Source organism: Salmo salar, chromosome ssa12, assembly GCF_905237065.1.
Source record: "Salmo salar chromosome ssa12, Ssal_v3.1, whole genome shotgun sequence".
Taxonomy (NCBI): Eukaryota; Metazoa; Chordata; class Actinopteri; order Salmoniformes; family Salmonidae; genus Salmo; species Salmo salar.
This window is the reverse complement of record NC_059453.1, coordinates 38463562-38607740: the sequence shown is the minus strand read 5'-3', so window position 1 is coordinate 38607740 and position 144179 is coordinate 38463562. Positions and strand designations below refer to the sequence as shown.

The window sequence follows — 144179 nt, the reverse complement described above, 5'->3', positions numbered from 1 at the left end:
AAAAGACACAGGGCTCCTTTCAGAGAGAATAAAATGGACAGCAAAACAAAGGATAATTGACCTGAATATAATATATTGACTAAATATTATCCTTTGGAGCAGCATTGAAGATTATCCTTTGGAGTGCTGTCTAACTCATTCTCTAAGGATTTTACTAGCGAGGATCTAGCACCCAACCGTTTTAGACTAATTACTGTAATTGTGAGTGAGCATGTTGTTTATAATCTCTAGAACTCATCCATACCATATTTGCCATCCTGTGCCAAGCTGTAGTGGTACTTGGGAGAGTCGTCTGTGTGGGGAACTTCTCCACTCTGCAGCTGGGCTAGGCTGTGCAGATCCAGATGGACCAGCGTATCCCCAACAGAGGTCTGCATCTGACACCTAAGCTGGTGGTGGGGAGAGGAGAGACGGCCATGGAATGGGGTGGATAATTTTCAGTAAAAATAGTTATCTGCAAAGGCTTCTGAAAAAAGCTGGACGGCCTCATTTAGGCTCAATAGATTAAAACCATAAATAATTTATTCTTAAGCATTAATTCATGCTTTTAATGTAAAATGTAGTAATCATGAAATAATTCAGTGTTGAGTAAAGGAACAAACTAATGTATGATAAAATCATAAAAGTTTAATGTTTGAAGCAACTGTCCAGTGAAAATCTCACATTCAACTCATACCCAAATATTGTTTTTGACTCGTCCTATACTCGTATGTGTGGCCAAAGTATAAATTAGAGAAAAGACACAAGAACTCCACCTCAAAGTTGAATCTCAAACAGGCCGTTTCAAAAATGCTTGCAATATCCTCATAGCACATGATGTCATGTTGGCTCATTGGCTGAGCTGGCAAATCAGCAGTCTCCTCGCATGAATATTTTTAATGACCGTTATACACCCACACCATACTGTTGTTGGGGTATGTCCACACCATTCAAACACAGAAATACCTCATTACCATTTTTTGGAAGGAAAACTTTTTCACTCATAGTAATTAATTATAGGTGATATTTCATAGAAATCTGGAAACACTGGACATTTACTTTTTTGTATTTTCATAAAGCTAGATTAGACTAGCAATATTTGCTTCATGTAGAGAAAAGGAGAGGAAGAGCACTGGCTGTAGTTACCTTTTCATTTTCAATGGCCAACACATCAAGGGCCCGTTGGTCAACACTCAAGCCCTGCTCCTCCAGCATTAGTCCAATGAGATCCAGAGGAAAGCCCAAGTTACGATGCAGAGACCAGGCCACAGGCACTAGGAGATAAGCACACACACACACACACAAAGGATTGACTACTGAAATAAATTGCCCCAAAAATGTATACCACAAATACCCCATTACAAACCCTACCCTATCCCAGTACTGTATCTTAGTACTGAAGCTGACCTGGGAATAGAGTGTCATTTTTCTCCAATCTCTGGAGTGTCCTGTCAATCACTCTGCGCCCCTGCTTCAGAGAGGACAGGAATTGGGCCTCGTTTTCATTGATTATATCCATGATCTGAAAATAAATAAAATAGATCTTAATAGTTTATCACTATACCTTCCTTGCCACTCATCTGAGGAAGTGTGTCAAGTGAATGGCTGTGTACGAAATGTCAGGAAGTTTGTATATGAAAGACTTTATTTTATTTGCAGGAACTTTACTTCCTGGTGTATAACCGTCATTAAACGTGTTGTTGATGTAATTTCATGGTAATTAACTTACCCTATCTGTCTCTTTATGCAGTTCAGGATAAGCATCACCCTGTAGAAAAGATGTGGATGAGAGAGGATCAAGACCATGATGACAAAGGTCACAAGTCTGATATCACAGCCCAACTCACCAGGATATGGGCAACTGTGGGTACCAGGCTTGCCAGCACTCCCTCAGGGGCCTGCAGTACCTCAGTGCTGAACCTCACAGCTCGCCGAAGGATACGGCGTAAAACCAATCTGCAGCAGGCACACACAAATGCACACACAAACAATAATTGAAAGAGAATGAGAATTACAATTGTCAGATGTGTTCAGACCTCCCACAGTCTATTTTGTAGATTCAGCTATATGTCTCAATCCCAAACAAATTTCACATTTCAATCTTCTTTCTCAATCTTTGGGATTGAGATATGTTCATTTTAGATTGAAATATTACTCTCAGTTAATGTAACCTTTAACACTAGAACCACCATAGGCCAATGGCCACTGACATTTGATTTTGTAAATAAAAGAAAATCCCCCCAGAAAAAGTAAGTCCTGCTCCTTCCCTGACTTATCCTAAATATTTGTAATTTACTTTGGTAATTTCTCAGAATTTTGAAATCACAAACAGTCCTTACAGACTTTTTTCCTGTTTTATTCACACCTATTCCCAACTTAACCCGCCGAAACAATGCGCTGTAGGACGTTGGTACACAGCCAGGCACTAACGCGTCTCTCTCTACTCACTGAATGAATGGCAAATGGATGAATGGGCAATAATTGTTCACCTTACTTCACAATGGAATTTAAATTAGGCCAAACTGAATGATAATGAGGGTGAAGAGGTTGATTTAAATTACAAAGATAATACTGTAATGATGAGTTTGTGTTATGCCGATTTATCAGCGTTGGTGCTCATGTTTAAGGCAAATTATTTGACCGCGCATTGTGGGTTGATATTCTCTCTGAAGTTTTACTTTGTAAAAAGAAGCTGTTATGGGACTGTTTTATTTACTATAACTATTCAAACTTATTGTAAGGGAAAACAAAAACATGCTATGTGTTGCAGTAGGCCTTTAGAATAATGCAAAACATATCCTTGACTATCTGAGTTGATGAGCAAAGGGAAGCAAACTATGCCAGCCCACTGAATGACAAATGGATGAATGGGCAATAACTGTGCATGTTACTTCACGGTCAAATTTAAAATAGTCCTAATTGAATGATAAGGAGGGTGAAGTAGTTGATTTAATTTAAAACAACAATAGTGTAATGATGAGTTTGTATTATGTCTATTTATCAGTGTTGGTGCTCATGTTAATAATTTCACCGTGCACCTTGTGGGATGATACCGTTCTCTTTTACATTTTAATTACTATAACTCTATTGCGAATCACATTTATTGTAAGGGAAACGATAACATGCTACGTGTTGCAGTAGGCCTTCAGAATAATACTAAACATATCTTTGACTCTATCCAAGTTGATGAGCGAGGGAAAATAAATGATGCCACTCAGCCTGCGCATCCGGCCCACCGAAACTACACAAACTATACCGAAACTCATTTAACACATGATAACAGTTAGCCTACAGACAAGATTCAATTGACAATAGTCTGATGAGTGAAAATATTATCAGTTGTCAAATTGTACATGAAGAGATAGGCACATCTTGTAATTGACAGATGCAGGGACAGGAGCATCACTTTATCCAATCCTCCATCAGTCACATGCAGGTAAAACGTTTTGATTTCTATATAGTATCAGAAAGAGCATATTCTGCAGTTGCTATGACACTTATCTTTGTCAAATAACTCTCACAATTTAAGAGGTGCAGCTCTATTTCCAAATATCTGTGCTGTCTATGCCTTCAGCACATGACCAATCACACAGCAGCATTGCTCTGGATACTAAGCAAAGACTAGTGTCATGGCCTGTTCGGGTCAGGTTACCGTGGACCACAATCCTACAGAGACATCTCTCCAACCCACCAGCGGGGGAGAGCTCAAGATATATGGAGGTGGGGGGCTTTATGACACCTCACCCCCATTGTAAATCTTAAAGCAGCAGACAAAATCCCTTTGTTCTCTCAGTGTGGCTGAATGGAATGTATGATTGGCCTATGGAGAACCTACCTCAGACTAGGGGACCACGCACTGCAGCCAAGGTCCAAGTAGTCGCAACCCCAAAACGCAACACGAGGTTGAAGACAAAAGAAACTCATAAAAATCAATGCTACGGTTGAGTAACTGTATCTAAGGTTAAGGAATCGTGTGCCTACACTGCTTTCATTCCCACGCTGGAACCATCTACACGGCTGATCGTCCTCAGAAGACCCCTCTTACAAAACAAGGGCGAGGAAACAGACCATTAATAGAAAGGACACTGACATCGTGTGGACAATCAGAGACTTACACCCAGTAACAGCAGAAATGTCGCCATCAGAGGAGATGCCGGAACTCGGTCCACGAGGAGATAATTACATCATTATATTCTGACCCATAAGAGAGGCAGTTCAGGGCAAGGTGTTAGGGCTAAAGTAAGCATAGTTTACAAATGTATCCAAGGGTTTTCTCTCGTGCACTCTCTCTTTCTATAGTCACATTTTGTGTGTCAAATTGTGTTGGCCCGCTAGGGACCTGTTTCATTGTACTAAGTTCTAATCACTAGCCTAGACTGTGTATCTTATATTATAATTTTAGCTTGTTAGTAAATAAATAATCAACTCAATTGGTGTGGTACGGACTCATTTAGTGGGACTCGGGTTTGTGCAGATTCCCGGACTATGCGACGTTCAGGATGAGACTAGAGGAAATTTATTAATTAGAGACTGAGTTAATTTGGGAAATGGAAACTCAATAAAAACAAACTTTCCCATGGTGCCCCAGGTTACTGAGTTAGTGATTACCTGATTCATTTAATCACGTAATTATAAACAGTTAATCATTCGATGAACAGCAGTCATCACAATCAATTTAACGCCACGACACTAGTAACATAATAAACTTAAAATATGCTATTCAGTTTTATTTTTTTAAAATACATTTTCTTATTTTACACCATGTTTCTTTAGATCTGCCAAAATGAAATTATAAATTGACTTCTTTGTGATGGACTTGAACTAGTGGTTTTTACTTTTTACTTATAGCCTAGAGTAACAAAAACGAATGAAAATGCCAGTATGTTCTTTGAAATAATTGTTTTTTTGTATTCTAATGTTACCTAAGGCCTTTATAAACACAACCAAATGTATATTATTCTAATAACATATTTTTCACTCGAACTTTGTAGAATTACACAAAACATATCCTTGACTCTATCTAAACAAATAACGTTTGTTATATTTTTACATGGATATATTCCCATTAATATTTATTCATGGTTCACAACTGTTTATGCTCTATTTATCACCTGTTGGTGCTTATATTTGGGCACCTTGCGGGTTGATATGCATCTGATGCTAAAGGGGACGCCTAGTAACACTCAACGTTCTCTAGCGGGTACTTATAGGCTCAAAGGCCAGGCTGTTCTAGTGTTAATTAACTACCGTTTTTTTTATACCTTTAGGTGTTATCATTCTCTTCCTCAATGCTTAGTAAGTCTGGCATTCTTCAGATTGCCTGTTGTGCATGAGCCAAAATCTGAGCATGGTGCAGCAAGAGACTAACAGCAGTTTGACTCACTCGGCCCCAGACATGCCTGGGTAGACTCCGTCAGCAATGCAGACAGACAGGGTGCGCACATGGTCAGCAACGACACGGTATGCCATGTCCACTTTGCCCACATCCGCCTCTCCAGTCCTCCCTCTATACTCAGGGCAATTGGAGCGCTAGATGGATTTAGATGATAACTAAATGAGAAAAAGAAACAAACCAAACTACCAAACAAACAAATCATTTGGCACTAATACTCTCCTGAAAGAAAGATATAGACGTCAGTGAACATTCATTTAATCCCGTGGGAGCAACAGAGCCATAGCAGTTAATTGTGAAATTAATTATGACACATCATTTGGACAATCAGACACAAATAGAGCAACTTAACACTTTTTTTTTTTTTTTTACCTATGTAGGGAAGGTTTAGTTCATTATCTTTCTTGCCAAGCTAAAAAAAAAAAAAAAAATCTTGATTAATTCTAAGCGAAGATCCTTCTTATCTTAGAAATGTATTTTATATTGAACAAAAATATAAACGCAACATGTAAAGTGTTGGTCCAATGTTTCATGAACTGAAATAAAATATCCCAGAAGTGTCCATATGCACAAAAAGCTTATCTCTCTCAAATGTGGTGCACAAAGGTATTTATATCCCTTTAGTGAGCATTTCTGCTTTGCCAAGGTAATCCATCCACCTGACAAGTGTGGCAAATCAAGAAGCTGATTAAACAGCATGATCATTACACATGTGCACCTTGTGCTGGGAACAAAAAGTCCACTCTAAAATTTGTAGTTTTATCACGGAATACAATGGCACAGATGTTTTGAGGGAGCATACAATTGGCATGCTGACTGCAGAAATGTCCACCAGAGCTGTTGCCATATAATTGATTGATCATTTCTCTACCATAAACCGCATTCAATGTAATTTTAGAGAATTTGGCAGTACTTCCAACTGGCCTCACAACCGCAGATCACGTGTAACCACGCCAGCCCAGGACCTCCACATCTGGCTTCTGCACCAGGTGAAGCTGGTTGAGTGAATGCCAAGAGCGTGCAACGCTGTCATCAAGGCAAAGGGTGGCTACTTTGAAGAATCTCAAATATAAAATATATTTTGATTTGTTTAACACTTTTTTGGTTACTACATGATTCCATATGTGTTATTTCATAGTTTTGATGTCTTCACTATTATTCTACATTGTATAAAATAGTCAAAATAAGAAAAAACCCTGGAATGAGTAGGTGTGTCCAAACTTTTGACTGGTAATGTATAATAGACAGAACTCAATTTATAGCTACAGATGGCGTTAAATCAGGTTTCCTGGATATTTCCTGCAGGGGTCGATTCTGGGTCCTGTACTTTTTACATTAACAATATCGGCTTTGTCTGTAAATAACTGTAACCTGCACTTGTATGCCAATGATACTGTTGTGTATGCTATTGTCCCCCACGGTTGATCTGAAATACAGTCTGTATTACAGAAAAACTTTATTAACCAGAATTAGTACTGAATGCAAGTAAAGCTAAGTATATGTTGTTCTCTAGAGTGCTTAAAAATAATTCTGATGATTTAAGCATATGTACTTTGGATGGTGTCCATTTTGATCGTGTCCGTGCTTACAAATATCTGGACATCTGGATAGATTAAAAACTTTCTTTTAAAAAGCATATTGATGAGTTAGTTAAGAAGCTGAGAATAAAAATGGGATTCTTCTATAAAAATAGGTCCTGCCTCTCGGGAAAAAAATTGTAGAAAGCAGATTATTCATTTAACGTTCCTATCGGTCCTAGACTATGGCGAAATAATCTATATGAACGCAGCTGCCACTTCATTAAAGCCGTTAGATGCAGTTTATCATAGCACACTGCGCTTTAGCACGCGCTACAATTTCACTACTCATCGCTGCATTCTCTACCAGAAAGTTGGAATGGCCCTCTGACGGCAAGTAGGTTGATACATTACTATGTTTTCAATTTTTAAAGAACTTTTACAAATAGTCCCACTGTACCTAACATCATTACTAAACTTTAGACATACAAGTTACCACATCCGGTCTCAGGGATGGTTAACTCTGGAAATTCCTTTGGTCTATACTGAGTAAGGTAAATCAGAGTTTAGTTGTTTTCTTGCACCTTATTTGTGGAACAATCTTATAAAATGTTCTTACATTTTATGTTATGGTGCCTTTGGGGGCAATTCACAAAGCTGATTAAGGATCTTACTACTCATGAATGTGTTCGTTTTTTATGGCTGTGTTTTTCTTTCTGCTTGCATTTTGTATTTAGATTTTGATGTGTGTCTTTTCTGTAATTTATGTTATTCAGGGCTCATCTGTAAAAGAGATCTTGATCTCAGTATGACTCCCAGATAAAATAAAGGTTAAATAAAATATCTGATTCTCTTCCTCACCTGCACAAGTATTTTGTTTAATTTCTTAAATGTTTTTCTTCATACCTCTATCTTATTGTACCTAATTATCTGTAAACAAACTAAACTTACCTGTTGTATAGCAGACAGCAGAGGGGTAAAGAGGTCAGTGTCGTAGTTGGAGCGTTGTCCTTGGAGAACGGTCACCAGTCGCTCCAGACCCATGCCAGTGTCCACGCTGAACTGGGGGAGTGACCGCAAGCTGTGATCTGCCTCTCTGGAACAGCCAAACGCAAGCACAGAGTCAGACATAGGCTTGTAAACACAGACACACAATCCACCCTAGTAATGTGATTCAGTCATGTAAAAAGTATAACAGTCCATAGTAGAGTGTACTCCAGATGGAATATATTTTAATCACACAATAATGTAAAGATGTTGTCGTCTTGCTAACATCCTCTGTCAAGGTTAGAGTGCATGAGCATTAGCAGAAATTGTTCCTAACTAGCTAGCTGTGTGTGCCAAAAGTGCTTGTGTATCTTTGATACATGAGACCTTGGCTGAAATAAAAACGAAATGAGTTCGCAAGTGGGCTTATCCGAATACCCATACTTGCATTCTAAATAGTACTTTGATTCGGTATGCAAAAATATAAAGTTTTATAGTATGTTACATTTTGAAAATGTATTATGTTTTAAATGCCAGGAAGTCATAATAATTTAAGCTTTTCATTTAGTATGAATTCACTGTACACTATTTAGGAAGAAAGAGAATTGCCTTTTCAGACCCACGTGTGTTTGACAACAGCTGATAATCAGTAAAGAGGATGAGTTGTACCAAAATGTACACACGGTGGGAAACAACGCAGTTGTGCATTAGATGATGCATTCCTATGAATGAGTCTAGAATGTTGATATTTGTTGCTTACAGCAAAGTTTTTATACTAAACAGCATGTTCTAAATAGTATTTAGAATGGTTAATTAAAAACCAAACTATAAGCCCCTGGTAGTAGGTATAGCACCTGTTGTATTGCATGAAGACCAGGTTCCAAATCTCGACCACATCAGGACTGTCCGCATTGACCAGCGAGGCTGCGTTACGGCCCCCAATGTGGTCATAGTGGATCTCTGTGCAGGGGCCACAGGGGCCAATCTCCCCCATCTCCCAAAAGTTGTCCTTCATCCCAAATGGCAGGAGGTGATCAGAGGGCACTCTACAAACAAAAACATCAACCAAAAAAGAGAATGGCGAAGGATCAAAACACAAATGAGTCAGGAAGTTATTATCTTGGAGAGGAAACTATGGCTTTCATACCCCATGCTTAGCCAGATGTGGCGCGTTTCCTCATCTTCTGGCAAACCAGAAGTGGCATCACCGGCAAAATATGAGACGTAGAGGCGTTCTGGAGGAATCCTGTACTCCTCTGTGAGTAGACGCCAAGCCATGATGCACGCTTCCTCCTGCACAGAGACATAAGAGTGCTTATGGCTCTAATCTGAAGGGGCATAAATGCCATAGTGGTCCCTTAACCTATTACCTACCCCCTTACTAGTTATTTCATGAAACATGAATTGCTCATCTAGACTATCTTTTTACATTGTAGCAAATTTCCATGAAGTAGACCTTTAAATTAACTCTCAGTAGTAGGCTTACATGCATTTTTACACCTGCCTTTTAAACTGCTATGGCATCATAGATCATAGCTACATGTATGTCACACACCTTGAAGTAATCGCCAAAGGACCAGTTTCCTAACATCTCAAAGAAGGTGTGGTGGTAGACATCTCGACCAACATCTTCCAGGTCGTTGTGTTTACCCCCAGCCCGAACACACTTCTGACTATTCACCACCCGCCGGTATGTGGCCATTTCACTGCGTGGGTCTGCTGCTCCCAGGAAAATGGGCTTGAACTAAGTGAAGAGGAGAAGAGAGGCATCATTCCAACTCAGAGCCAGTGAAGTTGAAGCACCCCCAAAAAGCTATGAAGGCATTTGATGTATGCCCTAAGGTATGGTATGTATACACAACGTATCACTTACATAACTAAGTAGTTTGCAACAAAATCAACAAGACACAAATCTGCATTTGACTGGAATTGCCTTTAGATAGTTAGCTAGTAGGCCTATTTATTGTCTACACTCGCTCAATGCTGTTGTTCACGCGGGACTGTACACCCATAGAGCAAAAGAACTGTCAGAAGTGTCAAATCTCCAGTGTCATTCATGACGCTAGCTTTCTTCGCTATAGCCCCTTGCCAATATCCAAATGAGTGTCTACTGTATTCAATAATATAGCTAATACTTCATGTGAAAACCAACCGGTGATTGTTCAATTTACCTGGTTCATGCCTGCGTTGACAAACAGGAGACTCGGGTCTCCCCGCGGACGAACAGGGGAGGATGGCACAATTATGTGTTGGTAGAGTTCATGAAAAAAATCTGTGAACGTACGCCGCACACGATTAGACGAAAAGTCTGTTTGAACCTGAGAATATGACCTTGATAAATATCCTCTGAGGCTTGTAAGTGACGTTAAATTATTGTTTATCACTGCTCTGTAACGTTGTGTCAAGCGTCTCATGTGCGCCGCCATGATGGCAGCTCTTCTTCTTCGGTGGAGTTTAACGGCGGTTGGCATCAAATGTTAATGGGCATTACCGCCACCAACTGGACGGGCTGTTGAACGAGAAAATACCAAATACACTGCCTCAAAAAAATAAAGGGAGCACTAAAATAACACATCCTAGATCTGAATGAATGAAATAATCTTATTAAATACTTTTATCTTTACATAGTTGAATGTGCTGACAACAAAATCACACAAAAATAATCAATGGAAATCCAATTTATCAACCCATGGAGGTCTGGATTTGGAGTCACACTCAAAATTAAAGTGGAAAACCACACTACAGGCTGATCCAACTTTGATCTAATGTCCTTAAAACAAGTCAAAATGAGGCTCACTAGTGTGTGTGGCCTCCACGTGCCTGTATGACCTCCTTACAACGCCTGGGCATGCTCCTGATGAGGTGGCGGATGGTCTCCTGAGGGATCTCCTCCCAGACCTGGACTAAAGCATCCGCCAACTCCTGGACAGTCTGTGGTGCAACGTGGCGTTGGTGGATGGAGCGAGACATGATGTCCCAGATGTGCTCAATTGGATTCAGGTCTGGGGAACGGGCGGGCCAGTCCATAGCATCAATGCCTTCCTTTTGCAGGAACTGCTGACACACTCCAGCCACATGAGGTCTAGCATTGTCTTGCATTAGGAGGAACCCAGGGCCAACCGCACCAGCATATGGTCTCACAAGGGGTCTGAGGATCTCATCTCGGTACCTAATGGCAGTCAGGCTACCTCTGGCGAGCACATGGAGGGCTGTGCGGCCCCCCAAAGAAATGCCACCCCACACCATGACTGACCCACCGCCAAACCGGTCATGCTGGGGGATGTTGCAGGCAGCAGAACGTTCTCCACGGCGTCTCCAGACTCTGTCACGTCTGTCACGTGCTCAGTGTGAACCTGCTTTCATCTGTGAAGAGCACAGGGCGCCAGTGGCGAATTTGCCAATCTTGGTGTTCTCTGGCAAATACCAAACGTCCTGCATGGTGTTGGGCTGTAAGCACAACCCCCACCTGTGGACGTCGGGCCCTCATACCACCCTCATGGAGTCTGTTTCTGACCGTTTGAGCAGACGCATGCACATTTGTGGCCTGCTGGAGGTCATTTTGCAGGGCTCTGGCAGTGCTCCTCCTTGCACAAAGGCGGAGGTAGCGGTCCTGCTGCTGGGTTGTTGCCCTCCTACGGCCTCCTCCACGTCTCCTGATGTACTGGCCTGTCTCCTGGTAGCGCCTCCCACACTACGCTGACAGACACAGCAAACCTTCTTGCCACAGCTCGCATTGATGTGCCATCCTGGATGAGCTGCACTACATGAGCCACTTGTGTGGGTTGTAGACTCCGTCTCATGCTAGCACTAGAGTGAAAGCACCGCCAGCATTCAAAAGTGACCAAAACATCAACCAGGAAGCATAGGAACTGAGAAGTGGTCTGTGGTCCCCACCTGCAGAACCACTCCTTTATTGGAGGTGTCTTGCTAATTGCCTATAATTTCCACCTGTTGTCTATTCCATTTGCACAACAGCATGTGAAATTTATTGTCAATCAGTGTTGCTTCCTAAGTGGACAGTTTGATTTCACAGAAGTGTGATTGACTTGGAGTTACATTGTGTTGTTTAAGTGTTCCCTTTATTTTTTGAGCAGTATATATTGCGGAAAAAGGGGGAAAACGATATCATACAAAATACGAAAATAGACAGACGCATCAACAAGCAAAACCCATCCCCCTCATTCAGTCACAGCCCAATCCAATTTCTCTGACTTTTTCCTGTGGTTTACAGTTGATGACTATTGCAATAAATGACTCAAAGCCCACCTTTTTAACATTCAATGTATCATGATCCCTTAGTTGGTGTGAAACCTTCACTGGTGGTGGTGTCTCTACTACCATTGTTTCCTCACCACCACTCGTTCCTTCCCTCTTCTCATCGCGTCCAAATAGGAGACCCTCTTGACAGCTCTTACTCTTACCACCTTTGTCTCCTTTGGGCGTATGTTCGTCACCACAATTGCAGCATTTCAACTCAGCTGGCATACGATCCTCTTCCCATCTGCATACACTTGACACATTACCATATATTTTTCAGTTATGACACTGAAGGGGCTTGTGCACAAAAGCTCTTACAGGGTATCTCAAGAATCCTAACTTTACATGAGAAAGGAGACTCTTCATCAAAGAACAATAGTTTGATGAAGCAAATGTCTTTACTCCATCCGCCATATGGGTCAGTTGATGTGCACCAAGCACTCCATCAAGGTCTTCAGTTATACAATCTGCATTTACTTCATGCCCCACCCCAGAGATAACCCTCTTGATGTGTGCCCTGCTTGGAAAATCCATACACTAAACATTCCACTACGATATCTTTTTGAGATACACAGCACACTTCTTCTGCTCCGCAGACACAATCCAAAAATGTGTCTAGACTAGGCTTGGATTTCACCACACCTTCACTTCTCTTGTTTCCTTTCTTTTTCACAACTGCACCCCACTTATTTTCACTCTGTGCTCTCATCTTCACCTGAAGCACCGTCGGTTTCAAATAAAACATCAGTTTCCGCCATCTCCTCTGCACAGAGGGCCATGGTGGCAGCTCATCTAAGGTCAAAGGTAAAGGTGTGCAGTCTGTGTCCAATCACTGAAATACTTGTCATGGCCAACTGAATAGGTGGCCTTGCGGCCATACTTTATTTTGGGTGCATTCCATATGGTTAGACTCTAGAGAAAATATTGTAATGCCTAAATGAAATGCTCTCTGCATCTATTTCAATGTAGTTTTTTGAAGAATAGGTTTAGAAATACCTGAAATAACTTCCTGACCTACACTTGTCTGAGAAAGGTCTTTAGGTGTGCTAACGTCCAAGTGAAGCGCAAAATCAAATAAACTTTTTCTGTGTGCTTGCCCTAACTAAAATGTTGGTGTAAAAATGTTTTTTTAATTTTTTTATAACATCTTGAGAATACTGACAAATTATATAACATTGACTTGATAGTTCTAAACAGTTGGAGCTATATAGTTAAATAATTGAACAGCAGGACATTTCCAAGATTGTCCCTTCAGTACTGCACTATTCACTTTAATTTCCTGCATAAATAATTCAGGGACAAATTGAAGAGGTTTCAAATGAAATCCTGCTCCAAGTATCTTAGTAATTATGTTGTTTCCACCTTTCTTTTATTATACTGAACAAAAGTATAAATGCAACAAGAAACAATTTAAAATATTTTACTGAGTTACTGTTCACATATGGAAATCAGTCAATTTATATAAATTCATTAGGCCCTAATCTATGGATTTCACATGACTGGGAATACAGATATGCATCTATTGGTCACAGATAGCTTTAAAAAAGTTAGGGACGTGGATCAGAAAACCAGTCAGTATCTGGTGTGACCACCATTTGCCTCATACAGCTCGACACATCTCCTTCGCATAGATTTGTTTAGGCTGTTGATTGTGGCCTGTGGAATTCTGTCCCACTCCTCACAAGCCTTCAATGGCTGTGCGAAGTTGTTGGATATTGGCTGGAACACGCTATTGTACACGTCGATCCAGAGCATCCCAAACATGCTCAATGGGTGACATGTCTGGCGAGAATGTCGGACATTTTAAGCTTCCAGGAATTGTGTACAGATCCTTGCAACATGGAGCCGTGCATTATCATGTTGAAACATGAGGTGATGATGGCAGATGAATGGCACAACAATGGGATCGGGATCCTGCCACGATATTTCTTTACATTCAAATTGTCATCGATGAAATGCAATTGTGTTCGCTGTCAGTAGCTTATGCCTGCCCATACCATAACCCCACCACCACCATGGGGCACTATGTTCACATTGTTGACACTAGCAAACCACTCACCCACACAACGCCATACACGTGGTCTTCGTTTGTAGGGCTGGTTGGACCTAGTGTCAAATGGAAGCAAAGAGCGCAAATGGAACGAAACGGGGAGGGACGTCATCTAAAGGCAGTGAAAAGCAGTAGTTGACAAACGATGTAAGGCAATAATAGTGCACCGGGGCACCGCAAAAGTAACTCGACCATTATCAGACTCTGGTTACCAGTCCGGACACACATGCTTTGCCTAGAATGTTCGGCTGCCAAAAGGTGGAACAACTAGGTACCCTACTCATGCAGTACTTGGCCATGTACTGTTATAATCTCCACCCAGCACAGCCAGAAGAGGACTGGCCACCCCTCAGAGCCTGGATCCTGTCTAGGTTTCTTCCTAGGTCCTGGCTTTTCTAGGGAGTTTTTCCTATCCACCGTGCTTCTACAGTCGTGGCCAAAAGTTTTGAGAATGACACAAATATTAATTTTCACAAAGTCTGCTGCCTCAGTTTGTATGATGGCAATTTACATATACTCCAGAATGTTATGAAGAGTGATCAGATGAATTGCAATTAATTGCAAAGTCCCTCTTTGCCATGCAAATGAACTGAATCCCCTAAAAAAAACATTTACACTGCATTTCAGCCCTGCCACAAAAGGACCAGCTGACATCATGTCAGTGATTCTCTCGTTAACACAGGTGTGAGTGTTGACGAGGACAAGGCTGGAGATCACTCTGTCATGCTGATTGAGTTCGAATAACAGACTGGAAGCTTCAAAAGGAGGGTGGTGCTTGGAATCATTGTTCTTCCTCTGTCAACCATGGTTACCTGCAAGAAAACACGTGCCGTCATCATTGCTTTGCACAAAAACAGCTTCACAGGCAAGGATATTGCTGCCAGAAAGATTGCACCTAAATCAACCATTTATCGGATCATCAAGAACTTCAAGGAGAGCAGTTCAATTGTTGTGAAGAAGGCTTCAGGGCACCCAAGAAAGTCCAGCAAGCGCAAGGACCGTCTCCTAAAGTTGATTCAGCTGCGGGATCGGGGCACCACCAGTACAGAGCTTGCTCAGGAATGGCAGCAGGCAGGTGTGAGTGCATCTGCACGCAGAGTGAGGCGAAGAATTTTGGAGGATGGCCTGGTGTCAAGAAGGGCAGCAAAGAAGCCACTTCTCTCCAGGAAAAACATCAGGGACAGACTGATAGTCTGCAAAAGGTACAGGGATTGGACTGCTAAGGACTGGGGTAAAGTCATTTTCTCTGATGAATCCCCTTTCCGATTGTTTGGGGCATCCGGAAAAAAGCTTGTCCGGAGAAGACAAGGTGAGCGCAACCATCAGTCCTGTGTCATGCCAACAGTAAAGCATCCTGAGGCCATTCATGTGTGGGGTCGCTTGTCAGCCAAGGGAGTGGGCTAAATCAAATTTTGCCTAAGAACACAGCCATGAATAAAGAATGGTACCAACACATCCTCTGAGAGCAACTTCTCCCAACCATCCAGGAACAGTTTGGTGACGAACAATGCCTTTTCCAGCATGATGGAGCACCTTGACATAAAGCAAAAGTGATAACTAAGTGGCTCGGGGAACAAAACATTGATATTTTGGGTCCATGGCCAGGAAACTCCCCAGACCTTAATCCCATTGAGAACTTGTGGTCAATCCTCAAGAGGCGGGTAGACAAACAAAAACCCACAAATTCTGACAAACTCCAAGCATTGATTATGCAAGAATGGGCTGCCATCAGTCAGGATGTGGCCCAGAAGTTAATTGACAGCATGCCAAAGCGGATTGCAGAGGTCTTGAAAAAGAAGGGTCAACACTGCAAATATTTAGTCTTTGCATCAACTTCATGTAATTGTCAATAAAAGCCTTTGACACTTATGAAATGCTTGTAATTATACTTCACTATTCCATAGTAACATCTGACAAAAATATCTAAAGACACTGAAGCAGTCTGGCTTTAGATCGGGGCACAGCACTTCAACTGCAGCTTTGGCAGTGGCAATCGACATCATTAATGGACTTGATAAAAAGCAACATTGTGCTGCTCTGTTTGTGGATTTATCAAAGGCCTTTGATTCAGTTGACCATGAATTGTTACTAGCTAGACTCAGAAACATTGGTCTCAGTGAAGGGGCAGGAAATTGGTTTAGGAACTATCTTTCTGACAGAACACAATGTGTATATACTGACAATCATAAGTCTAGTGTCACGTCCTGACCATAGTATGTTGTTATTTTCTATGGTAGAGTAGGTCAGGGCATGACAGGGGGTGTTTGTCTATGTTTTGTATTTCTATGTTCAGTTTCTAGTTTTGTATTTCTATGTTGGTTTTGTTTGGTATGATCTCCAATTAGAGGCAGCTGGTCGTCGTTGTCTCTAATTGGAGGTCATATTTAAGCTGATGTTTGTTCCACCTGTTTTTGTGGGTGATTATATTTTGTGAGTAGTGTTTGTTTATCCTCTGCATCACAGTTTGTTGTTTTGTCCTTCAGTTTATTTTGTATTGCATTAAGTTTCACAGTCTAAATAAATATGTGGAACGAAACACATGGTTCAATTTTAGCCCTGTGTTCTCAATTCTCAAATGATTTTGTAAATGGGATTCAACCAGCAAAGTTACATCTATATGTAGATGATGCAGTTATATAGTCATGTGCTCCTTCTCTGGTTCAGGCTGTTGAAGAGCTCCAGACTGCTTTTCAGTCACTGCAGGCCTCCCTTTATGGTCTCAAACTGGTCTTGAATATCCAAAACACTAAATTCATGATCTTTACCAGAGCTAGAACTCTGCCAGAGAATGTTAGCATTGTCACATCTGTTGGCTTATCCATTGAAAAAGTGTCATCCTACAAATACCTAGGTATTTGATTGGATGACAAGTTGTCCTTTAAAGTTCATGTGGATAATCTTGTGACAAAGCTTAAATTGAAATTGGGTTTTTATTTTTGTAATAAGGCTTGCTTCCCGCTTATGGCTAGAAAGAAGCTTGTTCAGGCCACTTTTCTCTCTGTAATTTATTATGGTGACTTGTTGTATATGCATATGCAGCCTCCGTCTTACAGAGACTGGACTCTGTTTTTCATGCATCCTTGCTCTTTTTTACAAATACCAACTCACCCACCCACCTCACTTTATATGTGTAGAAAGATACATTTATATGTGTTCATCTACAAAGCCCTTTTGGGTAAATGCCCTCTTTACCTCTGTAGTCTGGTCTCCTTCACCACCAGCAGTGGTGAAGGAGCTATCGTCTGCTAGGTGGTTGCTACTTATTAAAGTCCCCAGGACATTCACAGTATTAGGCAAGACTGCCTTCTCTTCTTGTGCACCAGATGCATGGAATAATCTACAATCCATGCTTCATCTAGACATGTTAGTGCCACTGAATGAATTTAAAATATTGATGGGAGACTCTGTTACAGAGGAGAGTAAATGCTTTTTTTGGCTGGATCATGTATTATATTGTTGTATGTTTTAATTCTGTAATGTACTGATAGTTGCTGCCTTCTTGGCCAGGTCTCCCTTAAAAAAGAGACTAGGTCTCAATGGGCTTTTCCTGGTTAAATAAAGGTAAAATAAGTTGTCAAAAATTACTGAGACGTGGATAAGGAAGTGTGTTGAATACTGATGTTAACCTTTCTGGCTATAACCTTGTTCGGCAAGACAGATCTTCCAAAGGTGGGGGAGTGGCAATATTTACCAAAATTCACCTACAGTGCTCGGTTGTCTTCAAGTCTGTCCCCAAACAATTTGATTTGCTGGTTTTAAGCATTAAACTTTCAAATAGCTCTTTGTTGACTGTTGCTGGGTGCTATCGTCCTCCATCAGCACCAGCCTGTACCCTACCTGCCATAAGCTCTCTCCTGGCCCCTTGCACTAAGTGAATTTGTCCTGCTAGTTGGCCTAATCTGGGACATGCTTTAACCACCTGACCAAGTCCTAAAGTAATGGGACTCCCTAAATCTTTCTCAGATTATTACCAATCCCACAAGGTATGACTCCAAACACCCAGAAAAGGTTATCCTCACAAATAATCCTGACAGGTATCAGTCTGGTGCTTTCTGTAATGACCTTAGTGATCACTGTTTTACAGCCTGTGTTCGTAATTGCTGCTCAGTGAAACGACCTGTCCTGATTTGTCATAGACGCTTGCTAAAAAACTTTAATGAGCAAGCCGTCCTTCATGAACTGGCCTCTGTAAATTAGTATAGAATCAGCCTGATCCCCTCTGTCGAAGAAGCTTGGACCTTCTGTTTTGATATTTTCAGTGGTATTGTTAACGAACACGCCCCCATTAAGAAAATGAGAATTAAAAACAGGTTCAGCCCCTGGTTCGACCATGATCTTGCAGAGTTACTCCACCTCAAGAATTGCATTTGGCGAAAGGCTCGGCACACGCATACTCAGGCTGACTGGCTCTCGTTCAGGCAAATAAGAAATAAGTGCACTCAAGCTATCCGGAAGGCCAAAGTTAGTTACTTTAAGGAGCAGTTCTCTCTCTGTGGGTCTAACTCCAAGAAGTTCTGGAAAACGGTTAAAGACCTGGAGAATAAACCCTCCTTCTCACAGCTGCCCATGTCCCTTAATGTTGATGTTGTTGTTACTGACAAGAAGCACATGGCTGAGCTCTTTAATCACCACTTCATTAAGTCAGGATTCCTATTTGATTCAGCCATACCTCCTTGCCCATCCAACATTTCCTCATCTCCCACCCCTTCTAATGAGACTATCCTCAATGCTTCTCCCTCTTTTTCCCCTGCACTGCTACAAAGTTTCTCCCTGTAGGCAGTCACTGAGTCCGAGGTGCTAAAGGAGCTCCTGAAACCTAACCCCCAAAAAACATCTGGGTCAGATGGTTTAGACCCTTTCTTCTTTAAGGTTGTTGCCCCTATCATTGTCAAGCCTATCTCAGTTTCTCTTTTCTGGGGAGGTTCCCACTGCTTGGAAGGCAGCCACAGTTCATCCTTTATTTAAAGGAGGAGATCAAGCTGATCCTAACTGTTATAGGCCTATTTATATTTTGCCCTGTTTATCAAAAGTATTGGAAAAACTTGTCAATAATCAACTGACTGGCTTTCTTGATGTCTATAGTATTCTCTCTGATATGAAATCTGGTTTCCGCTCAGGTTATGGACATGTCACTGCAACTTTAAAGGTCCTCAATAATGTCACCATTGCCCTTGATTCTAAGCAATGTTTTGCTGTTATTTTTATTGACTTGGGTACGATAGACCATTCCATTCTTGTGGGCCGGCTAAGGAGTATTGGTGTCTCTAATGGGCTTTGGCCTGGTTTGCCAACTACCTCTCTCAAGGAGTGCAGTGTATAAAGTCAGAAAATCTGCTGTCTCAGCCACTGCCTGTCACCAAGGGAGTGCCCCAAGGCTCGATCCTAGGCCCCACACTCTTCTCAATTTACATCAACAACATAGCTCAGGCAGTAGGAAGCTCTCTCATCCATTTGAGAGTGCTGTGGTAGCCATGTTGGTTAAGTCTGCCTTAAACTCTAAATACATCACAGACAGTGTCACTAACCAAGCACCCCAACACCATCACACCTCCTCCTCCATGCTTCACGGTGGGAACAACACATGCAGAGATCATCCGTTCACCAACTCTGCATCTGACAAAGACACGGCGGTTGGAACCAAAAATCTCAAATTTGGACAGATTGTCACCGGTCTTATGTCCATTGCTCATGTTTCTTGGCCCAAACAAGTCTCTTCTTCTTATTTGTGTCCTTTAGTAGTAGTTTCTTTGCAGCAATTAGACCATGAAGGCCTGATTCACGCAGTCTCCTCTGAACAGTTGATGTTGAGATGTGCCTGTTACTTTAACTCTGTGAAACATTTATTTGGGCTGCAATCTGAGGCTGGTACTGTAACTCTAATGAATTTATCCTCTTAAGCAGATGTCTCTGGGTCTTCCTTTCCTGTGGTGGTCCTCATGAGAGCTAGTTTCATCATAGCGCTTGATGGTTTTTGCAACTGCACTTGAAGAAATGTTCAAAGCTCTTGAAATTCCTTCGGATTGACCGACCTTCATGTCTTAATGATGGACTGCCTTTTCTCTTTGCTTATTTGAGCTGTTCTTGCCACAATATGGACTTGGTCTTTTACCAAATAGGGCTATCTTCTGTATACAACCCCTACCTTGTCACAACACAACTGATTGGCTTAAACGCATTAAGAAGGAAAGAAATTCCACAAAGGAACTTTTAACAAGGCACACCTTAATTGAAATGCATTCCAGGTGACTACCACATGAAACTGGTTGAGAGGATGCCAAGAGTGTGCAAAGCTGTCATCAAGGCAAAGGATGGCTACTTTGACGAATCTCAAATATAATATATATTTTGATTTGTTTAACACTTTTTGGGTTACTACATGATTCCATGTGTTATTTCATAGTTTTGATGTCTTCACTATTATTCAACAATGTAGAAAATAGTAAAAATAAAGAAAAACCCTTAAATAAGTAGGTGTGTCCAAACTTTTGACTGGTACTGTAGTTCTGTTCAGAACGAAACGATTAGAAAATAATTTTGGTTCCAACCCGATGAAGAAGCGTGCTCCAGATGGAAAGGATGAATGGATGAAGGATGAAGCAGTATGCAGTGCAGCTTGCACATGCCTATCGAGTCGAATGGGTGTTAGTAACTCACCGTTCCTTGGGATCGAAGAATCACCGTCGCTTGGTTCTCAGAATCAACCAACTCAGCCTCCACACGGAATTTGACAAACATAACTTGGAACACTGTGCTGCTGATAAACACTTGATGTCGTAAAACAAAAACTTAAAACTTGTAAAAATAACATTGCTCAAAAGACTGTATAATTCACTTTTCGATCAGGGGTTATCTGGGTTGTGGGGTTTTGACTAGATACTATACAGTTTGTCAGACTTGACCAGAATTGACTCCACATCGCTCTCCATGAGGATACTGGATTTGCCTCCCTCCCCTACGATTTCTAGAATGTGAATACATTTTGACCGTTCTAATTGGTCCTTTAAACCGATGGGTTGGGCCAGAGACAGTTTGTTAGAGACAATCCAAACGCTTATGAATTTGTGTTTGTCAGTTTGAAGTCACGCAAAATACTTCTAGGATGGCAGATTCTGAACGAATGTACTGTACAGTATGTAGCGATCGATAGAGCAGCGGAAATAAATTCAGGGCGAGTCGTCAGGCAAGATTAGGAGAATTTACACAGCAGGTTAGGATAATTATAAGGTTAGGAGAATTAGGTTACGATTAGGAAAAAGGTTTTGGGTTAGCTAAAATACAAACATTTCCACTTCTGACGTCAATTTGATATAAGCTTTATTCTATCCAGGCATGACAGTGTGGAGGTAATCTCTACTAGCTTGTAATGGTATTTGGCGCTGCTTGTCACGAACTGCTAGAACAGGGGTTCCCAAACGTTTTTGGCACACAACCTCACGTTGATATACGAACTTTATCATGACCCCACCATGTGAAAAAAATAATGTAATCAACAGCCAATATTAACTTTTTTGTTTGAGGCTATGGCAGTCTATTACAAATCAGTCTGACAATATTTTTGACAATATTTCAGTTGGAAGTATGGTTTAAAGTAACTGAAATGCTTCAGATAGTTATTGGAAAGTTCAGGAAAACATCAAGGAAAATCATCAGGAAATAATTGTGTATGGTCTTCTGTGTAGAAAAGAACATCATCATTGGTTTGAATTATGATATTCTTATAAATTCTATTCTTCAAAAATCAAATGGGTACATATCATTAATTTATAAATCCAAAAATGTTGCAACTGCTGATTGCCCCTTGAATCAATCAAATGGGTTTTATATAGCCCTTTTTACATCAGCAATTGTCAAAGTGCTTTACAGATACCCAGCCTAAAACACCAAGGAGCATGCAATGCAGAAGCAGATACTAAGTGACCACCCTAGAAAGAAGGAACCAAAGAGGAAGCAGGCTCTAAGTGGTGGCTAGTCCTCTTCTGGTTGTACCGGGTAGAGATAAAGAGTACATGTTTCCATTAAGGTCAGATTGTTAATGCGTTCATGGTGTGCATGCTTGGCAGATTGATAACCACAACAGGATGGAGCACACAAAAATACATTCAAACTTTAATAGATGACCAGCAGGATCAGAACCATAATGGCTACAGAGGGTGCAAAGACTTTCAAATGGCTTTTCATAATTCAGGAAAACTATGAATTAGAATTTGTGATAAATAAGTTTAGCTACTCACCTTTCTGTTCGCTTCACATACAGTATCAGCCTAAGAGCCCACGCCTGTAATGAGGGGCATTATTAAAAACAAATTTGTCAGCGATTAGATCACCTTTAACCAATATTTAAAAGTGCAGTATTTGGCTGTGTGGGTTGTTGTCCTAAACCTAATCTCTCGTGGACAGACTACGTAACATAAATGGTATCGTAATGTCTGTCAAAATACTGACTAAAGTGCAGTATTTCCTGTGCTTTGGTTTTACATCACTGGTTATTTGGATATATTAAGATTGTGTGATGGTGGTGCTTAAAGTGGGGATGGAGATTTCAAGCAATGATTTCAAACAGAATGTTTTCAGAAGTGGTTGAGGGCTTTGGCTGAGAGTTTCCGTTTAGCAGGGTGGAGACTTCACCAGTCTCGTTAGTATAATTTTGTCATTCACCTTTCTCCAGAACCTAAATGGAGCATCTGACGCAATTACACAAGATTTTAGTTCTGGGCTTCCGAGGTTATCCTAAACCCACACATTTCTTTCTGAGAGAACGCTGATTGGACTGGCCATTTTCTAACTTTAAACATTGGAGAAAGGCCAGAGTGATACGTGAAGTAAGCTCTATTTATTGAATAAAATCACAGCCCAACTCTGGTAATATTTATTTTTCCTTTATAAGAGCTCTTAAAAACAGTATCGACAATGATGAGTGTCCTATGAGGGGTAATAAGAGGCAGTGTGTCAAGACGTTGTAAGGCTGGAGGGAGCTTCGTGTCTCTTCCTCTAGGTGGTGATTTTGCCAGGCTGTTTAAGACTGAAGCCTCCACCGGTAAAGCATGGACCGTCGTTGCGCTGGGGCAGGATCACCGACTGTCCCACCTGGGCCAGGCTCCTCTCTTTCTCCCTGCGGACACACAAGAGAGTTCCAGGAAATTTGTCACACAGACACATTCAGACGCATTTCAGAGTTGCTTCGTCCACACATGCACACACATGGTAAGGTCGCCCTAAGCTCTGGCTAATTGATTCTCTGGTCGTCTTCCCAGCTTGTTTGATTTGAGCAGTTGAGGCTCCTCAGAGGAGGAAGGGGAGGACCATCCTCCTCAGTGAATTTCAGAAAAAAAAAATTGTAAAACATTTAAAAAGTTATTTTTTTTCAGATAAAACTATACTAAATACAGTTGAAGTCGGAAGTTTACATATACTTAGGTTGGAGTCATTACAACTTGTTTTTCAACCCCATAACCCAGAATCGCCCTTAAGTAAAACAAAAAATGTAGATATGATTTTTAGGCCGTATCACCCAGCCCTATGTACAAGGGTTGCGAAAATGCAGTTAGTGTGTGTGAATGCGTGATCCTAATTGATGATGACCTTCAATGTGAGGTGGGTGATCAGTGATGGCTTCAGACATACTGTACCATAAATGATACAGTTGAAGTCGGAAGTTTACATACACCTTAGCCAAATACATTTTAACTCAGTTTTTCACAATTCCTGACATTTAATCTTAGTAAAAATTCCCTGTCTTAGGTCAGTTAGGATCACCACTTATTTTTTAAGAATGTGAAATGTCAGAATAATAGTAGAGAGAATGATGCATTTCAGCTTTACATTTACGTCATTTAGCAGACGCTCTTATCCAGAGTGACTTACAAATTGGTGCATTCACCTTATGATATCCAGTGGAACAACCACTTTACAATAGTACATCTATATCATTTTTTTTGGGGGGGGGGGTTAGAAGGATTACTATATCCTATCCCAGGTATTCCTTAAAGAGGTGGGGTTTCAGGTGTCTACGGAAGGTGGTGATTGACTCCGCTGTCCTGGCGTCGTGAGGGAGCTTGTTCCACCATTGGGGTGCCAGAGCAACGAACAGTTTTGACTGGGCTGAGCGGGAACTGTGCTTCCGCAGAGGTAGGGGGGCCAGCAGGCCAGAGGTGGATGAACGCAGTGCCCTTGTTTGGGTGTAGGGCCTGATCAGAGCTTTAATTTCTTTCATCACATTCCCAGTGGGTCAGAAGTTTACATACACTCAATTAGTATTTGGTAGCATTGCCTTTAAATTGTTTAACTTGGGTCAAATGTTTCGGGAAGCCTTCCACAAGCTTCACACAATAAGTTGGGTGAATTTTGGCCCATTCCTCCCGACAGAGCTGGTGTAACTGAGTGAGGTTTGTAGGCCTCCTTGCTCGCACACGCTTTTTCAGTTCTTCCCACCATTTTTTTTAATGGGATTGAGGTCAGGGCTTTGTGATGGCCACTTCAATACCTTGACTTTGTTGTTCTTAAGCTATTTTGCCACAACTTTGGAAGTATGCTTGGGGTCATTGTCCATTTGGAAGACCCATTTGCGACCAAGCTTTAACTTCCTGACTGATGCCTTGAGATGTTGCTTCAATATATCCACATAATTTTCCAACCTCATGATGCCATCTATTTTGTGAAGTTCACCAGTACCTCCTGCAGCAAAGCACCCCCACAACATGATGCTGCCACCCCCGTGCTTCACGGTTGGGATGGTGTTCTTCGGCTTGCAAGCCTCCCCCTTTTCCCTCCAAACATAACGATGGTCATCATGGCCAAACAGTTCTATTTTTGTTTCATCAGACCAGAGGACATTTCTCCAAAAAGTATGATCTTTGTCCCGATGTGCAGTTGCAAACCATAGTCTGGCTTTTTTTTTAATGGAGGTTTTGGAGCAGTGGCTTCTTCCTTGCTGAGCGGCCTTTCAGGTTATGTCAAAAATGGACTCGCTTTACTGTGGATATAGATACTTTTGTACCTATTTCCTCCAGCATCTTCACAAGGTCCTTTGCTGTTGTTCTGGGATTGATTTGCATTTTTCGCACCAGAGTACGTTCACCTCTAGGAGACAGAAGGTGTCTCCTTCTTGAGCGGTACGACAGCTGCGTGGTCCCATGGTGTTTATACTTGCATACTATTGTTTGTACAGATGAACGTGGTACCTTCAGGCGTTTGGAAATTGCTCCCAAGGATGAACCAGACTTGTGGAGGTCTACAATTATTTTTCTGAGGTCTTGGCTGATTTCTTTTGATTTTCCCATGATGTCAAGCAAAGAGGCACTGAGTTTGCAGGTAGGCCTTGAAATACATCCACAGGTCCACCTCCAATTTGCTCAAATGATGTCAATTAGCCTATCAGAAGCTTCTAAACCATGACATCATTTTCGGGAATTTTCCAAGCTGTTTAAAGGCACAGTCAATTTAGTGTATGTAAACTTCTGACCCAGTGGAATTGTGATACAGTAAATTATAAGTGAAATAATCTGTCTGTAAACAATTTTAATGACTCCAACCTAAGTGTATGTAAACTTCCAACTTCAACTGTATAATTGTGTTTTATGCTTATTGCACATTTATAAAACACAGACTAGCCAGCTAGTATAACAGTATTTGTCTAAAATGCTGCAAGTGGTACCCTAATGCCCTGCGACAAACTGAGCATTCATTTTCGCAAATCAATGTTCATTGATGCTCTCGTTTTAGTAGTGTCTGCTCTGTGCGCAATTTGAGTAGTTGAAACATAAAAAGTATATTGTTCAAAAAGTTAACTTCTCTATTATAGTAAAGTAATGTCTAAATGTGTTTTGGTGTCCAGATGACCGATTCTGTTGGACCAAACCTCAAATGCAAATAGCGAGTTGAAACCACTTGTCAGAGAAGATGTGATCTCTGAACTTTGTTAGCGTGAGATGCATGGGGAGAGGTGCTTGGTGTGTGTGTAAACCATAGAGGAAGAGGCGAAGCGAGAGGTTCCACTCTTGCTAAAATCTGTCCAAAATTAGGCCAATGTGTTTCTATGGGCTTATTTTGGACCTAAGCTAGTCACCTGCCTTCCCGCCTTTGGGACAACGACTCCCATTGTTAGGGCGGAGATGTGCAACTCGTCATTATATACAGATCTCTGGTGTAAATGGGAAGGTGCACACAGCACAGAGGAGCGAAGGAGATGAGACCAAAAATATTACAAGAGAACAAGCGGACAAAAACGATCATAAAAACGAAAAATAACAAAACCTTGATTCTTGCGATACAGGCATTTGGAATATTGCGCAAAAACATACATTCAAATTCATTTGATATATCGCCCAGCCCTACTTCAACAGTTCAATCAGTTTAGATCAGAAACCCCAGAATGAGCTCAGGGGTGATTCTCGTGGTTGGTAAGTACTATACCAGGGTAATCTTTACCTGCACTGCTGTTCTTTGCGTTTCTGAGTGAGGTACTTCTTCTTGATGTTCTGCAGCTCATGGGCCAGTCTCTCAATCTCATACTTGTACTCCTGTGTCTGGGACTCATACATGTTCAGCTCTGATGACAAAGCCTGGATGTGGGGGATTAAAAGGACATCTAAAATAAATCAACTTCAAGCAGCAGCATAGGACTAAACTGAAAATGACATAGCCAGGGAAAAAGCTACTCTGGGCATGTGAGCTTGGCTCGCAAGCCTGTGCATGGTCCTGCTGTATCTGAAGTGGCCATTTCTCTGCCAGTGGTCAGAGCTGCTTGGAAGTGTAGAATGAATGAATGAATGAATGAATGAATGAATGAATGAATGAATGAATGAATGAATGAATGAATGAATGAGAGAGAGAGAGAGAGAGAGAGACATACAGACAAGGGATGTACAAAAAGAAGATGAAAGGCACAGAGGACCTTGAGCTGTTTTGTCTTCTGCCTCAGTGTCTGCTGGTAGATTTGAAGCTGCTCGGCTGCCTCCGGTCCAGGCTGCCGGGACAGAATGTGCTTCAGCTCCACGTACAGCTTCTCCTTCTCCTGAGCATTTAAGTGGAAGAGAGGGGACGTTAGGCAGCCAAACATTCCATCAGGGATGGGCTCTTTAAAAACGTGCACACATCCCACTGGGCGCTTCCTTACCAGCTCTCGACCCACCCATTATCTACATATTTGCATACTGTATCTACACTGAGTATATAAAAATTAAGAACACCTGCTCTTTCCATGACATAGACTGACCAGGTGAATCCAGCTGAAAACTATGATCCCTTATTGATGTCACTTAAATCCACTTCAATCAGTGTAAATGAAGGAGAGGAGACAGGTTAACATTTTACTGCAGTGGGCTAAATCAGTGTCTCTTGGCAGTCTTAAAGAAATCTACTTTGAAACAAAAGTATACACCTCACACACATTTTTATGGCCTTACAAAAAAGAAGACACCTGTATACCATGTCACATATAGAGTTGAAATGTACTTCATTTTTAGTTTGCTTTCCAATATTACACTTTATATATCATAGAAGACTGAAATATATCAAAACTGTTTGACATAGAAACACCAGATTTTCGGCGTAAAAAAAAAAAAAAGTTTATTAATTTAGAAATTATGAAAAATAAGGCCACTTGGTAATTTGACTGCAGGAAAGGGTTTAACAGAAGGATTTTTAAGCCTCGAAACAATTGAGATATGGATTGCGCATGTGTGCCATTCAGAAGGTGAATGGGCAAGACAAAAGGTTTAAGTGCCTTTGAACGGGGTATGGTAGTAGGTGCCAGTCACACTGGTTTTTGTCAAGAACTGCAATGCTGCTAGATTTTTCACACTTAGGGTCATTATTAGGAAGGTGTTTCTAATGTTTGGTATACTCAGTGTATGCAGTCCATGCTAATTTCTGAAAGTTATGAAGTAGTGAAACAATTCTCCCAGGCTTCCATTGATTTCTGCAGTGACCCAACCTACTCCTTGTGGGAGCACCTGGTGTTTGGGTAGCCAACAGGATGATACAGATTTATCTGGAGTTTACCTGTAATAAAAGCTCTTTCTCCACCACCTCCTCGCTCTTGGTTATCAGACGCCTCTGTAAAGAGTGAATCTTCTGGATCAACTCATAGGTGCTTGGGTCACTGGCCTGAGGAATGTCAAATAAAAGGCATTAATGTATAACCCTAAATAGGTTCTCTGGCTATGTCTCACAGAAGCTAGGCTGATGCACTAAGAAGTTAATCTACTGAAACAGGTCTAAATGTTTTTGAGCCCAAGCTCTCACAAAATATACATACAGTCACACACAGTAACACACACACACCTCCAGCCTTCTCCAACGATGTACATTCATAGGATTCTCCAGCTCCTCCTCCAAGGCTCTGCACCTTGTCCTCTCCTTGAGCAGCTCCCTCTGCATGTGGTAAACCTCACGTCTGTCACAAAACCCACAAAAGGGCATCAAATGTCATGGCATTTCCTCGTCACATATTTCATGACAACAAATACAAGTGGGGCATAGATTGAAAACAGACTTCAATTTCACTATTTTCATTAATCATTAAGGATGTAAAAACATTGGCAAGCCTGTATCAATTCAATGTTTTGTTCATGGCAGATGTCCAGCAAATGCCACTATGGTAACCTTTTGTGGGCTGCAGATATCAACAGGCTCACAATAAAGCAAATTAATGCCGATAAATAAGACAGCAATGTAAACTGAGCAATGCAGAAATAGTCCTGCTGCACAGATCTGTGCACTTTTGTACTACAAAAACAATTTAAATAATGAAATATTGTGAAAAGAAAAGTTAAGTATTTTGCATAATTTACAGACATTGATTAGGAGTTTAGTGTGCTGCTCTCTTCGAACGGTGTTGGGTTCTAATTGAAATATACTTATTCCTGTCACTATATAATAATATATTGATTACATAACATGTATGATAACTGTTTATCTTTTTTAGGATAGGGGGCAGCATTCTGAATTTTGGATGAAAAGCGGGACCAAAGTTAACTGCCTGCTACTCAGGCCCAGAAACTAGGATATGCATATAATTGGTAGATTTGGATAGAAAACACTCTAACACTCAGAACTTATTTGGCAGGCGAAACCCCGAGGACAAACCATCCAGGATTTTTTTGTTTGTTGAGGTGACAGTGTTTTCAATGGGGTTTCTATGTGGATCTAGATTTCTAAGGCACTTGCTTGCAGTTCCTATCGCTTCCACTGGATGTCAACAGTCTTTAGAAATTGATTGATGTTTTTCTTTTGAGTAATGAAGAAGTATGGCTGTTCAGAATGAGGGTTGAGTCTAGTGTACTGTTGTGGTTGGGGCGCGTGACCTGAAAGCTCGCTCCACTTTGTTTTCGTCCGGTATTGAACACAGTTTATCCCGTCTTAAATTTTATCGATTGTTTACGTAAAAAAATACCTAAAGTTGTTATAGGAAAGTTGATTGAAATGTTTGGATCAAGATTACAAGTAAATTATTAGATATTTTGTTTTCATGTTGCGCGAGTTGGAACCGGTGTTTTTTTTTTATCAAACGCGCCAAATAAATGGACATTTTGGAGATATAACGATGGAATTTATTGAACAAAATGACCATTTATGATGTTTATGGGACATATTGGAGTGCCAACAGAAGAAGATCTTCAAAGGTAAGGCATGAATTATATCGTTATTTCTGAGTTTTGTGTCGTGCCTAGCGGGTTGAATTATGATTGTCATGTGTTTGTTTGATGGGGTGCTGTCCTCAGATAATAGCATGGTTTGCTTTCGCCGTAAAGCCTTTTTGAAATCTGACACGGTGGCTAGATTAACAAGAAGTTAAGCTTTAATTTGGTGTATTGCACTTGTGAATGTATGAAAATTAAATATTTCTAATATTTTTGGGGGAATTTCGCGCCCTGCGATTCCACCGGATGTTGTGAAAACGTTCCGCTAGCGGAACCCCTAGCCGTAAAAGGTTATGTTCTGTGTCAATGAAAGGTGAATAAGGAACGTGTATGGAAAGTTAATGAGGGAGGCGAAGGGCAACAGTTAATCTTTGATAAAGCAGGCCAGCTGCGGAACCAGGGAGGAGCGAGAAATTCGGCTCGAGGTCCAAGTCAACAGAAGAAGTGAGAAGAAACCTCATGGAGGGGGGCCAGAGGGGCCCACCCCAACGACCCTCCTACTTCAGTCCTATCTCACACACATACACTTCCATGCCTACAAAGGTTCTAGTATCAGGCAGGGCCATGACTACACCAGTTGAGAGGAACCAATTAAGTTCCTGCCTAGCAACGTAGATGTTTTGGCTATGTAGATGTGTAAGGGGTTGACCCCGCCTAGTAGGTTAGAAATATTTGTGCTTGTATCATCATATGGTTGAATAAATCTAGCTTGAGCTTTCTTTGGAGTCCAACTGGAATTTGTCTCGATCTTTCTCTGTTTCCCTATGTCCCCACCTGCTCTCCGTCTATATCAGCGTCTCCCACCCTCTGTCTCGCCCCCTCACTTTCTTGCTGTCTTGCACTCTCTACCTCTGTCTTTCTCTTACTCCCTCTTCCTCTTTCAATCTCACCTTAAGTCTTCCACATTAGCCACAGTCTTAGCCAGGATGCCCTTCTCCCGTCTGAGCTTCTTGATCTCCATCTTGAGGAGGCGGATGTCCTCCACCCTCTGGTTGTACTGGATCTCTCCCTTGTTCAGCATGGACTGCTGGATCTTGATCTTCTCGTAGAGTAGGGCCAGCTCATCGTTTCGTCGCACCAGCTGAGTGCCCAGGATATCTCGCTCGCTGATCACCTACAAGACGGTGATGGCAAAAGAGCAAACAACAAAAACCCCAGGTTACTTTGATCAAAGACTGTAAAAATACATTTAGAAATAAAACATATTTGTGATACTGGCCCTTTGTGATAACGTGTTTGATTATTTTCCATCTAAATGGATACTGGTAGATGACCTGCTAAATGACCTGCTATTTCCTAGAAAGTCACATTTCTAGAATGTTTTACTTGGTCTCATCCATTCAAAGACAAACCTCATTAGGAAGAAATGAAAAGCTGCACCTCTGTCACATTCTGCAGCCACATCAACACAATGTTTTTTGACCCATGTAATGCGAGACCACAGGCTTGACAGATCTGCTGGCTGATGACATCCTCTCTCTCCATCCCAGTCCTCTATGGGAAGGGCCTGCCCCTTTATTCAAATCAGCACTATTTTATCGCTATGACAGAACTATTTGTCTCTGAATGGGCAGTGAGTTCTCAGTGAAAGCAGGCAGCCACCTTTCCACCCCTCTCTCTGCCCCTTACCTGATCCAATTCTTTCTTCTGTCTGAGCCGCTCAGCATCAGCGTCGGATATGATCTTAAGCAGCTTTCTCTCCTCGGCCTCTTGGTTGTCGATAAACTGCTTAGTCTCCTGAGCCTGCTGCTTCATCTTCTGGAGCTCGGCCTATGGGAGGAATGGAAAGACGGCCTTTATTTAAAATTTGAATTTGAAAATGAGGGGTAAAGAAAAAGAAAACACTTTGGGCCTTGGTCAAATGTGGTGCACTATAAAGGGAATTAGGTGCCATTTGGAATGCAGCATTTGCTTCAAGAAGGCAGGATGGGTGTCATCCTGGTGGTGAGGATGTCACCGTGGTGTGATTGAAAGAGCTAAAGCAGGTTGGTGTTAATATTTTAGTAAAACAAAATGCTCAATTACAACCCTCCTTTCTCTCATGACTAGTTACACCAATGGGTTCCCAGACTAAAAAGTAGATTTGCACAGTAGTTACTTTAGCCACTCACAAAGTGAGCACGGCATAGTAAATTACCTTCAGAGCCTCCTTCTCTTTCTCCACTCGCTGGAACTCCAGGTGCTCCTTGACCAGGGCAGACTCTTTGCTGTTGATCTCCTCCCTTAGCTGGTCAATCTGATGGTTCATGATCTTCAGTTTCCTCTTCATCTCTGTGATCTCATCCTGAAAGAGAGGGCGGAGAGTGAATGGGTGAGCGAGCGAGCAAAGGATTGACCGATCGACAGACCGGACAATCACCAGCCTGCCTGTCCACACAACTGACTACTCCTATGTAAATCCAACCTGGGCTTCGATGAGGTTCTTGCTGTAGAGGTTCCGATCAGCTCGGACCGCCTCGTAGAGGTTCTGCTGCTGTTTGAGCTTGGTCTCTGCCTCTGCAATCTTCTTCTTGTACTCAAAGATCTGCATCTCCCTCATTTTAATGTCCTCCATGTGTTGGAGCACCTGTGGAAGAAAAGAACACAGAATCATCCCAAGAAGGGGTTTAGTTTGGGACTTTTGTAAGACTTGGGCTTACGTAACCAGAAGCTGATAGCTAGGTGTTTATAAAAGACAACCTAGACACAATACCGGCATGTTGTAGTCCTAAATGATAAACTCTAATGTTGAAATTTTCTCCACCTAATCAACACATGTAAAGATGTTTTGTCTGTTCCAACACATGTCGCATATCACATTATCTCATCTTCTCTGTGTTGAAATCCTAATTGATAAACTGCAATGTTCAAATGGAGTTCCCTCCCATTTTCTCTGCTTCATCAACATTAATGCTAGTGCTACATTACTGGTACTCTATGTAACTGAGCCTAAATCCCTGGGGCTGTATGTATCCAATGTGGATTTAGGATCAGCTATGCCCTTTAGATCACAATGAATAAGACCTGCCTGCACTCTGGGCACCTCATTGATAAGCGTTGTGTAAATTTCACACTAAATATCTGCGTAACCCATTTCTGAAAACGCATGTTTGTCACTATAAAATCAGCCCCGTCCTGAAACTGTGTGCATGTGAATGAGCGTTATTTATTCACCTGGAAAACTTTAACCTTTTATGGTGATAAATAACACCCTATTTGCTGTATAATTTGGAGGTATATTGAAATTAAGCCATAACAGTTTCACAAAAAACAAGCAATGGCACATTTTATCAAATGTTTTGGAGGTGTTACCACAATGTTTTAATCTTCTGCAGTGACAGTTGCTGTATTGGGCAAAGGACAGAGACAGTTTCTGAAAGAAATAAACCATGACAAATTGTTGTGTACCTGTTAGCAGAACATTTTAATTCAACAATGTTTTGTATGGCCTTTTTCCTGCAACCTAAATATGCTGCACTGCCCTGTAAATTCTGAAACAGTGTCTACTCGAGAAATGTGAAATTACAGTATTCAGACAACAGAACTAGAATGAGATTATATTTATATGAGTCAGACGTACAGTAGTAGCCTAGAGACTTCAATGGAAAATATGAATTGTCTGTTCTAGTGTGCTTTTGAAACCCGAGGTGCAACATCGTGAGACTTCCGGGAATGCTTGCGAAACAGACCAAACAGACCAGGCCGGGGTTTGGGAAGTCAATGAGAGAAGTGAAAAAATCTTCCTTAGTTGTTCATTTTCTCGAAATCTAAAGACACAACCTAGATTCGAGCCAATGGCTTTAGTTGAACATGTTATTACTCCAACCTCGTGAACGTGTCAAACTGACACATTTTCATTTTCGGCAAAAACAACTTTATATTGAAGGAGTACCTTTGATTTGACGGCCTGCACATGTGCAGTTCGGCGCGAGACGACCAGCTAGACCCGATAACATGTCTCTATGCATGAGATTAACTAGCCAACGCCGCCTTGACTTCGCCTACAAGAGTGATCGGGGATTTCTATTTGAAAAGCAGTTTCTTCCTATCTTCATACTGTACTGTCTTTGTCGTTACTAACCCATAGATGTACGAGATACCATATCCGGTCACAGGGATGGCTAAATCTTGAAACTCCTTTTGTCACCACAGATTTAAGTAAAATGGCTTTTAACTGCTTGGTCTTGTCATGCAGGGCATCCTTGTAAAAGAAACCTTGGTCTCAATGGAACTCCCCTGCCTAAATAAAAGGTTAAATAATTCCTATTTATTAATTTAGATTGCAAAGATAAAGTAAATAGATGTTCGCTCTTCTTAGTAACGACAAAAAGCCGCAGTTGTTTTGTCATTATGTTTTTCTGTTGATGTTGTTTTATGAAAGGCGTGTCAACCTAACCATTCCTCATTTGCACAAAGTACTTACTTGCCTGCTTGCAATGCAATAATTACTATAAGTAACAAGAAGTTGTGCGTTTGCATGGTCTGAACTTTGCGTGGAGGTAAGCACATTCTCCAGGCAAGTTCAGTTTTTATAAATGCAGTGAAAACTGGTGCAGGTTATGTTTTGCACGCAAAATATAATACTTTGTACGTACGCAGCGTTTATAAATGAGGCCCCTGGTCTCTCCACCCATCCCCGAGTTATCTTAGTGCACCTTGTGTGTGAGGTCGCTGGCCTCGTTGATATAGCGGTCACGCTCCTTCTCTAGCTGGTAGATGATCTTGCGCTGCTTCTGGGCCTCATCGCGGTAGTTCATGACCTCCTGGTCCAGGTTCTTCTTGGACTGCTCATGGAGCTTCACTACATTCAGCTGCTTCTCCGTGGCATTAGCTGCCTTGATCATGTTCTACAATGTACACACACACACACACACACACACACACACACACACACACACACACACACACACACACACACACACACACACACACACACACACACACACACACACACCAAACACACACACAAATGTACATGCACAAACGAACACAGACACACTTTCACAATGGGTTATGAGCAGATGAGAGTGTGCTTGGTGCACATTTGTCACATTAAGATGTGTCTAATGAAACAAATCATGCAAAACAAGACCTGCAAATAACCAAACAACATAGGCTATACACATAATGTCATGTAGTAGTAGGTGCTGGCAATGCCGGGGTTGTCGGTTTGATTTCTGCATGGGGTACATACTGGATGTTTGTCACTGTCAATGTTAACAGTTCTGCAAGTTGCTTCAAATAAAAGTGCCTGCTAAATTATATTATTCTCTACATACCTTGTTCAGGATGTCTCTTTCCCGCACCAGTTCGTCAATGCCTTTCTTGTCAATCTCCATCTGCTTTTTGGAGGACTCCATTTCTGTTCACAACACATGGTTCATGTTCATGTTTTTGAGTGAGAGAGAATGACAGAAATTCTATAAATTCTATACATAATTGATGTACCTTGCACACAAACCACACCACAATGTAACCACTACACTTAATATTTTCAGAGTTACTAAAAGGTAAGGAAAAATGGCATCTTCCTGTCATCTTCCTCGGGAGGCCAAAAGAGTGCTTTTGGCCTCCCAAGTGGCGTAGCGGTCTAAGGCACTGCATCGCAGTGCTAGAAGTGTCACTACAGATCCGGGTTCAATCCCAGGATGTGTCGGAGCCGGCCGCGACCGGGTGACCCAGCTGTACGGTGGTCCTCCGACACATTGGTGCAGCTGGCTTCCGGATTAAGCGGGCAGTGCGGCTTGGCGGGGTCATGTTTCGGAGGACCCAAGACTCTCAACCTTCGCCTCTCCGAGTCCGTATGGGAGTTGCAGCGATGGGACAAGACTGTAACTACGAATTGGATACCACGAAATTGGGGAGAAAAAGGGGTAAAAAGTGGAACAGAGCAGAGGAGTGTTGAAATGTCAACCCAGGTATTTGTGTGTGTCTCCCTGCATGCATTTGTGTGTGTATTCGTGTTTGTTTAGTTTTGTGTGTGTGTGCGCGCGCATGTTGAAATCAAATACAATTTTATTTGTCACTTGCCGAATACAACAGGTGTGTAGACTTTACCGTGAAAAGCTTGCTTCCCAAAGACGCAGAGTACATTTTTTTATAAAATAGTAACACAAGAGGAATAAAATACACAAGAATGGAGCTATATACAGGAAGTACCAGCACCAGATCAATGTGCAGGGGTATGAGGTATTTGAGGTAGATATGTACATGAAGGCAGGGTAAGTGACTAGGCATCAGGAGAGATAACAATAAACTAAAGAACAGAGTAGCAGCAGCATATGATGAGTGTAAAGGTGTGTGTATATGTGTGCATGTGTGTGTGTGTTGTTGGTATGCATGTGTTGCATGTGTGTGCATATGTAGTGCATGTGAATGTGTGGGTTTAGTGTGAGAGTGTCAGTGTAGTGTGTGTGTGTGTGAGTGTGTATATAGTGTGTATTTATTGTCTTGTGAGTGTGCATAGAGTCAGTGCAAGATAGGGTGTGCATGTGCGAGTGTGTGTATCATGTGTGTACATCCTTGCCTCTCTCCAGGCCAGCGATCTGGTTTTTCAGCATATCCCTCTGCTGCTCCACTTCCAACTTCTGATCCTCCGTCTGTCGGAACTTCCGTTGAGTGGCCTCTCTCATCTTTGTTAGTTTGGCAATCTCCTGACGCATCTGATTCACCTCCTCCTCCTTCATCTGAGGTGGGAACAAAAGGAGGGAGGAAGAGAAAGAGGAGAAGAGCAAGAGAAAGAGAGAGGGCGGTGGGGGGTCAGAGAGAGAGAGAGAGAGAGAATAGGTATTTATTGTGTTGCTGACATTAGGGCTCCTGTCCAATTTTCGTTGTCTCTGATAACAGTTCAGGAAGAGGCCACTCCATTCTCAACAGAATTTGTTTGAGAAAAGACAAGTTTGCAGTGGTTTGGGCTAAGATTGTCCCTTCTTTTTTCCCTCCCTTCGCTCTCTCCCTGCCCGAGAAATCACTAGCCTATATCCCAGAAAATGACAACGATCCTGCAAGCATGAAGGGCGCTATTAGGTGTTTGGCTGCTATGCTGGTTTATCAAATGCACTGAATGTTAGTTTTCAGAAACTTGTGTTTATGGGATGAATTGTGGTTCCCTTGTGGATATTCATAAAGCAATCCACCCCCCCCAGCACTCCTTGTCACACCTGCTCCCGCTCTCCCCCTCTCTGGCGCAAGGCTGCCCTTGTCACCATCATTACGTGCAGATGCGAAATATTGGACTCACCTGGACTCTATTACTTTGTTGATTACCCCCTCTAAATCTGTCTGCTCCTCAGTTTGTTCCCTGTGTCAGCATTGATGTCGCTATTTTCCCCCTGTCCAGACGCTGTTCCTGTTCTGTTTCATGTCCGTGTTTTATTAAAATGTTCACTCCTTGTACCTGCTTCTCTTCTCCAGCGTCGATCCTTACAGAATGCTGACACCACTATACGAAGCATCAGGGAGGTTTTGTTTTTTGTTTTGTTGGTGACGTCGGGTCCAGGACGCCGTCACCAATGGAACCAGGCATGCCTCAGCTGGCTCGTCGGGCTTTCACGCCTTAGCTAGCTCGAGAGGTTTTCTTGCCCTGGCTGGGTCGGCAGGCTCCCATCCCACGTTATGCCTCAGCCGGCACGTCGGGCTCCTACGCCTCAGCCGGCTCATCGGACTCTCATCCCACGCCATGCCTCAGCTGGCTCGCCGGGCTCCCATGCTCCAGCCGGCTCGCCAGGCTTCTACGCCCCAGCCAGCTTGTCCAGCGCCCCATGCCTTGGCCGGCCCATCAAGCTCTGCCAGGTGGGACGCCGGGTCACGCCCCTAGAGGGGGGGTACTGTCACGCCTGCTTCCGCTCTCCCCCTCTCTGGCGCTCGAGGCTGCCTTTCATTACGCACACCTGTCACCATCATTATGCAATATTGGACTCACCTGGACTCCATTACTTTGTTGATTACCCCTTCGATATCTGTCTGCTCCTCAGTTTGTTCCCTGTGTCAGCATTGATGTCGTTATTTTTGCCTCTGTCCAGACGCCGTTCCTGTTCTGTTTCATGCCCGTGTATCATTAAAATGTTTACTCCCTGTACCTGCTTCTCGTCTCCAGCGTCGATCATTACACTCCACTTTGTGAATATGTGCCCATATGTGCTGCCGCCTTGCAATGGTTTGCGAAAAACAGCCAAAAAACAACCATGGGGTCCCATGATTAATATAAGGTTTTACTGGCATGATGTTTCGATCAACAGTAGGCAGAAGTTTGTGAGGGCTCTCTATTGGTGTCTGTCATCTGTGGAGCTTCTCTCTCACACACACACACACACACACACACACACACACACACACACACACACACACACACACACACACACACACACACACACACACGCACACGCACACACACGCACACACACGCACACGCGGACACGCGGACACGCACACGCGCACACACACACACACATTGGGTGTTTGTGAGTTTTACCTTAAGGTCAGATGCCCTTTGTTGTGTGTCGAGGGAGAGCTGCTCCAAACTCAGGGCATTCTGTTCATTCTCCTGCTGGAGTTTGGTGTTTCTCACTTGCAGTTGCTCCAGCTCCTTTGTGGACCGCTCATTGAGAATCTGCGAGGGGACAAACGGCACAAATCAAATCACACATTAAATCTAAACCCCCTACAGCATACATGTAAAAGTTGTATTCCATGTGTGTACGACTGGCACCATCTCTCAAGTTGGTGTTCCCTCGCCAGCCCCTCTGTGAAAAGATTGGAGGATGGAGGGGAAGGGAGAGGACAGGGAGGGCAGGTGGGACATCACCCCTGGTCACGGCCTCACCTTCTGCTCCCGCAGCTGCTGCTCCAGCCTCTGCTGCTCCTCTTTGCTGCGCTGGCTCTGCAGGTTCAGCACTTTGATGTCCGACTGCTTGGTGTCCAGGTCTGTGTGCAGCTGCTTCACTTCCTTCTCCAACTTCTCCTTCCGCCGTGTCTCCCGCGAGCACTCGTTCTGACGGACCTGGATGTCTTGCTGGAGCTATGTTGGACAGAATATAGGATAAAAACAATGTTGTTACTAGCAAGTATTTTGACAGGAAGCAGGCACTGGAGTGGACCTACTATATAATAAGGCCCCAGTTAATTTAGGACTGGATGTGCCAAGACTTGTGGACACACTGTACAGCAAATAAAGCCTACTGGTTTATTTGCAACGGAATAGGAATGAGGACTGAAATTATAAACAATTACAGAGTCATGTTCCAGACAACTACCAAGTGTATGGCCATAATACCTACCTAATAACTAATGCCTTACCTGCCAGTTAAGTGAAGGTAAAGCAAATGCACCACATAAAAATACAAAAAATTGTGATGTTTAATATGTAATACTACATTTAAAAATCCTATTGAGTTGTTCTCTGTTCAACCAAGAACACGTTTTTGGGGTTTTGTACTACTTCAATTTGCTGTCATTAAGTTGATTAACAATAAACACCTGTAAATGTAAATGGTGATGTTGAGTTTCTGCATTACCTGAGATATGGTTTCCATTGCCTTTTCTTTTTGAACCTCCATCTCTTGTTGACTGGCAGTGGCCTTTGTTAGATTATTTCGCAGAGTCACCACTTCCGTAAGCAGTTCATCTCTTTCCTTGGTTAGTTCCTCTTTGATTTTCAGCAGATCATTTACACTGAAAAACAAATTAGCTTTCAGTTGAAACTCCTCTAATGTTATCTAGAGATGTAGGCAGTGCTTAATTTGTAGGCTGAGGATCCCTAGGTAACCGCCGCTTCCCGTCACCCTAGAAAGATTCATATTATGTTCCGCGCATGATTTTCTTTACCTCCACTTTACGCACACATTTCTGTGCTCACCCTCCCTTCACGTTTCTCACTGTCAATCGTGAATGATAATTCTTCAAGTTTTACCGGTGAAACGTCCATGCAGCATCTTCAAGCCAACCATCTGATCTCGATCAGATTCATAGGAATATACATTTTGATCTTCTTAGTTATGCACAGTGTTGCTTCAAATGTTGTACAGTGAGCGAACCTGTGTTTTGTTTCAATCAAAGCACATAATATTTTGCCTAGTGGCGTGCGCTGTTGAGTTGTGGCCGCATAAGAGAAAAATCTCATCAGAAAACAGGTGGTGTTTTTTGTCTTACAGTAACTTTATACTATGCTATTATATTTGGCATTAAGTGATCTTGCAGATATTGATTGACCTTTATCAAACGAGCACTATTTTCGCCAGAGTACTCTGCTCTCTACGAGTAGACCAGAGACTATGTGTAAGTAGAGAATCCTGCACATTCATAGAAGCTTCGGGATCTTTAGTCATTGGGAAGAAAGGTCCAGAAAAAGTTGAATCCACAGCCTATAAATCGGGAAGTGCCGGAACTCAAAGTGAGCACAAGAGGGGGGTGAACTGGGGGGCTCTATGCCATATTTGCATAGTGGCATAGAGTAGCCTAGAGCAGAAGCGTTTCTTGCACACAAAAATGTCCTTTTATAAGTGCATTTCATGCAATTCTACATCATTTAACATAACTTTTTTTTGTACCACAGAAATTACCAATGTGACAGGCTACTCTGACATTGACAAACGGAGATCAATATAAACGACTGATTCACCCAATGATGAAGATAGGCTAGTGGATGTGCACTCACCAGTAATGGCCGATGCGCTTGTGCCATTATCTCTCAAGATACTTTGTAAAATAGTGTTGTTCCCCTACAGAGTCATTATAGTGAACTTGTATTTAAATTAGAATACTTATAATAGGGCCTATTTATATTTTTATGATGAAGTGCAATGTTGGAGAGATGGAGAGTTGCAGACGCATGTCTATCAGAGCAGAGAGATCACAAAAATAGAATCTCAATGTAGTTCTGTGAGAGATACAGGTGCATGCTTCTCTCTCTCACCACAGCAATGGACAAGGCTTGGTCCCAAAACATAGGCTACAATGTTGTGCAAACTTAAACCCGGACCCAGCCCAACCCGAATCAATTCTCAGAATATCAAGTGCAAGCTGAAAATCTACGTTTTTACGTAACGTTTTTTAGGGGGCAGGAGAATTAACGAGGAGGCAACTTGATATAGCCTAACTAGGATATTTTTATTTTTACATTGCAAACAGAGGAAATGATTTGTCATGCCATGAGGTACCGGATCCAGGCAAATAGGTGCCAAAACTAAGCAGTCCAAAACTGCGAGGTGCGGGATCTTGTACCGGCAGGATTCGGCTCAAATTAAGCATTGTATGTAGGCCTTCAGGTATGACAATAATCTCTAGTGAATTGGTTAATTCAAAGGAAGTGGACAATTTACAGTGCGAGTGTGCACAACTCAACTCACCCATGTTCTTGACCCACGGACAAGCCAGCACCTTGTTCAACAAGTTTTGTTAGATTTGAAATTTCATGTTTCAATGTTTGAATTGTCTCTTTTGCTCTGAGCTCTTTATCGTGGGCTGCATCAACCATTTTCCAAGCCTTTTCTATTTCCTAAAAGAAGAAAAAAATGTGTTCAATTGTACAGTATGGCCATATTACTATGACAAATCTGGGCCATGTTGAAATAAAGCACGACTCTAAACCACTGCTCTATTCTGCTCAAAATGAAGTGTGAATATTTTACTCCATAATAGCCTACAAGAGCTTATTGGCAACAACACTAATGACAACCTTCGTCCTAACCTTAGGTTGTAGGCCTATTACACATCTCTGCAGCTACTCATGTTTTCACCATAAAAGGCCTACCTTCTTCAGAGAAGTTATAGTCGTTTGATCTTCCTGGGACAACTTCAGTGCAGTAGCAACTTTTACTGAATTGGACACTATCTCTGCATTCAGCTCCCTGCATTTTGTCATCAGCCTCTTCTCGCTCTCGTGGGACTTCTTCAGGGCATTGGTCAGTTTCTCATATTCAACCCGGAATTTGTCCAGGCTCTTGTCTCCCACCAGCTCATCGAGAACCTCCTGGAACTCCTTCTCCAGTGATTCAAAACTGTTCTCATCTGCTTCTGGCTTTTGACCTTTATCCTGGGAAAGGACACACAAACTGTAATCAAGCACTTGTCATATCTGAGAGAGTAAGCTAATTGCAAGGCACTGAAATTGACACATTATGTTCTCTGTATGGTTTCACTCCTGCAATAACTACTGTAACTGATATGTTTTCTATTCATCTTATGTGTATCTGTTGAAGTTGATCTTGTTTTTTGCCCTGACTGTACTACACATAACCTGATTGTGACAATAAAGATATATTGATATTGATTCTTAACTGTCACAAGTTACTATAGGCCTACTATAGAAATGCAGTGACATGAATAAAAATTATTGGACGAAAAATAAAGTTAGCGAAGAAATCTTGACAGTTCTGTAACGTTAACATACTGCAATCCCGAACCAGTATCTATGTGTTAGAGACCTCTCGCCCAGAAAGCTGATTCAAACTCCCATTCATCAGCTCTGTATGCGTTTTAATGTCAAAATACGTTTGTCGTTGATCACCAAATATGGAGTTTCGCTGAGCAACTATCTTAATTTACTCGTTATGGCCGGTATGTACTGTCATTGGAGGTGCTGAATAGGCATTGCTTGTCCATTTTTATGTAGACCTTTTTTTGGAAGTGCATACCGGCCTTAAATTAATATACACTGCTCAAAAAAATAAAGGGAACACTAAAATACCACATCCTAGATCTGAATGAATGAAATAATCTTATTAAATACTTTTTTCTTTACATAGTTGAATGTGCTGACAACAAAATCACACAAAAATAATCAATGGAAATCCAATTTATCAACCCATGGAGGTCTGGATTTGGAGTCACACTCAAAATTAAAGTGGAAAACCACACTACAGGCTGATCCAACTTTGATGTAATGTCCTTAAAACAAGTCAAAATGAGGCTCAGTAGTGTGTGTGGCCTCCACGTGCCTGTATGACCTCCCTACAACGCCTGGGCATGCTCCTGATGAGGTGGCGGATGGTCTCCTGAGGGATCTCCTCCCAGACCTAGACTAAAGCATCCGCCAACTCCTGGACAGTCTGTGGTGCAACGTGGCGTTGGTGGATGGAGCGAGACATGATGTCCCAGATGTGCTCAATTGGATTCAGGTCTGGGGAACGGGCGGGCCAGTCCATAGCATCAATGCCTTCCTCTTGCAGGAACTGCTGACACACTCCAGCCACATGAGGTCTAGCATTGTCTTGCATTAGGAGGAACCCAGGGCCAAACGCACAAGCATATGGTCTCACAAGGTGTCTGAGGATCTCATCTCGGTACCTAATGGCAGTCAGGCTACCTCTGGCGAGCACATGGAGGGCTGTGCGGCCCCCCAAAGAAATGCCACCCCACACCATGACTGACCCACCGCCAAACCGGTCATGCTGGAGGATGTTGCAGGCAGCAGAACGTTCTCCACGGCGTCTCCAGACTCTGTCACGTCTGTCACATGTGCTCAGTGTGAACCTGCTTTCATCTGTGAAGAGCACAGGACGCCAGTGGCGAATTTGCCAATCTTGGTGTTCTCTGGCAAATGCCAAACGTCCTGCACGGTGTTGGGCTGTAAGCACAACCCCCACCTGTGGACGTCGGGCCCTCATACCACCCTCATGGAGTCTGTTTCTGAACGTTTGAGCAGACACATGCACATGTGTGGCCTGCTGGAGGTCATTTTGCAAAGCTCTGTCAGTGCTCCTCCTGCTCCTCCTTGCACAAAGGCAGAGGTAGCGGTCCTGCTGCTGGGTTGTTGCCCTCCTACGGCCTCCTCCACGTCTCCTGATGTACTGGCCTGTCTCCTGGTAGCGCCTCCATTCTCTGGACACTACGCTGACAGACACAGCAAACCTTCTTGCCACAGCTCGCATTGATGTGCCATCCTGGATGAGCTGCACTACCTGAGCCACTTGTGTGGGTTGTAGACTCTCATGCTACCACTAGAGTGAAAGCACCGCCAGCATTCAAAAGTGACCAAAACATCAGCCAGGAAGCATAGGAACTGAGAAGTGGTCTGTGGTCACCACCTGCAGAACCACTCCTTTATTGGGGGTGTCTTGCTAATTGCCTATAATTTTTGAGCAGTATAGTTGCCTCACGAAACTTCATATTTGGCGTTCAACGAACGTATTTTGACTTAGGCCGAACGCTTGCAGAGCTGCCGCTGGTGAATGGAGTTTGAATCGGATTGGGAGCTTTCTGCACACACAGTGTAGAGACAGTCACGATACAGTAAGTGATTATTCACTAGTCACCAACTAGACGCAAGAAAACGGACTGAAGTTTTCCAACAAGAAAGGCTTGTGTTTATTATCCTTTGCTAAACCTTTTGCTGCGGTGTCCACTAATGAATGCTACCCAGCGGAAGACAAAGTTAGCTAACGTATTAACTAACTAAAATTACTAAACGTAATTTAGCACCTGTTGCACTGTTGCTTTTGTTTTGGCAAAACAAAACGAAGCGTTAGCTATCTAGCTAGCTATACAAACCAGCACAACCTACCTCCATGTTTCCTGTCCCGTTAGTCAAAAGCGCTTAGTTATAATACACAAGATTGTAATTTCCAAATGTCTGCGACTCGTTTGTTAGGAAACTGACAGCTGGCTAGCTCCAGTAGCTAAACTATCCCTCTGCATGTTGTTCATTCATACACTCCAAGGAAACGCGTCCCGTTACCTGGCAACGACTGCCGGTTCTCTGGGCTCGCGTGGGTGGGGCATGAAGATGATGACTTGAGCCTGCCCTGGGACAAAATTACTTTAATACGTTTCAAGTAACTTCACTTTGTAATATCCACTATTTGTTATGAACATTAATAAGCACTCATTGTAACTTAGAAATATATACGTTGTTTTACCGTGGTAAAACGTTTGTTTGATATTCAATATTCGCCGGACATTCGAGCCTTCAAAGTCAGAGACCTCAGATTAGGCTCTTCATGAAGGAAAAAAAAGTGTACATCATTGCTCAGGTCTTTTCCCAATTCTGAACCGAGCTTCGTAATCACATGGCTACGGTGTACGCATCCTACAGCACAGTCGATGCAACTATACTGAACAACAATATAAACACAATATGCAACAATTTCAAAGATTTCACTGAGTTACAGTTCATCTAAGGAAATCAGTCAGTTGAAATCAATTCATTAGGCCCTAAACTATGGATTTCACGTGACTGGGAATACAGATATGCATCTGTTGGTCACATATACATTCAAAGAAAAAGGAAGCCATGTGGATCAGAAATAAAAATGTCAGTATCTGGTGTGAGCACCATTTGCCTCATGCAGTGCAACACATCTCCTTTGCATAGAGTTGATCAGGATGTTGATTGTGGCGGGAACTGGAACACGTTGTCATACACGTCAATCCAGAGCATCCCAGACATGCTCAATGGGTGACATGTCTGGTGAGTATGCAGGCCATGGAAGAACTGAAACATTTTCAGCTTCCAGGAATTGTGTACAGTTCCTTGTGACATTGTGCCGTGCATTATCATACTGAAATATGAGGTGATGGGGAGGATGAATGGCACGACAATGGGCCTCAGTATCTCGTCACGGTATCTCTGTGCATTTAAATTGCCATCGATAAAATGCAATTGTGTTCGTTGTCCATAGTTTATGCCTGCCAATACCATAACCCCACCGCCACCATGGGGCACTCTGTTCACAATGTTGACATCAGCAAACCGCTCACTCACACAACGCCATACACGTGGTCTTTGGTTGTGAGGCCGGTTGGGCATACTGCCAAATTCTCTAAAACAACGTTGGAGGCAGATTATGGTAGAGAATTTAGCATTCAATTCTCTGGCAACAGCTCTTGTGGACATTCCTGCAGTCACGATGTCAATGGGGTGGCAGGTAGCCTAGTGGTTAGAGCATTGGACTAGTACCTGAAAGGTTGCAAGATCAAATCCCCGAGCTGACATGGTAAAAATCTGTTGTTTTGCACCTGAACAAGTCACTGTTCCTAGGCCATCATTGAAAATAAGAATTTGTTCTTAACTGACTTGCCTAGTCAAATAAAGGTAAAATAAAATGTAATGCTCCTTCAAATTTTGAGACATATGTGGCATTGTGTTTTGGGACAAATCTGCACATTTTAGAGTGGCCTTTTATTGTCCCCAGCACAAGGTGCACCTGTGTAATGATCATGCTGTTTAACCAGCTTCTTGATATTACACACCTGTCAGGTGGATGGATTATCTTGGCAAGGAGAAATGCTCACTAACAGTGATGTAATCAAAATTGTACACAAAATTTGAGAGAAATAAGCTTTTTGTGTAAATGAAACATTTCTGGGATATTTTATTTCATGAAACATGGGACCAATACTTTACATGTTGCGTTTATATATTTTTTTCTCAGTGTAGTTAGTGACCGTCAACAAAGTGCAAGATCACAATATTACATTTCAATAACCCTTTGACCACATCACCCTAGCCATTGACAGGGAAGATAACATTTAAGCCAAGTGCAGTCAAAAATGTGATTTTCCTGTGTTTTATATATATTTCCACACTATGAGGTTGGAATAATATTGTGAAAGTGATGATAATCCCCTTTTAGTGTAAGAGATGTTTGAAAAGGCTGTGACAACACCAGGCAGTAAATTATTCAATAGACCAATAAGAAAAAAAAATCCAAACCTCTCTGCCAATGACAGCTAGTTTTCAGTTTTCCGCTTCCCACTCAGACCACTCCCAGACAGTCTTAGTGAAATTCTTGCTTGAGAAATTGCTCTTTGCTTAGATGCTATTTTAGTTTATTTTGACAATTTTAATGGAAAACAATCACAGTAAGGTACTTCCTTGTCACCAACAAATGATTTGATATTGATATAAAAATGGCTGCGTTGGACCTTTAAGTTTTAAAGTAAATGTCCTGCTATTCTACACATTTTGCCATGTTGCGTAGAGAAAATGTTGTAGTTTTAAAGCAAGTTTTCTGCAATTCTACACATTTTGCCATGGGGATTTTTGCCGTTTTAAGGCTAATTTCCTGAAATTCTACACATTTTGCCATGACTATTGCAATGTTAATATGATATCTGAGTAAGAGTGAGTAGCAAAATCAATGGGGGCCCACTGGAAGTCAGGCCGCTGGGCACATGCCCTTCATGTCCGGTCGGTAATTCGGCCGTGATTAGATAGCTGGCTAGACTAACTTTTTTTTTAGCAGACATGGGCTAATTAAGTGACTGATGCACAACCACATTTTTAAATTGCACCTTGTGTATTCTATTATTCTAACTCTCAACAGTAAGTTGAGACCCCGACTGAGTTCCGCTTATATCGCTTATGTCTATGGCCAGCCCTGACATCGCCTAGAAACTTCAAACCAACTTTAAACTGTCCAGAAGGGAGAGAAACATGCTGAACATCCTTTGTTCTTATTTCATAAGAATTTTTATATTAAAAGTTTGGTTTTACATTTTAATTGCCCAACCGTGTGACCTAGACACCTCAAATCAAATTTGGACTGTTTACAGGATAGGGACACATATTGCACACCATTTGGTTTTCCCATAAAGCCCTTACACAATTATATACACATTTCAATAGCTCTTCGCCATGTGATTTAGAAACCTCTATTCACCTTTATATTATTCCTTATATAGAGGCATGCTGCACACCATTTAGTTTTTACAATAATACGTTTTTGAAAATCACTTTAATATGCAATAGCTCCTTCACCACATGACCTAGACACATCGAACAATGACCCTAAGCACACAGCCAAGACAACGCAGGAATGGTTTTGGGACAAGTCTCTGAATGTCCTTGAGTGGCCCAGCCAGAGCCCGGACTTGAACCCGATCGAACATCTCTAGAGAGACCTGAAAATTGCTGTGCACCGACGCTCACCATCCAACATGACAGAGCTTGAGAGGATCTGCAGAAAAGAATGGGAGAAACTGCTCAAATACAGGTATGCCAAGCGTGTAGCGTCATACAGAAGAAGACTCGAGAAGGGTCTGAATGCTTTTGTAAATGTGATATTTTTCTATTTTTTATAAATTTGGGGTATTGTGTGTAGATTGATGAGGGGGAAAAACAATTTAATCAATTTTAGAATAAGGCTGTAACGTAACAAAATGTGGAAAATTTCAAGGGGTCTGAATACTTTCCGAATGCACTGTAGACCTATCACAAGAAATATGCTTAGTGGTGAACTGGAATTGTTGTGGGGGTGCTTTGCTGCAGGAGGGACTCGTGCACTTCACAAAATAGATGGCATCATGAGGTAGGAAAATTATGTGGATATATTGAAGCAACATCTCAAGACATAAATCAGGAAGTTAAAGCTTGGTCGCAAATAGGTCTTCCAAATGGACAATGACCCCAAGCATACTTCAAAAGTTGTGGCAAAATCGCTGAAGGACAGCAAAGTCAAGGTATTGGAGTGGCCATCACAAAGCCCTGACCTCAATCCCATAGAAAAATGGTGGGCAGAACTGAAAAAGCCTGTGCGAGCAAGGAGGCCTACAAACCTGACTCAGTTACACCAGCTCTGTCAGGATGAATGGGCCAAAATTCACCCAACTTATTGTGGGAAGCTTGTGGAAGGCTACCTGAAACGTTTTACCAAAGTTAAACAATTTAAAGGCAATGCTACCAAATACTGATTGAGTGTATGTAAACTTCTGACGCACTGGGAACGTGATGAAAGAAATAAAAGCTGAAAGAAATAAAAGCTGAAAGAAATCATTCTCTCTACTATTATTCTGACATTTCACATTCTTAAAATAAAGTGGTGATCCTAACTGACCTAAGATAGGGAATTTGTACTGGGATTACATGTCAGGAATTGTGAAAAACTGAGTTTAAATGTATTTGGCTAAGGTGTAGGTAAACTTCCGACTTCAACTGTACATGTAAAACCACTTGATGTTTGGTCACTGACCTCCCTCCTCCATAGTGCACCCATTAGAAATGCTATTTTTCATTTAACTGATTTCCCATGAATATTTCCTGTGATAGATATAATTTTCAATAGATCACTGTCCATATGAGCTATAGATCTACAATCCGGTGGGTTCTTCGACCTCACTTATAAAGGATACACCTTTTATTTTTTCTAAATTCCTGACCTGTGGTTATTAATTAATGTACAGATTTAGTTTTCAATAGCTTCCTGTCCAAATGACATGAGTGTGGTCTATGGCATTTCAGATTTAGATATGATAATTTATCAGAAAGTATTTTGGATGTACTGATCTACTTTTTTAAAGTAACTTTAAGAAGTAAACTATTTTTTTTCAAGGGTAGCTTTAGTGTATACCTTTTTCCAGTATGAAGTAATTGGTAGCTTGGTGAACTATGTTTCACAGTAGCTTCTCCGACATTGTCCTATCTTTTTTCGGAACCACCAACAAAAAAGGCAGAAATTGTACATTTATTGAGAGCTAGAAAGTGAAATAGTGCCATCAACATGTTTTGCCAATTACACAGTGAGGAAGTTTCAAAGATATAGCACACATCGAATTTAAGTAGTTATTTACATTTTAATATGCAATTAACATTCTTGCATTTCATTTTCCTGAATTCCAAAACGTTTCATGTGCAAAACATGTATTGGCAGGCCTACAGTGAATATATAAATGCTATGATTTATATGTTGAGGGGTTTTAAAGTCAATCTTTAGGGGGGTTTAATAAGTAGTTGCCAGAATGCAGAATGACTGTTAGATGAGTTGGTATTTAATATGGCTTTTCTTTACTATTGCTAAATTTCAACATGTTTATGAAGACTTACACCCAACTGTTAACTCTAGGGTAGGTGGGACGAAATCATCCCGCACTATTCAACAGCCAGTGACACATCAGAGCGCCAAATTAATTACTTAATTATTCAGCATAAAACGTTCACAAAATACATAACAATTATTTTAAGAATTATTGATACAGAACTCCTTTATGCAATCGCGGTGTCAGATTTTAAAATAGCTTTTCTGCGAAAGCACATTTTGCAATATTCTGAGTAGATAGCCCGGCCATCACGGCTAGCTAATTTGACACGCACCAAGTTTGGCCCTCACCAAACTCAGATTTACTATAAGAAAAATTGGATTACCTTTGCTGTTCTTCGTCAGAATGCACTCCCAGGACTTCTACTTCAACAACAAATGTTGTTTTGTTTCGAAATAATCCATAGTTATATTAAAATAGCTCCGTTTTGTTCGTGTTTTCAGGTCACAATCCGAAGGGTGACGCGCGAGCGCATTTCGTGACAAAAAAATGCTAAATATTCCGTTACCATACTTCGAAGCATGTCAAACTCTGTTTAAAATCAATTTTTATGTGATTTTTCTCATAAAATAGCGATAATATTCCAACCAGGCGACGTTGTATTCATTCAAAGACTGAAAGAACAAAATGGAGAATTCACGTGAACGTGCATCTCCAGTGTCACTGTCCCCAGGCAGGCCAGTAACAAACAGAGCTGCTGTACTTAGCCCAGAGACTGCAGACATCTCATTACACTTTCTGGCACCTTCTGAGAGCCAATGGAAGCCTTAGAAAATGTCACGTTACAGCACAGATGCTGTATTTTCGATAGAGAGGCTACAGAAGGACAATAAATTGTCAGACAGGGCACTTACTGTATGGAATCTTCTCAGGTTTTGACCTGCCATATGAGTTCTGTTATACTCACAGACACCATTCAAACAGTTTTAGAAACTTTAGAGTGTTTTCTATCCAAATCTACTAATTATATGCATATTCTCGTTTCTGGGCAAGAGTAGTAACCAGTTTAAATAGGGTACGTTTTTTATCCGGCCATGCAAATACTGCCCCGTAGCCCCAACAGGTTTTAATGTGACATTGTCAATGTGACATTAATGTGAAATTGTAAAGGATTTTTGTAGGATTTCAGATTATTTTGTGATTTTAAATTAGAAATGTGTGACATTTATGAAATAATTTTATTTGATATTTATTATTCTATTTATTTCCCAAATTGATAGGTTATTTAAGCAATAAGGCACGAGAGGGTGTGGTATATGGCCAATATACCATGGCTAAGGACTGTTCTTAAACACGACGCAACACGGAGTGTCTGAACACAGCCCTTAGCCGTGGTATATTGGCCATATACCACAAACCCCCGAGATTCCTATTTGCTATTATAAACTGGTTACCAACGTAATTAGAGCAGTGAAAATAAATGTTTTCTCATACCCGTGGTATACGGTCTGATGTAACACGGCTGTCAGCCAATCAGCATTCAGGGCTCGAACCACCCAATTTATAATGTGTATTAGGTACTTTAAAGTTTAATAAACATATGCACATTTTGTACTACCTTGTCTCTATTCCTTTTGAATTGTCTCATTATCCATTGAGTCATCGTTTACCGAATTGTGGGGTGCAACCCCTTGGGGTGGGGAGAGGTAACTTAACTAAATTGTTGCACCTACTCGAGCAAATACAGTAGTTGGAACTATTGCAGTATTGCTTGTCAAATCCACACAGATCTATAGGGTCTAGGGGTAGACTTGGGATTAGACCATACACCACTTCCAGGACCATCTGGTGTGTAATACCAAATTTCTAACCATATAGGCTGCCCAGCTCACTTCATGCAGAGGCAAGTCAGCATTTGGGGTAAAGGAATTTAATGTTGCAAAGTGGTCATAGTGACCTTAAACTATGAAATGTTAGTTTTAAAATGTGGAAAGAAGTGGAAGGCGAAAAAAAACAAAGCGAGTAATTTAATTACTAGTTACTTTTGTCTTATTCTTATCTGTATTTTTTGAAACTGCACTGTCAGTTAGGGGCTCGTAAGTAAGCATTTCACTATTGTATTCGGCGCATGTGACTAATCAAATTTGATTTGATTTGAGTAAAAAAAATAATAATAAAAAAAAAAAATAAGGCTGTAACCTAACAAAATGTGGATAAAGTCAAGGGGTCTGAATACTTTCCCGAAGGCACTGCTGACCTATCACAAGAAATATGCTTATAAAATCAGGGAAGTGGTGAACTGGAATTCAAAGGAATGTAGCATGGATGAGGTGGGGGGGAGGTGGGGGGGTCAGTGAATTCATATTGTGGTTTTTACATCTCCAATGGATAGGAAGCTTTTGAATAGTATCCTTGTAAATGGGTCAAATATAACACAGTAGTTACAGGTAACCAATAAAAATGTTGGGCCATTTAGCGACTGAAGGTCCTTTGCAGTGTGTGTAATATTCATATAGTGCTAATCCTCCTGGATGGGAAAGAAAAAACATATTTCGGTCTCTAAAACACCTTTGCGCCAGAAGTTTGTCTTATTGATTTAAGCCTGAAATCTTAAAATTACACCAGCAATCAGGTCTTTCAAGTTATTGAATAACAAACAAAAAAAGACACAGACAGGTGAGGAAACTTATTTTCCCATTCACTTTTCCTATTGTAAGCAAGTGAGAGAGATCAAGTACAGTATGCTGAAATATTTTGGTCTGTATTGTCTTTCGTTATTTGTCGGACCCCAGTAAGACTAGATGTCGCCATTGGTGTCGGCTAACGGGGATCCTAATAAATCATATCAACGGTGCATGTGGAGGATGCATACAAGGTAATGTGGATGGAGAAGTAAATGCGTTGCTTTACAATGACCCTCAAGGTGTACCCTTTCCATGCATACTAAATGTTTGCTCTTTTTGGTGACTTGACCTACATTGCATACTCTATGACTATGACCTTTATGGTGGGTGGGTGGGTGGTGGTGGGTGGGGGGGGGGGAGATTCTTACGACATCGCCAGCAGTATGATTTGAGTTCAATATCCAAAAGACAAGGGCTGTAGCTTTCAAATGTTAATTTATATTTTCTGCTGCCTCTTCCTGGGGTCCAAACAAGATTAAAGCATTTTTTTTTTCAATCTAAATGAAACAGTACATCATACAACACATTATTACACCACTACTCTACCACTACATATCTACAATATAAAATGTATAATACAACATTACAATGTACGTGTGTGTGTAGTGCGTGTTAGTGTGTGTGCGTGTGTCTGTATGTCTCTTCACAGTCCGCATTGTACCAGAAGGAATAGTTTTAAATAAAACATTTTAAACCTGATTTTACTGCTTGGAATATAGTTCCATGTAGTCATGGCTCTATGTAATATTGTGCGTTTCCCAGAGTTTGTTTTGGACTTGGAAAGAAACCCCTGGTGTCATGTCTTGTGGGGCATGAGACTCCTGAACAGGTAATCAAATGGCTACCCGGACTATTTGCATTGTGTGCCCCCCCCCCAACCCCTCTTTTTACACTGCTGCTACTCTGTTTATCATATATGCATAGTCACTTCAACTATACATTCATGTACATACTACCTCAATTGGGCCGACCAACCAGTGCTCCCGCACAGTGGCTAACCGGGCTATCTGCATTGTGTCCCACCCACCACCCCCTCTTTTACACTACTGCTCCTCTCTGTTCATCATATATGCATAGTCACTTTAAGCATATCTACATACTACCTCAATCAGCCTGACTAACCGGTGTCTGTATGTAGCCTCGCTACTGTATATAACCTGTTTTATTTCTTTACCTACCCATTGTTCACCTAATACCTTTTTGCACTATTGGTTAGAGCCTGTAAGAAAGCATTTCACTGTAAGGTCTACACCTGTTGTATTCAGCGCACGTGACAAATAAACTTTGATTTGATGCATGGTATCTGAGCTGTGTGCTAGTCGCTTGAAAGGCTCTGCACAGGTAGCAGTGGATAACAGTGAGGATATTTACTGAGCTGATCAGCACCACAGAGAAGGCGCTCTGAGCCCAGGAGAAGACTGAAGTGAGTTTGACTAAAGGACTCCTGGAACAACTGGAGCAGGAGGCCGCTGAGTTGAGACGCTAAGCTGGAGTAACTTTCACACACACAGAGGATCACAGAGAAAAAAACCCGTTTAAGCTATACACAGTGTGACGGCACAGAAGGATAGCGGTTGTCACGATTGGTTTCACTCAGCCAATCAACTGCTTGCAAACACCTAAACACTTATCAATTGTGATTACCGGTATGCTTCACAAACTAGCAGTTACAACACATTACAAAATGTTTTAAATGAGTTACAAAAATAAGTCAAGTATTGCATTTTGTTTATTAGCTATATGTAATCATTGTGTCAATGAGCACAAAAATCACATGTACAATGAGATGGGTGTTTAAAGCTAGTTGATTACAGTATATTATTGTACACTTATGAGGTACTATTGGTGCTACAAAACAAGGAAACCAGAAGTCATTATTCTTAAATTATTTTTGAAGAGACTATTAAATGTACACCACATAATCAAACAGTTCATAAAATTTGAAAAATCTGTAAAAATGTCAGCAGCTTCTGCATGATTTCAAAATAAGTCAAGATTTTGGCATACAATAAGGCATAGGCCACTGAAATTTCTATTACTGTAACTAACAGTAACTCATGGCAGTTTTCTAGAGCTTCCTTGTGCTCTGTACTGTAGGTTCTTCAGAGCCTCCATCCTCCATCAATGATATGCTCAGTTCCAGTGACATAGGCAGACTAGAGGGAGGTGGAATAAAGAGTTACAGTTTACTTGGGTGCTACGTCATAAGGGCAACAACGTCATAACTTAGCTTAACAGATGTTTCAAATAAATTGTTAAAGAACGTGACTAAACCCCGGCTACATCAGCTATCATTTAGCACCCAGTGGCATGCTAACGCACGGTAACAGAAACAAAACATTAACCCAACATTCAGATACTTTTTGTTGTTGTTGCTGCTGTGGGCTCTGCAGACCATGAATGCGCTCACCTCGTCTGAGGCCAGGTAGACACAGAGGTGTGCCACCTCCTCGGCAGTGCACATTCGTCCCGTCTTCTGTCTCGCCATAAAGTCTTTTAGGGCCTGCAGAGATGAAGCAGGACATATATCATATAAATATATTTACTATTGGCATCTTTCTAATGGAGCGTTTCCCACTGTGGTTTAAAAGGGCCACGTAAAATAGCCATCGAATCTAGTCAGCGTTGGTACTTCGTACATGCAACACTGACAAATAAATAATCATTAACAGATTTCTATCAATTAATGCACAGACATATGGCGCACAGGGAGCTTATTTTAGGCTGTCCTGTTATACACTAAAACAATATGACAGTAGTTGTGGAAGGTAGAGAGTACCTGTTCTGGATCAGGCTGAGCCTGGATTCTCCCCCTCAGAGACGGGGTGTCCACAGTCCCTGTTTAGCAGAGAGGACACTTACATTTTGTACATAATCACTATTCTTTATACAGTGTATGGTACATCACAATGATTAAACAAAAACAATACACTTTTCACAGGGAGACATCTCTGTACTGTGACCTCGGGCGTGAGCGGCATGTCAAATTCTTGAAAATAGAACCCGAGCGTAATTTTAAGATGTGGCTCTGCGAGTGGCTCGCGCTGCTCATGGCTTATGCCCAGGTTTCATTGAAATAAATGGGAGCGTATCATGATTGACAAAAGTTCCCTGTCCAGTGTAGCATTCCTGTAAACAGTGTGTGTTATAATCTAACACAGATCATGCCATTCCTGAGTCATGCTAGGGTATGATTAAAAAGGAAAGGCACGTTAATTAGATTTTATACAAGGAATGTAGGGTTCAGTGCTTACCAGGACATATGCAGTTACAGCGAATGCCTTGCTCGAGAAAATCGGCTGCTATAGATTTGGTGAGCCCAATGACAGCAGCCTTGGAGGTGCTGTACACGCATCGATTCACCACACCTATGGAGGGAACACACGCAGCCACAAAGGTTTTGATTGACTAATTCATGATGAATTACCATACATACAGTGTGTGTGTATTTATTTATATACACACACACACATAGTATATATACAGTGGGGAGAACAAGTATTTGATAACCTGCGAAATCAGCAGTGTTTCCTACTTACAAAGCATGTAGAGGTCTGTAATTTTGATCATAGGTACACTTCAACTGTGAGAGACGGAATCTAAAACAAAAATCCAGAAAATCACATTGTATGATTTTTAAGTAATTCATTTGCATTTTATTGCATGACATAAGTATTTGATACATCAGAAAAGCAGAACTTAATATTTGGTACAGAAACCTTTGTTTGCAATTACAGAGATCATACGTTTCCTGTAGTTCTTGACCAGATTTGCACAGACTGCAGCAGGGATTTTGGCCCACTCCTCCATACAGACCTTCTCCAGATCCTCCAGGTTTCGGGGCTATCGCTGGGCAATACGGACTTTCAGCTCCCTCCAAAGATTTTCTATTGGGTTCAGTTCTGGAGACTGGCTTGGCCACTACAGGACCTTGAGATGCTTCTTACGGAGCCACTCCTTAGTTGCCCTTGCTGTGCGTTTCGGGTTGTTGTCATGTTGGAAGACCCAGCCACGACCCATCTTCAATGCTCTTACTGAGGGAAGGAGGTTGTTGGCCAAGATCTCGCGATACATGGCCCCATCCATCCTCCCCTCAATACGGTGCAGTCGTCCTGTCCCCGTTGCAGAAAAGCATCCCCAAAGAATGATGTTTCCACCTCCACGCTTCACGGTTGGGATGGTGTTCTTGGGGTTGTACTCATCCTTCTTCTTCTTCCAAACACGGCAAGTGGAGTTTAGACCAAAAAGCTCTATTTTTGTCTCATCAGACCACATGACCTTCTCCCATTCCTCCTCTGGATCATCCAGATGGTCATTGGCAAACTTCAGACGGGCCTGGACATGCGCTGGCTTAAGCAGGGGGACCTTGCTTGCGCTGCAGCATTTTAATCCATGACGGCGTAGTGTGTTACTAATGGTTTTCTTTGAGACTGTGGTCCCATCTCTCTTCAGGTCATTGCCCAGGTCCTGCCGTGAAGTTCTGGGCTGATCCCTCACCTTCCTCATGATCATTGATGCCCCACGAGGTGAGATCTTGCATGGAGCCCCAGACCGAGGGTGATTGACCGTCATCTTGAACTTCTTCCATTTTCTAATAATTGCGCCAACAGTTGTTGCCTTCTCACCAAGCTGCTTGCCTATTGTCCTGTAGCCCATCCCAGCCTTGTGCAGGTCTACAATTTTATCCCTGATGTCCTTACACAGCTCTCTGGTCTTGGCCATTGTGGAGAGGTTGGAGTCTGTTTGATTGAATGTGTGGACAGGTGTCTTTTATACAGGTAACGAGTTCAAACAGGTGCAGTTAATACAGGTAATGAGTGGAGAACAGGAGGGCTTCTTAAAGAAAAACTAACAGGTCTGTGAGAGACATTCTTACTGGTTGATAGCTGATCAAATAATAATGTCATGCGATAAAATGCAAATTTTGTGATTTTCTGGATTTTTGTTTTAGATTCCGTCTCTCACAGTTGAAGTGTACCTATGATAAAAATTACAGACCTCTACCTCTTACATCTAACGGATTACATGTAAGGGATTACAAAAAAACGGTAACTAACCCGTTACCAGCTAAAATATTGTAATCAGATTACAGATACTTTTGAAAAACTAGACGATTACTTTAAATCCAGAAAGGATGTTCGCGTAAAAAAATCTTTGGCACTTCTGTTTTCTAAATGACATTCAAATCAGCATTGAAAAAAGCCACAAGTTTAAGTTTGTTCCACCTGAGTGAGTCTGACCACAAGTCAGAGACCACTATGATGACACCAAATGTGTTGATGGATCGCGGGAAAAGAACAGGAATAGTCTTTTGTAGGCTACAGTCCAAGCTATGGCTTCCAATGGTGCGGTCTTGTCTTAGGACGTTAAGTTGGTGGTTGGAGACATCCCTCTAGTGGTGTGGGGGCTGTGCTTTGGCAAAGTGGGTGGGGTTATATCCTGCCTGTTTGGCCCTGTCCGGGGGTATCATCGGATGGGGCCACAGTGTCTTCTGATCCCTCCTGTCTCAGCCTCCATTATTTATGCTGCAGTAGTTTGTGTCGGGGGGCTAGGGTCAGTCTGTTACATCTGGAGTATTTCTCTTGTCTTATCCGGTGTCCTGTGTGAATTTAAATATGCTCTCTCTAATTCTCTCTTTCTGTCTTTCTCTCGGAGGACCTGAGCCCTAGGACCATGCCTCAGGACTACCTGGTATGATGACTCCTTGCTGTCCCCAGTCCACCTGGCCGTGCTGCTGCTCCAGTTTCAACTGTTCTGCCTGCGGCTATGGAACCCTGACCTGTTCACCGGACGTGCTTGTTGCACCCTCGACAACTACTATGATTATTATTATTTGACCATGCTGGTCATTTATGAACATTTTAACATTTTAACATTTTGACCATGTTCTGTTATAATATCCACCCTGCACAGCCAGAAGAGGACTGGCCACCCCTCATAGCCTGGTTCCTCTCTAGGTTTCTTCCTAGGTTTTTGGCCTTTCTAGGGAGTTTTTCCTAGGGAGTTTTTCCTAGCCACCGTGCTTCTTTCACATGCTTTGCTTGCTGTTTGGGGTTTTAGGCTGGGTTTCTGTACAGCACTTTGAGATATCAGCTGATGTACGAAGGGCTATATAAAAATAAATTTGATTTTGATTTGATTTGACTGCTGTTGGCATCCAATGACTATCCAATTTGAATAAACGTTTGGAGGTAAGGATGACAGCAGTGGTGTGTGCGGCGATACGAATATCACTTATTATTGATATCTACATAGCGCATTGATGTGAATCACACTGCTGCTCTCTCATTTAGCTATTTGCACCTCATGAATTGTGGATGGCTGCTCACAAATCTAAATGTGTATTTGATCCCAATAATGGTTGAATTCAAGAAGCTGAAGCTGCCCATCAATCATTGTTTTTTAAACCAGTGGACAGCCAGTGAAAAATGCGCTCTTGCAACAGCTGCATAGTGCAGATCCCAACCTATGAAATAAAAGTGGATCTGATTTTAAAAAAATCCATAGGCCTAATGGACACATGCTCAAACTCACACTTTTGATAGACTTAAAAGGGGCAATCTGTAGTTGCTACATCCATTTTTGGACTAATATATAAAACACACAAACACATTGATTCTTGAGGAATATAACTTATAAATGCCTCATGAGCTTAGTTCAACTGTCACACTCCATGAAAACCCAAAATATAAGCTAGTTTTTCTCCAATGTTTGTAAACCTTGTAAATGTAAACAAACACTGTGTAGCCTCATAACATGGTGAAAACAATCATTTTGATATCATGGATGGTCAGTCCTTGCATCCATAGCTGTCTATTAATCTGAGAGTGGTTACATTTCTCCAGGCTCATCCCTCAGCTTTTTACCAAAACAGAGACGGGGCTACCGTTTTGTTACTGTTTCATCTGTGTATTTGCCCTTTAAACAACTTCATATTATGAAGATATTTTGTTGTCACCAACAAAAAAGTAAACATATGTAATTTATTTTCCCAGTGTAAGTAGCACTTTTCAGTAGTGCTCAAAGCATGCCATTCCATGAGCGCAGCATTTATTTTTCAACTTGAAATCAATGACCCCATTCAGTCCTCCATGACAACAAAATCATTACCTGAGCATAACTACTCTGTTTATCTATACTTCCATATTTCCAAGTCCTATTCTTGAAGATCAAGGGGTATACCATTTATTGGAATTCTGAGACTTTGTTTTCTAATGTAAAGATATAATTTAATCGTATTGTTATATGTAGTAGAAAGCGATGGTTTAGAAGAAGCCTACATAACCAACCCATAAAGTTAAATTTTACATCCATATATGGCCAGCTATGTAAACTTTAACATTGGTTTATCCTGCAATAGATACCGTTCAATTGGTAACATACATTTCCATCTTCTTCTAATGTCTCTTAAGGGGAAAGAACCCTAAAAGTAACAGAATGTAATCAGAATACGTTACCGAGTTTGTAATCAGTAACGTAACTTTTGGATTACCCAATTTTGGACAAGTAACAAGCAACAGATTACATTTAGAAAGTAACCTACCCAACCCTGTACACATTGAACTAAAATATAAAAACACAACATGTGTTGGACCCATATTTCATGAGCTGAAATAAAAGGTCCCAGAAACGTTCCATACGCACAGAAATCTTCAAAATGTTGTGCACAAATTTGTTGCATTTATATTTTAGTTCAGTATTATTATTATTATTTTATTATTTTTTTTTAAATCACATCCTTACCTTTTATACTGGAGGCCACAGATGCCATGTTAATGATATTCCCGGACTTCTTGGCCAACATCTGAGTTGAGAAAAAAATGTTTTGATCAACAGGACAGTGTTATCCAAGTAAGTGATCTAATTTATCTGTATATATCAAAATGTTTAATTATTAAGTCGACATAGTAGATAAGACACTGCACTATACACATCTTGGGCAGGTTTCCACTACAATATCTGCTGCAGTTACTACAAAAATAATGCCCCTACACGGTCATGGCCAATGCATTCGCCAAGTAGTCAAAACAATCGATAAAGGGTTTGGCTCATGAGACCGCTTTGAAATGAATCTTAAATCACAAAAGCTTTATTAAAAGGTTGTTTGGCAGCAGCAAAACAGTGAGCAGACATCTCATTTTTATCTACAGTATGTAGGCTATGACATAATTGTATCCAGAACCTGGCAGGTAGCCGAGAGTCGACTAGGTGAAAAATCTGTCTGTGCCCTTGAGCAAGGCACTGAACCCTAATCGCTCCTGTAAATTGGTCTGGATAAGAGACTCTGCTAAATCACTAAAATGTAACATTACAAAAATCCCTGACTATATACCCATCATGGAACGAGAGATAATCCGATGACTCGTATTTAGAAACATTTAAGTTATTTTCCTGTAACAATCATATTTTCCGTTTCGTTTAATTTAAAAAAAACCTTGCCCTACTATAACAAAAAAGCTGGTTCAGCAGCAATGTGTCTGGTGTTTTTCTTATCCTGGCTATGCACAAATAGCCTATCCATAAATGGTTTTCAATGGTCTACTCATGGCGCTTTTGCCAGCATGCTTTTGTATTAGTCAAAATTCACAGACAAGGGTAGAACATCGAGAAACATTTATGGATAGGCTACTGTGTGTGTGTGTGTGTGTGTGTGTGTGTGTGTGTGTGTGTGTGTGTGTGTTTAATTTGGCTCGTATCCATCCCCATATCCAAAGAGCGTCTCTTGTTCGATTACCAAAGACACGCTCCTCCAAACATAGGCTATTCGTCAATTTCTCTCCTATAACCCCATATCAACGGTAGGCCTAGGTTATATCTTGTTTTTTCAGAACGTGCCTCACACACACAAATACGAAAGATCCAGTAAATTGTATTTGACTACAAGTACAATGCTTAAAGGCATCGCTGAAGCCCATTACAACAATGTTGATTGTCAACACTTCAAAAATATTGAGCAAACACTGGATGTATTTTTTTTTTTACTCATTATTAGTCTGTGCTATTTAATAAACTGTAGGATTAATTCACAATGGACTAGGTTGAGAATAATCCAGGGAATTAACGTAGTAGGTTAGGAGAATGATAATCTCAGTGCTGGCGGTAGGCTATAGGTTCGGGGTATCAGAAATATTTATTTTCACAACCAGAATTATGGGCGCAGTAGCTGGCGGATGCGTGAAAGGGCTGGGTTTTGATGAATTAATTATTTGGAAGTGTGACATTACGTTTCATGGTTTAATGCTGTGTGCCGTTGTCTCAAGTTCTGTAGGTTAGTGCGACACACTTAGTGCCTTTATTTCTAAATGGTAAAACGGATAGAAAATACAATACCTTAAAAAAAAAGTGACATTCTGTACCGTCACCTCATTCATAATTTAATCTCAAATTCAAAATGCTGGCGTAAAATAAATGTACAGTGCCTTCAGAAAGTATTCACACCCCTTTACTTTTTCCACATTTTGTTGTGTTACAGCCTGAATTTAAAATGTATTAGACTGGGTAACGGATCTACACACAATACCCCATAATGTCAAAGTGGAATTGTTGGTAGATTTTTTTTTTGTATTATTATTATTGATAAAGAAAATGAATAGCTGACACAGAGACAAGTACAAAGCTCTCCCTCGCCATCCATTTGGTAAATCCGACCACAACTCTATCCTCCTGATTCCTACTTACAAGCAAAAATTAAAGCAGGACGCACCAGTGACTCGGTATACAAAAAAGTGGTCAGATGAAGCAGATGCTAAACTACAGGACTGTTTCTGAATTCAGGCTGTAACAACAAAATGTAGAATAAGTCAAGGGGTATGAATACTTTCTGAAGGCACTGTAGCTTCAGTTGAAATTCATATGGTGAGGACTGTGTGTTCCTTAATTCTGGGGTCAGAGGTCGGTGGAGTAAAGAGGCGGGGTGGTTGGTCACCTTGGGCAGGAAAGCCCTGGTCATGAGGTACATGCTGCGGACGTTGACGTTCATGGTGAAGTCCCAGTCCGCCTCCTCGCAGTCCAGGATGGAGCCGTGATGGACAAACCTGGGAGGGGTGATGGGTAGTGGTCAATCATGGATGAACCAAAATGGCGGTGTTCCCAGTCAGCTTGATAACTAGTATTAGCACAATGCCTGTAAGTCTATGATAACTGCTAGCATGCTAGTAGATACTGCAGACTTCCAGTCATTGGCTCACAAAACTTCCTCCAACTTCCTTCATACTGAATGCAGAGACATTAAAATGGTATCCATGAGTTAATCTGACTATGTAAGCAGAAAATACTTAATTGCCAAAATCCCGAAGTAACCCTTTAAATTGTATTTGCAGTGGTCTTAAAAAGTGTGAAATGTGACCTGTTGAAATTGTGCAGAGGGAAAATGTGAAGACAAATAATTTACCTGGTTTACACAAAATAAAATGTAGACAGTGCCCTAGCTACTTCGGTACAGGGGGCACCTTTTGGAAAATGGTGTGTGATGGTGCAACATCTGATCTGACATGTATTAATTCAGTGTGTCATCGATATAATTGAATCAATCCCTCAAAATATGTGAAAAAGGAACAGGAAAAAGCATTAAAAAAATACCCGGCAACATTGAACAGCACATCTATGTGGTCAAACTCCTTGGCCAGCGCTTCCACTTGGTCCTTCTTGGTCACATCCACCACCTTAGTCTTGATACCTAGGAGATATACGTAAGATTAGCCCCAAAAACCATAGGTGGATGCGGGCTGTGTCATGTGAAGTGATGTGTCTAGATTTTAAAAAGTTCTACATAGATTTGGAAACGTTAACTGTGTTGGAGCGTTCAACAAACACTTTTCAGACCAGGTAGCTATTACTCTTTTCAGAGTCAAGACAGAACTTAATTTATTGATAAGATAGAGAGCCAAATTTACCATCCATCGAGTAAGACCCAACCATTACTTCCACGGTAATCGTCCCAGTCGTTTACTGGCCAACAAGCCATGCAGTAATGAGCAGATAATTCCCCTATTTCAGTAGTTGCTTTACCATCACAACCCAAATTAATCAAAGATTCTCCTTCTATAAATAACTGTAAACCTCTGATTGTATATCCATACAAAGCAATACTAAGTATTTTTCTAAAATAATTAAAAACTTCTCTCAGAGGAAGCCACCTTTCTTGAACTCAAAAGAGCATTGGATAGCATGAATAAAGGCAAATCACCTGGATGGGACAGTATTCCTCCTAAGGTCCATTTAAAATGTTGGAATCAATTACAGTTGAAGTCGGAAGTTTACGTACACCTTAGCCAAATACATTTAAACTCAGTTTTTCACAATTCCTGACATTTAAAAAAATTCCCTGTCTTAGGTCAGTTAGGATCACCACTTTATTTTAAGAACGTGAAATCACAGAATAATAGTAGAGGAAATGATTTCAGCGTTTATTTCTTTCACCACATTCCCAGTGGGTCAGAAGTTTACAATTAGTATTTGGTAGCATCGCCTTTAAATTGTTTAACTTCGGTCAAACGTTTTGGGTAGCCTTCCACAAGCTTCCCACAATAAGTTGGGTGTATTTTGGGCCATTCCTCCTGACAGAGCTGGTGTAACAGTCAGGTTTGTAGGCCTCCTTGCTGCACACGCTTTTTCAGTTCCGCCTACAGATTTTCTATAGGATTGAGGTCAGGGCTTTGTGATGGCCACTCCAATACCTTGACTTTGTCGTCCTTAAGCCATTTTGCCACAACTTTGGAAGATTGCTTGGGGTCATTGTCCATTTGGAAGATCCATTTGCGACCAAGCTATAACTTCCTGACTGATGTCTTGAGATGTTGCTTCAATATATCCACATAATTTTCCTGCCTCATGATGCCATCTATTTTGTGAAGTGCATCATTAAATTATGTCAATTAGCCTATCAGAAGCTTCTAAAGCCATGACATAATTTTCCAAGCTGTTTAAAAAGGCACAGTCAACAAAGTGTACGTAAACTTCTGACCCACTGGAATTGTGATACAGTGAATTATAAGTGAAATAAGTCTGAAAACAATGTTACCAAATACTAACTGAGCTTATGTAAACTTCTGACCCACTGGGAATGTGATGAAAGAAAAGAAAAACTGAAATAAATCACTATTATTCTGACATTTCACATTCTTAACTGACCTAAGACAGGGAATTTTTACTAGGATTTTTTACTAGGATTAAATGTCAGGAATTGTGAAAAACTGAGTTTAAATGTATTTGGCTAAGGTGTATGTAAACTTCTGACTTCAACTGTACGTTGTAAACTTTCATTTATAGGCTAGGTTGTAGCAACCTCATGATAGCTGCTGGGAAAATGTTAGTATCATGTAGTAGCCTAAACCTATCGATGTTACATTGAATATGAATGACTGTCATCCAACATGCTGTAATAAAAATAAGGCCATGCTCAAAAGTATCATCCTGCCTTAACTTAAACGGCACCGACCACCACTGTTTAAATATCATTACATTGGCAAGGCCTAAAAAAAAGATATATTCTTAAAGTGGGGGGTGTATTAGGCCCTATATAGGTAGAATTATTTACCATTGAGGTCCTTGAATTATAATTAAGTGGTAGAAAAGATCTCTGAAAGTCCTTGAATTTGACTTGTCAATGTCTGTATGAACACCGCTTAAAGGACGTATAGTCCTAGGCTGTACAGGTGGAGTTATGGGCCAATTTGCAACTACACCTGTGGAACTGCATGAAAATCGTTACTTTAGTTACAAACCATTTACGAATGTTAATCCCAATGTCACACATTGGCCCCATTATTTATAGAAAAACCCATTTATATTTCCTTCCTTAGATAAAACCATTGGCAGAAACTTTAACAGGGGGCCTCCCGAGTGGTGCAGCAGTCTAAGACACTGCATCGCAGTGCTAGAGGTGTCACTACAGACCCGGGTTCAATCCCAGGCTGTGTCACGAGGCAGCGCACAATTGGCCCTGCGTCGTCCAGGTTAGAGGAGGGTTTGGCCAACCGGGATGTCCTTGTCCCATCGCGCTCTAGCGACTCCTTGTGGCGGGCCGGGCGCATGCATGCTGACTTTGGTCTCCAGTTGTATAGTGTTCCCTCTGACACATTGGTGCGGCTGGCTTCCGGATTAAGCGAGCAGTGTTTCAAGAAGCAGTGCGGCTAGGCAGGGTCACGTTTCGGAAGGATGCATGGCTCTCGACCTTCGCCTCTCCCGAGTCCGTACGGGAGTTGCAGCTGCCTCATGTGACACAGCCTGGGATTGAACCCGGGTCTGTAGTGACACCTCTAGCACTGCGATGCAGTGTCTTAGACTGCTGCACCACTCGGGAGGCCCCCTGTTAAAGTTTCTGCCAAAGGTTTTATCTAGACAAGACTAACTACCAATGGGATGTTAAAAATAATTTCACTCTGAATCAAAATGGCATGGCCATACTACCAATATTTCACAATAATGCCTTGCGATTTGGAGGGTGGCCTTTGGTCCAAATGTGGAATCCATACACTTACTGATATCATGGGCAGTAATAGTTTGAGAACATTCCAAGATACATGCACATTATCAGACAACTCCTTTTTTCTATATTTACAACTTAGATCAGCTATGCTGGCTTATGGAGTCCCTTGGGAAACCAAACGACCGAACCATCCAATTATTGGTTTTATGAATAAACTCTGGGCTCCCGAAAGAACTGATCTCAAAAATATATAAACTTCTGGAAAGCTCATTATGAGCTAGCCATAAAAAAAAAAGTATGTTCCACAGATCTAATTGAATCGGAACAACCCTTTAACTGGAACAGAATATGGAAAAATATTACCTTGGCATCCCGTAATCCGAACCATTCATTTATAAATGTTAAGTTTGTTCGCAGACTGTATTTAAGTGGGAGTGCCCTTTAGTTAAATTCTTCTGGGGCAAAGTTAAAATTAATTTAGAAGTGCATGAATTTAAATATTCAATGCTTTGCATATATTATGTTTCTTAAAGTGGATACAGTTACTATTAGAAGTTCTAACATAATTATCGACAGTGAGAATGAATGGTGCTAATCAAGGAACAATTGAGGCCTTGACATATATACTTGACTCTAAAGAACAATCTCAGCTAAAGCCCCACACATAAATTTTAATTTATTTACTTTTTGCTTTCAGGCCCACAGGCTGGTACATTTTGGATAAGTATTTAATTATCCAAAATCTATATACTATAACTTTAATATCTGAAGCATTCTAACTTCTGTTGCATTCCTTTTATCCTCGCTGTTATCCAAAATATCTAAGCATGTGGGCAACCCAGTGTACCTTCAGAGCGCAGCCACAAATTGGAAGGAACAAACGTGTAGGGCACAGGCATGAAATGTTGAGTAGCTTTATCCACTAAGACAGGACACCAGATGGTATATAATGCATGTATGAACCATACATAGGCACTTCGTGTCCAAATCGTGAGATTTGAAAAAGATCCCGCTGCATCTCTTTAATACATTAGTAGGTGTGGGAAGATGAACATGCACAGAAGGAAGTGGTACACTGTCCCTTTTAAGTAACTCACTTTGAGAGGACTATCTACCATAACTAAACATCCATGCCTCAAACATAGGCATGGTTGGGTAATGTACTGTGATCATCGCACATGTGTCATAGAAATGCATTTAAGCATTGGAATGTATTGTAATAGGAGCAGTTCATAACCCCTAAAACAATACAACTACCCATTACACCTAAACAGTATGGTTAGAGATTAAACCATGGACATTGTTTTAATGTAGCCTTTGAAAATACCAGGGTTTTGCTATCCTCAAAAGGTAAGCGTTAATAACTTTAAGGGCAATCTCCAAATGGTACATCAATTTTGCACTTTTAAATTAATATACTTATCCTTTCCAATCCGATTCAATGTAATTTCATCTTTGTGGACTGGAACCATCACAGAATCGTTCACTCAATAGCCCACACTGCAAAGCACAAGTTCAGGCTGCTAATAAGCTATTTGCAACTTCCCGTTTATTTAAAACGTTATGGTTAATTTGCTCATGTAAAAATATCACCCTGTTTGCAATATTAAACAATTAATTGGTTTAAAATTTTACTGGGTGTGCAGAGCTATGGCTGAGTGGTAACTCTCCCTGTGCTCATCACATATGCAACTCCCCGCCAGAGACCAGGATTCTTTCCAGAGTTAACCTGGGAGGGTTATCTCCCCTCTTTACCCCCTTTTAAATGTCTAATATGTCTAAAGAAAAGTTGGAAAATGAGAGACTGCAATTCAAAACAAAGTGGCCAGTGGCATTTCCCCAGATGACATGCTTCTTGAGGCCCTAAAATGAAGAAAATTTAAGCAAAATTGTAGGAAATCCCAATGCAATTTTGTGGCTCACGGTATAATATAGATACCCCATCAGAACCCGAAATATAAGCTTTTTTTTTTTTTTTTAATGTGTAAAGAATGTAATTTGTAAACAAACATGGTTAAAACTATACTTTTGAAATCACGGATGGTCAGTCCTTACATAGTTCCTTCTATGAACCTGAGAGTAGTTACATTTCTCCAGCCCCATCTCTAAGCAGTTCACCAAAACAGTGGCAGGGCTCCTACTCTATAAAACAGGAACATTCATTGGGGTGTACTGAGGGTATTGCATTCAAACTAATGTCTTGATGGATTTTAAGATTTGATATGAATGAAGGGCACGCCTTAATTCTCGGGATCCCCAGTAAATGGCGGTAGTAAACAAAAATAAACTGTACCAGGGTGGCCATCCAGTTCCTTCAGCTTCTCTCCATTGATATCTGTTGCAGTGACTTGAGCTCCTTCTTTGGCAAAGGCCTACAGTTAAAATGACAGAATATTACTTTCATGGTTATTTACAGTTCACTCAATATCAGTAAAATGTTCAAATTAATACATCATGAATACTTTACATCATTGTACAAGTCTTAGAGTAGGGGTAGGCAACTAGGTTTAGCCGCGTAAATTGACTGCAAGTAAACCCAAATAGATGCAAAAATATCATACCTTGATTGAGACATGATCACATAGGTCTGTATTTGTGGGAATAGTTTGGAATGGAATTCTTGGTTACAGTCTTTGGGAGGCCTAATAAAAATGCTAATAGGACGAATTTGGCAAGTGGGCTGCTTGTTACCGACCCACCATATCTACACTGAATGTACAAAACATTAGGAACACCTGCTCTATCCATGACAGACTGACCAGATGAATCCAGGTGAAAGCTATGGTCCCTTATTGGTGTCACTTGTCTAATCCACTTCAAAATCAGTGTAGATGAAGGGGACGAGACAGGTTAAAGAAGTAATTTTAAGCCTCGAGTCATGGATTGTGTATCTGCCATTCAGAGGGAGAATGAGCAAGACAAAATATTTAAGTGCCTTTGAACAGGGTATGGTAGTGGGGGCCAGGCGCACCGGTTTGAGTGTGTCAAGAATTGCAACGCTGCTGGGTTTTCATGCGCAACAGTTGTGTGTGTGTGTGTATCAAGAATGGTCCACCAGCCAAAGGACATCCAGCCAACTTGACAACTGTGGGAAACATTGGCGTCAACATGGGGCAGCATCCCTGTGGAAGGCGTTCAACACCTTGTTGAGTCCATGCCCCGATTAATTGAGGCTCTTGTTGGGCAAAAGGGGGTGCAACCCTATATTAGGAAGGTGTTCCTAATGTATTGTACACTCAGTGTATACTTGTTAAGCAAATGTAGCCTAGCTGTGTGGCAAATGGTAAATTAAGTAAATATTACAATGGCTGCAGCTCTTCCAATGCCCTGGGCTCCTGCTGACAACACAATGACTTTCCCGTCCAGGCGGCCCATGATGACGCAGTGTTTAATTATACAGGCAATTCTGCAAATTAACAAAAACCTTGTCATTATTGTTGTTAAGATCACAGTCAAGGTAGTAGAGTTGAAGTTGCCGTGGTGGATTTATTATCCAAAAACAGTGGTGGAATGTTCTTAAAAACATATTTAGGGAACATAATGCTTTATTATTGTGAAATGTTTGATGTTTGTGTGTGAAAGATGTTTATTGGTTGGGTAAAATTGCATGATCAGCTATTCTCACACCCCTAAAGCCCTATACTACGTACTTGGTTCGAGTTAGCGAGGTAACTTTAGTCAAATCTGAGTTCTACTCAGGATAACCAGTACCACGAAAGTGGCTCACCTTTTAGCCAGGTCAATTTCTATGGCAACAAATCCTTCAGAAATAACCTACTCTGGCCCAGGTTAACTCAGGGCTAACAACATTTTTCGTGAATGACGTGTCTGAGCCACGAGTTGAGGACCAATGAAATCAGATTCCCTTCTACTCTAGATTGTATCATTTCCTTCATTTGAGGAAGACCGATTCAATATTTTATTCATTAAATGTTTGTGTCTTTTTTTATGTCAAAATACCTATCACATTACACATTTAGTAATGACAGAATGCATTTGAAACTTCATGCACAGTAAAACTTGTATGACCTTATAATACAAGTATTTATTCCATAAAAGTGGGGAAAAAGGTGCTAGGGTTGTCCCCAACAATTAAAATCTTGGTCAACCAAAAGTCGTCCGTTCTTTCGACCAATCGGTTGGCTGAAATTCTTAAAACGTGTATTTTTACATAAAGTGATAGAACGGCGCCGGAGGAGATGGCTGCCGTTTTACGGGCGCCTAACCTAGTGTTTTTTTACATTATTTGTACATAATGTTTCTGCCACCGTCTCTTATGACAGAAAATAGCTTCTGGATATCAGGACAGCAACTACTTACCTCGTACTGGACTAAGATTTTATCTTTAATGAGTCGGATGCAAAGGATTTACTTCAGACACCCGACAAGACCCAAATCCCTGTAATTCGCATGAGAAAGATACAGAGATATCAGGGACGTAGATCGGGGTGCCTTCTAAGGAGCCGACAACGAGTAGGTAATCTGCCTCAACCATCAGTCTTATTAGCCAACGTAAAATCATTTGACAACAAAACAGACGAGCTACGATCACAAATATCCTACCAACGGGACATTAAAAACTGTACTATCTTATGTTTCACCGAGGCATAGCTGAACGACAACATAGATAACATACAGTTGGAGTGGTTTACGCTGCATCGGCAAGATAGAACAGCCGCCTCCAGTAAGACAAGGGGTGGCTGTCTGTGTATATTTGTAAACGACAGCTCGTGAACGAAATCTAATATTAAGGAAGTCTCTAGGTTTTGCGCCTGAGGTAGTTAATCTCACGATAAACTGTAGACCACACTAGTTATCATAGCTGTCTATTTACCACCACAAACCGATACGGGCACTAAGACCGCACTTAATGAGCTGTATAAGATCATAAGCAAACAGGAAAACGCTCATCCAGAGGCAGCGCGCCTGGTGGCCTTAAAATCCGTTGTACCTCATTTCTACCAGCATGTTAAACGTGCAACCAGAGGGAAGAAAAATTAAATAACTCTAGACCACCTTTACTCCACACACAGAGACGTGTACAAGGCTCCTCCTCGCCCTCCATTTGGCTAATCTGTCCATAATTCTACCCTACTGAGTCCTGCTTACAAGCAAAAACTAAAGCAGGAAGCACCAGTGACTCGGTCAATAACAAACTGGTCAGATGACGCAGATGCTAAGCTACAGGACTGTTTTGCTAGCACAGACCGGAAGAAGCCCAGAACATATTCCAATGGCATTGAGGAGTACATCAGTCATTGGCTTCATCAATAAGTGCATCGATGATGTCGTCCCCACAGTGACCGTGCGTACATACCCCAACCAGAAGCCATGGATTTCAGGCAACATCCGCACTGAGCTAAAGGGTAGAGCTGCCGCTTTCAAGGAGCGGGACCCTAACCCGGACGCTAATAAGAAATACCGCTATGCCCTCCGACGAACCATCAAACAGGCAAAGCGTCAATACCAGCTCCGACGCTCCTCGGATGTGAAAAGGCTTGCAAACTATTACAGACTACAAAAGGGAAATACAGCTACGAGCTGTCCAGTGTCACGAGTAGAGGTCGACCGATTATGATTTTTCAACGGCGATACCGATTATTGGAGGACCAAAAAAACCCCGATACCGCTTAAAAATCGGCCACATTTTTTATTTATTTATTTGTAATAATGACAATTACAACAATACTGAATGAACACTTATTTTAAGTTAGTACATCAATAAAATCAATTTAGCCTCAAATAAATAATGAAACATGTTCAATTTGGTTTAAATAATGCAAAAAACAAAGTGTTGGAGAAGAAAGTAAAAGTGCATTATGTGCCATGTAAGAAAGCTAAAGTTTAAGTTCCTTGCTCAGAACATGACAACATATGAAAGCTGGTGGTTCCTTTTAACATGAGTCTTCAATATTCCCAGGTAAGAAGTTTTAGGTTGTAGTTATTATAGGAATTATAGGACTATTTCTCTCTATACAAGTCGTATTTCATATACCTTTGACTATTGGACGTTCTTATAGGCACTTTAGTATTGCCAGTGTAACAGTATAGCTTCCGTCCCTCTCCTCGCTCCTACCTGGGCTCAAACCAGGAACACATTGACAACAGCCACCCTCGAAGAATCGTTACCCATGTAGAGCAAGGGGAACAACTACTCCAAGTCTCAGAGCGAGTGAAGTTTGAAACGCTATTAGCGCGCACCTGGCTAACTAGCCAGCAATTTCATATCGGTTACACCAGCCTAATCTTGGGAGTTGATAGGCTTGAAGTCATAAACAGCGCAATGCATTGCGAAGGGCTTCTGGCAAAATGCACGAAAGTGCTATTTTGAATGAATGCTTACGAGCATGCTGCTGCCTACCACCGCTCAGTCAGACTGCTCTATCAAATCATAGACTTAATTATAACATAACACACAGAAACACGAGCCTTAGGTCATTAATATGGTCGAATCCGGAAATTATCACGTTTATTCTTTCAGTGAAATACAGAACTGTTCCGTATTTTACCTAACGGGTGGCATCCATAAGTCTAAATGTTCCTGTTACATTGCACAACCTTCAATGTTATGTCATAATTACGTAAAATTCTAGCAAATTAGTTCGCAACGAGCCAGGCGACCCAAACTGTTGCATATACCCTGACTCTGCGTGCAATGAACGGAAGTGACAATTTCACCTGGTTAATATTGCCTGCTAACCTGGATTTCTTTTAGCTAAATATGCAGGTTTAAAAATATATACACTTCTGTGTATTGATTTTAAGAAAGGCATTGATGTTTATGGTTAGGTACAGTCGTGCAACGATTGGGCTTTTTTCGCAAATGCGCTTTTGTTAAATCATTCCCCGTTTGGCGAAGTCGGCTGTCTTTGTTAGGAAGAAATAGTCTTCACAGTTCGCAACAAGCCAGGAGGCCCAAACTGCTGCATATACCCTGACTCTGTTGCAGAGGTGACACATTTTCCCTAGTTAAAAGAAATTCATGTTAGCAGGCAATATTAACTAAAGATGCAGGTTTAAAAATATATACTTGTGTATTGATTTTATGAAAGACATTGATGTTTATGGTTAGGTAGAAGTTGGAGCAACGACAGACCTTTTTCGCGAATGCGCACCGCATCGATTATATGCGACGCAGGACAGGCTAGAAAAACTAGTAATATCATCAACCATGTGTAGTTAACTAGTGATTATGATTGATCGTTTTTCTAAGACAAGTTTAATGCTAGCTAGCAACTTACCTTGGCTTCTTCCTGCATTCGCGTAACAGGCAGGCTACTCATGGAGTGCAATGTAAAGCAGGTGGTTAGAGCGTTGGACTAGTTAACCGTAAGGTTGCATCCCCAAGCTGACAAGGTAAAAATCTGTCATTCTGCCCCTGAACAAGGCAGTTAACCCACCGTTCCTAGGCCGTCATTGAAAATAAGAATGTGTTCTTAACTGACTTGCCTAGTTAAAAAATATTTATATTAAAAATATAAAAGGCAATACCGATTACCGATTGTTATGAAAACTTGAAATCAGCCCTAATTAAAATCGGCCATTCCGAGTAATCAGTTGACCTCTAGTCACGAGCCTACCAGACTAGCTAAATTACTTCTATGCTCACTTTGAGGCAAGCGACAATGAAGCGTGCATAAGAGCATCGGCTGTTCCGGACAACTGTGTGATCACGTTCTCCGTAGCCGATGTGAGTAAGCCTTTTAAACAGGTCAACATTCCCAAGGCCGCAGGGCCAGACGATTTACCAGGACGTGTGCTCTGAGCATGCGCTGACCAACTGGCAAGTGTCGTCGCAGATATTTTCAACCTGTCCCTGACTGAGTCTGTAATACCAACATGTTTCAAACAGACCACCATAGTCCCTGTGCCCAAGAACACCAAGGTAACCTGCATAAACGACTACCAACCCGTAGCACTCACATCTGTAGACATGAAGTGCTTTGAAAGGCTGGTCATGGCTCAGTTCAACACCATTATCATAGAAACCCTAGACCCACTCCAATTCGCTTACCGCCCCAACAGATCCACAGATGACGCAATCTCACTAAGCTACGGCCCCTGGGACTAAACACCTCCCTCTGAAACTGGATCCTGGACTTCCTGACGGGTCGCCCCAGGTGGTAAGGGTAGGTAACAACACATCTGCCACGCTGATCCTCAACACTGGAGTCCCCCCAGGGGTGCGTGCTCAGTCCCCTCCTGTACTTCCTGTTCACCCATGACTGCATGGCCACGCCGACAAAACAACAGTGGCCTGATCACCGACAACAATGAGAGCCTATAGGGAGGTCAGTCACCTAGCCATGTGGTGCCAGGGTAACAACCTCTCCCTCAATGTGATCAAGACAATGGAGACATTTGTGGACTACAGGAAAAAGAGGACCAAGCACGCCCCCATTCTCATCGACAGGGCTGTAGTGGAGCAGGTTGAGAGCTTCAAATTCCTTGGTGTCCACATCACCAACAAACTATCATGGTCCAAACACACCAATACGGTCCTAAAAATGGTCAGACTGCAGCCACCCTAATCATAGACATTTTTCTCTGCTACCGCACGGTAAGTGGTACCGGAGCTCCAAATCTAGGTCCAAAAGGCTTCTTAACAGCTTCTACCCACCAAGCCATAAGACTCCAGAACAGCTAATCATATCGCTACACAGACTATTTCTATTGTCATCATCCCCCCACCCCCTTTTACAGTGCTGCTACCCTCTGTGCATAGTCACTTTAATTCTACCTACATGTACATATTACCTCGACTAACCTGTGCCCCTGCACATTGACTCTGTACCGGTACCCCCTGTATATAGCTTCGCTACGGTTATTTTACAGCTGCTCTTTAATTATTTGTTATTTTTCTATTTTCTTATCTATTTTTTTACTCAACACGTATTTTTCTTCAAACTGCATTGTTGGTTAAGGGCTGGTAAGTAAGCATTTCACTGTAAGGTCTACACAGGTTGGATTTGGCACATGTGACAAATAAAAGTTGATTTGATAGACATACCCTATGTGTTTAAATAAAATCAACTACATGCATTGAGCTTGTCTGATGCTTTAAGGTTTGATGAAATAAGTCAAATGCCTCAAGAGGGCGCCAGAGATCTAGATAATCAGAAGAAGAAAAAATAAAAAAAATAAAATAAAATTAACCTGAACCAACTATTCTCCTCCCGCTCTTGCTGGCTTTCGCAGATTCTGCCATTACTCTCCTGAAGTTGCCAGTAATAGGCTACACAAGGAATCGGCAACCTTTCTCATGTTGAATGCCAATTTATCTTACAATTTCTAACGATCTGCATGCCAGTTATGGTGTTCATGTGCAAATTTCGTGAAAAAGTTATTATAACGTCTTCATATCTCAAAATCATTGTCATGTGGTTAATCAAAATTCTATCCAAATGACACAAACCTAAAAAGTTACCTCTATTGCCAACAACTAAAAACTTGCAGTCTGCATGTAGAAAATATCCTGACAAAAATAAATATATTATAAATCACATTGTTGAAAACAGGACATGTGTAGCCAAATTTGAAATATTGTATCAACTATTAACTTGGGTCCAGCCCAAAGGTTGCACTAGGGAACTTGCAACATTTAATAAATATTCTGGGCCCTCAGATTTTGTGCACCAGTTATCTCGGGACAGACAACTGTAGGCTATTTGCGCAAGGGATAAGAAGCAGTGCTTGACTTGGGCAGGAGCTCACCGGAGCTGATTACCGGCACCTCAAATTGTCTACTGCTGTTACTCTTATAGAATGTCAGTTCAAAAGTATTGTGGAGCTCCTGCATCTAAATAAACAGTACCAGCACCCAAAATGAGTACAGGGACTTATTTCAGTCCAAGTCAGGCACTAATAAGTAATTTATTTTATGACATTTATCAAAAGGGAGAGAGCTGGAAAGATTTTTCAAATACATTGAGGAACTATTGTAATTACCAATGGATGTAAAAACAGACTGTTTGCTTGCTGTTTGAGGTGAAGAAAACATTACTTTGAGAAGCTTCACAGGTGGTGTGTGGTGGTGCATTAAGCCAATCAGAAATATTATCAGATCCCCAAATGTGCACATTTATATGCCTACATTTGCACTCAGGCCAGATAGACTATAGGCCTACTTCTATGCATGCGCGTCCTTACTCTACATTGACAGGAGCGGTCCAAACAAAAGACAATGACTAAATTAACAAAACTCGTAAATGGAATGAAATAAACCAAAACTTGTTTCTCACAAGTGTAGCATAGGTTGTGCACTCTGCAAACAATGTGTTCACCCAGACAATAAGAACAGGAAGACTGGAATAATAATATTGAATGCATTAAAATAAATTACAGTAAGCAAAGTAACAAACATTGTAGATTAGAAATTATAGGGTTTAACAGTAAATGTACTACTGGTGACATGTAATAGGGAATTGATATACACTAACACTCAAATGCAAAAAACTCACAATGAAGTTATGAAACAATGAATGTGGACAAATTGGCAGGAGAGCACACATTCTGGAGAGAGAAGTGCATTGTGCATCTGAGCGCATGTTCAATCCGACATCAGCATTGGCCATGCAGCATTTAAGGGGATATGGCCTCAGTAGAAGTCATGACATTCATGCTTCGCAGAGCAGTGCAGAGCTGTTGTCAAGAAAGTGAGTTTGTGTTCATACAGGATCCAATCATGTCAATGCGGAGCTATACAGAGCCCTCCGCTTTGTTAGAACATTTGGGAAGCACATAGCGATGCGGTACGGAGATCGATTTGGCATCTGCATGCTTTTGGAGGCTCAGCAAATGCGTCACACCCTCCATATGGAGCCTCCGACCACATTTTCAGATCAAGCATAAATTGGCTTTTAGTCTAGGCCTCCGCAATGGATTAGGTCACTGAGATGTGCGTAAATATACAGTGCCAGTCAAAAGTTCAGACACACCTACTCATTCCAGGGTTTTTCTTTATTTTTACTATTTTCTATTATATATTTGAGATTTTTCAAAGTAGCCACCCTTTGCAGAATACTAATTTAAGTTTATATGGGTTAAATGGAATAGTAACTGAAATATGGACACTGACTGTAGGCCTACAACCTCTCACATAGCGTAATATAATATTGACTCCAGCAGAATTATGCATTTCTTGCAGTAAAATTATACAAATGTTAATTATCTCAGGAACATGAGTGAAGAAATATGATTTCTTTCAGCATCTCTAGAGAAAATATGAATATTATCTTTGACACTTACGGAAGCAGACAGTATTTCAACCACAAAATATGCACCCAAAACTAACAGAATTCTAATCAGAAATGTTTCTTCATTTTCTCAGCTTTTAATTTCCTTAAAACGGGTCAAACTGATGACATTTGGACTATTGCACAGGACCCATCTTTCCACTGTTTTGGAGTTATTGCGTTCTCCCCCGGTCCCTAAACAAAACATACCACTTTACCGGTGTCAATTAGATTACTAATGCATTCATTTTATCGATGTAAGATTCTGGTGAGCACTACCTTAGTCTTCTGGGGCAACAAGTTATGACAGAAGAGAATCTACATGCATCAAACTATATAGTTGGAAATTTGATACTGAACAAAAATATGAAAAAAATTCTAAGATTTTACTGCGTTACTGTACTTTATTGTTTAGTTACATAAACTGAAATTATGAAAACGATTAGATTTTAGCAACCAGGAAATGGCTGAGCGACTTCTGCATAGTGCATCTAGAAACAGAGGTAAGGTCTTTGGACTAAGGAGTAATGTTAGGCTCCTTCAGTACCATATTGGGCTAGGTTTGACAAGAATTGATGGCATGTCAACCTCATCTCTTTTTTTCCCCATGACATTTCCTCGCAGTTTAAAAAAAACACTTTCCTATAGTACTTTGTTATTCATTTGCAAGTTAATTCAATAGCTAGAATCATACTCTTTTGTTTTAACTATTCAGCGTGCAAAATTGTTGTTACAAGCAAATACTATTTTGATCTACAGCAAACGTGTGCAACGGAGATACATTACATAACGTTATATTTGCAATTAAATATCTAACTATTCATATGAGTGATACATGCTGTTTCGACCGGGCAAAAATAACTTTGTAGGACAATTTTGAACTTGAAACAACTTACCAACGCTCTGCAACGACAACAGATCATGAACTTCAGTCAGGTGATGCCTCGTGCCCATTTACTAAGTTCCTATTGGCTTATGTAGAAGGAAGTAGCTCGCGAGCTGATTCTTCTTCTTTAAAATTTGCACTTGTGGATCGTAACCAACTGAAAGGTGCATACACCGCCACCTACCTGAAAGGACAGCATACCACCACTCAACACACCCTGTAACTCTATCACCATATTCTGTTACTTAACCCAGTATTTCTAATAAAAGAAAGCCTTAGAAACCTTACTAATCCCCCACCCAAATCCTATCCCTGGCCAATCTCTCTGACCCTATCAAACAAACTCTCCCATCTAAATCTGTGACGGAGCTGGCAGTCACTCCAAACACATAAGTTCAAAATACAACTACACTCAAAAGTAATAAAAAAAGTATGAATATTGATTTAAAACAGATGGGGTGACAAAGAGGATAGAATATGCTAAAAAGGCTATAAAAACAAGTAACACCTGAACCTTAAAGAGATAGCAGGTCTAGCCTCTTACCACAGGGGCTCCCAAGTGGCACAGTGGTCTAAGGCACTGCATCTCAATGCAAGAAGCATCACTACAGTACCTAGTTCAAATCCAGGCTGTATGACATCTGGCTGTGGTTGGGAGTCCCATAGGGTGGTGCACAATTGGCTGGGGTAGGCTGTCGTTGTAAATAAGAATTTGTTCTTAACTGACTTGTCTAGTTAAATAAATAAGTTGTTAAGCTCTGTCCCAAACTACTTCTTTGAGGTTTAACAGCAGTTGGCACTCAATAAATGTTGCATTACCGCACCTACTAGACTGGAGTATAAGTCCCTTATACTTTGCTTGAAAAAACAAAATAAATCAACAAATACACTACGCTCACTAAAATCCTACTCCACTATTTAAATCTCTCTAGTCCTTCCTCGGGCCAACAGTCTGAAAGGAGGGCACACCACCACTCAACACACCCTGTAACTCTTCTCACATCAAGTCTCATACACCCAAATACCTCTATGCAGCTGCCACCACACCCTCAATTTTCTTCGACTTATGTTCCATTGGTTAATAACCATTGCTATAAAACACTAAACATCCAATCTTATTGAAGCATATATCACTTGTTGGCATATCCCTCTGTACTGGTACATATCTACTACTGACACCACTCTCAGGATCCCTCCCTCTTGACCCATCTTCCTTTACTTTCTTCATTGCCTCAGCATGTGACAACTTCTGCACTACTCTAACCCTGGAAACCTCAACCTGCCTCTCTCGCACTGGACATTTCTGATCCCCAGCCCCATGGGCAACCCTACAATTAACACATACCATTACTTTCCCCAATGCCACACATTTCTTTCTCTCATGCCCTTCTGCACACTTCTCACATGTAGGAACCTCCCTCCTACACACTGCTGCCACATGCCCCTAAGCTTGACACCTGTAACAACTTAATGTATTCGGCACGAAAGCTCATACAGAATAACTTATATATCCTAACATCACTTTGTCGGGAAAAGACAACATCAAAACTCAAAAGACAACTGCTCTTCTGTTTCACCACTCACGACACCTGGTCTGCGTTGCACCAAATGACGAGCATCACCAACACCGGGAATCTTCCCCTTCGGTTGGTCAACATTCACATTTACTACTACCCCAGTAATCACTCCTTTCAATGGCTCCCTTTTCTTGAGAGCAGAACAATTCAACTCTCTTGTCCCCATTCATTTAACGTGGAGCGCCTGCTCGCTAATACAGTTCACAATAATCAATCATTCTCAACAGTTTTATCTATCATACACCCATTGCACATTCCAGTGTCATGTTTCAGTATAAATTTAAAGAAGAGTTTAATCCTGTATGATCTCATCTTGCACATCTTGCTTCCTTCTTCTGTTACCATTATATGACACTACCTCCCGTACAGATGTCCTTATACTATAGAAATGTCTCCCCTTACTACTCAAATCCCATTGTCTCTGCCAGCAATCCAACCCAGTCTTTTTGAATCAATGTTTTTACCACACCTCTACCCAACTGATCCACTATATTATTTTTCACTGCACCCTTTGTGATTAGATCTACTCTATCATTTCCCTTTACTCCTGCAGGGGCAGGAATACAACAAAACTGAACCACAATACCATTCCTTTGCCAACCCCCTCACAACCTGCTAGATCAATAGCGTTGATTTGAGTTAGGTGCTGTACAGTTTGAGTAATATTTTAAAAGACCGGCAGTCATTTTTCATATTGTACAACAGCTGGTGAAACTAACAAGGTAAAAGTGTGACAGAATTTGATCAGTGTTAGTTGCTGGTTGAAAATACAATATACAGTGAGGGAAAAAAGTATTTGATCCCCTGCTGATTTTGTACGTTTGCCCACTGACAAAGAAATGATCAACCTATAATTTTAATGGTGGTTTATTTGAACAGTGAGAGACAGAATAACAACAAAAAAATCCAGAAAAACGCATGTTAAAAATGTTATAAATTGATTTGCATTTTAATAAGGGAAATAAGTATTTGACCCCCTCTCAATCAGAAAGATTTCTGGCTCCCAGGTGTCTTTTATACAGGTAACGAGCTGAGATTAGGAGCACACTCTTAAAGGGAGTGCTACTAATCTCAGTTTGTTACCTGTATAAAAGACACCTGTCCACAGAAGCAATCAATCAATCAGATTCCAAACTCTCCACCATGGCCAAGACCAAAGAGCTCTCCAAGGATGTCAGGGACAAGATTGTAGACCTACACAAGGCTGGACTGGGCTACAAGACCATCACCAAGCAGCTTGGTGAGAAGGTGACAACAGTTGGTGCGATTATTCGCAAATAGAAGAAACACAAAATAACTGTCAATCTCCCTCGGCCTGGGGCTCCATGCAAGATCTCACCTCGTGGGGTTGCAAAGATCATGAGAACGGTGCGGAATCAGCCCAGAACTACACGGGAGGATCTTGTCAATGATCTCAAGGCAGCTGGGACCATAGTCCCAAGAAAACAATTGGTCACACACAACGCCGTGAAGGACTGAAACCCTGCCCGCAAGGTCCCCCTGCTCAAATAAAGCACCTATACATGCCCGTCTGAAGTTTGCCAATGAACATCTGAATGATTCAGAGGACAACTGGGTGAAAGTGTTGTGGTCAGATGAGACCAAAATGGAGCTCTTTGGCATCAACTCAACTCGCCGTGTTTGGAGGAGGAGGAATGCTGCCTATGACCCCAAGAACACCATCCCCACCGTCAAACATGGAGGTGGAAACATTATGCTTTGGGGGTGTTTTTCTGCTAAAGGGACAGGACAACTTCACCGCATCAAAGAGACGATGGACGGGGCCATGTACCGTCAAATCTTGGGTGAGAACCTCCTTCCCTCAGCCAGGGCATTGAAAATGTGTCGTGGATGGGTATTCCAGCAAGACAATGACCCAAAACACACAGCCAAGGCAACAAAGGAGTGGCTCAAGAAGAAGCACATTAAGGTCCTGGAGTGGCCTAGCCAGTCTCCAGACCTTAATCCCATAGAAAATCTGTGGAGGGAGCTGAAGGTTCGAGTTGCCAAACGTCAGCCTCGAAACCTTAATGACTTGGAGAAGATCTGCAAAGAGGAGTGGGATAAAATCCCTCCTGACATGTGTGCAGACCTGGTGGCCAACTACAAGAAACGTCTGACCTCTGTGATTGCCAACAAGGGTTTTGCCACCAAGTACTAAGTCATGTTTTGCAGAGGGGTCAAATACTTATTTCCAACATTAAAATGCAAATCAATTTATAACATTTTTGACATGCGTTTTTCTGGATTTTTTTGTTGTTATTCTGTCTCTCACTGTTCAAATAAACCTACCATTAAAATTTTAGACTGATCATTTCTTTGTCAGTGGGCCAACGTACAAAATCAGCAGGGGATCAAATACTTTTTTCCCTCACTGTACACAGGACCTTCTAATCAGCAGGTTTGCATGTGCAGAACTTTCGGCTTCCCATGGTGAGATCACCAAGCGGTAAATTGGTTAATAGATCAATAACAAAGAGAGTTCCAAACCTCTCTGTCAATAACAGCTAGTTTTCAGTTTTTCCCTCCTCACTCAGACCACTCCCAGACAGTTCTAGCAAAATTATTGCTTAAGAAATAGTTATTTTCTCGTAAGTCTAAGTCTTTATAAAAAAAAAATGGTGGTGGGAATAGGCTGTTGATCAGATACTTTCTTTTTACTTTTGGAAAATGCACATGACCAAATGTTTGTGTCCAGACTCCCGCATCAACTGCACAGGACTTGTTCAGGCCTACCCTCCTGAACAAGTGTCAAAGGGCTTATTTTAAGATTGATAGGCCACATTGCTTATCACGAGTCATATATCCACATTGGTAATCACAGTCAAGATAAATTACCATCATAATATTGTAGGGACCCTAATTATGATCTCCCCAAGTGGTTAAATCCTATTCAAGAGACCTTTCGAGACACCTATAGGACGTTGCACTGTCGCCATTTGCAACATCGGTGTAAGAAGTGGGATGGCCCCCGGTTGCGACCCTCTCGAGGTACGTGGAGCAGTGAAGCACAAAGATGCATTCTCCAGACAACCCATCCTATATTGAAGAAATCTATATATCTTGGTGTAACGGCTATGCTGTTGGGTTGACAGGTTCAAGGTCGTGGGTTCAAGCCCTAGTTGGGATTGACATCTCCGCAATAAAACACTTTTTTTTAATACAGGAGGCAAAATATACTGTAAACTTGAAAAATTATATTCGTTATTTGCAGTACTGGTAATACTGATAAGTGAAAACTGTAGCCTATTTATTTTTTCAACAAATGTTGGAACATGTTCAAAGCTGTTACCTATGAGTTGAGAATGATGTACATTACTGTACAATATCCATTCCAATGTACTGTGTGAAATTACTCACATTTAGTGACCTTATAAATTAAAACGTAAATTCATTAAATTAGGATTTTGTTTCACTGATCTACAGAACCAACTGTACCTTCAAAACATTAAAGTAAATACTCTATCCAGAGTAATTTATAGTAGTAAATGCATTCATTTTCATACTGGTCCCCCATGGGAACTGAACCCACAGCCCTGGTATTGCAAGGGCCATGCTCTACCAACTGAGCCAACCAGAACCCTAATGTATAGAGAATGAAGATCTAAATAAAATATTTTCCATCCTTTTATTGAGACTTCATCTACAGATAATTTTGTACCGTCCAATATGTATGCTAAATCAATGTTTCTCAACCTTTTTCTACCAGCAGCTGGGGTGCTTCTGCCATGGGGGCAGAACATTAACATTAAAATTTGAGTACTTGAGCACAAAATCAGTGTCAGCTAAACATCATCTAAACATCAGAATAAGGGATGGCAGGTAGCCTTGAGGTTAGAGTGCTGCGCCAGTAACTGTAAAGGTTGCTGTTTGAATACCGGAGCAGACAAAGTAAAAAATATATATAGATATTTTGCTGTACTTTTGAGCATGGCCTTTAGCCCTAATTGCCCCAGAGGTACTTTATAATTGTGGGTGTCTCAGGGGGAGTTGGGATATGCAAAACAATACATTGCCATTACGCACTTGTGTGTAACAGGACAAATATAAACCCCTCCACATAAAAAATATCTATATTATCACAGTGTTTAACCTCTCGTGGACAGACGGTATGGAGGATCTGACGCAGTTACGCACGATTTTAGATCAGGGTTTCCGAGATTAGGCAGGTTTTAGACCTTCTCTGTCTGGTCCAGTAGGTGGTAGTAAATCACCACTAAAGTTGGTTAAATTAGAAGAAGACGCAGAAGAAAAATGGTGGCAGTGAGCAGGGCATAGCTCAGACTTATCTTTGAGGAAAGCAACTAACGTAGCTACATCTGTTAGCCGGGAGAGGGGCTGGGGTTATTGCATGGGTAGTGTGGAAAGCCTTTATAGTTTAGTTTTATCCTCAGTGGTTATTTTACTTGCCATGTCTACCAACGTTGATGTTGGAGGTGAAAAGCTTGCCTCTGTAGATTTCGAGATATTCGGGAACGTCCAGGGTAGGTAGGCTTACTAGGCTACCCTGCGCATGTTCAGTTGTCTGCCTTGGGGGTGAGCCTGTGCCTGTATGTAAAATCGTCAACTCACACAATGCACACTGCCTGAAGTAGATTCACTGAGTAGGCAAGTTTGGTAACAAGTTTCACTGTGCTACCGAAACATAGCATGCTGCTATCCATATTTTCAAATGCAATTGTTTTCCCCTATGGCATGATGCAAGTTAGCCCTTCTGCAAGTTAGCCTATTGAATATTGTTGAGGGGAATTGATCAAGGCATGAAATGCTCTTGATTAAAAACAATTTATCCTTGATTGCGAACTTAATTATCATCCCAAAATAACTTTACAAATACAAAAGATGCACACAAAAAAAGACCAGGGGAAGAAGTGTAATAGCTTCGAGACAACGTTATAATTTTGTTTTGCTTTAGATTCCATTAGCTCAAGAAGTGTCATAGTTAAGGTAAATGGAATTGGAATCTATGTTAAAACGGTGCACAGTAAGTGTATATTTTGTATTTGAAAAAAATATTTTGGTGTGATATGAAAGTAGAATTTCTGATGTTTCCAAAACCGTATTACACGCGTCAGGACTGTTGTACACATTGGCCGTGCTGTGGTCAATGGTTTGAATGAGAACCAAAGAGGACTCTGTATGGCCCCTTAGATTCTCTACAGTTTCTAGTCTCTGAAAGGATCAGGTCATCAAGTCAATAAAGCAAGATATAGCTAATCTGGAATATTTGGATATGAATTACCTCTATTTATTTTCATGTTTGTTTTGTTCTTACAGGTGTTTGCTTCAGAATGGTGAGCAACTTCACTTACATTTTCCTCAACATGTAAAAGGCTATTTAAAAAAAGACAATACTAATATTAAATAAAAGTAGAACAAAATATATATTTTAAAACCTATCACATTCCATTTTGATTTGCAACGTGTTAGTATTTTCCCCTCTTCCATCTAACTGTACTCTTCTTTTTAAATTCTGTGTTCCATACTGTTCCATATTGATAAAGTGAAGTGTGTTAGCATTTTCATGTAGCCTACATACAGTGTAGAGAATCTTTGGTTCTGTTTCTAACATACATTGTACAGTGTTATCTTTATAAGATGATAACCCCAGTTTCTGCAATAACATTACACCCCCTGTGCCGTTTTTCCTTCCTTTCTTTTGGTCCTGTGTTTTCCAGTACACAGAAGACCAGGGGAAGAAGCTGGGTGTTAATGGCTGGGTGAAGAACACAAGAGAAGGAACAGTGGTTGGCCAGTTACAGGGGCCCCATGACAAGGTCAATGAAATGTAAGTCCACTCTGAGATAGACAATACAATTCATTAGACAGGACACGATTCAATGAATCATTCCCATTTTAATGTATAAGCAATGCCTTGGTTTACAAACTACTGCACACCAGAAGAGGCTGGTGGGAGGAGCTATAGGAGGAGGGGCTCATTGAAATGTCTGGAAAGGAATTCATGGAACGGAGTCAAACCAGCCTCCTCTGCTGAACGGATCTTATTCTGTAAACAAATCAGCTACCTGAGGGGCGGGTCTACCTGTTATTATTTATTTGGATTTTTTACAGCACCCCAATCTGTTGGGGGAATTTTTATATGATACTGCAATGCTGGTTCAGTGGAATTTAGCCCTCAGCATCACAACACTCAATATTTTTATTTCGCATTACCATTTAAAGACAGTTTTTGAGTTGGTTGCCACACAGAGCGATAACATATTATAAGCCTTATTCTAATCATAAAGGCTCACATGCTTTTGACAACTAATACCATTTCATACTTGTAAGTAAAGTGTTTAATGATACCTATACTACATGTATCAAATCAAATTGTATTTTGCACATGCGTCGCATGCAACAGGTGTAGACCTTGCTGTGAAATGCTTACTTACGAGCCCTTAGCCAACAATGCAAAGTTTTAATAAAGTAAGAAACATTTGCTAAATAAACTAAAGGAAAAACAGTAACACAATAAAATAACAATTACGAGCCTATATAAAAGGGGTACTGGTACAGAGTCAATGTGCAAGGGTACGGGGTTAGTCGAGGTAATATGTACATGTAGGTAGGGGTAAAGTGACTATAGATAATAAACAGAGAGTAGCAGCAGTGTGTGTGTGTGTGTGTGTGTAGTGTAGTGTGTGTGTGTGTGTGTGTGTGTGTGTGTGTGTGTGTGTGTGTGTGTGTGGTTAGAGTCCAGTGAGTGTACATCAAGCCTATGCAAGAGTCAGTGCAAAAAATTGTAATTAAATGTAGGCATACCTCAGAGCAGTTACTTTGGCTGAAACCAGGCAAGAGTATCACTGACACCATGCAGCTACTTTAATATCATCACACTTGTGAGAGCTTAACAGAGGACATACATTTTTACTTACTTACTGTCTTTACTAGAGATAATACCTTTGTGTATTGAGAATGCAAAGTAGTACTTTGCCAGTAGGTGTCATCATATGCCCAGACTATTACCAAATGCCAGTGTTCCCCAACTTGTGTTTCTTTTTTAGGGGATTTAAAAAATACAAATGTTTTATTGTTGGATAAACAAAAAAAAATGCTAATCAGCTCTAAGTGATTTTTATTTATACAATCTGTTCCAAAGTATTCCCAGACATAATAGAGAGATATATGTGATCATATACAAATGTAAGCAATGTTTGAAAGGATTATGTTTTAGTCAAATGTTATATATTTTTGTGCTTCTTGTGGTCAATTTGCAGTCCAAAAAATATTTTTTGGTATGTTCGGGCCTCCTGACCATCCGCTCAAGAAGGAATTGGCACACATCTGAATCTAGTTGATGATCCCTGCTCCATGGAATACTCTAGAATAGAGCTTCCCATGCCTAGTCACAGGCTGTGGCCTGATTCTCTATCCCCAAAGGGTGCGCTCACAAACTCCCCCTCATGGATTTAAAAGGAATAGACTGGTGTATGGTAGAAACTCCCTCTTGAAGAAAAGGAGGGTGATATGCACATCCTAAACTTGTGACTACCGGTGCTTGACTAAAGGATATTACTGAGAAAAAGGAATTAGTATTTGGGTGCCAAAATAAAGCACTGGGGAGCAGCAATATTCTGTGTGCCGGCTTCTCATTTGTTTATCTCAGGGAACTCCCTTTTGCCCATGCTTGTACAAAACTGAAGGATGCTAAACTGACTTCAGATAAGTGTTGAGGGGCAACTTCATCTTACTACTTCCCTGACCTGCTTGGTGGGTGTGGCTCAGCCTGTAGTTCCTAAAACCGAGGTACATGGGAAAGTAAGTCAGCCTGGGTCGAGCTGGGGATTACATCACCAGGTTCTCTACGAACTGGGAACAAGATGTACTGGAGAGCTGGTGGAGGGTCCGGCCAGCAGGGGAGTATTTCCTTTCACAAAGCCTGACCATGTGTGTGTGAGATTCATTGCAATGAATCCTCCAAATCCTTTGGCTTGTTTCTAATTTCTATTGTATTGTGACTTACATAATGGTAAATGTGATGAAAAATGGTACATTATAGGAACTACCTTAACATTAATCTCTCTGGGCAGCTCCTCCACCCATTGGCTTTAGAGTATTTATCTAGCTCTGAAATTTGGGGGAAGGGTTCCTCTTGAAGTATGTGTATTTTTTTTATATACACACTGCAGTGTTTGTAGTCATTCAACTGTGCCTGACATTGCCTTTTGAGGGTTGAGCTTTTGCTGCACAAAAAAAGTGCACCTTTTCATTCTGGCCTGCGAACACGAGATGTGAGAACAGAAATGTGTTTGGTCATTAAATATTGAAACAGACAGAGCAGGCGGGGTTGGAATCTGCTGGAGTCTGCCTGCATTCCCCCCCTCTTTTTTCTCTCTCTCATGAACAATAAATATTTCCCCTGTCCTACTATCCACCTCTCTTTGGCAGGGTTGGAATTGCTAGTCTGCTGACTTAACTCCTTTCGTTCCATGTCTTAGTCCTGATATCCACCACTTCATCACTTCATCTGTATTTTTTGGGGCCTTTTATCTGAATTATCATTTTCAGGAGTGTGGAGATGAGGCTAGCTTAATTTGAACTAATCCAAGGTGTTGTTGGAATGTTAGATCTAGCTATTGTCAAGCAGTACACAAAGTACTGGTACCACTTTACGATGAAGGCACTTTACTGACTCATCCACACAATGTGTAGCAGGATCAGCAATATGGACCCCCCCCCCCACTTTCAAAGCTATCTAACTTCCCCAAACCAGTGAGAGGGTTGGAGCCTCCCAGTTCTTCCCTTCAAAACAATGAGCAGCAGCCTGCGCTTGAGCACACAGATGGGCTCCACTGTGTACATGGGGTGGGGGGGTTATTGACCAGCGGATGTGGTAGAGTGAGAGAGAAGGAGCATGTTTTCAAAGCTCTTACTCACACCTCTATAGAAAACGCAAAGGGGAAAGAAAGGTTATAGACATCCAATAAAGGTATTCCTTTGCCAACTACTCAGAGATTGAGATAGGGAAATGTAAACAAGCAAGGGTGGGTGTTCTTAAAGGATTAATTTGGCTAAATACCTCCCTCCCTTGGCAGCTAGCAAGTGCAATTATTTTCCAATTTCCCTGTTTTCTTTTGTTAGGGTTTAGTTTCCTGAAAGACTGGGCAGATCTATGCACTTAATACATTGTGTATAATACTGTAATAGCCTGTGTCCGAATGTAGTACCTATTTAAAATGCTCTGTTTGTATGTGTGTGGTCTGTGATTCAGAAATGTGCTATAGTAGTTTGTCAATGTATATTGAACAGAAAATATAAATGCTACATGCAACAATTTCAAAGATTTTACTGAGTTACACAGTTCATATAAGGAAATCATTCAATTTAAATAAATTGATTAGGCCCTAATCTATGGATTTCACATGCCTGGGCAGGGGCGCAGCCATGGGTGGGCTGGCTATTTTTTTCCCCTCAAAAAAGGGCTTTATTACAGACATAAATAATCCTCAGTTTCATCAGCTGCGGGTGGCTGGTCTCAGATGATCCCGCAGGTGAAGAAGCTGGATGTGGAGGTCCTGAGCTGGCAAATCCGACCACGACGCCATCTTGCTCCTACCGTCTTATAGGCAGAAACTCAAACCGGATGTACCAGTGACTAGAACCATTCAACGCTGGTCTGACCAATCGGAATCCAGGCTTCAAGATTGTTTTGATCACACGGACTGGGATATGTTCCGGTCAGCCTCAGAGAACAACATCAATCTATACGCTGACTCAGTGAGTGAGTTTATAAGGAAGTGCATTGGAGATAAGGTACCCTCTGTGACTATTAAAACCTACCTTAACCAGAAACCATGGATTGATGGCGGCATTCGCGCAAAACTGAAAGCGCGAACCACCGCATTTAACAATGGAAAGAGGTCTGGGAATATGTCTGAATATTAACAGTGTAGTTATTCTCTCCGCAAGGCAATCAAACAAGCAAAATGCCGGTACAGGGACAAGGTGGAGTCGCAGTTCAACGGCTCAGACACGAGACGTTGGTGGCAGGGTCTACAGGAAGTCGAAGACTACAAAAAAGAAAACTAGCCACGTCACGGACACCGACGTCACGCTTCCAGACAAACTAAACACCTTTGTCCGCTTTGACAAACTGAAATGGTCCACCCACACAGACATTGTGGTGAAGAAGGCGCAACAGCGCCTCTTCAACCTCAGGAGGCTGAAGAAATTTGGCTTGTCGCCCAAAACCCTGACAAACCTTTACAGATGCACAATCGAGAGCATCCTGTCGGGCTATATCACAGCAACTGCACCGCCCTCAACCGCAAGGCTCTCCAGAGTGTGGTACGGTCTGCACAACGCATCACTGGGGACAAACTACCTGCCCTCCGTGACACCTACAGCACCCGATGTCACAGGAAGGCCAAAAGAATCATCAAGGACAACAACAAGCCGAGCCACTGTCTGTTCACACCGCTACCATCCAGAAGGCGAGGTCAGTACAGGTCCATCAAAGCTGGCACCGAGAGACTGAAAAACAGCTTCTCTCTCAAGGCCATCAGACTGCTAAACAGTAATCACTAACTCAGAGAGGCTGCTGCCTACATTGAGACCCAATCCCTGGCCACTTTAATAAATGGATCACTAGTCAGTTTAAACAATGCCACTTTAAATAATGCCACTTTAATAATGTTTACATATCTTACATTCATCGTATATGTATATACTGTATTTTATACCGTCTATTGCACCTTGCCTATGCCGCTCTGCCATCGCTCATTCATATATTTATATGTACATAGTCTCATTCAGCCCTTTTTAGATTTGTGTGTATTAGGTAGTTGTTGGGGAATTGTTAGATTACTTGTTAGATATTACTGCACTGTCAGAACTAGAAGCACAAGCCTTTCGCTACACTCCCATTAACATCTGTTAACCATGTGTATGTGACCAATAAAATTTAAATTGATTAAGACCGGTTTAACGTACAGTGAAAGTCTTTAAAACGACGTTGGAGATGGCTTAAGGTAGAAAAATGAACATTTAAATTCTCTGGCAACCACTCTAGTGGATATTTATGCAGTCAGCATGCCAATTGCGCGCTCCCTCAAAAGTCAAGACATTATGTGCGCAGAAAGCTACATTTGTATGTGTTCATCTACAAAGCCCTTTTGGGTATACTCCCTCTGTAGTCTGGTCTCCTTCACCACCAGCAGTTACCATACCCAGTCTACTAGGTGGTTGCTACTTAAAGTCCCCAGGACATTTACAGTATTAGGCAAGACTGCCTTCTCTTCTTGTGCACCAGAGGCATGGAATAGTCTACAATCCATGCTTCATCTAGATATGTTAGTGCCACTGAATGCATGTAAAATATTGATGGGAGACTCTGTTACAGAGGAGTGTAAATGCTTTTTTAGGCTGGATCATGCTGTATTGTTGTTTGTTTTAATTCTGTAATGTATTAATTGTTGCTGCCTTCTTGGCCAGGACTCCCTTGAAAAAGAGACTATGGGTCTCAATGGGCTTTTCCTGGTTGAATAAAACAAATAAATCTGTTGTGTGACAAAACTGCACATTTTAGTGGCCTTTTATTGTCCCCAGCACTCGGTGCAACCTGTGTAATGATCATGCTGTTTAATCAGCTTCTTGATATGCCACACCTGTCAGGTAGAAATGCTCACTAACAAATTTGTGCACAAAATTTGTGAGAAATAAGCTTTTTGTGCGTATGCAACATTTCTGGGACCTTTCATTTCAGCTCATGAAACATGGGACCAACACTTTACATGTTGCGTTTATTTTTTTTATTTAGTAGATTTGTAATTTCCAGTTATTTTTTTACACTTGGTGTGTATCCTATATTTACAATGTCAGTATTGATAACATTTTAGTTATTTATATAGGTTTTGTCAGGGACAATGCACAATAATCAACATATTTGACAGCACTGTGGTATAACATTGTCAGAGTTAACTAGACAGCATTTATTTTATTACTGGGTAGTCTGTATTTTCTAGGCTTTTTTTTATCCTGTATTCCCAAAGCTTTTTTATCCTGTATTCCTGTGCTCAACTTGATAATGCATAGCCTAGTGAACCACCAGTAGAATTACTTGTATTTCATTTAAAGGCAAAACAGTAGGGGAATATCAATGCGCCCTTGTAAGAGAGAATGAGAGATCTCTTCCATGGCAACAATACATACATCTCTCTTTTGTTGTTAGTCAATTTCCTCCATCGTAGCCTCCAATGCAAGAAGTTTCCCAGCAGTCTCAACACAGGCGCACCTTGAAAAAAGCTTCTGACTGCCAACCGGTGCGCCTTCCTGCTCGCACTCATCCAATAAGAATGGAGTGATGGGCCCTCAGAGGACCATAATGCATTTAGTGACCTCTTGATTCACTAGAATACAACATGAGGGATTTAGTGTACAGACTGCGAGGAAAGGGAACATAGGTCCTCTGGTGTTAGCGCATCGCTTTCACCCATGAGATGATTATTACCAACATGAATTGATCCCATTGTGTTTGCGTTATGCTGGGGACTCAAAACATATGGCCTATTACAGCCAAATCTTGGCTGTAGCTGGCAATATTTATTGTTATGTCTGTCAATGCATTGACACCAGACCTGGGTCAAATAGATTGTTTAATACATTGTCTGCTCTTTAATTTGTTTAGTCCAGTACAATGGAATCAATGGAGTAGTCCCAAAAGCCCCAAAAAATCATTTTACGTGTCTTTTATAGAACTGGTTTTGAATACCAGTGACAGTTTGTTAGGGGTTGTTTTGACTCGGAATTGTGGGCCTTTTCTGTCTCTCTCCGTAGGAAGGTGTGGCTGAGTAAGGTGGGGAGTCCCAGCTCACGCATTGACCACGCCAAGTTCTCTAACGAGAGGGACATCCCCAAACTGGAAATCCATGGCTTTGGCACTCGCTACTGACAGCCAGAGCAGCGACAAAGCACCGCAGCAGCAAGTATCCACCCTGAGGCCTGCCCAAAAGGAATTAGTAGCTTCTCAACTTCTAAGGTGCTTGATTTGACCTGTAATATTCATATCTTCACAGTTTTAAATGTAATTCTGAGGCCTGTTATGCCTTTTATTTATTGTTTGAAGAATAGTCATTTGAATGCTCTGTTATCATGTAACCCACAAAAGAAGTTTGACATGATTAGTTTGCTAAATGCAACTTTTAAATTGCACTTAAATGCCACCATGTATGTCAATAATAGTCAACGTTTACAATGTTGAGTTCATCCCATCAAAGACAGAAATAAAATGATTTAGTGAAACCACTGTGTGGACATTTTCAGTAGTTTTAAATATTACAAATATTTTGAGGATCTGCAGAGTTGTTTTTCTTAACATGGATGCAACATACACTCACCGGACAATTTATTAGGTACACTCATCTAGTACCGGGTCGGACCCCCCTTTGCCTCTTTAACAGCCTGAATTCTTCAGGGCATTCAACAAGGTGTCGGAAACGTTCCACAGGGATGTTGGTCCAAGCTGACGCGATGGCATTATGCAGTTGCTGCAGATTGGACAGCAGTACATTCATGCTGTGAACAGCCCGTTCCATCTCATCCCAAAGATGCTCCATTGGGTTGAGGTTTGGGGTCTGCGCAGGCCACTCGAGTAAACTGAACTTGCTGTCATGTTCCAGCCAATGTTTTTCCACTCCTCAATTTTCCAGTGTAGGTCATCGCATGCCCATTGGAGTCGCTTCTTGTTTTTAGCTGATAGGAGTGGAACCCAGTGTGGTCATCAGATGCAATAGCCCATCCGTGACAAGGATCGACGAGTTCTGCCTTCCGAGATGCCGTTCTGCACACCACTGTTGTACTGCACCGTTATGTCAGTTTGTGACCCGCCTGTTAGCTTGCACGATTCTTACCATTATCCTTTTGACCTCTCTCATCAATGAGCAGTTTTTTCCCACAGGACTGCCGCTGACTGGATATTGTTTGTCGCACCATTCTCTGTAAACCCTAAACACTGTCGTGCGTGAAATACTCAGGAGCACGACCGTTTGAGATACTGGATCCGGCGCACCTACCACTGACGATTATACCACACTCAAAGTCGCTTAGGTCACTTGTTTTGCCCATTCTAACGTTCAATCAAACAGTAACTGGATGCCTGTCTGCCTGCTTTTTATACAGTGCCTTCAGAAAGTATTCACACCCCTTTACTTTTTCCAAATGTTGTAGTATTACAGGCTGAATTTGAAATTGGTTAAATTGAGATTTTTTGGTCACTGGCCTACACACAATACAAGGATATAACATTTATAGAAGAGACAGACATGCTTATGGGGGAGGACTTGCTGTATATATTCAGAGCCATATCCCTGTAATGCTAAGAGAAGATCTTATGTCAAGTGTTATTGAAGTGTTGTGGTTGCAGGTTCACTTGGCACCTCCAATGCCTTTTCTTTTGTGGTGTTGCTATAGGCCACCAAGTGCTAGCAGTCTGTATCTAAATAATATGTGAGAAATGCTTGATAGTGTAAGTGATGTAAACAGAGAAGTCTACTTTCTTGGGGACCTGAATATTGACTGGTTTTCATCAAGATGTCCGCTCAAGAGGAAGCTTCTTACTGTAGCCAGTGCCTGGAATCTGGTTCAGGTTATTAATCAACCTACCAGAGTGTTTACAAACACTACACGAACAAGATCATCCACATGTATCGATCACATTTTTACTAATGCTGTAGAACTTTGTTCTAAAGCAATATCCGTACCCATTGGATGCAGTGATCACAATATAGTGGCTATATCCAGGAAAGCCACATTTCCAACAGCTGGGCCTTAAATAGTGTATAAGAGATCATACAAAATATTTAGCTGTGACTCTTATGTGGATGATGATACAAATATTTGTTGGTCAGATGTGATTGAGGAGCATCCAGATGCTGCACTTGATGAAATTGCTTCTTCCAATTATTGATAAACATGCACCTGTTCAGAAACTGACAGTTAAGGCTCCATTGATTGATGAGGAATTAAAAAACTGTATGGTTGAAAGAGATGGGGCAAAAGGAGTGGCTAAAAAGTCTGGCTGTACATCTGACTGGCTTACTTACTGCAAATTGAGACATTTTGTGACTAAACTCAACAAAAAGAAGAAGAAACTTTATTATGAAGCCAAGATCAATGATGGGAAAAAACTTGAGTACTTTAAATGAAATTATGGGCAGAAAGACAAATTCAACCCCATCTTTCATCGAATCAGATGGCTTATTCATCACAAAACCATTTGATGTTGCTAAATATTTTAATGATTATTTCATTTGCAAAGTGGGCAAACTTAGGCAGGAAATGCCCACAACAAAAAGTGAGCAATTATATTTATGTATAAAAAAACTAATACTGAAAGAAAAGCAGTGCAAGTTTGAATGTTGTAAAGTTAGTGTGGGAGAGGTGGAAAAATTGTTAACGATCAATAATGACAAACCTCCTGCCATTGACAATTTAGATGGAAAGCTACTGAGGATGGTGGCTGACTCTATAGCCACTCCTATCTGTCATTTTTAATCTGAGCATAGAGGAAAGTCTTTGTCCTCAGGCCTGGAGGGAAGCCAAAGTAATTCCACTACCCAAGAGTGGTAAAGCGGCCTTTACTGGTTCTAAGAGCAGACCTATAAGCTTGCTGCCAGCTCTTGGCAAACTGTTGGGGAAAAAATGTATTTGACCAAATACAATACTATTTCTCTGTAAACAAATTAACAACAGAGTTTCAGCATGCTTATAGAGACGAGCACTCAACATGTACTGCACTGACACAAATGACTGATGATTGAAGGAAATTGATAATAAGAAGATTGTGGGAGCTGTACTGTTAGATTTCAATGCAGCCTTTGATATTATTGACCATAACCTGTTGTTGAAAAAACTTAAGTGCTATGGCTTTTCAACCGCTGCTATATCGTGAATTCAGAGCTATCTAATAGAACAAAGGGTTTTCTTTTAATGGAAGCATCTCTAATGTCAAACATGTAAAGTGTGGTGTACTGCAGGGAAGCTCTCTAGGCCCTCTACTCTTTTCTATTTTTACCAATGACCTGCCACTGGCATTAAACAAAGCATGTGTGTCCATGTATGCTGATGAGTCAACCATAAATGCATCAGCAACCACAGCTAATGAAGTCACTGAAACCCTTAACAAAGAGTTGCAGTCTGTTTTGGAATGGGTGGCCAGTAATAAACTGGTCCTGAACATCTCTAAAACTAAGAGCATTGTATTTGGTACAAATCATTCCTTAAGTGCTAGACCTCAGCTGAATCTGGTAATGAATGGTATGGCTGTTGAACAAGTTGAGGAGACTAATTACTTGGCGTTACCTTAGATTGTAAACTCATGGTCAAAACATATAGATTCAATGGTTGGAAAGATCGGGAGAGGTCCAGCTGTAATAAAGAGATGCTCTGCTTTTTTGACACCACACTCAAAAAAGCAAGTTCTGCAGGCTCTAGTTTTGTCTAATCTTGATTATTGTCCAGTCTTGTGGTCCAGTGCTGCAAGAAAATACCTAGTTAAGCTGCAGCTGGCCCAGAACAGAGCGGGACCTTTTGCTCTTCATTGTAATCAGAGGGCTAATATTAATAATATGCATGCCAGTCTCTCTTGGCTAAGAGTTGAGGAGAGACTGACTGCATCACTTATTCTTTTTATAAGAAACATTGTGTTGAAAATCCCAAATTGTTTGCATAGACAACTTACACACAGCTCTGACACACACACTTATCCCACCAGACATGCCACCAGGGGTCTTTCATAGTCCCCAAATCCAGAACAAATTCAAGAAAACGTACAGTATTATATAGAGCCCTTATTGCATGGAACTTCCTTCCGTCTCATATTGCTCAAATAAACAGCAAACCTGATTTCAAAAAACAGATAAGCAACACCTCGCGGCACAACACCTCTCCCCTATTTGACCTAGATAGTTTGTGTGGATGCATTGATATGTAGGCTACGTGTGCCTTTTTAAAAATGTATGTAGTTCTGTCCTTGTCTAATGATGTTCTGTATTATGTCATTCTGTATTATGTTTTGTGTGGACCCCAGGAAGAGGAGCTGCTGCTTTTGCAACAGCTAATGGGGATCCTAATAAAATACCAAAATACCAAACAAATGATGGCAAATTGGAATAATGTTTTCAATTTTTTTTCAACCCCTTTGTTATGGCAAGCCTAAATACGTTTGAATGACTACCTCCTCTCTGTACCCCACACATACAATCATCTATAAGCTCCCTCAGTCAAGCAGTGAATTTCAAACAGATTCAACCACAGACACCAGGGAGGTTTTCCAATGCCTCGCAAAGAAGGGCACATTTGGTAGATGTTAAATGAGAAAACACCTGAGGATGGATCAACAACATTGAAGTGACTCCACAATACTAACCTAAATGACAGGGTGAAAAGAAGGAAGCCTGTAAAGAATAAAAATATTCCAAAACATGCATCCTGTTGGCAATGAGGCACTTAAGTAATACGGCAAAATACTGTATAGAAATACACTTTTTGTCCTGAATGCAAAGCGTTATATTTGGAGCAAATCCAACACATCACTGAGTACCATTCTTCATATTTCCAAGCATAGTGATGGCTGCATCATGTTATGGTTATGCTTGTAATCGTTAAGGACTGGGGAGTTTTTAAGGATATAAAAGAAACAGCATAGAGTTAAGTACACAGCAAAATCATAGAGAAAAACCTGGTTCAGTCTGCTTTCCACCAAACACAGGTAGATTAATTCACCTTTCAGCAGGACAAAAACCTAAAACACAAGGCCAACTCTACATTGGAGTTGCTTACCAAGAAGACAGTGAATGTTCCTGAGCGGCTGGGTTACAGTTTTGACTTAAATCTACTGAAAATCTATGCTAAGACCTGTAAATGTTTGTCTAGCAATGTTCAACAACCAATTTGACAAAGCTTGAAGAATTTTATAAAGAATAATGGGCAAAGGTTGCACAATCCAGGTGTGGAAAGCTCTTAGAGAATTACCAAGACCCACAGCTGTAATCGCTGCCAAAGGTGCTTCTACAAAGTATTGACTTTGTAGTGAGTACTTATGTAAATTAGACATTTCTGCTTTTCATTTTCTATAAATTTGCAAAAACCTCTAAAAACATGTTTTGCCTTTGTCATTATTGGGTATTGTGTGTAGATGGTTTAGAAAAACATATATTTAATCCATTTTGAATTCAGGCTGTAACACAACAAAATGTGGAAAAGTCAAGAGGTATGAATACTTTCTGAAGGCATTGTAGCAAGCCACAGAAAATGGAGTGATCCACTTTCATGAACAGGTGTTACCTAATAAACTGCCCAGTAAGTGTATCATTGAACTTTATCATTATAGAATGCCCTTCATACAAGTTCACTACACTAATGTCCATGATCCAAATAACAACATTAATGTTATTGTATTGGGATGTAGGTTACAGTAAAGTAAAATCATCACAAGCTGTGAGCCTGTCGAGTCATCACAAGCTGAAAGCCTGACTATTTGAGCAAGACGTAGGGCTCCACCTGTGGGATAATCAACCAATAGTGGCAGTGCTTTGCCGTCCTCACAACTCTGTTTCCGATGCAAGGATAGCCAGCCTTTGTGTACATCCCTTAAAGGGAAACTTCACCACTAGAGACTTTTTGGGGTGTTTTTCCAGAGTGATGAGAGGGTGATTCAGACAATTATGTCATTGGTTGATTGAGCCTGCTGTCTGATCAAAAAATTTATGGAGTTACGTTTCTAAGCAATTATTGTGGCCTTTGTGTTTCGCCGACTGCACGATCACGCGAGTAGATATGGTTGTCCTTGTTCAATAGAGCCATTGGACTTTTCTCAACGATGTTCCTATCTGCCAGGACATTGCAGGATATCAAGATTGACTCATTTTACCTGGTTTTGTATAGACTATAGCCTGACGGGAGCCATACTTCCTTGTTCCCACCCTCGAAGGCAAGCTTTTAAAAATGGGGGCGGTACTAGTTTACAGGTTCACAGGAGCTATGTTACCGAGAATGCTCAATAATTTGCTACAATGGCTGCTTCCTCTTTCCAAGAAGAGCTGAACGACAAAACCTTTATTTTATTTTACATAGGAACGTACGGGCCTATTTATGTGAGCCGGAATACACTGAAGAGAAGTTGAGACAGCAAGAAAAATAATTACAAGGCCAGCAAGCAGCGGCAGCTAGCTAGCAATATAATCTATCTTTTAACCGAGGCAGTGTTGTTCAGTACAATTTGGTGATCGATTCGGCGATAACGCGGCTTGTTAGAACCACTACAAGCCAAGCTAGCCGTGTTGTTTACTATATTTAAAATGTACTGTAGTCTAACGTTGTAGCTAGCTAACTACCCTCGGTGCCTCGCATTATGAGCAAAACTGGAGAAATGTTTTGATGATGATACTGGAGAATAAAGGAATGACTTTGGCTTGATGACTCATATTAGACTTGGGGTACCTATACCTGTGTGTTGTAGCTAGCTAGCTATTTAACATGTCTGTGAGATGTCTCATTCTACAGCATGCTGCTACAGTAGGAATACAGACAGTAAACAACGATTGCCCATGAATGTGTAATAGAGTTTTCTTCTTTCTCTCACAGACAAGAAATATAATTGATGACTCAAGACAAGATGTGAAAGGTCCCATAACAGCAAACTCCCATTGTATCAAAGTGACTCCGAACACCTCACTGCACCACCCAAACACACCATATGCAAGTATTCCCTTTGTAGAACTGTAGTATTTATTAAAAGCGTTAGTATTAGTATTTCTTCTACTGTATATACTGTATTCCTGCATACTGCTGTGTAAAATTACCACGGTCCCCAGAACAAATAAACTTTGTCCTGAATACAAGACATGTCTACTTATTTGCTACATTAACAGACTAATCTCATCTGAGATTTCCACCTTCGCCGTCCAGACCGGCCCGCTCTTCGCCCTCGGGGCCGGTGTCGTCCTGCGGCTGGGGCCGCACGTCGGAGGGGGGAGGTCATCACTTCCCTGATTACTCCCCGTTCATCTAGCACTCCGAGGAGGAGCTCCCTGCGTCTCCGTTACAATTCTATATTATACTACAACATCAGTCTAACAGAATATGGATGTTGTGTTGGTTGAATGTTCCAGGCAAGTTCCAGAATGTTCTTCAGCTGGTGAACCTCTCCTTGTTTTGGGTAATGGCAGCTGGTTTAGCAAGCTTTGGTGCTGTGGCGATGTTGGCAGTGATGTTAGGTTTGGGGGGGATGTGACTCTGGCTCCTTGTAGACAACAGTCTGGTCCTTTCTGCACTCCACAGCCAAGTAGAAAAGCCTCTCTTTCTTCACCACCCGCTGCTTCAACCTCATGCAGAAGATTTGTTTGTTCTATAATTCTCCTGGAAAGACATGAAGACTGACCATGAGGATGTGTAAAACATGAAGACCGATCATGAGGATGTGTAACCATACAATAAAACATGTTAATCATTAAACAAAAAAGGCTACAGTAGACTGGTATGTGTTTAATTACACTCAATAGTCAATAATGGGGCATTGAGATGGACTGTTAACAAAGGTGTGAAAAGTTTGAGTGGGGCTTGACTTGTAGAGAGTCTAGTTGTGTATGACCACCTACAGTTGTGCTGTTGACGAGACAAGCACTGCCAACAGTAGAGTGAATAAGGTCGACGAGGATACTAACAGCCTCTCTCCCCCATGCCTAAGAACTGACTGCAAGAATGTGAAAAGTTTGAGGAGCACTTGGTGTATTAGTGATTTTGTTTTCTCAAGAGGGTATTGTGCTTTCATAAATACCTTTGGCTGTCGGCTTGTTTCAAAGTCAGATCATTTTGAGCTTGAGTTTATTCCAGGCTGAATACTTTCATCCAATGGGTCTACAGGCTCTGTACTACTAAAGCTGGTGTCAACATCAGCAGCAGCAGCTGGATTAGTCTGTAGGACACAGTCTGTGATTAGACAACGTTTTACTATACTGAACAAACAATTTCAATGATTTACAATTCATATAAGGAAATCAGTCAATTTAAATAAATAAATTAGGCCCTAATCTATGGATTTCACATGACTGGGTAGGGGTACAGCTATGGGTGGGCATGGGAAGGCATAGGCCCACCCACTTGGGAGACTGGCCCACCTACTGTGGAGCAAGGCCCAGCCAATCAGAGTGAGGTTTTCCCCACAAAAGGGCTTTATTGCAGACAGAAATACTCCTCAGTTCCATCAGATGTTCGTGTGGCTGGTCTCAGACGATCCCGCAGGTGAAAAAGCCAGATGTGGAGATCCTGGGCTGGCGTGGTTACACGAGGTCTGCGGTTGTGAGGCCGGTTGGACTTACTGCCAAAGTCTCTAAAACGACGTTGGAGGCAGCTTAAGGTAAAAAAATGAACATTAAATTCTCTGGCAACAGCTCTGGTGGATATTTATGCAGTCAGCATGCCAATTGCGCGCTCCCTCAAAAGTTGAGACATCTGTGTCAGAAAGTTCCCTCAAAAGTCGAGACATTATATGCGCAGAAAGCTACATTTGTATGTGTTCATCTACAAAGCCCTTTTGGGTATACTCCCTCTGTAGTCTGGTCTCCTTCACCACCAGCAGTTACCATACCCAGTCTGCTAGGCGGTTGCTACTTAAAGTCCCTAGGACATTTACAGTATTAGGCAAGACTTCCTTCTCGTCTTGTGCACCAGAGGCATGGAATAGTCTACAATCCATGCTTCATCTAGGTATGTTAGTGCCACTGAATTCATTTAAAATATTGATGGGAGACTCTGTTACAGAGGATTCCGTAGTCTGTATTCCGTGGTTATATGAGGTCTGTGGTTGTGAGGCAGGCGGTTGGACATACTGCCAAAGTCTCTAAAACAACGTTGGAGGCAGCTTAAGGTAGAACAATTAACATTAAATTCTCTGGCAACAGTCTCTGGTGAACATTTCTATAGTCAGCATGCCAATTTGCGGCTCCCTCAAAAGTTGACACATCTATGGCATTGTGTTGTGTGATAAAAATGCACATTTTAGTGTCCTTTTATTGTCCCCAGCAGATCGGGAGGTAATGGGGATAGATGCCATAAAGAGGTCAATGGAATGCAGACCGTGGGGGATAGGATGCTGGATTGGCCTACAAATCTGATCTAACAAAGTAGATATGTCAAATCTGTCATGATTGATTGTAAAATGCCCACAATGGGGTTACTAAAATAAGATTTAGATATATTTGGCTGCATAACGTTTAGAAGTTGTCCCTTTTTAGATTTAGAAAAAGTAGCTGCTAAATGCTAACTCCCGTTCGTATAAACTGGTAGCATAGCTAGTATACAGACTCCAGTGGGGGATGAAGTCCATTCCATCTATGTAATGTATTTCAGGTTATGGACAGGTGCAATCAGGTGGCAAGAGGGGTGGAGTGCACTCCCTCAACCCATGGGTCCAGAAGGCAGTTCAATAACTACAGACAGAAGTGAGATGCAGGAGGATGGCACTCTTCTCATACCACTCTCTAGGCTACTGCCAAATTCAAAGCTACCTCCAGGAGGAAGCTGATAAACAAAGTGTTTTGATAACTTTCAAGTGTAACAGTTCCATGTAGAATAAACCATACGACACATAATATTGTTAGAAGCAATGTTCTGCTAATATAACAATGTACAAATATTATACCTGTCTTATTTGTAGTCACCTTTTGTCCCTTCTGACATGCTACATCACATTACACGTTAGCTTGATGTATTTAGCTCGCTAGCATTATCAAATAATGTTGTATAGTAATAACTATCTACTAACGTACTCACCATCACCAGTAGTTTGACGGTTGACAGGCAGCAGAAGTAACCATGTTGAATGTAACTCAAGGGTGTGCCGCAATTGCGGAGCTCCGTACCATCTCGCCATGGCCTCCCAAATTTTGTAACAATGTGAGGGCTCCGTATAGCTCCGATTTAACATTGTCTGACTGCAGGTGGGGGCGATACGTCCTGTATAAACACAAACTCACTTCCTTGACAACTTCATTCACAACAGCTCTGCTCTGAGAAGCACAAGTATGAATGCCCTGACTTCTGCAGAGGCCGCATCGCAGTAAATGCTGTACGTTCAATGCAGACACCAGAATGTCCATAAATCGGCGTTAAGTAATCCATACCCAACCCTCCAGTAGTTGTGATGAACTCACTTACAAAACACAGTTTTGTCGTCAATTTTGACACTGAAATGAATGTGTCTGACTCATATCGATGCCACATAGGCCGTTTCAAACCAGAGAAGTTGGTTCTAAGGGGCAGTTGACCCTCTAGGCAGGAGTTTTTGCTCTTGCTCCACAACAAAATATACACTGAAATCAGAGTCAGCTATCCTTTACTCTGCAGGCTTTGATTTTGAAAAAAAACACCAGGCAAAATACATGGAAACAGATGCACCTGCGCAGGAACTGGAATACAAATTTGCAGAATAAAAAATGTTAAGTATTTAAAAGGAAATTGCTTTCCCATCATAATAAAAAAAAAATCCCAGCATGGCCGTCTGTAATAAATATGCATATACACTGCCAGCCAGGCCAGAATCCTTTTAACTGACAGCGACGAGATTAGATCAGAGGCTTGAGGGTTTAAATACAGGCTTACCACCCAGATGAAAAAAAAACAATACAAGGTCAATATTTGGTGTGTGTGTGTGTGTGTGTGTGTGTGTGTGTGTGTGTGTGTGTGTGTGTGTGTGTGTGTGTGTCTCTGGAAAGCATCGTGTCCTGCAGTCCAAGCAGATAGATGCACTTTGCACTGGTTAAACTCTTACTGCTCCAGCTTTATTAGTGTAAAGCCATTTTGCATTTGGATCATTAAGCTACGCCATGGATGGAGCAAGGGTATCTAAATTATATTTTATCCTATCGATTTCGTAATTTAGAAGTAATTTTGAAATAAATGTCATTGTTTGCACTTCGCGCTCTTATTTAACAACATACATAGATGTGAGTTACTTGGAATGTAATATTCTCAGTTTAGAGCCACAGTCTGCGATTCAAAAAACAATAAATAGGCTGCTCCGCCGCTTATTTTGATATACAGCTGAGCTGAGGGATGGGGCTTGAGAAATGTAACCCCTCTCAAATTCAAAGACAGCACTCTAGATGCAAGGACTGCCTGTTCATGACATCCAGAGGATAGTTTCAACAATGTTTGAGAGAGTGCGAGGAGCAGGCACAGGACGTACTGGGCTGTGGAGGTGCATGGGGAGGGAGAGTGCGAGGAGCAGGCACATGCTCACCCCGATAAGCACGTGGAGTTGGCTCAGGTCTCAACCCTGACTCCGCCAATCTACCCGTGTGCCCCCCCCAATTGTTTTTGGAGGCTGTCTCTCGTGCTTCCCCGGCAGGCTTCTGTATCTGTCCAATACTTGCCCCCAAGTACAGTCTATCCTCTCTCGCAACTCCTCCAGAGACCAGGAATCCATCTCCTCCTGGGCACGCTGCTTGATCCAGTCGTGGTGGGTAGTTCTGTATCGGCTGTCGTAGAGAGGGGACCAAAGCACAGCGTGTTGATTGCCCATGATGAATATTTATTTAAACTCAGAACACTAAAGAAAAATAACAAAGAGAAAACAAAAGCACACAGTTCTGTCAGGTACATAAACTAAACAGAAGACAACTACCCACCAACACAGGTGGAAAAAAAACCCTACTTAAGTATGATCTCCAATTAGAGACAACAAGGACCAGTTGTCTCTAATTGGAGATCATCCCAAAAAACAACATAGAAATACAAAACTAGAACCAAAACATAGAAAAACACAAAACACCCCCTGTCACGCTCTGACCTACTCTACCATAGAAAATAACATCTTACTATGGTCAGGACGTGACAGTAGGCTATACCAACAGTAGTTTCCGTTCAAACAAAGTGTTGGCTAAATTGCCACAGTAGAGGAAATACTTTATTTCTATTGTACGAAATGCTTGTCTATAACCACGTTTCCATCCATAGTTTTTATGTGAGTAAAGTCATACCTTATAACAAAATAAATAATGGCAGCTGTGATAGAAACAGGAAGTTTTGGTACAATTTTATAAATGTCGACAGATAATTTGTTCGTTCGACATGGTGGGATCTGTTTGTGTATGTAAAATTAATTAGAAACCAGATAATGGGACAGTTAGAAAAGATATCATGACACCCTGCAATCATAACGCAATATGCACCTACCCACACAGACCGTATTTTCTACGAAGTTACAGAAAGCTAAACCAACAACCACACAAACTGAAATTGGATACATTGTAAACGCAGGTCCAACCAGGAAAAACGTAGCTAGCTAGTTAACTAGCATTTGTGTTTTTGCAGAAGACATGTTTTTTTTTTATCATCTGATGACATAACGCATAACGGTCTTGAGACAACAGACTCTGGGACACCGGAAGCAAGTACAGGGTGAGGATTTAATAATAGACATGAAAGCAAAAACAGCATCTGGACAAGAGAAACAAAACAACATCAGTGCAGACACGGAGATGAAACTGAGGAAGTGGCAGATATAGGGGAGGCAATCAATGACACGATGGAGTCCAGTTGAGTCCGATGAAGCGCTGGTGTGTGTAACGATGGTGACAGGTGTGCGTAATGATGAGCAGCCTGGCAGCCTCGAGCACCAGAAAGGGGGAGCAGGAGCAGACTTGACAGTACCCCCCCTCTAGGGATGCCACCTGGCGTCCTACCTGGGTGTGCCGGACGGGCCGGCCAAGATGCAGGAACCCACGAGCCAGCCGAGGCATGGGAGCATGACAAGCCAGTTGAGGCATCCCCGGTTGCTTCGGCAGCGGCACCCGAGTCCGACATCACCAACAACAACAAAAAATCCCTGATGCTTCCAATTGTGGTGTCTGCATTCTGTAACGGTCTTGAGATGACAGACGCTGGGAGACAGGAATCAAGTACAGGGTGAGAATTTAATAATAAACAGATGAAACAACGCAAAAACAGCGTCTGGACAAGAGAAACAAAACATCAATGCAGACACTGGGATGAAACTGAGGAAGTGACAGATATAGGGGAGGTAATCACTGATGTGATGGAGTCTAGGTGAGTCCGATGTAACGATGGTGACAGTTGTGCGTAATGAGCAGACTGGCGGCCTCGAGCGCCAGAGAGGGGGAGCAGACGTAACATAATGTGGGGAGTGATGAACATGAATTTCACAGGTCTCTAATGTTACAGTTGCAGTCATGACAGAAGTGCTGTTAAATCCTACCACATGTTTCTAGTTTGACCAGCTGTTATCAGCAACTGGTATTTTTGAATTCAGTTGTCATATTGGCAGGTTTGTTAGCAACAAATTATTTAGCTAGCTTCTAGCCTAGTGTTTGATATGCAATGTAATGAACAGTGTTGAGTGTCCTGATGAGAAGGCAAACTTTTCTAGCAATGCCAGGAAACATCTGGCACCATCAGCTCATTGTTATGTATGTATCTAAATGAATGTCAAGCAACAAACTATTTAGCTAGCCTAGCAATTGATATGCAATGCGATCTCCTCATAATAAACATTGTCGAGTGTCCTGGCAAGAAGGCAAACTTTTCTAGCTGTGCCAGGCAAAATCGGGCATCATCAGCTCATTGTAATGTATCCAAATGAATTTCAATATAAAAAATCTTAAACTAATGCATTTGCAGCAACTTTGCTGTTATTCTGCCTTCAGAGGTCATGACTGTGTTAGCTTTAACTAGTTGGCTAGCTAGCAAGCAAGGGACAAGAACGTTGCCAGCGAGCATGGCAACAGAACATATAACGAACGGGGTCACGTCTCTTGCAACCCAAAGATAAGAAAGTATGAATTCTCTTATAAGAAGGAAAATATGAATGTTTTTTTATTTCTACCATTAAATGTGTGTGCTTTAGTATTGTTTTCATTACCTTGGAGAAATGAACTCTGCAAAGGGGCTCAACTCGGTGTCACGCCCTGACCATAGAGAGCCCTTGGTTTTCTATGGTGTTGTAGGTCAATGACTAGGGGGTGTTCTAGTCAATTATATTTCTATGTTTGGGTTTGAGTATGGTTCCCAATTAGAGGCAGCTGATTATCGTTGTCTCTAATTGGGGATCATACTTAAGGAGTCCCTGTTTCCACCTGCATTGTGGGATATTGTTTTTGTGTTGAGCACTACGACTTTACATTCGTTGAATGTTTGTTGTTTTCTTAGTTTCACTGTATATTAAAGATGTGGAACTCAACTCACGCTATGCCTTGGTCCATCAATTTCAACAAACGTGACAGAATATCCCACGAAAAGAGGACCAAGCAGCGTGTTCATGAGGTAAAGGAGTTTTGGACATGGGAGGAGGTCATGAGTGGATGCGAGACCCTTCCTTGGCGGGAGTCGCAGAGGACTCAGGAAGGACAGCGACGACGCCGGGGACCGCGGCCACAGAAACCCCAAGATTTTTTTTGGGGGGGGCACGAGGGGTGGTTGGCCGAGCCAAGGAGAGAGCCAGAGCCCGCCTGGGAGTCGATGGAGCAGTGTAAAGAGGGATATCGGAGAATGACTGGCGAGGAGTATGCTGCAGCGCAGGCGTGCTGAAGAGCGTGACACCAGTCCGGTGCCATCTGTGCCAGCTCCCCACACTCGCCCTGAAGAGCCAGAGACCGTCAGGGAGGCGATGGAGAAGTTGGGAGAGAGAGAGGAGAGAAATGTTATGTAAGTGTGTTCTGCACGGCATCCGACCTGAAGAGCAGTCTGGTGGGTCCTGTGCCAGCTCCCCGCACCCTTCCTGAAGTGCGTGTTGACAGTCCGGTGCCACCTGCGTCGGCTCCACGCACCAGGCCTCCCCAGTTCGGTACTTCCTGTGCCAGCTCCCCGCACCCTCCCTGAAGTGCATGTCACCAGTCCGGTGCCACCTGTTCCGGCTCCACGCACCAGGCCTCCAGTGCGCCTCCCCAGTCTGGTACATCCTGTGCCATCTCCTCGCACTCGCCCTGAAGTGCGTGTCACCAGTCCGGTGCCACCTGTGCCGGCTCCACGCACATGGCCTCCAGTGCGCCTCCCCAGCCCGGTACATCCTGTGCCGGCTCCACGCACCAGGCCTCCAGTGTGTCTCCGCAGCCCGGTACATCCTGTGCCTGCTCCCCGCACTAGGCCTCCCGTGCGCCTCTAAAGCCCGGAACCTCCAGCGACGGTTTACAGTCCAGAGCTTCCAACGACAGTTCACAGTCCAGAGCTTCCAGTGACGGTCAACGGCCCGCAGCTTCCAGTGACAGTCAACGGCCCGGAGCTTCCAGTGACGGCCATGGCCGGATCCGGGGTCTGGGCAGGGGCTACGACACGCACCGGAGCCGCCACCGACACTTGTCACCCCCCCCACCCTCCCCATTTGGTTTCCGGTTTTGCGGCCGGAGTCCGCACCTTTGGGGGGGGTACTGTCATGCCCTGACCATAGAGAGCCCTTGGTTCTCTATGGTGTTTAGGTCAGAGCGTTACTAGGGGGGTGTTCTAGTCTTTCCATTTCTATGTTGGTGCTCTTAGTATGGTTCCCAATTAGAGGCAGCTGATGTTCATTGTGTCTAATTGGGGATCATACTTAAGGGTTCCCACCTGCTTTGTGGGATATTGTTTGTTTGTGGTGGTTCTTGTTACACCACATAGTCACATTGTGTTGCTTGTTTATTGTTTTGGTTGAAGAAGTTTCACTTTAAATAAATATGTGGAACTCAACAAACACTGCGCCTTGGTCCGTCTCTTATCAGCACCGTGACACTCAGCTTCACCACTGTGTCGTCCATCATTTCCAAGGTAATGTATAGAACAGCAGTGTTTATCCCTTATATATTCTCCTTCTATGCATAATAATCTCATCATGTAGACTAGCCTACCCGCACTGTATCTGTGAGCTGTTGGCTAGAGCGCAAGTGCCAAGACCAGAGTAGGCACATTTGCTATTTATTTGGTACAATAAAACGTAAGCGGAAAAAGTAAATTTTGTGTGCTCTACATCATCACACACAGATTTTTATCCACAAGAAGTCCGTTTGTTGGAAACATACCACTGGTGGGAAAATGCACATATTTTCTTTATGCAGATTATTTTATATTCTCATGAAAATCTGTCGCCAATTGGATGGAAATCTAGCTCATGTCAAATAGATCAATCGCCGTTAGTCTGTTCAAAAAGGACTCAGTTGTGATGACAATACCATCCAGACGGCAACATATCTTGAAAGACTTTTAGGGAGCGGTAAGGATGTGACCTTTAATGGTTGCAATTGAGATCAGCTGTGCAGGTGAATTTAGCATCTTTGATTGTTTAACGAGACATCAGAATTGGCATGTTCCAATCCCATGTATCCTTCACCGAAGAGGCTATCCCATTACACCTTGTGGCGCAACGGGGAACAAATTACATTCCTGAATTAATGGCGGACAGAAGTCCCTGCTTCGGATTACATTTTCTAGAAGAATAAGGAATAACTTCGGGATATGTAAGTATAACGTTTATTTATTCACCAAATGGTGAACATTTTCCACAAATTACTTTCATAGTGTCACGTTGGCATGAATGATTTGGGAGACAGGCGCAGGAATACGTAATATGGGTTTTTATTTCACCCAAATTACGGCGTGCCGTGTAAAAGCATGGGGACGAAGACCAAACAAACACACAGCGTTGAAACCCAAACAAAAGAGTGAGGAGTACCTTGAATAAATAACACACACGTACGATGATTAACACACGGGACGAGACCCGTAATCATCTGCGCAATGCACAAGAGCACGAAAGCCCAAAACACACAGCACAGGTACTCACACGCACCAATGGACATTGGAACAACAATCGACAGCACCATGGTGAACAAAGGGCACATACATACAAATACAATCAGTGGGAATAGGGGCCAGGTGTGCGCAATGAAAGCTCCAGAGGGATCCGTGACACATAGCTATGAATTTTTTATTCAAATGTTGAGTAACTGGTATTTATCAGCCTGGTGCAAAGCTAGCTAACACCTTGGCCGCTATAGCTAGCTAGCAGGTGATCTTATCCTGCTTTTTAGCTGTATAGAGATGAACAACTAAACTAACTAATCGTAGATTCGGCAATGTGTCAATTGTGACGACCCAATAATTTTTTATATCATGAATTGGTGAACTTGCTAGCCCACTAAAGACATATAGTAAATAGTTTTTTCCCCATTTGTTTTCAGGGACTAAAGTGGGCACCTAATTGGCCAAGCCTTGGCCAATTGCACATTAATAAAGGTAGTTGTGGGTTCAGCAACTTGAACCAGCAGTGACATTTTAGCAGTGAGGTTTATTTCTTCTTCCTTGTCTCTGCTTGTTCCAGGTTGAAGCACATCCCACAATGACACCCTGCAGATGTAAAGAACTTGTTGTGAACCACCCAGCCACCAGGATAATTACCATATCCCAGGGTATTATTCAGGAGCCAACAACACAATTTAGATAGAAATAGATTCACCCATGTTATTGTTTATCATGCAGATTTGTCATGACATTGTAATTTATTAAGCCCCTTCTAAATTACAGACATGTTTTATGTCCCGGGGGATTACACTGTGTGCAAGTCTTCAATTTAGACCACAATTACTTAATAAAATAAAATAAAATTGCCCTTGTACTGAACAAGTTTATGAATGTTGGAGGTTAATCTCCTTGAGATGTCCCTCATTTGGGAATTACTTATTTTGTACAATGGACTGTTTTAAGGACTCAAAAACCCAAACAATTTTAACATTAAAAATTACAAGTGTTGATGTCTCCACTTGTTTCTGGTTTTGAGGCTTGGGCAGTTCATATGTCTAATCCCCTGCAAGGAGAGAGAAAAGCATCAATAATTTTACAATGCTGTATTAATTTAATTGAATATGTATTCTTGTTTGATATGCATTTATTTAATTATATTATCATCTTTTATAACATGCCAATATTTGTTTTGGATCCAATGTATTTAGCGTACATTAGGTTGAAGTAGCTTAGGCCTTCTCATCTAGTTAGATTGCATCATATCACCTTTCTATATTAGTTATCAATTAATTTAAAAGCATGTTATATCTTGAACATCGGTGTCATTTAATAATATGCACGGGTGTGATAGTTGTATGAATTAATCACAATGCAAGCCTACTCAGTAGAAAAAAACATCAGCTCTAATGCAATATTAGCTTCACAGTGAAACATCACTATTCTGACTATTCATCATTCTTAAACAGTCAATAAAATAGATGATTTAGCTATCTCAAAAAAACACAGCCTGTATGATATCATGCATGCAAGCTTACCTATGTCCACAACGATGGAGCAGCAGACCAAGCAATATGCGAGAGGAGGACCCTGTACTGTAGGATAATTATTCTAGTCGGTGTCAACTTCATTCATTAACAGGTACTGAGAGATCTATTCTACTTGTTTACTTGAGTTGATCAATGAATTCCTAGCACTTCATTTCATAATGCATTTGTTGAAAAAGATTATCAAAAACCATTAAATGATGTTTTAATCATTGAACCGAAACTGAACCGACCTCAAAAAGAACCGACCTCAAAAAGCACTAATCGCTCAGCACTATCCAACACAGAAACACTGCTTTCTAACATATTTAATTACATTTTCTTGGAAGGAAAACTATTTCACTCATATTGTAATTAATTATTGGTCATATTTAATAGAAATCTGGGAACACTGGACAGTTACTTTAAGAGTAATTAGTTGAATAGCCTAAGTCAATTAGGGCATAATCAGGAAGACACATTTCCCTTGTCTGTATAATGGACTAATACAGTAGGCCTAGGTGTCACGACTTCCGCCGAAGTTGGTCCCTCTCCTTGTTCGGGCAGTGTTCGACGGTCGACGTCACCGGTCTTCTAGCCATCGCTGATCTATTTTTAATTTTCCATTGGTTTTGTCTTGCCTTACTTCATACCTGGTTTCAATTACATGTTGTGTATTTAACCCTCTGTTTCCCCTCATGTCTTTGTCGGTGATTGTTTGTTGTATGTTTTGTGCAAGTCATGTTTTGGTGTGCGATGGGTTTTGTACCCTTTTATATTATTTTTGTATATATTGGTTTTCAGAGTTTTTTAGCATTTATTAAACTGCTCTGTTTATATCAAGTTCACTCTCCTGCGCCTGACTTCCCTGCCACCAGCACGAACCCATTACAGAATCACCGACCCATTTATGGAGTCAGCAGGACAAGATACCCCGGCCATAGAGGTGGAGGAGCGCGTCCAGGAGCATGCAGCAATACTTCACATTTACATTTACATTTAAGTCATTTAGCAGACGCTCTTATCCAGAGCGACTTACAAATTGGTGCATTCCCCTTATGATATCCAGTGGAACAACCACTTTACAATAGTGCATCTAAATCTTTTAGGGGGGGGGGTTAGAAGGATTACTTTATCCTATCCTAGGTATTCCTTAAAGAGGTGGGATTTCAGGTGTCTCCGGAAGGTGGTGATTGACTCCGCTGTCCTGGCGTCGTGAGGGAGCTTGTTCCACCATAGGGGTGCCAGAGCAGCGAACAGTTTTGACTGGGCTGAGCGGGAGCTGTGCTTCCTCAGAGGTAGGGGGGCCAGCAGGCCAGAGGTGGATGAATGCAGTGCCCTTGTTTGGGTGTAGGGCCTGATCAGAGCCTGAAGGTACGGAGGTGCCGTTCCCCTCACAGCTCCGTAGGCAAGCACCATGGTCTTGTAGCGGATGCGAGCTTCAACTGGAAGCCAGTGGAGAGAGCGGAGGAGCGGGGTGACGTGAGAGAACTTGGGAAGGTTGAACACCAGACGGGCTGCGGCGTTCTGGATGAGTTGTAGGGGTTTAATGGCACAGGCAGGGAGCCCAGCCAACAGCGAGTTGCAGTAATCCAGACGGGAGATGACAAGTGCCTGGATTAGGACCTGCGCCGCTTCCTGTGTGAGGCAGGGTCGTACTCTGCGAATGTTGTAGAGCATGAACCTACAGGATCGGGTCACTGCCTTGATGTTAGTGGAGAACGACAGGGTGTTGTCCAGGGTCACGCCAAGGTTCTTAGCACTCTGGGAGGAGGACACGATGGAGTTGTCAACCGTGATGGCGAGATCATGGAACGGGCAGTCCTTCCCCGGGAGGAAGAGCAGCTCCGTCTTGCGAGGTTCAGCTTGAGGGTATCGGATAGGGGGTGGTATCTTGGTATCGCCATGGACCGTGTTGTCCAGAAAATGGACCGCTGGGAGAGACAGGGAGTTCTTCCAGTGCCTCCACCAGCACAACCGGGGTCTCCCCTGAGCGCCCCTTTCCCACCTGGTTCCAGTGGGATTCGTCTCTCCCTGCCCCAGGAGTACGACAGAGAGGCTACAGGCTGCCGGGAGTTCGTACTTCAACTGGAGCTATACCTGGCCACCATCCACCCGGCTCCATCTGGCCGTGAGAGGGTGTCCGCCCTCGTCTCATGCCTCACCGGGAAAGCCCTGGAGTGGGCCAACGCCGTGTGGAGAGAGGGAGATGCGGCATTGAACCAGTTTGAGGAGTTCACCCGTCGTTTCCGGGCAGTCTTCGACCACCCGCCCGAGGGTAGAGCGACGGGTGAACGCCTCTACTATCTGAGGCAGGAGACGAGGAGAGCCCAGGAGTTTGCACTGGAGTTTAGGACCCTGGCTGCCGGCGTGGGATGGAACAACAGGGCCCTGATCGACCATTACCGCTGCAGTCTGCGCGAGGACGTCCGTTGGGAGCTGGCCTGCAGAGACACCACCCTCACGTTTGACCAGCTGGTGGACCTGTCCATCCGGCTGGACAACCTGCTGGCTACTCGCGGACGTTCATATCGAGGTCTGGTGGTTCCATCTTCTCGCACCCCCTCTCCGATACCCATGGAGCTGGGAGGGGCGGTGCGCAGGGAGACTGGAGGGGGTTCCCGCTCGTGCACCATCTGTGGCCGCAGAGGTCACACTGCCGGTCGGTGCAGGTTTGTTCCTCTAAGAATCGAGGCAGCCGGCAGGGCGCTCTGGCGTCACCCCAGGTGAGCCGGCACCATTCTCACCCAGAGCCCTCTGCTGCACAACAATTTGTGTTTGTCACTTTTCCTGAGTTTTCCCCGCATTCCCAACATAAGGCGCTCGTCGATTCAGGCGCGGCTGGGAATTTCATTAATAGAGCGTTAGCCCATAGTTTAGGGATCCCCATTGTTCCTGTGGATGTGCATTTCCCCGTTCACGCCTGAGATAGTCAACCATTAGGGTCAGGGTTGATTAGGGAGGTCACTGCTCCTTTGGGCATGGTGGCACAGGGGGGTCACACAGAGAGAATTAGTATTTTCCTTATTGACTCACCTGCGTTTCCTGTGGTGCTGGGCCTACCCTGGTTAGCTTGTCATAACCCCACTGTTTCTTGGCCACAGAGGGCTCTCACGGGGTTGTCGCGAGTGCGCTCAGGTAGGTGTTTAGGGGTTTCCATTGGTACTACAATGGTGGAGAGTCCAGACCAGGTCTCCACCGTGCGCATTCCCCCTGAATATGCCGATTTGGCTCTCGCCTTCTCCAAAAAGAAGACGACTCAGTTACCACCTCATCGACGGGGCGATTGTGCGATAGATCTCCTGGTAGACGCTGCACTTCCCAGGAGTCATGTGTATCCCCTCTCACAGGCGGAGACGGAGGCTATGGAAACATATGTCTCTGAATCCCTGCGTCAGGGGTACATTCGGTCCTCCACTTCACCAGCCTCCTCGAGTTTCTTTTTTGTGAAGAAGAAGGAGGGAGGTCTGTGCCGGTGTATTGACTATCGGGGTCTGAATCAGATCACTGTGGTATAGTTACCCGCTACCGCTCATAGGCACAGCGATAGAGTCAATGCACGGGACGCGTGCACTTCTTCACTAAACTAGATCTCAGAGCGCTTACAACCTGGTGCATATCCGAGAGGGAGACGAGTGGAAGACGGCTTTTAGTACCACCTCAGGGCACTATGAGTACCTCGTCATGCTGTACGGCTTGATGAATGCGCCATCAGTCTTTGTAGATGAGATTTTCAGGGACCTGCACGGGCAGGGTGTGGTGGTGTATATTGATGACATCTTGATATACTCTGCTACACGCACCGAGCTTGTGTCCCTGGTGCGCAGGGTGCTTGGTCACCTGTTGGATCATGACCTGTACGTCAAGGCTGAGAAGTGCTTGTTCTTTCAACAGTCTGTCTCCTTCCTAGGGTATCGCATTTCCACCTCAGGGGTGGAGATGGAGAGTGACCGCATTTCAGCCGTGAGTAATTGGCCGACTCCCACCACGGTAAAGGAGGTGCAGCGATTCTTAGGGTTTGCCAACTACTACCGGAGGTTTATCCTGGGTTTTGGTCAGGTAGCGGCTCCCATTACCTAACTGCTGAAGGGGGGCCCGGTGCGCTTGCAGTGGTCGGCTGAGGTGGACAGGGCTTTTAGTCACCTGAGAGCTCTGTTTACCTCGGCTCCCGTGCTGGCCCATCCGGATCCCTCTTTGGCGTTCGTAGTGGAGGTGGACGCGTCCGAGGCTGGGAAAGGAGCTGTGCTCTCTCAGCGCTCGGGTACGCCACCGAAGCTCCGCCCCTGTGCCTCCTTCTCGAAGAAGCTCAGCCCGGCAAAGTGAAACTATGATGTAGGGGACCGGGAGCTGTTGGCTGTCGTCAAGGCCTTGAAGGAGGGGAGACATTGGCTTGAGGGGGCTAGACACCCTTTTCTCATCTGAACTGACCACTGCAATAGAGTACATCCGGGTGGCGAGGAGACTGAACCCTCGCCAGGCAAGGTGGGCCATGTTTTTCACCCGTTTTGTGTTTACCCTTTCTTATGGACCAGGCTCCCAGAACGCTAAGGCAGACGCATTGTCCCGGCTGTGTGACACAGAGGAGCGGCCCATGGATCCCACTCCCATACTCCCCGCCTCTTGCCTGGTGGCGCCGGTAGTGTGGGAGCTGGACGCAGACATTGAGCGGGCGTCACGTGCAGAGCCCGCTCCCCTCCAGTGTCCAGCTGGGCGTCTGTACGTTCTGTCTGCTGTCCGCGACCGGCTGATCTATTGGGCCCACACGTCACCCTCCTCTAGTCATCCTGGGATCGGTCGGATGGTGCGCTGTCTTAGTGGGAAGTACTGGTAGCCCACTTTGGCTAAGGATGTGAGGGTTTATGTTTCCTCCTGCTCGGTGTGCGCCCAGTGTAAGGCTCCTAGGCACCTGCCCAGAGGTAAGTTACAACCCTTACCCGTCCCACAACGGCCGTGGTCGCACCTGTCGGTAGATTTCCTGACTGATCTTCCTCCTTCACAGGGTAACACCACGATCCTGGTCGTTGTGGATCGTTTTTCTAAGTCCTGTCATCAGGAGGAACAAACACTACTCACAAAGTATAATCACCCACAAAACACAAGTGGGACAAACATCAACTTAAATATGACCTCCAATTAGAGACAACGACAACCGGCTGCCTCTAATTGGAGGTCATGCCAAACAAAAACCAACCTAGAAATACAAAACTAGAAACTAAACATAGAAATAGAAAAACGGACAAACACCCCCGTCACGCCCTGACCTACTCTACCACAGAAAATAACAACTTACTATGGTCAGGACGTGTCAGTACACCCCCCCCCCCCCCAAAGGTACCCCCCCAAAATCCCCCTAAACAACATATTCCTTGGGATGTCTCTGAGCATATGAATGGACTTTATAGACTTTATCAGGGTCCAATCTGTCAGGTATCTTCTCATCAAATATCCTGTATGTATTTGAGCTAAAAACAGAGGGAAAGAGTCAATCTATTTAAAGTTTGCAACAACAAATTAATGGCAGCAAATAAGCCTACCTCCAAATCACATTGTTGCAATAGGACATAGCCTAACAAATAGAAACAATTCACATGTAACTGTTTAGCATTGGGTTGTAAATAATTTCCTGCCATAGAAACAACACGAATTTAAAATAATTGAAATAGTCATTAAAATACCTTGTGGATTATTTGCAAGTGTGCACACAATGATTATGAAGAAAGTTTATTGAATCAATATCTACTCAATCATTAGTCATAAGTTCTGAACATCGATCTAGGTCTTTTACAATCGGAAATACTGTACTTACTGGAAAGATTCGCAGACTTTCTTCTTTCTTGGCAAGCAGATTTCAGCACTAACCGTATATACACTGCTCAAAAAAATAAAGGGAACACTAAAATAACACATCCTAGATCAGAATGAATGAAATAATCTTATTAAATATTTTTTTCTTTACATAGTTGAATGTGCTGACAACAAAATCACACAAAAATAATCAATGGAAATCCAATTTATCAACCCATGGAGGTCTGGATTTGGAGTCACACTCAAAATTAAAGTGGAAAACCACACAACTGGCTGATCCAACTTTGATGTAATGTCCTTAAAACAAGTCAAAATGAGGCTCAGTAGAGTGTGTGGCCTCCACGTGTCTGTATGACCTCCCTACAACGCCTGGGCATGCTCCTGATGAGGTGGCGGATGGTCTCCTGAGGGATCTCCTCCCAGACCTGGACTAAAGCATCCACCAACTCCTGGACAGTCTGTGGTGCAACGTGGCGTTGGTGGATGGAGCGAGACATGATGTCCCAGATGTGCTCAATTGGATTCAGGTCTGGGGGACGGGCGGGCCAGTCCATAGCATCAATGCCTTCCTCTTGCAGGAACTGCTGACACACTCCAGCCACATGAGGTCTAGCATTGTCTTGCATTAGGAGGAACCCAGGGCCAACCGCACCAGCATATGGTCTTACAAGGGGTCTGAGGATCTCATCTCGGTACCTAATGGCAGTCAGGCTACCTCTGGCGAGCACATGGAGGGCTGTGTGGCCCCCCAAAGAAATGCCACCCCACACCATGACTGACCCACCGCCAAACCGGTCATGCTGGAGGATGTTGCAGGCAGCAGAACGTTCTCCACGGCGTCTCCAGACTCTGTCACGTCTGTCACATGTGCTCAGTGTGAACCTGCTTTCATCTGTGAAGAGCACAGGGCGCCAGTGGCGAATTTGCCAATCTTGGTGTTCTCTGGCAAATGCCAAACGTCCTGCACGGTGTTGGGCTGTAAGCACAACCCCCACCTGTGGACGTCGGGCCCTCTTACCACCCTCATGGAGTCTGTTTCTGACCGTTTGAGCAGACACATGCACATTTGTGGCCTGCTGGAGGTCATTTTGCAGGGCTCTCGCAGTGCCCCCCCTGCTCCTCCTTGCACAAAGGTGGAGGTAGCGGTCCTGCTGCTGGGTTGTTGCCCTCCTACGGCCTCCTCCACGTCTCCTGATGTACTGGCCTGTCTCCTGGTAGCGCCTCCATGCTCTGGACACTACGCTGACAGACACAGCAAACCTTCTTGCCACAGCTCGCATTGATGTGCCATCCTGGATGAGCTGCACTACCTGAGCCACTTGTGTGGGTTGTAGACTCCGTCTCATGCTAGCACTAGAGTGAAAGCACCGCCAGCATTCAAAAGTGACCAAAACATCAGCCAGGAAGCATAGGAACTGAGAAGTGGTCTGTGGTCTCCACCTGCAGAACCACTCCTTTATTGAGGGTGTCTTGCTTATTGCCTATAATTTTCACCTGGTGTCTATTCCATTTGCACAACAGCATGTGAAATTTATTGTCAATCAGTGTTGCTTCCTAAGTGGACAGTTCACAGAAGTGTGATTGACTTGGAGTTACATTGTGTTTTTTTTTAGCAGTGTATATATTTTTTTGAGCAGTGTATATATATATATCGGGTTGTTGTTTAGGGGTGTTTTGTTTTTGTTTTTGTAGGTGGGGGGTACCTTTGGGGGGGGGGGTACTGTCACGTCCTGACCATAGTAAGTTGTTATTTTCTATGGTAGAGTAGGTCAGGGCGTGACAGGGGGTGTTTGTCCGTTTTTCTATTTCTATGTTTAGTTTCTAGTTTTGTATCTCTAGGTTGGTTTTTGTTTGGCATTATCTCCAATTAGAGGCAGCAGGTTGTCGTTGTCTCTAATTGGAGGTCATATTTAAGTTTATGTTTGTCCCACTTGTGTTTTGTGGGTGATTATACTTTCTGAGTAGTGTTTGTTCCTCCTGCGTCACGGTTTGTTGTTTTGTCCTTAAGTTTATTTTTGTATTTCATTAAGTTTCACAGTCCAATAAATATGTGGAACGAAACCGACGCTGCATTTTGGTCCGATCATTCAGACAGCCGTGACACTAGGCTAGTACTCAGATGTAACCAATATCGACCTAATGGTTCAGTTAGTTGCCCTACTGTAAAAATACATATTTTTTTATTCAACATTTATTTGTACAAGGAGGCCAAGGCCTCTTTCGCAAGGGAGCCCTGCATACACAATTTATCGGCAACAAGTTATACGATTTACCACAAATAATTTTCCTATGTATTTCTTATTTGGCAGTTGTGGAAGGGTTGTCACTTATGATTTAAGAGTTAACGTTATTTGACATTGGTTTAACAGAAATAGTTTCAAGACCTTGTATTGATTTTTACCTAGGTTGCTGTCTAAATATATGTACAATATATAAACGGTTAGTGTTACATTGACCATTATTACAACTTGTGTCGCCAGTTGACTGGCCGCTGCGCAATAATTAAGTTGCTTAGCAACCTGGAAATAATGAATTCGCTGCCAAAGTCCACACGACAATTTCTTTCACACACATTTCACTTTATCATGAGTAAAATGTATCAGTGTGCTGAAATCTGCTTGCCAAGAAAGAAGAAAGTCTGCGAGTCTTTCCAGTAAGTACAGTATTTCCGATTGTAAAAGACCTAGATCGATGTTCTGAACTTATGACTAATGATTGAGTAGATATTGATTCAATAAACTTTCTTCATAATCATTGTGTGCACACTTGCAAGTAATCCACGAGGTATTTTAATGACTATTTCAATCATTTTAAATTCGTGTTGTTTCTATGGCAGGAAATTATTTACAACCCAATGCTATGCAGTTACATGTGAATTGTTTCTATTTGTTAGGCTATGTCCTATTGCAACAATGTGATTTGGAGGTAGGCTTATTTGCTGCCATTAATTTGTTGTTGCAAACTTTAAATAGATTGACTCTTTCCCTCTGTTTTTAGCTCAAATACATACAGGATATTTGATGAGAAGATACCTGACAGATTGGACCCTGATAAAGTCTATAAAGTCCATTCATATGCTCAGAGACATCCCAAGGAATATGATAAGCTTAAAACACACAATACCCCACAAATGTACAATGCCAAGTTCATAAGAACCAATGTCAGGTTCATGAATGCACCCATTTCTCACATGGAGACAGAGAGTACAATGGCTGAGCAGGTATGTTCCATGAAATGTTATTCATAATTGCAACCATTCTGCAATGACCAGTTTAGTTACATGCCGGACAAATAAAATAACAGCCAGTTTAGTTACATTTCATTCCCTGATAATTCATTTTCTCTCCATGAAACTTATAACAGTGTCACTGGTGGCCCAATACATCGTATCCCGATGTGACCACCCAGGCACCTTACAGAAAGGACAGCACTCAGAGACAAGACTACCAGGCCATTCAACAAACACACGCCCTGGTCAGACATGGGAGGAACAACAACAGAGTGCCTGCTTCAGGAATTGGTGAGCCGTGTGTGTGTGTGTGTGTTTGCGCAAGCACGTTCATGATTGTTTGTGTTATCCAATTAAGCCTCTATCTTTTACATTCACTTGCATTAGACTCAAATAAAGGCATTGATACTATGTCAGGTTGGCACTTAGAGTTGAAGGAGTGTATGGATTAGAACAAATAGATTTGTGTGGCTTAGTTGCATCTAAAAGATGATCTGTGCAACAAAAATGTAACTATTTAACTGCAGTGAGTGACATTTTACTTCATGGCTTATGGTTCACAGTTCCCATGCTGAGCTCTATTGGTAGCCCAAAAGTGTTGCTGGAGCACATGTCTTTTATTCACCAATATGATTCAAGGAAATTACAGGACCAACCATACCAAGGAAGGGTAAGATTTATACAATCTCAGCAGAGTCATTTTGCTGCTTGCTATCCTCTGCAGCTAACATTTAATAAAGTCTTCTTCAATCGTGTTCCTGGAAACTCATAGGGCAGGTTTCAAAGACACAGATTAGGCCTAGTCCTGGCCATTCTCTATGGAGAATCTCCATTGAAAGCATTTTTTTTGTCCAGGACTAGGATTAATCTGTCTGAGAGATCAGCCCATGGGTTCCGTGTTAAATCAGTTTTGAGAATGACACAAATATTAATTTTCACAAAGTCTGCTGCCTCAGTTTGTATGATGGCAAGTTGCATATAGTACAGAATGTTATGAAGAGTGATCAGATAAATTGCAATTAATTGCAAAGTCCCACTTTGCCATGCAAATGAACCGAATCCCCCAAAAAACATTTCCACTGCATTTCAGCCCTGCCACAAAAGGACTAGCTGACATCATGTCAGTGTCACGCCCTGACCATAGAGAGCCCTTGTTTCTCTATGGTGTAGTAGGTCAGGGTGTGACGAGGGGGTGTTCTAGTTTAATGTTTCTATGTTGGTGTTTTGGTTTGGTTCCCAATTAGAGGCAGCTGGTAATTGTTGCCTCTAATTGGAGATCATATTTAAGTAGCTGTTTTTCCCACCTGTGTTTGTGGGATATTGTTTTTGAGTGAGTGCATGTGCACCATGTAGTCACGTTTCATTGTTCATTTATTGTTTTGTTTTGTTTTGCTGAAGTTTCACTTGATAATAAAGATGTGGAACTCTACGTACGCTGCGCCTTGGTCCAGTTCTTATGACAACCGTGACAGTCAGTGATTCTCTCATTAACACAGGTGTGAGTGTTGACGAGGACAAGGCTGGAGATCACTCTGTCATGCTGATTGAATTCGAATAACAGACTGGAAGCTTCAAAAGGAGGGTGGTGCTTGGAATCATTGTTCTTCCTCTGTCAAACATGCAACCTGCAAGGGAACACGTGCCGTCATCATTGCTTTGCACAAAAAGGGCTTCACAGGCAAGGATATTGCTGCCAGTAAGGTTGCATCTAAATCAACCATTTATCGGATCATCAAGAACTTCAAGGAAAGTGGTTCAATTGTTGTGAAGAAGGCTTCAGGGCGCCCAAGAAAGTCCAGCAAGCGCCAGGATCATCTCCTAAAGTTGATTCAGCTGTGGGATCGGGGCACCACCAGTACAGAGCTTTCTCAGGAATGGCAGCAGGCAGGTGTGAGTGCATCTGCACGCACAGTGAGGCGAAGACTTTTGGAGGATGGCCTGGTGTCAAGAAGGGCAGCAAAGAAGCCACTTCTGTCCAGAAAAAAACATCAGGGACAGACTAATATTCTGCAAAAGGTACAGGGATTGGACTGCTGAGGACTGGAGTACAGTCATTTTCTCTGATGAATCCCCTTTCCGATTGTTTGGGGCATCCGGAAAAAAGCTTGTCCGGAGAAGACAAGGTGAGCGCTACCATCAGTCCTGTGTCATGCCAACAGTAAAGCATCCTGAGACCATTCATGTGTGGGGTTGCTTCTCAGCCAAGTTACTGGGCTCACTCACAATTTTGCCTAAGAACACAGCCATGAATAAAGAATGGTACCAACACATCCTCCGAGAGCAACTTCTCCCAACCACCCAGGAACAGTTTGGTAACAAACAATGCCTTTTCCAGCATGATGGAGCACCTTGCTATAAGGCAAAAGTGATAACTAAGTGGCTCGGGGAACAAAACATTGATATTTTGGGTCCATGGCCAGGAAACTCCCCAGACCTTAATCCCATTGAGAACTTGTGGTCAATCCTCAAGAGGTGGGTGGACAAACAAAAATCCACAAATTCTGACAAACTCCAAGCATTGATTATGCAAGAATGGGCTGCCATCAATCAGGATGTGGCCCAGAAGTTAATTGACAACATGCCAGGGTGGATTGCAGAGGTCTTGAAAAAGAAGGGTCAACACTGCAAATATTGACTACTTCATGTAATTGTCAATAAATGCCTTTGACACATGAAATGCTTGTAATTATACTTCAGTATTCCATAGTAACATCTGCCAAAAATATCTAAAGACACTGAAGCAGCAAACATTGTGGAAATTAATATTTGTGTCATTCTCAAAACTTTTGGCCACGACTGTATAGTATTTTTCCAAAATCAAATGTAATATTGCAATGTTACAAATGTTATACCATAAAGGTATTTTAATGAATTGAGAATGCTCTTAATTACATTCTCAGAACGTTGTGTGAATGTTCCAAGAAATACAACGAAATGGGATTCAAAGCAAATTTATATTATCCTTCAAACGTTCTCAAAACTTTCCTTTGCTCGATCGGGGCGTCAACTTTGGACAGCGTTTGAACCATGCGATGAATTCAACTCCCAGCCACAGCTGCATTCCCCCATCTCTTCCTCCCTCCCCACCCTCTGCTTCCCCCCAGTTATGCTCATGTCTGTTTCCCCTTTTTCCAGCGACACGGAGCTTTAGTGTGGAGCGAGGCTGGGCCATGGTCTCCTTCTCCTGGCGGGGAGAGCACATACCTCAATGCCGAGGGGTCATGTTCGCCAGCGGTGCGGGGAGGAAGAGGGGGGAAAGAGGTAACCTCTCCCCAGCAGCAAGTTTTCAATGATGGCAGGATCCACTCCGGAAAGATGGGCCCCAGAGCTAAAAGCACCAAGGTCATCGCCCGCCACTCACCAACCCATCCCTCCAGCCAGCTGTTTCACAGCTTCTACACTCCCATGACACGTAGGGGAGGGGTTGAGGGAGGGTTTGAGGGGATCTCCTCAGTCTCTGACAGGGCTGCGGAGGGTCGGCGAGCTATGCATGCCGACGGCGAGGGGACTGTTTTGCAAAGGCAGGGATCCAACAGTCAACAGTTCAAGCCCCAGCCCAAATTGCAGGCTCAGAGCCTAACAACTGATGGCACTGATGGCATTTTAACCCTTTAGGGGCTGCCTTATGTAAAGATCTGAGTAGAAATCGGTTGCAATTGTGTTACATTTTTGGTCAGAAGTCATCTTAAGATAAAGATTAAAATAAGAAGTTCAACCTGCAAGAGTAACTGCTGTTAAATGGTATTTTCAATTAAAGAAAAATACAGTATATGGTATGTACAACTGTCATACCTAATTCTAACCCCAAATCAGGGAGGGCGCTAACCTTTTGGGGGCCCTAAGCAAGATTTGGTTGGGCCCCCCCACCCCACCTTGCAGCAAAACATTTTAGTTGCTCCCCTCTTGATGCGGAGAGAACTTTTTTTTAAAGCAAATTTCCTGTAATTCTATACATTTTGCAATGGGGCGTAGATGAAATGTTGCAGTTTAAAGCAAGTTTTCTGCAATTTTACCATGGGGTGGAGAGACATTCTAGCTGTTTTAAAGCTAATTTCCTGCAATTCTGCACATTTTGCCATGACTTTTTAGTGAGAATGACTAACACAATCAATGGGCCCCACTGGAGATCAGGGCCCTGGGCATGTGCCCTGCATGCCTGGTCAGTATTCAGCTATGATTACTATAAGTTTAGACAGCTGGCTAGACTAACTACAAATCTCAAAATGGTTTGCTGATATGGCAAATTGAGTGATTGTCAGTGACTGACATAACAAGAGAAAAGCTTCCAAAAGATGCACAAACAAATTTCAAAATGGCACGTAGTGTATTCTACTATTCTTACGCTCAATAGTAAATTGAGACCCCGACTGAGTTCCTAAAAAAATTGGAACTAAAAAATGTTGGGTTGAGGGCCCCCTAGTGGCTGGTGGCCCTAAGCGACCGCTGATGTCGCTTATGCCTGAAGCCGGCACTATCCAAAATATAAGGTTGTTTTACTTAAGAATGTTTGGCTGAAAAACAAATTAAAATTGTGGCTATTGTGGCTATAGATTGTGACTGATGTACTGGAGTGTTAACATGAACAGACTATATTTATAACGTTTAGCAAATTGTATATACTTTGCCACCACACAAGTTTTGAAAAAAAAAGAGCATGTTGAATCCATAGAATACAGCTTTTGTGAGCTATCTAATCGCTTTTCATAGTCCTCATGATGAAGCCCAAACCAGTTTTCTGCATTTAGATAGAATGATGGATCTGCGTCAGGTGATGGATCTATATCAGGTTTCAGAACAACTGTGTAGAATAATAGAATAGAGGAATAAGTATTTTATTGTATATTTGGTTAGAAGGGTAATATATACCTTTTTCCCATTATCCCCAGACACACACAATTTTGTTCTCCAAGTGCCTTGCTCAAGTGCCTTGCTCAAGGGCACAACGTTAGTGGTTTGTACCTGGGATTAGAGATCAGCAGCCCCCCAGCTGCCAGTTCAGTTCCCATTTTCTATTGATGCTCATCTTTACCCTAAAGTGCAGTGCCTTCAGAAAGTATTCACATCCCTTTACCTTTTCCACATGTTGTTGTGTTACAGCCTGAATAAAACATTTGATTCAATTGAGATTTTGTGTCACTGATCTACACACAATACCCCATAATGTCAAAGTGGAATTTATATATTTTATCAATTAATAAAAAAAATCATACCTGAAATAAGTAGTCACCCCTTTGTCATGGCAAGGCTAAATAAGGTCAGTAGTAAAAATGTGCTTAACAAATTGCATAATAAGTTGCATGGACTCATTCCGTGTTCATATTTGTACCCCAAACATACAATTATCTGTAAGATCCCTCAATTTCAATGCCTCACAAAGAAAGACAACAATTGGTAGATGTGTAAAAATAGAAAAAGCAGATGCTGAATATTCCTTTGAGCATGGTGAAGTTATGAATTACACTTTGGATGGTGTACAGGCGTGCATCCTAACTCAGTTGCCGGAGAGGAAAGAAACTGCTCAGGGATTTCACCATAATGCCAATGGTGATATTAAAACAGTTACAGAGTTTAACGGTTGTGATATGAGAAAATTGAGGATGGATCAACAACATTGAAGTTACTCCACAATACTAATCTAAATGACAGAGTGAAAAGAAGGAAGCCTGTAAAGAATAAAAATATTCCAAAACATGCATCTTGTTTGCAACAAGGCACTCAAGTAATACTGCAAAATACTGTATGTAGCAAAGAAATACACTTTTTGGCCTGAATACTAAGCGTTATATTTGGGGTAAATCCATCACAACACATCACTGGTGGTGGCTGCTTCATATTATGGGTATGCTTGTCATTGGCAAGGACTGTAAGATGGCACCAGAGAAGAAGGCAGAAGTTTTACGTGCCCTCAACCGATTGTGTTTTTTTGTTTGCGTTGTTTGTAACTTTTTTTGTACATAATGTTGCTGCTACCGTCTCTTATGACCGAAAATAACTTCTGGACAACAGGACTGCGATTACTCACCACGGACTGGCAGAATCCTTTTTTTCCTTTAATAAATCTGACAAGGCTGACGTGAACAATATACTGCTTTCTCGGGAAAGGCCCAGATCCCTATGATTTGCGTGTAGAGGAGGCGGAGAAAAAGGGGTTGGCGGGCAGGCTGCCTTCTGAGAATTCGTAGGCGATCGAATAAACCCCCACTTCCTTCCATTCTGCTAGCAAACGTGCAATCTTTGGATAATAAAATAGATGACCTACGCGGAAGATTAAATTACCAACGAGACATTCAAAATTGTAATATCTTATGCTTCACGGAGACGTGGGTGAACAACGACACTATCAGCATACACCACATCAGTCATTGGCTTCATCAATAAGTGCATTGATGACGTCATTCCCACACCAGAAGCCATGGATTACAGGCAACATTGGCACTGAGCTAAAGGCTAGAGTTGCCACTTTCAAGGAGAGGGACTCTAACCCGGAAGCTTATAAGAAATCCCGCTATGCCCTCCGACGAACCATCAAACAGGCAAAGTGTCAATACAGGACTAAGATTGAAACGTACTACACCGGCTCCGAAGCTCATCGGATGTGGCAGGGCTAGCAAACCATTACAGACTACAAAGGGAAGCACAGCTGAGAGCTGCCCAGTGATACAAACCTACCAGACGAGCTAAACTACTTCTATGCTCGCTTTGAGGCAAATAACACTGAAAAATGCATGAGAGCACCAGCTGTTCTGGAAGACTGTGTGATCACATTCTCCGCAGCCGATGTGAGTAAGACCTTTCAACAGATCAACATTCACAAGGCCGCAGGGCCAGACGGTTTACCAGGATGTGTACTCCGAGCATGTGCTGACCAACTGGCAAATGTCTTCAACCTCTCCCTGTCCGAGGCTGTAATACCAACATGTTTTAAGCAGACCACCATAGTGCCTGTGCCCAAGAACACTAAGGCAACCTGCCTAAACGACTACCGACCCGTAGCACGTCTGTAGCCATGAACTGCTTCGAAAGGCTGGTCATCGCTCACATCAACACCATTATCCCAGAAACCCTAGACCCACTCCAATTTGCATATTGCCCCAACAGATCCACAGATGATGAAATCTCTATTGCACTCCACACTGCCCTTTCCCACCTGGACAAAAGGAACACCTATGTGAGAATGCTATTCATTGACTACAGCTCAGCGTTCAACACCATAGTGCTCTCAAAGCTCATCAATAAGCTAAGGACCCTGGGACTAAACACCTCCCTCTGCAACCGGATCTTGGACTCCCTGATGGGCCACCACAGGTGGAAAGGGTAGGTAACAACACATCCGCCATGCTGATCCTCAACACAGGGGCCCCTCAGGGGTGCGTGCTCAGTCCCCTCCTGAACTCCCTGTTCACTCATGACTGTACAGCCAGGCACGACTCCAACACCATCATCAAGTTTGCCGATCACACAACAGTGGTAGGCCTGATCACCGACAACGACGAGACAGCCTATAGGGAGGAGGTCAGAGACCTGGCCGTGTGGTGCCAGGACAATCTCTCCCTCAACGTAATCAAGACAAATTAGATTATTGTGGACTACAGGAAAAAGAGGACCTAGCACGCCCCCATTCTCATTGACGGGGCTGCAGTGGAGCAGGTTGAGAGCTTCAAGTTCCTTGGTGTCCACATCACCAACAAACTAACATGCTCCAAGCACAAGACAGTCGTGAAGATGGCACGACAAAACCTATTCCCCCTCAGGAGACTGAAAAGATTTGTCATGGGTCCTCAGATCGTCAATAGGTTCTACAGCTGCATCATCGAGAGCATCATGACTGGTTGTATCACTGCCTGGTATGGCAACTGCTCGGCCTCCAACCGCAAGGCACTACAGAGGGTAGTGCGAACGGCCCAGTACATCACTGGGGCCAAGCTTCCTACCATCCAGGCCCTCTATACCAGGCGGTGTCAGAGTAAGGCCCTAAAGATTGTCCGAGACTCCAGCCACCCTAGTCATAGACTGTTCTCTCTGCTACCACACGGCAAGCGGTACCGGAGTGCCAAGTCTAGGTCCAAGAGGCTTCTGAACACCTAATCAAATGGCTACCCAGACTATTTCTGCTCTTTAATTACTTGTTACTTTTATTTCTTATTCTCATCCATATTTTTATTAACTGCATTGTTGGTTAGGGGCTTGTAAGTAAGCATTTCACTGTAAGGTGAACACCTGTTGTATTTGGCACATGTGACTAATAAAATGTGATTTGATTTTTAGGATTTAAAAAAATGTAATTCAAATTTTGCACAGGCAAAATCCAAGAGGAAAACTTGGTTCAGGTTGCTTTCCAACAGACAGAGGTATCCTAGTGGTTAGAGCGTTGGGATTGTAACCGAAAGGTTGCTAGATCAAATCCCCGAGCTGACAAGGTAAAAATCTGTCATTCTGCCCTTGAACAAGGCAGTTAACCGACTGTTCCTAGGCAGTCATTGTAAATAAGAATTTGTTCTTAACTGACTTGTGTAGTTAAATAAATAAAAATGAAGACACTGGAAGATGAAATCATTGTTCAGCAGGACAATAACCTAAAACACAGGGCCAGATCTACACTGGAGTTGCTTACCAAGATGACATTGAGTGACCTAGTTATAGTTTTGACTTGAAAATGGCTGTCTAGCAATGAACAACAATAAACTTGACAGAGCTTGAAGAATTTTAAATATAATAATGGGCAAATATTTTACAATCCATGTGTGTAAAGCTCAGCTGTAATCACCACCTGTAAATGAGATATTTAATTTTCAATAAATTTGCAAAAATTTCAAAAAACATGTTTTCACTTTGTGATTATGGGATATTGTGTATAGATGGGTGAGGAAAAAAAATGTAATCCGTTTTCAATTCAGGCTGTAACACAACAAAATGTGGAATAAGTCAAGGGGTATGAATGCTTTCTGAAGGCACTGTAGATCAGAGGTCCTTCTGAAGATCCATTATGACGTCCTGTGTATGACTGCAATGCATTATTGATAAGCGTGCACAATGGATGAACAAGATGAAGGCCAGTCAGAATCATGACATACCCTGTCCATCTACAAGCAATGATTGAAAGAGAATATTACAGGAAAACGTTTCACGTGTACAATTGTAGTGTAGAAAATGTCTTGCACTGTAAATATGACTCACAGATATAATTATCTTCGATAGCCTCAGTGTCGTTAGGGCCTGCAGTCTTACATTAAAACTGGAAATGACACATCTTAAAGCCACAAAGTGACACATATTTAGTGTACAGAAGGAACATTTTCTAACTCAAGGACATATATGTTGATGTAGGCTAAACTATGCAATATTTAATACTTTTTTAAAACATAATCCATATCAAATATAGCTTTTTTTTAAATGGTGTAGGCTAGTCCTCAGCGATAGGTTTACTTCACTCTCTATAATCTCCGCCCCTTCGAAATTCAGTGCAGCGCTACAGTTTTTGGTGGATTTGGGGGCGGCAGTGCGGATTCTCCCAGTCACTCCCAGCTCTTGTTGCCCAGCCTCTCGTTTGCCCGTTGCGGACTCTCAAGGCGGTGAAGTTCGTTCCTTATTATTTGATTGGTAAGTCAAATAAATGTGTTATTTCAAACAGACGAGCTTATCTCATCACATTGCCAGTTGTATTGTAATTTTTGCCGAGGTTAGACAATTTCCGTAACACAGATCGGCTACAAAGCAAATAGGTTACCTAAATTTACTGGGAGATGATGGAAAAAATTGAAATCAAGCAAATATGACATCGTGAATCACGTATATAGGCATACGATTGAAACTATGTTTTGTCGGTCTTTGTTTTTTTCATAGGCCTGCGCTATTAACACCATTAGACATGTTGATCTTGCAGGCCTACTGTTCATATCAGAAATACCTTTATATTTTATACAATATGCGCAATTTGGATTATATTTAATTTGTATAGTGTCTGATATCGATTTCCATGGTGTTCTGTGACTACCATTATGGGTGGAATAACGGTAGAGAAGAATGGATGCAAACAGGCGTGGTCGTGCGGATCTTGTGGCGCTGCGCGGAAGGTAGCCCAGGGTGATGCTGCGAGGGCAATGATTTAGCACGTTTGTTATTCTGTACAGTTCGAAAGACAGGCTAACTGTGGCATTAACATTATGTTCGAGTTAGTTTGTGCACAATAACAAAAAATCCCCCATTTTATGGTCCTTGGTTTACGTGGTGCGTAGTTGTTGATGATGTTGGGTTATTGATATAGACAATATTACTCATTTTAGGTGAAGTGTATTGGTTGTTGAAATGTCCGCAGAAGGCTAATGTTACATTGGCAGCTACAATATTTCATTGCATGATACGATGATGATACAGTAACTATCAAAACGTAAGTGGTCGGCTCCTCCTCAAAACATAACTTCAAATATATGAAGCGTCACCTTCATGTTTTTCTTTAGTATGTGCTAATTTTAAAATAATTTACATGCATCTCGTCAACATGTCGTTTGTGTCTCCAAGATAGTTTTTATTTGGTGGACTGTAAATATTTGCGGTTGATGCTACATGCGGCCTTCTTGTCGTGATGCAGAGGACTCCTCAGCATAAAACCAGCCCAACGTTGCAGCACTAATGCGACCTGGTCGAGTCCTCAATGTCCCAGTCACAGAAGGACTCAAACAACATTTCAAATGAGAGTAATGAGGGAGATGAGTAGGTTATACAAAGGAATTTTACTGAGCAAAAAACTCGGGTTCTATCGTAGTGAAGCAATAGGCCTAGGATACTGCAAGCATCTATTTTGCAAGCAACCAGTCCACTCCATATAGCAATGAATGAAGTCAATAAGTTCCAGTTCCAGTGGTGGCATGTTAGCATTGCCACACTGTGCTTACCTGATAGGCCTATCTATCCTACATAACAAAAGTTATGTCAGCCACAGTGGGAACTGAAGTTGTCAAATATCCATTGTGAAAAACAAAGGGAAACATGCACGGTTAAAAGTGGCATAGGATTTAATAAAGGATTTTTAATAACTCAAAGACCTGCAATTTAATTACACTGTGATTATTCTATGGGACTTGCTATTACTGAATCAGTACTTTTTCTAAACAACAAGGCTTGAGTGATATGTTTGGTTCAAGTTATTTGGGGTTTTAATGGTTTTCCGGAAGTGTGTTTAATCTTTCCATGGCATAGTGGCATTTAAGTGTAGCACTCTAGTGCATTTTCCCATTAGGTTTTGCTTGATGGATCAGGCTCTTTTCTTAAGACCATTTGCTGTATGCAGACCTAGTGTCTGCCTTCCCCACTCAGCCTTGTCTGAAAGGGCGGGGTCCCTTTGCAATGGGAAACATTTCACAGTTTGTGAATGCAGAAAGATACAAGCACGCATGCACACACACAACCTATCCATCTGTCTAATATCACACACACACACACACACACACACACACACACACACACACACACACACACACACACACACACACACACACACACACACACACACACACACACACACACACACACACACACACACACACACATTAAAGCATCTTTATAAGCTCTAAAACTTGTTGTTCGTTTAAAATTGGACCAACATTTGAATGAGTTTCCAACTTAGCCTTGTACACATACAGTATGCAGTCACATGTGGAACGTTTGTGTCTCACCGAACATATAATAGGGGTGAAGATAGTGTAAAGGCCTTTAATCACTCTGGTTCCTACCAGCAGACACAGACAAAATAGTACATAAAAATATTACATCATATTTGGTTTCCAAATTATGTGTTCAGACCTGCAAATGACAAGATGATGATATCATGGCATATCCTAAACCAACATATTTTCCAGTATCTTTAGGTTGTTCTTTTTGTCTTTTGTTTTTCTCAATTTGAGTGTCCGTGCAGCTACACCAATCTTGTTGCATTAACAGCCTTTGATGTCAATTGAGTTCACTGTGTAGCAGGTGCATAAAACCAAGGCAGCCCTTTCAATGAGTATCATTTGTTCAGGGAGCAGTGGAACAATTATTTATATGTGCCCTGATGGTTTCACAATAAATAAATCAGTTGTGTTAAGGAGAGATTATTTTCAGAATTCTGTCTTGAATTGACCTTCAGGCTCCATTTTCCCTAAACTCTCCTTTACATTATATGCTCATCCAGTCAAATGACTGATAAAACAGTCATGCTCAAACTGCACAGATACTGTATGTCCACTCCACTGTAAGCAAACGGCCATTTTACCCACTGGCCCTTTTAACTCCAAACTGCTTTTAAAATCTTCTACTTGTTTGAGATAAGATGCCTCCAAGACAGGACTATCTAAGAATCAATTATTAAAAAGACAATGAATGTCATGACATAAACTGATACCTGGTGTGTTTGGGGCTGGTATTTGAAATGGACACAACAGCATGTGTTATAGTGTAACAGGTGGTGAAGAGGGTGGCATCCTGTTTTCTATCAGGGCAGGCGATGGTCAGTAAAAGAGGAGGGGAATGGGGGAGCAGAGGGAGGGGTGGAAGGCTGGGGGACAGCTGCCACCACAGGGTGACAGGTGAGGGCCGATGTGTGTGTGTGTGTGTGTGGTTGTGCGCGCGTGCGTGCGGCTGGTAGCCTAGCAGGTAAGAGCGTTGGGCCAGTAACTGAAAGGTCGCTGGTTTGAATCTCTGAGCCGACTAGGTCAAAAATCATCCGAAGTGCCCTTGAGCAAGGCACTTAACCATAATTGCTCCTGTAAGTCGCTCTGGATACAAGCATTGACTAAAATGTAAAAGTACCAAAAAAAATGCTTGGGTGATGGTATGTACGTTGTTTTGGGAGTGGTCAGCCAACTTGGACATGCTTGGGCCACCTCCCCTTCAGTAGGACTGTCAAACATCTCAGCCATGGCAAGCATGTTTCCACAGCTGTGTCTGTTAGGCTGAAAGGAATTGACGCTCTTATTTTAGGGACCAAAGTCTGAGAATGCCTAGAGACTGAGCCATTTGTCTTGTAGCCTCCCCAGTGCCCTTTTTGTTTCTAAAATACCAGGCCATTTAAAAGGCTGGAATTTCTTGAAATTAGTGATAATAGTTTTGTCATTTTCATCGTGTTATTCAATTCCATCTTTTCATCCAAAAGGTGATACTATGAGTATTTAGGAAACAACACTGAGTAGATTAAGGAAAGTAGAACATAACATACTCCAATGGTTGGACTGGGGCATAACTGAAGCCAAATAGCTGATAGCATACTGTACTCTCTGTTATCTAAGCCCGACCAGAACTAGCGGAAATGACAAAGACCCCTTGGGAGTGGGCGAGAACCATGCACAGCAGCAGTAGCCCCAAATAGGTTTACTCTTTCCCAATTCTCCCCTGGATACTTGATACACATTTGTTTCCATGACTTGTCCCTAAGTGCCCTAACTCAATATCTGTCCAGTGAGGTAGAAGCACAGCAAAGACTGTGTTGGGTTGATGTTTTGTCCTTCCTAACCTCAATTGGGGCCTATAGCACCTTGAAAGCAATAGTAATACGTATTGTTTTTGGTGAGGATGAGTTACACAGCGACAAGCTTTTCTTGCATTGCTGATACGGGCTCCCAGTTGTGTTTTATTCAGATCACTTACTATTTCGACACATTAGCCATTTACACAGCTGGCTTAAAACCAAGAGAACCAAAGGAATTCTGATGGAGTGTCCTGCCCAAGGGTGCTCAGCTGGGCACACCGAGATTTCACTCCTCTGACTGACCCTGCAGTAAGAAGTTGTCTTGAATGTTGGCTGTATGATTCATATACATAATGATATAATATAATCAATCAATCTCATTTGGTAGCAGTGCTCATCTAGAACCAAATAGTGAATGATGTGTCTAACTCTCGTTCAACTTTAGCTCATTTGAAATGGATTGTCATGTCATTCAAAATGTAGATTTGCAACTGGGCTGGTCTCTTGGAGTTGGGAGAAGTGTCTTTTTTTGTGCTTTAATTTGTGCTATGGCTGTAATGACATTATGCCGTCCTTTGTTTGTTGTCCGTGGTCTATCTCTTGTCCAACGGCGTTAGTGCACGTTCTAAAAGCACTAACGCCCTGGACCAGCGCTATCCATGGTCTATCATTCTTGGCTGGAGGGGAAAGTTGTTGAACAGTCTCTGGAAAAGATGAGGTAATTCTAAGAGGATGCATTTCCCAGGTCATGAACCTCATATCACTTGTGTTCCCCCATTTCCCATGTCTCTGTGCCACGAAAGCAGGAAATCATACCCTGGAGTTCCACTGGTGCAGTTTCCATGTCATGTGGCTTGTTGCCGCTACACAGCTGAAGGACAGCATCCATCTTGGCTCCCTTTACTCTCTCAAGCAATTTCAATACCAGCCACTGCAGGTATTCATATATCTACTTCTTGAAATAGTGTTCCACATTTAGCATATGATTCATGTGCTGAATAGATAATCCCTGATTCCTTGAAGTGCCACACACACACACACACACACAATTGTACTCTGGCAAAAGAGAGACAGCAAGAACAATGGGTAAGTAGTAGTCATAGGGTCCTTGAGTTGGCAGAAATGGGGTATAAGGCCTAGATTCGTAAGTATCTGATGAGAGAGAGACTATAATGACAATCAGACCCTGAGAGCAGACTCCTGTTTTTTCAATGTATGCTAGTGAAATTCAGAGGAGATATGGTGCATTCGGAGAGTATTCAGACCCCATTACTTTTTACACATTTTGTTATGTTACAGCCTTATTTTAAAATGGATTAAATAAAACATGTTCCTTATCAATCTACACACAATACCCTATAATGACAAAGCAAAAACAGGTTTTTAGAAAGTGAATTAATGTATGTATTTATGTTTATGGGAGAAACCGGTGGGATTGGGGATTGCCAGTTTGTCTTTTTTTTCAGGCATGACTCAAGCGTGTCTTTTATCCCCGTAGTGAGGTATCTGCCCCAGGTCAAACCGCTTTTCAGTTGTATAAACACATGATACTTATCCACAGCGTTGTTATCATAAATGTTTGGATCGGAAGTTATTCATCAGACGAACAGGCATGGTCGTGAGGATTTGGGGCTGGTGGCATAAACATATATAGCCCTACAATTTTGACTAAGCCAAACAGGTAGTCACTTATAGAACTTAGATAGACGTTTAATTCCACCTGTTGCATAAAGCTGTCATGGGCCGCGTTCAGACGGAAATGTTCTACCCTCCTAATACGTATTTAGCATACTGTTTTTCTATGTCAGAACTTTAAATGAGGTTGAAGTTCTAACGGATAGATGCTTGTTCATGCATTTGTTCAGGTCACGTAGAAATTCATTGGAAAATGTTCATGAAGACATGCAAACAAGAATATTTGGAGTAAGACACACAAAAGGTTAAATGAAATGCACAGTATCCTCACCTTCCAGCTTAGTAAGTAAGCCTTGTCTGAGCCAGAACGGCCCATAGGGGCAGGAGCCTACCTCCTGTTTCTACTGCGTGAGGCAGCTTGATGTACAGGTACACCTGCTGGACAGGATGCTAGTCTGTCGCAGGGCTTTACCCCCAATCCATCTCCTTAAAGGAATAGTTCACACACATAGGATTTTATCTACTTCCCCTGAGTGAGATCAACTCGTGGATACCGTTTTTATGTATCTGCGTCCAGTATGAAATAAGTTAGAGATAGTTGCTAGCTGTTCCTGTAGACCTTTCCAGTCATTGTGCTAATGCTAGTTAGCAATTGAGCAAATGCTAGTTAGCAACTTCCTTCAAACTACACGCAGATACATCTCATTGCCAAAATCACAAGCAGAAAGGCATTAGGTCCCATGTTTAGTCTTTGGTATGACTTGACCAGGTATTGAACCCCCAACCAATCTTGGTGCAGACAATCTAACCCAGGGTTTCCCAAATTCGGTCCTCAGGACCCCAAGGGGTGCACGTTTAGTTTTTTCCCCTAGCACTACACAGCTGATTCAAATAATCATCAAGCTTTGATCATTTGAATCAGCAGTGTAGTGTTGGGCCAAAAAACTAAATGTGCACCCCTGTGGGTCCAGTTTGGGACCATAATCCAGTTTTGGATCAGATTATATCATTTGTGTGTAATTTGTGACAATGTATACTTATCGCCTAATCAAAGTATTGATAACAAACCAACGTTATCAGCCATCTGTTTCTGGCCCCGGCCTTAGACCTCTCTCTGGAATGTGGCTATCACCTCCTCTGGCCGATGATGCTCTCTCCCTGGTCTCTTCCCACACCACTATCTGATCTCAGTGGTTCTCTACTCTTATTGGGATAAGTGGTGCATCTTAATTCATTCCACTGGCTGATAAAGATATAATTTGTTACACCTAGGAGTGTTTTATTTTTTCAGTAAATCTTTGATCTTTGTTTTCTTTTCATTTAATGGGAAATTTACTTTTTGGGGTAATACTTTATTTGGCATTTGTATTTCAGCTAGTATTTACATCACAGAAACTGAAAAGTAATAATTAGGCCATTATTAGATAATTACCATTTTAGCAGGTCGTTTGTATGCAAATATCAATAACAAGTCAACAGTAAAATAAAGCAGAACCGATTATTCTTGTATCTGTTTTCGTTACTGAGATACAGTGCATTCGGAAAGTGTTCAGACACCTTTCTTTTCACACATTTTGTTACGTTACAGCCTTAATCTAAAATGGATTAAATAGTTTTTTCCGTCATCAATCTACACACAATACCCCATAATGACAAAGCAAAAACAGATTTTCATCAAGGATCTCTCTATACTTTGATCCGTTCATCTTTCCCTCGATCCGGACTTGTCTCCTAGTCCCTGCCGCTGAAAAACATCCCCACAGCATGATGCTGCCACCACCATGCTTCACCGTAGAGATGGTATTGGCCAGGTGATGAGCGCTGTCTGGTTTCCTCCAGACGTGACGCATGACATTCAGGCCAAAGAGTTCAATCTTGGTTTCATCAGACCAGAGAATCTTGTTTCTCATGGTCTTAGAGTCCTTTAGGTGCCTTTGGGCAAACTCCAAGCAGGCTGTCATGTGCCTTTTACTGAGGAGTGGCTTCTATCTGGCCACTCTACCATAAAGGCCTGATTGGTGGAATGATGCACAGAGGAACCCTGTAGCTCTGTCAGAGTGACCATCAGGTTCTTGGTCACCTCCGTGACCAAGGCCCTTCTCCCCCAATTGCTCAGTTTGGCCGGGCGGCCAGCTCTAGGAAGAGTCTTGGTGGTTCCAAATTTCTTCCATTTAGGAATGATGGAGGCCACTGTGTTCTTGGGGACCTTCAATGCTGCAGACATTTTTTGGTACCCTTCCCCAGATCTGTGCGTCGACCTAATCCTGTCTCGGAGCTCTACTGACAATTCCTTTGACTTGATGGCTTGGTTTTTGCTCTGACATGCACAGTCAACTGTGGGACCTTATATAGACAGGTGTGTGCCTTTCCAAATCATGTCCAATCAATTAAATTTACCACAGGTGCACTCCAATCAAGTTGTAGAAACATCTCAAGGATGATCAATGGAAACAGGATTCACCTGAGCTGAATTGCGAATCTCATAGCAAATGGTCTGAATATTTATGTAAATAAAGTATTTCTAAAAATGTGTTTTCTCTTTGTTATTATGGGGTATTGTGTGTAGATTGATGAGGATTTAAAAAAAATCAATTTTAGAATAAGGCTGTAACAAAATGTGGGAAAAGTGAAGGGGTCTGAATACTTTACGAATGCACTGTAGATGGGCCAGAAGAACAGGTTTATTCACTTGATTGAAGACAGTTAGGTTGGGGACATTTAAGTCAAATGCTTGCCACTTTAGGCAACAACTACATCTGTATTCTCACTTTGGGGCTCAACTGCATGTGAAGAAAGACACATCCTTCTCATAGCGTCTAGGACCAATGGAGAATCAGCTAACATTTTCCAGAGGTTTTGTCTTCAGGAAATGAAGTCATAATTGTCTGGCATGTATGACATTTTAAGCGCATGACATTGATGCATAACAAAAGACAGAGTACTCATTACTGGCTGTCAGAGGCTGGTTTGTCTGATTAGATCACAGTAAGATACTTGTATCTCAATAGTCTACATTGGCCTCCTCACCTCTTCTCCTGTACTTTATCTGTACCAATCCAAAAGAGGACAGGTGAAGGCAATATGGCTAAATCGTTGTAGATCATTTGCTTGCATCTTGCCAGTTCTTTCTGATCAGTGCTGGGAGGCAAGCAGCAGAGTATAGTTTTAGACTCTGGAGATGCGTATAGATCAGGGGTGGTCAAATATGGCCCACAGGCCAGATCCGGTCTGCATGCCCATTCAATCCGGCCCATGGGAGGTTTGAGTGAGGTTTTTTGGAGATGGGGGAATTATTGTTTTGGGACTCCAGGCCACACTTGAATATCTAAAACTCGATAGAAAGTATGTAGAAATTATAATGGACTTATAATATTTTCAAATAACTGCCTTTTTTCTGGCCCGCAAAATGATATTAGCAAACAAATCTTTCCCCCCAAAAATCTGTGCGGCCCACTGTTAATTTTGTTCGTCCCGATGTGGCCCTCGAGCCAAAAAGTGTGCACACCCCTGTTATAGACTGTCTCTTAATCCTTTCCTTGTATAAATGACTATCAATTGGTGAAATGACTACATAGGATCTCACTTGTCAGAAGATACCTAGCCTACGCCCCAGTTGGAACACATTTTAAAATATATTGTTTAGTTACTGTAAAATGGTGATGCACAAAGGTATTTCTCCGTTCAAAAAATAGGTTTGGTTCTCAACCCTGCACAGCTGTTGTCCATACTCTTTGTTATCCCACTAGCTTTGTCTTTCATCTTGCAAATACAGTGAGGGAAAAAAGTATTTGATCCCCTGCTGATTTTGTACGTTTGTCCACTGACAAAGAAAAGCTGAACAATACATAATAATAAGAGCTTTGGATGTGTGCCTTTACCAACAGTATACTGGATAGCCATTAGCACATTTGAAACTGAAAACTGAACAGCTTGCAGCTGTTGTAGCAAGACATTTCTCAGATTAATTTTCTATGGTTAATGTTGGTTTATTTTTTAAGGATGCATGTGTCAGTAGAAACTGCAGACGAGTAGAATTTATTTTAAAAAGATCACCCTTTTAAGAATGGATCGTAACATTCATGTAGCTCATTTGAAAATAAAAAAAAATCCATTTTTCGAATGTGTGTTTTCTGGACATGGTACACGTCAACAAACTTACTTGAGAAAGGGATTAGCAGAGTATGGCATTGACTGTAAATATAATTATGTTGGAGGAGATAAGGCCAGCTAATGGGGCTGAGGGAGGCAGTTGACAAAGATTTGATTGGAAGGCTTGGATCTCTTCCTTCATAATCCTAGCATGTGATGCACATGCTTTCATACAATAATGTCAATAGAAGATTTACACTCAAAAACTTGAGTTACGCAGGCGGATGTCAAAGTAAATTAGGATTCAGGGCTGAGTGAGTCACTGTATTATGGGGACTCACCAAGCCTCCTGTCAACCAAAGCCCAATATCATCATCTGGAATTCACATGTTTTGGCACAATTCTACACAATTTAGAAACTATCTAGTTTCAAATCCTACTCTGAGCAATTGTATCTCTTACAGCACATATGCAGTAGAATATAAATGAGTGCCTTCTGTGGGGCCTTGTTCTATGTGTGTCATGCTAAAAAGCTGTAGCACAGCTGTAGCAAGCACTTGCGCTAACACACATTCCATGCATGTGTGTCCAGTTAGTAGGAGACCCTCCCAAAATACGATTGCCTGGTATGCTAGTGATGCGTTACAAAAAGCAAGTCGTACAGTAATATGGTCGGCTGCAAAACTACATGCCTTGGATAGCATACATGTTTGTATGCACAACTGCATACATGTTTGAATGCAAGACTGAGTGGCATGATGTCTCTCCTGTCACTTTAAACAGAGGTAGTGAAGGGGGGGCTTAACATAGACGCAATCCGTATCCGTAGCACCAGTATGCGATGCGAGGTGTAGAGCAGCATCTGTGTGGGTGTGTGGAGACACAAAATCAGATTTTGTTGTGTGTGTGTTTGGGAAGGGGATGTGTGATGTAACAAGGATTGTCTGGCTTTATACATTGAAAAAGGGGGAAAGTGTACATATTGTATGCTCTAGAATGTCCTGCTTGCAAAGTATATCATGTATTGTGTGATTGCCATGTGGATTTTAAACATGCATACCCTCAGCTTAGCCCTAGTTTAGAAACACACAGCACTGTCATGGTGAGCTGATGGAGAATGCATGAAAAGTACTGAAACAAATGGTGCCAGACGGTTGCAATATCAGGAAAGTATGGACATCATTCCCCTCTTGTCCAGACAGCTTTACATGACGGACATTGTGGAGAGTAGATGGTAAAATGATAGCTTCAGACTGAACGGGTCCACACAACAGCCAACTGTTAGATAGCACAAAGGTTGCTGGGTATATAGCGCTCCATGGCTATTTGCCAAGCTAGTATCCAAGCTGTTGCAATTTCTGCTATTGCTCAGAGTGAGGGGGTGGAAGCAGCCTAGTCTCATAGACTAGACGTAGCATAGTAAATGTAAATCTGTGACACTCAAATTAGTTTGATATGGTTACATAAGACAGAAGGTTACTTAAGGCAAAACCAAAAGTAGAGTGGTTGGTCGCGATGGATGAGTGGGAGTATATAACGTGAACGTCTAGCAACATAAAGGTTGTGCGTTCAAATCTAATCAAGGACAACTTTTAGCTAATTAGCAACTTTGCAACTACTTACTACTTTTTAGCTACTTTGCAACAACTTAGCTTGTTAACTTACCCTAACACTGTCCTTAAAACCCTTCAACCCCCTACAGTCGATGTCCGTGCCCCCGTGGGAAATCTAATTATCATAATGTAAAAAATCCCCATCAAAATCCTTCTGTTTTAAGGTCGAGATATCCGTTGTTTTTGCATGGGCTGCGTCTCAATCCAATGGTGGCTTTCTGCATCTGCGGTGGAAGGTGGCCGAGCTACAGCGGTGATTGTCAGACCATGAGACATCCCGAAAATTGTTTTTCTCATGAAAACGTCTGTAGCGTCCGAACAGTTTGGGCTACACTCTAATATATCTGTTTTTCCATGTCTGAATCTGCCATTCAATGCATATTTATGGGCTAATAGCAGTAAGGCCAAATTCAATGTTTCATCAAAAATACCTAAAATTCAAAATCAAATACTTAAATGATCCTTGGTATGTCCATCTTAAAACAATTCCATATGTTATCTAAGTAGAATCCCCCCACCCCCAGCTTAGACTCTTAAGGATTAACCCTAACCTTAACCCGTAACCCCTAGCCTAGCTAATGTTAGCCACCTAGCTAACATTAGCATTAGCCACCTAGCTAACGTTATACACTACAAATTGGAATTCGTTAACATCGCTTTAGCAAATTCGTAACATATTGGACAAATTGTTATTCATAACATACCATACGAAATGGATGATGGACATCCACAAATTAATACATACCATATGAAACGTAACATATCATTGGAGTATCCCACATTTACATTTACTGAATTTTCATACCATCTGAATAGGGTGTGAATATCATGATACTTTTTCTTAGGGGAGGAGGCAGGTGGGACATTCAGATTCAGATGTAAATAGTATGTATTCCATCAATGGAGGTGCCTTGTAACTGGAATGTATCTCTTGTAGCCTGCTCTCATTCTGTGAAGTAAACATGATGAAAATGAATGAACGTAAGCCTTACTATCTGTAAAAATAAATTGTTAAAATGTTGCCTTTGATGAGAAAAAATGCTGGTTGATATTCTATGATTGCACCATCTCAGATCAATGTGGATCTCAGTTCCCTAGTGGGTGAAGTTGTATCTGTGAGTGAAAAATCATTACATTTATAGTTTAGTCATTTAGCAGATACTCTTATCCAGAGCAACTTAGAAGAGCAATTATGGTTTAGTTCTTTACTAAATGGCACATTGACAGATATTTCACTTAGTTGGCTTGGGGATTCAAACTAGTGACCTTTCGGTTACTGGACCAACGTTCTTAACCGCTGAACTGGACTGCTTTGACATAATTCTTAACCTGGGGTGTATTCAAGGAGGTGAAATGTTCAAACTGTTGCTCATAGAAATGTGATGTGTAGAGATGATATTACTCACCTATCCTGAACAAACCCTAGATTTAGTGGGATGAAAGGGCTGTGGGGTGAAGTTGCCCCTAGGTACAGGCTATGATTAGTTTCCTTTACCCAATCCTAACCCGCCTGACAAATGATCAGCGTCTAGGGACAACTTCACCCTACTCCGGATGAAAGGGCTGTGGGGTGAAAAATGCTAATATATCGAACAGAAATGCCAGCCAATAGAGATGAGTCTAAAGGCCTGCTTTAAATATCCCATAGGTTTGAGCAGCCCTGAGATTGTCGAGAAGGGAGTTCCAAAGGTGTTGTGCGTGTGGGAGGAAAAAGGATGTTTCGTAGGTCTGACTGGTTGGAGGGTCCAATGCCATTTAGGGCTTTTGTAGGCGATCTAGGGATTCTGGTGAGATGGACCATAGCAGAAATGAAATGACCCAACAGCTGCAGATAAGTAATGTGTCATAGGGGAGGGGAGAGAAGGAGAGGGAAGGGGGTACTGAGTCTAGCAGTTGTGAGAGCCTTTGGAAGAGGAGGACACCTAGTGGTAGTATGGTAGGGATTTGTAGTTTTTCTTAGAGAGAAAGTATAGCTACCCAGTGGGCACAGACGTCAGTTCAACATCTCTTTTTGATTTACATTTGGTTGAGTTGTCAACTAATGTGAATTCAACGTGAAATCAACAAAACATGCCACCATGTCATTGGATTTAAAGTTGGGTGAAAAAAATACAAAATTCCCTTACGTTGATGCACGTTGATGACTTTTTGCAAATCCAATCAGTTTTTCATGTTGATTCAATAGCATCACATAGATTATTTTTTAAACGATGTGGAAACAACGTTGGTTCAGACAGTTTTTGCCTCATGGGTAGTTTCATTTTATTCCTCTCTGAAATTAGTAGATGGAAAGGTTTATAGCGAAATCTACACTATATTGCGGGCAGAGAGTACATGTTGACTTGCAGGACAAATCAGTACACACACGAAGGAATTTAAGAAACCCAGTCAGTATTTGGTATAAGAACACACTAGAAATAACTACATTTGAACAACATAATTCAAATTCTTAAGCGATTTCTTACAAGGAAAGAATAGATGAACCGGAATCTACTACCTGACCTGACCTGATGACTGACCTTTGACCTAAACTCACCCAGCAAAAAGTATACCTGTATCTCAATATGAACAAAGCATCACTTCTGCATTTGATATTTGCCATACTTTAGGTTTGACGGAAGACTGTTTTTATATCTTCATGGGATTTTTCCACAAGGTTAGGGAGTGTTTGGAGGGCTCATGTTACCTGTTCCATTAGAGTTGTTCTAGCCCCAGAGGACCCTTATTAGCTCTTCTTTCCTTTCAGGACATTAACACGAAGGCCATTTGTAGAGCTCCATACCGTCCCATACCTCCTCCTCCATTTCCTCAAGGGCTGATATCTCCTCTTACATCCAGTAAATGTTAAGACCACTAATGCATAATTGCTGATGAACTTTTTTCTGAATCCTAGGACTTCTTATGATGATTAAAATGTATCTCCCTTTGAATCATTCCATCAAAACAGAACATTTATTTTGTATTTAGAATATGGATGGGGGCCTCCCGAGTAGCGCACTACAGACCCGGGTTCGATCCCAGGCTGTGTCATAGCCGGCCATGACCGGGAGACCCATGAGCCGGTGCACAATTGGCCCAGCGTCGTCCAGGTTAGGGGAGGGTTTGGCCGGCCAGGATGTCCTTGTCCCGTCACGCTCTAGTGATTCCTTGTGGCAGGCCGGGTGCCTGCAAGCTGACTTTCAGTTGCCAGTTGTACGGTGTTTCCTCTGACACATTGGTGTGGCTGGCTTCCGGGTTAAGCGAGCAGTGTGTCAAGAAGCAGTGCGGCTTGGCTGGGTCGTGTTTCGGAGGACGCATGGCTATCCACCTTCGCTTCTCTCGAGTCCGTACGGTAGTTGCAGCGATGGGACAAGACTGTAACTAGCAATTGGGGAGAAAAAGGGGTAAAAGTAAAAAATATATATAATATGGATGGACATTTTTTATTAAAGAAGACATAAAAGATCAGTACAGTGCAGTTGAGCAGTAGTATTATCAATGATTGCCGTAAAGTAATGCTTTTGCATAATTTCAGCCAGTAGTTTTGAATGTTGTGATCATGTGCCAAAACGGGTCCCTGAAGATTTTGCACAATTGTGTTCTACCTCATCTATGTCGTATGATATGTTACGTCCTGCATTTAAAAAAATGTACATGAAATGTTACGAATTACATTTCGTACAATATGCTACGCATTTGTAAATGCTTAAGATCCCGGACTACATCTTTAAAATTATTTGAATATATTTTTACAAAACAAAGACTGAGAACTTGAGAATTTTTATGTTCAGATAACTAGTCAAATATAGACATTAGCTGTGTTGTTAACCAGCTAATGAAATTGGCTGAGTTGAA

The 144179-nt window shown here is 42.0% G+C and overlaps 6 protein-coding genes and 1 long non-coding RNA gene across 16 annotated transcripts in view; 3 read left to right on the top strand and 4 right to left on the bottom strand.

The window, feature by feature from the left end:
• The window catches only part of aars2 (alanyl-tRNA synthetase 2, mitochondrial (putative)), a 26341-nt gene extending 16009 nt beyond the window's left edge, over positions 1-10332 (bottom strand). For all 3 annotated transcript variants that reach the window (XR_006757988.1, XM_014131561.2, XM_045691326.1), the window contains exons 1-11: positions 10047-10332; positions 9431-9619; positions 9023-9168; positions 8730-8921; positions 7840-7984; positions 5363-5508; positions 1827-1935; positions 1709-1747; positions 1387-1501; positions 1126-1253; positions 245-389 (exon numbers count right to left, since the gene is read on the bottom strand). Coding sequence is in view for 2 of the 3 variants with exons in the window: in XM_014131561.2 (XP_013987036.1) it covers positions 245-389; positions 1126-1253; positions 1387-1501; positions 1709-1747; positions 1827-1935; positions 5363-5508; positions 7840-7984; positions 8730-8921; positions 9023-9168; positions 9431-9619; positions 10047-10301 (1609 nt within the window). In the remaining variant the exon portion in view is untranslated. The remainder of the gene's footprint in view (positions 1-244; positions 390-1125; positions 1254-1386; positions 1502-1708; positions 1748-1826; positions 1936-5362; positions 5509-7839; positions 7985-8729; positions 8922-9022; positions 9169-9430; positions 9620-10046) is intronic.
• A 12658-nt stretch (positions 10333-22990) lies between these two features.
• Positions 22991-44475, bottom strand: cfap58 (cilia and flagella associated protein 58). Its single transcript, XM_014131559.2, has 18 exons — positions 44297-44475; positions 41546-41827; positions 41142-41290; positions 39312-39468; positions 38621-38815; positions 38270-38407; positions 36326-36485; positions 35079-35161; positions 34455-34646; positions 32225-32386; positions 31958-32104; positions 31450-31590; positions 30711-30934; positions 28463-28574; positions 28181-28285; positions 27072-27191; positions 26606-26739; positions 22991-23291 (listed from the first exon to the last, which is right to left on the bottom strand). Exons 1-18 carry the CDS (start codon positions 44300-44302, stop codon positions 23171-23173), a joined length of 2628 nt encoding a protein of 875 aa, XP_013987034.1. The 5' UTR covers positions 44303-44475; the 3' UTR covers positions 22991-23170.
• A 9408-nt stretch (positions 44476-53883) lies between these two features.
• On the bottom strand, positions 53884-77812 carry bdh2 (3-hydroxybutyrate dehydrogenase, type 2). 3 transcript variants are annotated; one of them, NM_001141916.2, is made up of 11 exons: positions 77729-77766; positions 69919-69997; positions 68902-69004; positions 67892-67970; positions 62751-62847; positions 62098-62206; positions 59916-59976; positions 55427-55540; positions 54952-55010; positions 54583-54675; positions 53885-54328 (listed from the first exon to the last, which is right to left on the bottom strand). In NM_001141916.2, the coding sequence occupies exons 3-11, from the start codon at positions 68971-68973 to the stop codon at positions 54275-54277; spliced, it is 738 nt and encodes a 245-aa protein (NP_001135388.1). In that variant the 5' UTR covers positions 68974-69004; positions 69919-69997; positions 77729-77766; the 3' UTR covers positions 53885-54274. The 3 variants fall into 3 exon arrangements, with proteins under 3 accessions (XP_013987032.1, XP_013987033.1, NP_001135388.1); XM_014131557.2 differs by lacking the exon at positions 69919-69997 and having other exon boundaries at positions 53884-54328; positions 77729-77804; XM_014131558.2 differs by lacking the exons at positions 68902-69004; positions 69919-69997 and having other exon boundaries at positions 53884-54328; positions 77729-77812.
• Positions 77813-83517: 5705 nt separating this feature from the next.
• acyp2 (Acylphosphatase-2) lies at positions 83518-92537 on the top strand. 4 transcript variants are annotated; one of them, XM_045690436.1, is made up of 4 exons: positions 83518-83845; positions 84573-84589; positions 84974-85083; positions 92073-92537. In XM_045690436.1, exons 2-4 carry the CDS (start codon positions 84587-84589, stop codon positions 92185-92187), a joined length of 228 nt encoding a protein of 75 aa, XP_045546392.1. In that variant the 5' UTR covers positions 83518-83845; positions 84573-84586; the 3' UTR covers positions 92188-92537.
• Positions 92538-98989: 6452 nt separating this feature from the next.
• LOC106565003 (uncharacterized) lies at positions 98990-102555 on the bottom strand. The gene is made up of 3 exons (XR_001319580.2): positions 102063-102555; positions 100069-100206; positions 98990-99650 (listed from the first exon to the last, which is right to left on the bottom strand). It is a non-coding gene; the product is annotated as an uncharacterized lncRNA (long non-coding RNA).
• A 16286-nt stretch (positions 102556-118841) lies between these two features.
• On the top strand, positions 118842-124694 carry LOC106565018 (uncharacterized protein C2orf73). The gene is made up of 5 exons (XM_014131588.2): positions 118842-118994; positions 119339-119561; positions 119705-119861; positions 120134-120240; positions 122706-124694. Exons 1-5 carry the CDS (start codon positions 118870-118872, stop codon positions 123183-123185), a joined length of 1092 nt encoding a protein of 363 aa, XP_013987063.1. The 5' UTR covers positions 118842-118869; the 3' UTR covers positions 123186-124694.
• A 4324-nt stretch (positions 124695-129018) lies between these two features.
• LOC106565001 (spectrin beta chain, non-erythrocytic 1) overlaps positions 129019-144179 on the top strand; it is a 103173-nt gene continuing 88012 nt past the window's right edge. For 2 of the 3 annotated variants that reach the window (XM_045691321.1, XM_045691324.1), the window contains exon 1: positions 129019-129167. The gene's annotated coding sequence lies outside the window, so the exon portion shown is untranslated. Of the gene's footprint in view, positions 129168-133814; positions 133946-144179 lie in introns of all 3 variants that reach the window. The other variant, XM_045691322.1, reaches the window with a different exon arrangement.

Coding starts and splice junctions, on each gene's coding strand:
- cfap58 (XM_014131559.2), bottom strand. Junction 27,192..28,180: donor AGAAAGAGCTTTTATTACAG/GTAAACTCCAGA, acceptor TTAAATGCTCAG/GAGAAGGAGAAGCTGTACGT. Junction 26,740..27,071: donor AGAAGACAAAACAGCTCAAG/GTCCTCTGTGCC, acceptor CCCCACATCCAG/GCTTTGTCATCAGAGCTGAA.
- bdh2 (XM_014131557.2), bottom strand. CDS start 68,973: ATGGGCCGCCTGGACGGGAAAGTCATTGTGTTGTCAGCAGGAGCCCAG. Junction 55,541..59,915: donor TGTGGCCTCCAGTATAAAAG/GTAAGGATGTGA, acceptor TTCCCTCCATAG/GTGTGGTGAATCGATGCGTG. Junction 54,329..54,582: donor TCTACCTGGCCTCAGACGAG/GTGAGCGCATTC, acceptor ACCTCCCTCTAG/TCTGCCTATGTCACTGGAAC.
- acyp2 (XM_045690436.1), top strand. Junction 85,084..92,072: donor CATGACAAGGTCAATGAAAT/GTAAGTCCACTC, acceptor CTCTCTCCGTAG/GAAGGTGTGGCTGAGTAAGG.
- LOC106565018 (XM_014131588.2), top strand. CDS start 118,870: ATGAATTCGCTGCCAAAGTCCACACGACAATTTCTTTCACACACATTT. Junction 119,562..119,704: donor AGAGTACAATGGCTGAGCAG/GTATGTTCCATG, acceptor AACTTATAACAG/TGTCACTGGTGGCCCAATAC. Junction 120,241..122,705: donor ACCAACCATACCAAGGAAGG/GTAAGATTTATA, acceptor CCCTTTTTCCAG/CGACACGGAGCTTTAGTGTG.